Here is a 144,179-nt window from a genome sequence, read left to right as displayed (position 1 = left end):
GAATCAAATGGGACTGTCTCATTAATAAGGATAATGACTCACACTCAGTGCTAGTGAAGTCAAGGTTGTTGGAAGAGTACCTACAACCACTAACTTACTAAACCAACATAATCAGTAGTTTAATATTTACATTTCTTATAAATATTATAAATATAAATATCTGCCCTTGTACCCACAGATAAGTATAATCCCTTCCCCTTATCAAGGAACCTCCTGTTTTCAATAGATGGAGAACACTATAGCAAATCACAACCAATCAGTACTCAGTTATAAAGCCCAGTCCCATTGGATACGTGTACAAAGCACTTCCACACTTACGGCTCAGGAAATTTTATGGAAGAGGGAGAGGAAAGACTTGAAGTACCAGAGGATCAGCAAGGTTTGATGTAATGTCAGATGCTACACTCATAAAGCCTCATCAGCACGACTGCCCAAACCTGAGATGAAGAAAAATGGCAGCAATGAACATGACAAACTGCATGAGAGGGAAACCCGTGAAGCCTTAAACATACACAAAATACTACAGGCAACAGAAAAACTGGGAAAGAAGAGGTGGCCTGAAGATTGATGCTATAAAGTAATTCAACACTAGCTCAGTGTATAATAGAGGGTTATTTATTTAGGGGTGGATTCATGGATCACAGTCCTCTGCACAAATGGGAAACAGGAACCGAATCCAGCAGTAGGGAGAGAGAGCATGTGCAAGCTTTATGGCTGCATTTATAGCATAAGGGACCACGCCCAAGTGGGCTGGTATCTTAAAGGCTATATTGGCTGAAGGAGTTCTCACAGCAGTGGCCATTCCCAGGGTAGAGCGTATGAATTGGTTGTCCCGTGCTGAACAGTCAACCCTGAAAACATACATACTAAAATAGTAATTACAATACTGATAATTATAAAAATGATGATAGTGATTCAGAACCAGATTGGTCAGGGCTTTCCCTCACTCACTGCCAGTGGAAGGGGCTAAACTGACCTCAGTTTCTTTCAGATCTTCTAAGGTGGGGCTGTTACAATTTCCAGGACAATCTCATAAACCTGGCACAAAGAACCAAGTGATCTACTTGACACTCAAAACTAAATTGCTTCTTCTCCCCCTATAATGACACCTTTGTCCAAAAGTTTTTATAGTGCCAAGTTTATTTTCTTATTGTCTATGTTCTTAGTGTGCCCCCACATCCCCAATTCAAGCACCCCTCTTCTCATAGTGAGGGTAGTATGGAGAACTAGTGTATCCTGCAATGCTCTGGCCACAATCTCAAAATGATGTTCGGTACAGTGCTGGAAGTCTGTTTTTCAGACTTTGCCAGACCTCTAAGAACCCTTGTTTATCTGACTTTAAGGAAATTATCAAATTCATTACTTCCTTGCAAATTCACCACATTTTCTACATTGTTATTGTAAATTATTATCATATTGACACAAATGCACAATGCTCTTAAAATATTTTTAATTGCATTTATTTATTTGTTGTGGGAAGGGTGTATGCATATGGTGTAGTGTGTGTGTGTGTGTGTGTGTGTGTGTGTGTGTGTGTGTAGTGTATGGTAAGGGGTCAGTGCTCTCCTTTCACTGTGTGGGACCAGGGATCTCCTTAGCTATTTCATCAGTGTCAATACTGCTTTCTAATAACTTTAATTTTTAACAATTTTATACATACACACAAACACACACACACACTTTGGTCCTTTTCTCCTCACTGCTGAACCTCTTTCTATTCACAAGAACCTCTCATTACTTTCATAGTTTTTTTTTTCATGATCTTCCAACTTTAATTACTGTTGCTTGAATAAGCTTAGGTGTGTAGTTACTTCCTGGAGCATTAGTGACTACACCATCTACAAAAATGACTCCCTCTCCTAGAGCAACCATTTACTTCTAGTAGTTTCTCAAAGAAGGATGGGGCCTTTTGAGCCCATCCTCCATCCATGACGAAATATTGGAGGGCAAGTCTTGTGTGGGTAACCAGTTTCTATGAGTTCAAGAATGCAATGGTCATGCCATGCCCTCAAGATAGCATTTCATGGCATTCCTCCTCAGCCTCTGGCTCTCACGTTCTTTCAGTTAACTCCTATGTGATGTTCTCTGAGCCATGTACGGGATGATACAGATGTTCCTATTAGGGATGATTCAACATCCACTTACTTTCTCTATTTTGATTAGTCATGAGTGTCTATAAATAATTACTTCACTGCTTCCTACTGTACATAGACACTTCTCTGGCCAAGATTGAAAGCCTCACTAATCTAAAGTCATGAAAACAAATATCTAGAAGGAAGCTTTGACAGTGTGTCTGTTTAGAAAATCAGCAATACCCCTGGACCCAGCAATACCACTCTTAGGAATATACCCAGGAAATGCCCTATCATACAACAAAAGTATATGCTCAACTATGTTCATAGCAGCATTGTTTGTAATAGCCAGAACCTGGAAACAACCTAGATGCCCTTCAATGGAAGAATGGATGAAGAAAGTATGGAACATATACATATTAGAGTACTACTCAGCAGTAAAAAACAATGACTTCCTGAATTTTGCAGGCAAATGGATGGAAATAGAAAACACTATCCTGAGTGAGGTGAGCCAGACCCAAAAAGAGGAACATGGGATGTACTCACTCATATTTGGTTTCTAGCCATGAATAGGGGACGTTGAGCCTATTATGCGTGGTCCTAGAGAAGCTAATTAAGAAGGTGAACCCAAAGAAAAACATTTAGGCGATGAAAGGAGACAGAGACAAAGACCCACACTGGAGCACCGGACTGAAATCTCAAGGTCCAAATCAAGAGCAGGAGACAGAGCACGAACAAGGAACTCAGGACTGTGAGGGGTGCACCCACACACTGAGACAATGGGGATGTTCTATCAGGAACTCACCAAGGCCAGCTGGCCTGGGTCTGAAAAAGCATGGGATAAAACCGGACTTGCTGAACATAATGGACAATGAGGACTACTGAGAACTCAAGAACAATGGCAATGGGTTTTTGATCCTACTGCTCGTACTGGCTTGGTGGGAGCCTAGGCAGTTTGGATGCTCACCTTACTAGACCTGGATGGAGGTGGGTGGTCCTTGGACTTCCCACAGGGCAGGGAACCCGGATTACTCTTAGGGATGATGAGGGAGCGGGACTTGATGGGGGAGGGGGAGGGAAATGGGAGGTGGTGGCGGGGAGAAGGCAGAAATCTTTAATAAATAAATAAACAATAAAAAATAAAAAAAATAAATAAAGAAAGAAAATCAGCAATAGAAGAGTCTCTATGGCCTTTCCAGCTTTGACAAGGTTTACAGTTCCAGGTTGAATTTTATCCTGTAAAGTGACTCATTTTTTAAAAGTAGTTGGTTGACCCTGCCATAGTCATTCTGATATTGCATCAGTAGGAACATTTTTGCTGGAAGGTTGGCATTGTATAGCTCACAGGGTTCACAGATAGATAAGACAAATGATGAATTTTCTTCTCCAGAAGTCTAAATCACACTTTTGGTCACTATAAAAGCTATTCTCTAGGGAGGAATCTTCTACCTCTGTTCCAGCTCCATTTCTCAATGTCTTGTAAGCAAAATATGCACTGTCTTTGCAGGTAATGTCTTACATCTAGTTGCAGTGAGCAATAGCAATAGCCTGTATTATTTGTAGAGTGGCTATGGTCCCTCCTTGACAATAACACAAAGGGAAGCTTTCCACATCTGAGATTTTTATTAAATAATATCATTTAATATGGCTTCTGGGAGTAGTATTATCAACTTATGCAGAATATGTCTATTTAAACTCTTTTAAATTTATTATTTTGAGTTATCTTATAAAATAAGATAAGATGTTATAGTGGCTATTTTTACTTTTAATTTTTTTCAAACTGACATAAACTAGAGTCCTCTAAAAGGAGGGAACCTCAGTTGAGAAGAATACTACAAATGGTTGGCATCCAGGCAAGCCTGTGAAACATTATATACATGTGTATATATACATATATGCATTACCTACATATACATTAATACATATATGTAATCAATATATTGATTAACGATTGATGTGGAAAAACTCAATTCATTATGAGAGGTACAATGCCTGGTAGTTCCAGGGGTTTATAAGAAAGCAATCTGAGCAAACCTTGATGTGCAAACAAGTAAAGAGCATCCTCCCAACCCACATCCTTGTGGCTTCTTCATCAGTTCCTGCCTTTGGGTTCCAGCCTTGAATTCTCGCCTTGATTTTCTTGGATAATGGACCACAAGCTATAAGCTGATATTAACCCTTTCCTCCCCAAGTTGCTTTGGTCATGGTGTTTATTCATAGGCACAGAAACCCTAACACGTACGATTTTATTCATATATCCATGATCTGGTTAACAACTCCCCACACCTCTCTTACTTCCAGGACTCCCTATTCTACTTCTGTATGAATTGTTCTACTATTCTTGTTCTTTTACGTTATCTCCCTCCCACCCATAGTGGCCTCTTTCTACCTTCTTGGCTTCTATGGGCATTTCAAGTTAAACATGCAAATATAAAACTTTGAGGCTAGGATTCTCATATTAGAGAGAATGTGTAGGGTTTGTCTTTTGTGGCCAGGTTACCTCATCCAGTATAATATCCTTCATTTCCATTTTCTTACAACTTCCATTTTTCCTTCCAGCTGAATAAACTGTCATTGTTAGTGTAAACCTCAGTATTATTCATCCTTCAGTTCATGGACATCTAGACCACTCCCACTTCTCAGTTGTTACGAACAGAAAGGCAATGAACATGGATGTGCAAGTATCTCTGTCACAAATGTAAAATCCTTGGGAAATACGACCAGGAGTGGAATAGATAAGTCATATGGCATTTCTATTTTTTGCTTTTTGAAAAAAATCCATACTGATTTTCATAGCAGCTGCACACATTTACACTCCCACCAACAGAGGATAACTCTTCTTTTTCCCACACAAGCTCACTAGCACGTGTCATTTATGTTTTCCTGATGGCAGCCAGTCTGAGAGAGGTGGGATAGAATTGCAAAGCAGTTTGACTTTTCACTATCCTGATGGCTAAGGATGTCAAATACTTAAAATGTTTTATGTGTGTAAATGTTTTGCTTGCATGTCTGTTTGTGCACCACTTGCATGTCTGGTACTTGTGGAGACCAGAGGAGGACATCAGACCCCTTGGACCTGGAGTTATAGATGACTGCCAGCCATCATGTATATGCTGGGAATCATACCAAAGATTCTGCAGTCAAATGCTCTGTCACTGAGCTATAACTCCTATACCCAAGACTCTGGAAGAACACCCAGTGCTCTTAAATGCAGAGCCATCTCTCCAGGCCTGTTTAACACTTTTAAAAAGTTTATTAGCCATTGGTATTTCTGCTTTTGAAAGCTCCATTTAGTTCTTTTGTCCATGTGATAGAGTGTTTTATTTTCTTGATACTATTTTAAAGTTAATTATATATTCTAGATACTAGCACTCTGATTATATGAAAATTTTTTCCTGAGTATTTCTTTGTCTATTCTTGGTCTTTTGTGTTTCCATATAAATTTAAATATTGTTTTTCCTGTTTTTATGAAAAATAATGATTGAAGTTTGATGGGGATTGAACTTACTCTGTAGATTGCTTTTAGTGGGACAGTGATTTTGACAATATTAATTATTCCAATTTTTGTTAGGAAGAAGAATTAAAGTTGCAAAGAGAAAAGTTTACTAAGTACATGTATGATGTTGTCAAAAAGTAAAACATTTTAAATATATTAATGCTAATTTTTATTTTATGAAACATGGGCTAAATGTATCCTCAGATACACAATCAGAATACACAATTCAGAGGAAAAGTGAACTAAATATAATCACAAGGTGGCTTTAATAAACTATTTTTACTTTTGCTGATTTAAAAAAATTTTCATCTGATGACCTTGAATATTATTCCTTAGATTCCATTCATCTTGAACTTAGATTTTTAAATTTTTATTTATGTGTATGTTTAAATGTCTGTATGGGTGTTCATGGAGGCCAGAAGAGGGCATAAGATACCCTGAAGCTGGATTTACATGCCATCTGTGATGTGAGCCATCTGATGTGAATGCTGGGGACTGAACTCTGGTCCTCTGAATGAGTACCATGTGCTCTTAACCACTGAACCACCTTTACAGCCCCACATTGATTTTTGAGACAGAGCGTCCTATTAACCTAGTGTCAGTAGGCTAGGGTTACTGGCCATATAGATCCAGAGATAGACCTGTCTCCCTTCCCAGTACCAGGGTTACACGTGTGCTACAGCACCCAGGTATTTTTATGTGGGTTGGGGGAAACAAATTCAAGTCCCCTGACTGGCAAGGCAAGTGCTTTACCTCCTCCGTCAGATATTTCACATCTTTAAACTGTACATTGGATAGCCTAAAAAAAACAGCACAGTTCCTAGTGTATAAACTCAAGAAGATTAAATCATGAAGAAATGGAAAACCTAGGCAGACCAATAGTGTAGAACAAGATTGAATATGAAAATTGTTTATTAATTAACCAAAGTGCACAAAATAAAGTTAGTAATTTGCTAGTTATTTTTCTTTTATCTAGACTCAAGAAAATTAATCATTATTTTAAAGACAAAACTAGGATTTGGTCTCATTTTAATATTATCATCTTTGGCTCTTCAGACATTTGAACCATTAATCAGAATTTTTATCAGTTTTGACTTTCCTATGTAAGAACTTCAGAGACTGCATGATTGGAGCAATTAGAATTTTCCAACTAAGCAGAAGAAAGCATGAAGAAAGTTAATTTCTGATTACTTATTTTCAGTACCCAGGGAATATACTGGAATGCCTATTAATCAGCTTTTTTAAGACTGATACTCATTTATCAAAACATTTTTAAACCTTTAATTGACATACCATATTGCTGCATATCCTTAGGATAAAGAGTCTTGTTTCGCTACAGGTATTTGATGTACAATGATCAAAAGTGAGCGCTTAGATGTCGACTTCATCAAGCATTAGCATTCCTTTACGGAGAATATTCAGAATCTTTCCTGATAGAATTCTAAATATACCTTATATTGTGAGATAGAATCAGTCCTCATAATAGAACACTTAAACTTAATCCTACCATCTGCGGCTTTGTGACTATGTTAGACTACACACCAAATCTTAATAACCGTAACCTTGCAATTGTTTTCAAGTGTCTTCCCCTCCCACAATTCTGTAACACTAGGCATCAATAACAGGATGACCTTCAGACACTTTACAAACACATAGGAGTTCTGAACTGCTAACAGTGAAAAGGGAAAGTAAAAAGGTATGGGCACATTGTGTAAAAGAAGCAGAGTGATTTCAGCAGAAAGAGTCAAAGATCAGGAAGACTATACTCGCACCCTCCACCCCACAAATCCTCCAGGTAAGGAACCATAATTTCTTGGAAAAAATGAACATGCGTGTCTTGTCATTCTAAAGTCAAATGTCAGGATTCTCTGTAATTATTTAGCATGGGAAATAACACCCATAGAGTCCACACACAAGTCTTCAGGAGTCACTTCTGCCATCCTGGTAGAACCTCCGGGATGTGTGCCCGGCTCTGACATGCATCTCTACCCAAGGCTCCCTGCCAATTGTACCTTGTTCAGATTCTGATTGCTTTTTAATCTGCTCCTACCCGCAGGCATTTTGCTATGTTATACTATCTTCGAGTCAACATTTTGAACCCAGTGTCTATTCAAACTGAAGTTCAGGTGGTACCTGGACTCTAGACCAAAGCTGCCAGGTCATAATGCACCTCTGGCTGCTGCTTAAAACATCCCAGGGGGAAACATTGCTTCCTACAGTGGAGAAAGTGGAAATGCGGGTCTTGAGCTCCATGGACATGCGGAATACTGTTGAAATCTCCTATCTGTAGCATTTATGTAAAAATTGGTTATGCAGATTAAAACTTACCATCAGGGTTCAGGGAGACCACAATTGAAAGTAAGAACCTGTAGTTTTCCTCCCAAATCAGAGTACCTACTGGTATGGCTCCAGCAATACAAACACTCATCTGCCAGGCTCATCTTAGCTCTGAACCTTTGTCTATTTATCTGTGTAAATATGTGTAGATGTCTCAAAAAAAAAAACAAAAACAAATCAAGATAAAGCAAACAAAACAAAACAAAACACAAACAAACAAAAAGCATTTTTAAAGATTTATTTATTTATTAAAAATGGCAATGGGTTTTTGATCCTATTGCACGTAATGGCTTTGTGGGAGCCTAGGTAGTTTGGATGCTCACCTTAATAGACCTGGATGGAGGTGGGTGGTCCTTGGACCTCCCACAGGGCAGGGAAACCTGATTGCTCTTTGGGCTGAGGAGGGAGGAAGACTTGATTGGGGGAAGGGGGGGAAATGGGAGGTGGTGGCGGGGAAGAGGCAGAAATCTTTAATAATTAAATAAATAAATAATTAATTAATAAAAAAATTAAAATAAAAAATAAAAATACAGAGTTTTGCCTGCATGTATATTTATTTGCAGACCAGACAAAGGCAGCAGATCTCATTACAGAACTCTGGACGAGCACCCAGTGCTCTTAACTCCCGAGCCATCTCTCCTGCCCCCAAATAAAGCTTTTAATGGCAGTCCAATACTAGTTCCCAATGCTGATTAGTTCTTAAGTGATTAAATGATTTATTCTGTCACCTTGAGGTTACTGGTCAGTGTTGGAAAAAAAATTATTAACCACCTTTTTCTTAAAGGAAAGGAGACTGTTTTGCAATGCTCCAATCTTGGGTGAAAAGAAACCACTGAGGTGCAATAACAAGCTATGCATGCATGTTCTCTCTTTTAAAGAAGCTTTTGTGAAGCAGTAAAAATTGTCATTACTAGAAATTCCTAGACTTACTCCCCATAACTGAAATATTCAGGTAACTGAGATGACAAATAGGTCTCTAATTTGAAATATTTACCTTGTTTTTCTTTTACTTTTAAGGAGATGGTCAACACCAAATACCTAAGGTAACTGATTATTTACTTACAAAAAAATGTAAAAGAAAAAGAAAACAGAAAGAAGGGAGAATTAACCAATTTTTTGTAACTTCAAAATTAAATTATTAGTAATGTAAAGAAAAATGTACTTCAAATCAGCATAATTTCATTGCCATCCTGAAATCCTTTCCCACTTTGACCTTTGGAAAAGCATCCTTTTATTCATACATCAAAAATATTTTTGAAGTACCTAAAATCATTGGAAGTTTGCTGGGGGTTACAAGGAAAACAGAAGTGAAGAAGACACAGCTGGAAGTCAGTTGGTGACTCATGAGAGAGATTTGGTAGGGTGGCAAAGAGGCCATGTGACACCAGACTCATCTGGAGTCTGGCAGTCTGATTTCTGTTGCTATAACAGATTATCTGAGACTGGATAATTTATCAAGGGATAGAATTTATTTTCTCAAATTTCTGAACTGTAGACTTTCAAGAATATGCCAGTAGAATCTGCCCAGCTTCTTACTAGGTGCCCTGCTTTCATGAGGACTCTGCGCTAGTGACTGAAATGCCTCCCACTTGGTTCTGTCTCCCCCATACTGCTGCATTGAGGAGCAAGGATTCTGAGACACTTGAGCCATAGGAGAGACTTTCCTGAGTACTTTGGGCTTTATGTTTGAAGGGAAAGCATTGAACAGGTTTTAAGAGGGTAGAGAGACAATCCTATTTATATTTTGGTTACTATGTAGAAAGAACTGGCCATAGAGAATCATAAACAGCATCCACAGGACACACACTAAATGGTTTCAAAAGTTTAGATGAGGGACCATGATGACATGGACTAGACTAAGATTGTGAATGATGGAATTAGGAATATTGGAAGTAGAGTCCAAATGATTGTGTTTTGGGTTGAATGGTGTCCTTAAAAAAATAGGTGTCCTTCTTTATTTTAGCACCAAGAGCCTGTAAATATGACTTTATTAGGAAAATGAAGATATTTATCAAGTTCAAATTTTCAGAATTATATTACCCTGGCCCTAAATTCAATGATAAATTTCCTTATAAGAGAACAAAAGAGTAGACACACTCAAAAAAAGAGAAAACTTCAATTTAAAATACAGCTGTATTGTTTCTAGGTTCTGGCATTACATATAATGCTGCTATGAACATAGTTGAACAAACATCCTTATAGTATGATTGAGCATCCTTTGGGTATATGCCCAAGAGTGATATCGCTGGGTCCTGAGGTGATTCCCAGTTTTCTGAGAAACCACCATCCTTATTTCCAGAGTGGTTGTATATGTTTGAATTCCCACCAACAATGGAGGAGTGTTCCCCTTACTCCTTATCCTCTCCAGCATAAATTATCTTTGGAGTTTTTGATCTTAGATATTCTGACAGATGTAAGATGGTATCTCAGAGTCACTTTGATTTTCATTTCCCTGATGGCTAAGGATGTTGGACATTTCCTTAAGTGTCTTCCAGCCACTTTATATTCTTCTGCTGAGAATTCTGTTTAGTTCTGTACCCTATTTTTAGTTTGATTATTTGGAATTTTGATGTCTAATTTCTTGAATTATTTATATATTTTGAAGATAAGTCTTCTGTCTGATGTGGGGTTGTTGAAGATCTTTCCCCATTCTGTAAGCTGGGTTTTTGTCTTTTTGACTGTGTCCTTTGCTTTACAGAAGCATCTAATGAGATAATCATATGGTTTTTTCTTTCAGTTCATTTATATGATAGGTTACATTAATAAATTTTCATATGTTGAACCATCCCTGAATCTCTGGCATGAAGCCGACTTGATCATGGTGCATGATTTTTTAAATGTGTTCTGGATTTGACTTGCCAGTATTTTGTTGAGTATTTTTGCATCTCTGTTCATGAGTGACACTGGTAATTCTCTTTCTTGCTTGAGTCTTTATATGGCTTTGGTATCAGGGTAACTGTAGACTCATAAGAGTTTGGCAATGTTTCTTCTGTTTCTATTATGTGGAACAATTTGAATAGTATTGGTTGGTGTGGGGTGTATTTCTGTATATGTGTTGCTTTTATTGGTTAATGAATAAAGAAACTGGTTTGGCCTATATCATGAAAGAAGGAAGGCGGAGTCAAGGAGAAGCCATGGAGCTGCCACTGGAGACAGAATCTGGGAACTTTATCTTGTAAACTACAGCCATGTGGCGATATACAGATTAATAAAAATGGGTTAAATTCAGATGTAAGAGTTAGTCAATAAGAAGCGAGAGCTAATGGGCCAAGCAGTGATTTAATCAATACAGTATCTGTGTGGTTATTTCGAGGCTAAGTGGCTGGGAACCAACAAGTGGCCCCTCCTACAATTGGTATTATCTCTTCTTTAAAGTTCTGGTAGAATTCTGCACTAAAACCATCTGAGCCTGGGCTTCTTTTGGTTGGAAGGTTTTAATAACTGCTTATATTTCTTTAGAGGTTATAGTCTATTTAAACTGTTCACCTGGTCCTTGATTTAATTTTAGCATGTGGTGCCTATCCAGAAAATTATCCATTTCTTTTACATTTTTCCAATTTTGTGGAGTACAGGTTTTTGTAGTATGACCTAATTATTCTCTGGATTTTCTCAGTGTCAGTTGTTATGTACCCTTTTCATTCCTGATTTTATTAATTAGGATGTTCTCTCTGTGCCTTTTGATTAGTTTGGATAAGTGTTTGTCTATCTAGTTGATTTTCTCAAAGAACCATCTCTTTGTTTCATTGATTCTCTGTATCTTTTCTTTGCTTCTATTTTATTGACTTCAGCCTTCAACATGATAATTTCCTGTTGTCTACTCCTCTTAGGTGAGTCTGCTTCCAAGTCAGAGGGAATATCAAATTGATGATCCTGTGAAGAATATTTAAAAAAACATTTCTGATCATGTGCATTCCATTGCTCTACATTTTCTTTCTTTTTTTTTTTTTTTTTTTGGTTTTTCGAGACAGGGTTTCTCTGTGGTTTTGGAGCCTGTCCTGGAACTAGCTCTTGTAGACCAGGCTGGTCTCGAACTCACAGACATCCGCCTGCCTCTGCCTCCCAAGTGCTGGGATTAAAGGCGTGCGCCACCACCGCCCGGCTGCTCTACATTTTCTACCTCTGTTAAAATTCTTTCTTTCGCCGGGCGGTGGTGGCGCACGCCTTTAATCCCAGCACTTGGGAGGCAGAGGCAGGCGGATCTCTGTGAGTTCGAGGCCAGCCTGGTCTACAAAGGGAGTTCCAGGACAGGCTCCAAAGCTACAGAGAAACCCTGTCTCATAAAAAAAAAAAAAAATTCTTTCTTTCTTTCTCTCTTTTTTCTTCCTTTCTTTGTTTCTCACAATTTCCTTTCTAATTGCAACACATATACAACATGCACACGCACACACACACCATGAACTTGTAAATACATGTATATCTATGCCCAATTTTAAATCAAGGTTCCATGTATAAAAAATGTATTATTTGTCCTTCTGAATCTAGCTTCTTTTACTTGACATTATGATCTCTAGTTCTATCTATTTTTTCACAGATGTTATGACTTTATTTTCCTTTACCAACATACATATACATATATGTGTATATATATAATTTTTATTGCCCATTTTTCTGTTGATGACTATCTAGGCTGGTTTTATTTTCTGGCAAAGGTTGACATGAATATGCAAGTGTCTGTTTGGTACATTGTCAATAGTAGTACAGTGGAGCCATACAGATATTCTTTTTTCTTTCCAAGAAAAACTTCCATGCTGTTTTCCATAGAGGGTGCATCAATTTACATTCATCCTCACAGTGAATGTGGGTTCCTTTGCCCTCATATCCTCACCAGCCTTTATTGTCATTTTTTTTCTTGATGATAACCATTCTGATTGGAGTGGGATGGTATCTCAGAGCAGTTTTAACATGTATGACGATGCCATACTGAAACCTACTACTCTGTGTGCTAACCTAAAAATTAATTTAAAAGTGAAAAACATTCTACAGCAATTTGAAAAATATTGATTTGTAAGTCTGGATTTGTTTATACATTAAAATGGACTTTGAAAGGAAGCACTTTAGTGTCTTCTATGTGTAGAAGAACCTTAGCACAACCTATAATTAGGATGGTGAATGATTCTTGCCTCATGTCCAGTGAATGCAGTGGTATGCCCCACTTCAGACTTAGGCAAGCAAATTGTAGAAATCTTTTTCACTCATTGTAGGGGCCAAAAAATGCAGGCTCATATCCCACATTGTTTAGCGGTCAGAAAATCTGCTTGACTTACAGGCTCAATTTACACCTTCCATACAGGAGGGGATCCCTTGGCTCTTTTCAAGTAAAGCAAATTCAGCACTATCCTAACAGGTACCAGGATATGCTAATATGATCCTGTTCCTTCCATGGTAATTATGAAGTCACCTGTAGAGAAGGTGTTTTCAGCCAAGGTGACCTCACCAAGTGTTAACCGAGTAAACATGACTTGAGTCATTCCTGCTACCTAGGAAACAGAAGTTAATGAAGCTTTTTGTTACCTTCCCCACCAGTTTACGTTGATACAAAAGCTCTTTAAAAAATAAACACGGGTGGTTTCAGGATCTGAAAAATCCCTTCCTGATACTGTTGTGTGAACTGTGTCTTCATTTTTCCCATGCCTCTATGTTGGTAAGAAAAGTCTTTTGTTGGGGCTGGTCCCCAATGCAATGGCTCCACAATGACGGTCTGATCAGTGAATCCCCCAAAACATAGAATAGTGCCAGGTGTATGGAGGAGAACGTGAGGAAGCCACAAAAACCTTTCACCATAGGTGCATTGGTGAGTAATGAGCGCTCAGAAATAAGTAGTAGAATTTAAAAAAGCAAAGAGAGAAGCGATTAAAAAAATCGGGAGTAAAGCTGTATATAGTTATAAATATGGGACAAGAAAATATTATGCAGTTATGCATTTTAATAGCTAAAGGAGCTAAAGTGGAACAGAAACAAAGCCAGAGGTATTTAGAGTTTGTAAATAGCATATTCTCATCCCCGTGCTTGCTGTGTTTCCGCCACAGACACTTTTGGACCACCTGAACTCAGGGAAGCCAATGTGAGGCCCCACTTTTCTCTGCCCCACCTTCCCCTGCAAGCAGCAACGCTATGGTGGCAGAGATGCAGCTCCTGTCGCTGCTGAATATCCAGAGTGAAGAAAATGAGGCACTTGACCCCAAAATTGCTTAGGTTGACACTGAGATTGTTGCAGTCCATGCATATGTGCTGTAGCCAGCTGAGTCTGATCTGCACTGTGTGGTGGAACCAGGAAAGGCAAGCAGGAGAATAAAAAAGTCTAGAGGGCCAATTTTAACTCCCACAGTCAGCTCCCAGAGCAGGTCAATGGAAATGCATAGAGGCAAATTTGACCCATGAGCCAAGGAACATATATAGATAATTCTAGAGCTTTCTACAAAGGAGAGGATTCAGGAATTCTCCTAATTTTATGATTAAAAGTTAAAAATAAACAAGCAAGGCTAGTAAAAATTGGCATAGCTACACTTGCTGGAGTTTGTGATTGCTCGCCATGGTATTAGAGCAGCCACAATGGCTAACACCTGGCAGAGTCTGTAAATGTATCAGCTTCCCCTAACACTGGCTTCTGATGGGATTTTTAAACTTAGAAAGCATGAGAGACCAGCTATGCCTGGTCCCACCACCCAGGCAGGCCAAGCCAAGCAGCGGAGGAAGGGAGCATGCCCTGCACCCTGCCACATGGCTCAGTTTCAACTAAGAGCCTAGCCTGAACTGAAAGACAAATTTGCAATATAAGTAGCCTCAGAAAACTGCAAGTTCAGGACAGTTAAGGGTCTGTAAAAATAAATAAGCAGGTTAAATATTTTTTATTTCACATTTTTTGCTTCTTTGTCAAAAATCTGGTGTTCCTAGACATGTGGATTGATATACAAGGTCTTCAGTTCAGCTCCTTTTGTCCTCATATCTGTTTTTATGACAATATCAGGCTTTTTTCAGTACTGTGGTAGTGGAGTTTGAAGTCAGGAATTGTGATGCATCCAGAAGTTCCTTTATTGCGCAAGATTATTTAGGCTATCCTGAGTGTCTTTTGTTTTTTTCTTATAAAGCTGAGTATTGTTCTTTTGAGGTCTGTGAAGAACTTTACTGTGATTTCAATGGGCATTTGCACTGAATCTGTAGATTGTTTTTTGGTAAGATGGCCATTTGTTGCTATGTTAGTTCTACCTTCCCAAGAGCATGTGAGATTTTTCTGGTGTCTTCAGTTTCTTTCTTTAAAGAGTTAAAGTTCTTGTCATACAGGTTTTTCCACTTGTTTAGTTAGAGTTCCTCTAAGATATCTTATTTATAGCTATTGTGAAGGATGATGTTTTTCTGATTTCTTTCTCAACTCATTTATTTTCTGTATAAAAGAGGTGCGTTTTAGGTTGTTTCCAGATTCTGGCTATAATAATTCTGCTATGAACATAGTTGAACACATGTTCTTACAGTATGATTGAGGATCCTTTGTATATATACCTAGAAATAGTATTGCTGAATCTTAAGATAGTTTGTTGCCTAATTTTCTGAGAAATTGCCATACTGGTATCCAAATTGGTTGTGCCAGTTTGCACTCTCACCATCTATGGAGGAGTTTTTCTTTACCCTACATTCTCTTCAGCATAAGTTGGCATCAGTGTTTTGATTTTGGACATTCTTACAGGTATAAGATGGGATCTCAGAGTTGTTTTGATTTGTGTTTCTCTAATGGTTAAGGATATTGAGCATGTCTTAAGCATCTTTCAGTCATTTTAGTTTCATCTGTTGAGAGTTTTCTGTTTAGGTCTGTAATATATATATATATATATATATATATATATATATATATATATATTTGGAGATCATCCTTCTGTCAAATCTTTTCCCATGCTATAAGCTAACGTTTATCTTGTTTACTGTATCTTTTGCTTTACAGAATCTTCTCAGTTTCAGGAGATCCCATTTATTAATTGTTCCTCTCAGTGTCTGTGTCACTGGGGTTATATTTAGGAAGTGGCCTCCTGTGCCAATGCACTTAAGTGTCCTTCCCACTTTCTCTTCTATGAGAATCAGTGTGTTTGGTTTTATGTTGAAGTCTTTGATCATTTTGGACTTGAGTTTTGGGCTTAGTGATAAATGTGGATCTATTTTCATTCTTCTACATGTTGATATCCAGTTATGCCAGCATCATTAGTTGAATATACTTTCTTTTTTTCCATTTTCCTATTAGCTAGGCAGACTTGCAACTTAGATTAAAAGGATAGCTTACAAACTTTTAATGAGACTTACAAAGTTAAAACCTTAATAATAATATTCTTATGAAAGATCTTGAGCCACTAAGTAAAATTCTTAAAGGCAGCAATGAACCAAATTCCACTAGACAGCTTCCAGAAGCTTCCAGATGGGTATTCAAAGAGGTAGATTATATTAAATATGATTCAGCCTTGGCAAGCATATATATTACCTACAAAACTCTTTCTAAAGCAGTTTATTTGCAAAAAAAAAACTGCTTTTTATGACTTTACCTTTCCATTTTTCCAGTTAAGATATTAAACTCTTATTTTGAAATAGTAGCTTGCTAAGCACAGGAGAACAGTGTGGAATCTAGGAGATATTTTGGCAAGGAACTGGTTATGATCAATGTTTCTTATACTAAGCAACAGATTAATTGATAGTTTTAAAGTAGTGATTCTTGGGTAATTGCATTTGCTCAATTTAAAGGGCAGATTAATAATCTTTTCCCAGCTGATCATTACTGCAATTCACGCAACCATATATTTTCTTTATGTTATAGCAAAAGATCCCTTAAAGGATGTTATGCTAAATTTTACAGATGGGTCTTCCAATGGAAGAGATGCATATATTACTGTTAATGATAAAAAGTTAATGGTGGAGTGTATCCATGGCTCTTTGAAAACACCTTAAAATGTTGAAAACTGCAGACAGATTTTGGCATGATGGCACCAGGGCGACCTTTACTAATGCAAGCTGAAAAAGCTCTTACCCTGGATTATGAGAAAGACCCAACCCCTGTATTAATTAGGGGTCAAGAATGTGCTTGTGCATTGGAGCACCAGACTGAAATCTCGAGATCCAAATCAGGAGCAGAAGGAGAGAGAACACGAGCAAGGAATTCAGGACCGCGAGTGGTGCACCCACACACTGAGACAATGGGGATATTCTATCGGGAACTCACCAAGACCAGCTGGCCTGGGCCTGAAAAAGCATGGGATAAAACCGAACTCTCTGAACATAGTGGACAATGAGGACTACTGAGAACTCAAGAACAATGGTAATGGGTTTTTGATCCTACTGCACGTACTGGCTTTGTGGGAGCCTAGGCAGTTTGGATGCTCACCTTACTAGACCTGGATGGAGGTGGGTGGTCCTTGGACTTCCCACAGGGCAGGGAACCCTGATTGCTCTTTGGGCTGACAAGGGAGGAGGACTTGATTGGGGGAGGGGGCGGGAAATGGGAGGCGGTGGCTGGGAGGAGGCAGAAATCTTTAATAAAGAAATAAATAAATAAATTAAAAAAAATAAAAAAGAATGTGCTTGTGCTGATTTCACAGAAAGAAAATAAAACTGGATGAGATGATTGCATGTACAGAAAAGGAGTGAAGTCCTGATAACAAATTAGCTGAAAACTCCCCCATAGAGGAGTCAGAGTGAGAGCCCTGGTATGCCTTCCCTGTCCCCATGGAGAGGAGCGCCTAATAGGCAGAACCAAGCTTAGGATGCACATGACTGACCTGCTTCTGCTACTCTGGGCTGTGGGATGCTGAGTTGCTTCCAAACACTTGGAACACACACCGCCATTGAGGCCTTGCTGAGATGACCATGATAACCATAACCTGCTGCACTCAGAATCCTGTTTACATTGGAGCCGGACTAGAAACAAAAACTGAACATTTGACTGTTTTAATCTTTGGGATACAGAACTCATTCTGATTAAAATATTGGACCTGAGAACTAAGACCTAAACTTTCCCCCAGGGGAAGAAGGACTCAAAATAAGGAATGACTGAAGCCCCTATTCACCTATGAGGAGGGTAGCCTAAGGGTTTGACTGCTCATAGACTATGACTGCTCATAGTCTCATAGACTGGGACTTTTATTTAATAGCAGCAATGCCATTGGACTCTCACCCATGAGAAAAAAACATTTCTTATCTTTTGATTAGAATGGATTTAAGAGAACTGTGATATGTCAAATTGTGGGTTTATTGTTAATTCCCATGCTAGAATTATGGTATTGACCTGGTAATATTTGTAACTGCTTATAAGATGTTAAGAAATGTTTGACATGTCCTATGAATGCTTGGATTTAATGAATTTGTTAAGAATTTTAGGTTTTGATACAGTATAAGATTGTTAAGAGGCATTCTAGGCCAGCTGAAGAGAACATTTCCAACCCAGATGATCCTCCTCTCTTTAACTAGGAGACTATAGCCTTGAGGAGCATGATTATTCATAAAGCATTATGAACTCTCTTGACAAGAAAGTTTGGCTCTGCAACACAGAGATCAAAGGTATTTCTCTCCTTTATTCTCCTTTGTCCACAGAGTTCAGCAGTCAGAGACAGGTTTGAAGCTTCTTTCTCCCATATGCCTAAGACAGGGACTTACATAATTAGAATGCTTTTTCCAAGGATGAAGGGTAAGTCTGGGAAATTGAGGAGGTCTTTGCCTAAGGTAGATGTGATCATCTGTCCAATTAATAGGAAGGGAGGAATTAAAATTAATAGGAAGGCTGAAAAATGCAGGCTCATATCCCACAATGTCTGGTGACCAGAGAATCTGAGCGACTTACAGGCTCAATTTACACCTTCAACACAGGAGGGGATCGCCTGGCTCTTTTAAAGTAAAGCAAATTCAGAACCATCCTAACAGGTGCCAGGATATGCTTATATGATTCTGCTCCTTCCATGGTAACTATGAAGTCACCTGGAGAGGAGGTGTTTTCAGCCAAGGTGCCAAAGTGTTGACCAAGTAAACATGACTTGAGTTATTCCCGCCACCTAGGAAACAGAATGTTAATGAAGCTTTTTGTTATCTTCTCCACCCGTTTACATTGATATAAAAACTGTTTGACAAATAAATGCGGGTGATTTCAGGATCTGAATAATCCCTGAAACTCTTTCCTGATATTGTTGTATGAATTGTGTCTTTAATTTTCCCATGCCTCTATGCTGGTAGGAAATGTCTTTTGTTGGGGCTGGTCCCCAATAACTCATTGTCCCACAATTGGTCTTTAAGCAGTACACAATTTCTTAACAAAAAGTTGTTTCTATCCAAAACACTGCAAAAGATTTTGTTACCTGTCTTGCTAAACTCAGGAACTATGCTACTGTCGGGTTCTACATGGAAGACTGTTTCAGGGCTATTTGGAGGTTATGGTCTCTCTGTAATCACGTCCAGCTGTGGTAAGGGGCAAAGCATTTTTCTTCCATTGGGCAATAGAACTATTTGCTGTTTAGACTGCAAATTGAAGATAAATTTGTTTCAAGACATTCAGCATTTTCTGCAAAATGTAGCACTATATAGCATTAATAACTATTTTTGTGGCAGTATAATAATCTGTGCCTCAGAAATGGCAGTGGGACAGAATTTCTGGTTCAGCTAATAGTGTGTAGGCTACGTTATCCTAGGGATATCAGCAATTATGTATTAGCCTCATGATAAGCCAACCCAAAGAAATAATTACAGCTTATAATTACAGTCTCTGCATGAGTATACACACCATTCTGAATAGAGCAGTTATTACCCCCATGTGGTTTCCTTGACAAAATATCTATCTTATGAATCATTTGCACCAATGCATTGGTCATGATTTATTAGTTTACACAGTTTTTTGGTGGTTCCCATAGGATGAGAATCCATCAAACAAACATTGGATTCAATTCTATCACACCCTAAATTGAAGCCACAAAGCTGATTTCTCGGTTGGTTTATCTGGTTTGTTTAGGGGTCATTATGACTAGATTAAACTCATCTATGACTTCATTATCCAATTGCCTGTTATTCAACAATACCCCTTTATTTCTAAAATCAAGGGAGTCATTGTTTGCATAAGTCATCTCAAACTTTATTACCCATGAGTTGTCAGGGAGAACCTGATGTCCACACTCATTCAAATTGGGTAATTAGTATCTCAGGGAGTGGGATCCAGATTCCACATGCATTAGCATTTCCCTGGTCATTCTAGTGTGTAATTGAAATTGAGAGTACTAAATACAAAATTTATGTTGTCATAAATTATATCAATATTATCTACCTCTTATATTGAAAATTTTATTTTGTAATTAATATTGAAATACCAATATTCTAATCTCTACATGTTCCTCTGGTACTATTGCCATCTCCATGTTAGAGCTGCCAAAACAAGGCACAGAAGTTGGGTTGGTTAAAGTGGCACACATTTTAAGTGGCAGCCATGATTTTTTTTTCTCCATCAGTTTGACTGTGGCGCCTGGTTGTTGTCCCTCTGTTCTTATATCTCCAGGGATGCAATTGGGGCTGTGATGATTGCTGGCACTCCTGGAGTACTTATATCAATTGTTCACTTCTCAGTGCTTTATATATGAAAATGAGTGGTGGATAAGAGAAGTCCTCTGGGTTCCACATGACCCTGCCCTCCCCCCAAGTTCACCCCTTTGTCTGTGGGGTCCTTGGACTACCAGGTGTCCCTGTTCCTGTGCTGAGGAGATCAAATCAGACTGGTGTGTGCCATCTTTGGGAAGTCAGGGAAGGGAGCATAGGGCCCCTCCAGCTCCTGCTGCAGGGGTTTCTTTGCTACACACAACCCTGCCTCCCCCAAGCCTGCCCTATTGTGTGTGAGATCCTTGGCCCAGACACAGTTCCTGCTCCTGCACTGAGGAGATCCACCCAGAATGTCAGTCACAGCATAGATTAGACCAAGACACCAAGACTCTCCTGGCTGCATTTGAAGGAAGAGATGGGAAGGTGCCAATGCAAGAATTCTTCCAACAACCTGAAAGGCAACACGATAACACCAGAATCCAGAGATCACACAACAAGAAGACTTGAACACCTGTTCCAGCAGAAGTAGAAGAAATCGATTTTAAACATAACATTATGAAAATAATAGAGGACCTTAAACAGGATGTGAAAAACTGCTTTAAAGAAATGGAGAAGACAAACAAAAAGGTAGAAGAAATGAATAAATCTCTCAAAGATAACCAAGAAAACCAAGAAAAAGCAATCAAACAGGTAATGGAAACAGTTCAAGACTTGAAAAATGAAATGGAGGCAATGAAGAAAGCACAAACCAAGGGAAGGCTGGATTTGGAAAATCTGGGTAAACAAACAGGAACTAAAGAGACAAGTATAACCAACAGAATACAAGAGATAGAAGAAAGAATCTCAGATGCTGAAGATACTATAGAGGAAATAAACTTATTGATTAAAGAACACAACAAATCCAACAAACTCTTAACACAAAACATCCAGGAAATCTGGGACACCATGAAAAAACCAAACCTAAGAATAATAGGGGTAGAAGAAGTAGAAGAATTACAGCTCCAAGGCCCAGCAAATATAGTCAACAAAATTATAGAAGAAAACTTTCCCAACCTAAAGAAGGATATTCCTATGAAGGTACAAGAAGCATACAGAACACCAAATAGACAGGATCAAAAAATCATCCCCTCGCCATACAATAATCAAAACACAAAACATACAGAATAAAGAATGAATTTTAAGAGCTGAAAGGGAAAACAGTCAAGTAACATATAAAGGGAAACCTATCAGAATTACACCTGACTTCTCAATGGAAACTATGAAAGCCAAAAGGTCTTGGATAGATGTGCTGCAGACACTAAGAGACCAGGGATGCAAGCCCAGACTACTATACCCAGCAAAGCTTGCATTCACCATTGATGGAGAAAACAAGATATTCTAAGACAAAAACAGATTTAAACAATACATAGCCACAAACCCAGCCTTACAGGAAATACTAGAAGGAAAATCACAAACCAAGGAAGCCAACAACTCCCATAATAACACAAGTATCCTACAACCCTCCACCAGCACAACTCAAAAAAGGGAACACACAAACACTACCAACAGAAAAAATAACAGGAGTTAACAACCACTGGTCATTAATATCACTTAATATCAAGGGATTCAATTCACTTATAAAAAGGCACAGGTTAAGAGAATAGATATAAAATCAGGATCCAACATTTTGCTGTTTACAAGAAACACACCTCAAACTCAAACACAGACCCAGAGTAAAGGGTTGGGAAAAGGTTATTCAATCAAATGGACCAAAGAAACAAGTGGGTGTGGCTATACTAATATCTAACAAAATTGATTTCAAACTAAAATCAATCAGAAGAGATGGAGAAGGACACATTATACTAATAACAAGAACATTTTATCAGGAGAAAGTCTCAATCCTGAATATCTATGCCCCTAACATAAATGCACCCACATATGTAAAAGAAACATTACTAGAACTCAAAGCATACATCAAACCCCACACTCTAATAGTAGGAGATTTCAACACTCCTCTCTCACCAGTGGACAGGTCAACCAGCAGAAACTTAACAGAAAAACAAGAGAACTAACAGACATAATGAACCAAATGGACTTAACAGACATCTATAAAACATTCCACCCAAACAGAAAAGAATATACCTTCTTCCCAGCATCTCATTTGTAGAGAGCTGTGTTGAGTCACACCTGATGGCTATGTGTAGAGAGCTGCGTGGAGCCGCACCTGATGGTGCTGGCTCCCTCCCTCCTCGATCCCAAAAGCGAGTGCTCTCTGTGATAATCAACTCCTAATATCAACTAGGCCTGACTTATCACGCAATGATTGTCAGCTGCTTGCATATGCGTGGACCTATGGGCAGTGCCCACCTGGCAATCCGGGGTTGGTTGCCCATGCCTACTTAAGGGCTGGGAGGTTTTGCCTGAGGAGAGAGGAAGAGAGAGATGGAGAGAAAGAGAAGGGAAAAGATTGCTGTGAATAAAGTCCTGAAATAAACTGCTTAGCAAGAAGAGCTCCAGTGTGGTGTTGCGTCCTTCTTGCTGGCCAAGGGGGACCGCGACAAGTGGTGGCCCATACGGGGAACCTCCAAACCTCTCTCCGTGGAGCCCAGAACTTGCTGCAGTCAGGGGGTGCACTGGATAATCCTCAGGTAAAGACTGGGGATCCACGAAAAAAGCGGGTTTTCCGCTCTCGCAGGTAGAAGGGAGAGTGGGGGTAATAGGGCCGCGACTATAGTGGACGGATTAAAGTGAGGGCCATGACCAAAGTGGACGGTTTAAAATGAAAATGAAAGAATGGGATTTTAGAAATCACACCTGATTTTTCTGACTCTTAACGAGCTGTTCAGGAGAGCATTGGAAAGGTTTTTGACTGAATGTGACACAATTGCTCCTTGGTTTGCTGTCTCTGGCAATCTTAATGTGTCATCCTGGGACAAGCTTGGTAGAGATCTGAATTTTGCCTCGGAACAAGGTGCGCTAAGGAAGGGAGTTAGATTCATGTGCTTTGAATTACGGAGAACTCCTGAGTTTGCAGTGGAGTGTGAGCAGCTGCAGCTCCAAGGCCAAGGAGCTCCAGGTGGCTCCAAGGCCAAGCAGCACTGAGGGTCTGCGAAGCTGCAAACACCCAGGACCTGCCTTGAGGACTGATAAGGTCAGAACGCTAGGCCACTCCCAGCGTGTGCCTCAGGGCATAGAAGCACAACTGTGATAAGATCTGTCGGCATGGACATCTGTCCCTGCCCTAGGCAACAGGCCAAGACGGGATCCGTCCCACCCTGATGGGGTCAGGGCTGCGCTGCCATGCCTCTACCTTACAGCTAGGTGGGGAGGTAGAGTCTCTGCCTCCCCCCCACCTGCGTCCGAGTGCGGTTGAAATGGCAGTAAGAATACAACGTTCCTGCTCAGCAGGAAGTAGCCAGAGAGATTGACAACGTCCAAATTCCCTATAAGATAATTTAAGCGGGGTTCCTTCAGAGCAGCAAGCCTGCTTCCATGAGTTCCGCTCCACTCCATGCACCAGTCTGGACCCAGAACGAATGCAGCTGGGGCAGAAAGGCAGTGGGAGCAGAGCTGGAGCAGAGCTTTGCTAGGTGGCTGTGGTGGAAGGCACATTGCCTCAGCCCAGTCGGTACCTAGCCTGGCTAATGCCACAGCAGTGCCAAGAATGCAGCATATGGTCACTTAGCAGAAGCAGGATCAGCTGGGCTGCTAGGGAAGCCAAAGAGGTGCACGAGGGAGAAGGTGTCTTCCATGCAGTCAGCTGACAAGAATGAATGTGCCACAGGGGTATGGCAGCTGGGATATGTTAAGAGAGGCAAGTCCATACCCTAGTCTGTCAGACATTTCTATCCATCCGGGGCTGTGTGTGACCAGCATTCAATATGACTCATGCAGCTAATCTGTCTAAAGAATTGTTTAGATATCTTTTAGGTAATTGGTCTGGTGAATTCGAACAACTGGAGAAGCTACAAGTGGCAATAATGACTGTGAACTCCACACGCATGGATACCAGCCTGGCAGAAGGACTATCCTCCTGGATCACTCCATGGATCATCTGAAGGAGTGGGCGGGAGTAGGAGCCCTAGCAGGCTTAATGGTGCTTGCCTCCCTGGTATGCCTGTGATGTGTCTGTCACATAAGGGTTTCACAGCATTGCAATGCAGTTATGATCATTCAGGCCTTCAGGGTCATTAAAGCAGGATAGTCTCCCCAAGTTTGGCTAAGCGAGCACAGGATGCGAGGCTTGCACACTGCACTTGAGGTAAGCATACATCAGCCTCAAGAAGAACAAGTCTGATTGCATGTGGGTTGGTGTCTAGCTCCCACCTCTGTAAAAAGACACCGGACAGGTCTAGTGTTCTCTGGGTGGATGACACCTGGACAGACACTAGTACATGTTCCATTTTTAACAGAGATCAGACCTCTACTCTTGCCTGTTGCTTTACAAAACAAAAAGGGGAACTGTAGAGAGCCGTGTGGAGTCACACCTGATGGCTATGTGTAGAGAGCTGCGTGGATCCGCACCTGATGGTTCTGGCTCCCTCCCTCCGTGATCCCGAAAGCGAGTGCTCTCTGTGATAATCAACTCCTAATATCAACTAGGCCTGACTTATCATGCAATGATTGTCAGCTGCTTGCATATGCGTGGACCTATGGGCAGTGCCCACCTGGCAATCCGGGGTTGGTTGCCCATACCTACTTAAGGGCTGGGAGGTTTTGCCTGAAGAGAAAGGAAGAGAGAGAGGGAGAGAAAGAGAAGGGAAAAGATTCTGTGAATAAAGTCCTGAAATAAACTGTTTAGCAAGAAGAGTTCCAGTGTGGTGTTGCGTCCTTCTTGCTGGCCGAGGGGGACTGCGACACTCATGGAACCTTCTCAAAAATTGATCACATAATTGGTAACAAAGCAAACATCCATAGATACAAAGAAATTGTAGTAACCACCTGTGTACTGTAACACCCGATTCTGTGTTACACCCTCGGTACAGTTCACACAAGGGCCTGGAGATTGAAAGAACACACAAAGAGACCTGGGTCATTCAAAAGGAGATCAGCTGAATGCTGTTTTTTCAGACTTGGGGAAGTCCTTAAGTATCTGCTGCACAAGGACCTCCGCCCAGGCAGGTGGGAAATTACCTTACCAACAAAGGAGTCAATGCCTTACAGCTAATTACCAGTCAGGGCAGGAAGAGCACAAGAACAAACAGGATGCTTAGTTAGCTGACCAGAAACTGTTCTCACAGATGCACCCCAGGAACACGGGCAGACCTGGGCCCTACAGTGTACTATCAGATCACCATGGAATAAAGTTAGAATTTAACAACAATTCTACCCCCAGAAAGCCTACAAGCTCATGGAAACTGAACAGTCAACTACTGAACCACCCCTAGGTCAGGGAAGAAATAAAGAAAGAAATTAAAGTCTTCCTTAAATTCAATTAAAAATAAAGACACAACATACGCAAACCTATGGGATACTATGAAAGCAGTGCTAAGAGGAAAGTTTATAGCACTAAGTGCCCGCATTAAAAAAACAAAAAACAAAACAAACAAAAAAAAACAGAGAAAGCACACATTAGAGACTTAACAGCATACCTGAAAGCTCTAAAAAAAAAAAGATTCACCCAGGAGGAGTAGAAGACTGGAAATAATTAAACTGAGGGCTGAAATCAACAAAATAGAAACACAGAAAACAATCCAAAGAATCAATGAAACAAAAAGCTGGTTCTTGGAGAAAATCAACAAGATTGACAAACCCCTATCCAAGCTAATCAAACGGCAGAGAGAGAACACACAAATTAACAAGATCAGAAATGAAAAGAGGGACATAACCACAGACACAGAGGAAATTCAGAGAATCATTAGATCTTACCACAAAAGCCTGTATGCCACAAAGTTGGAAAATGTGAAAGAATTGGACATTTTTTAGATAAGTACCATATACCAAAAGTAAATCAAGACCAGGTGAGCAATTTAAATAGACCTATAAGTCATGAGGAATTAGAAGCTGTCATCAGAATCCTCCCTACCAAAGAAAGCCCTGGACCAGATGGTTTCAATGCAGAATTCTACCAGAACTTCCAAGAGGAGCTAATACCTATACTCCTTAATGTGTTTCACATAATAGAAACAGAAGACTCATTGCCAAACTCCTTTTATGAAACGAAAGTTACCCTGATACCAAAACCACACAAAGACTCAAATAAGAAAGAGAATTACAATCTCACGAGAAGACCAATCTTACTCATGAACATCGATGCAAAAATTCTCAATAAAATAGTCGCAAACTGAATCCAAAAACACATCCAAAAAATTATCCATTATGATCAAGTAGACTTCATCCCAGAGATGCAGGGTTGATTCAACATATGCAAATCTATCAATGTAATCTATCATATAAATAAACTGAAAGAAAAAACCATATGATCATTTCATTAGATGCTGAAAAAGCATTTGACAAAATTCAACACCCCTTTATGATAAAGGTCTTGGAGAGATTAGGGATACAAGGGTCATACCTAAATATAATAAAAGCAATATACAGCAAGCCGACAGCTAACATCAAATTAAATGAATAGAAACTCAAAGCCATTCCACTAAAATCAGGAACAAGACAAGGCTGTCCACTCTCTCCATACCTCTTCAAAATAGTGCTTGAAGTTCTAGCAATAGCAATAAAACAACATAAGGAGATCAAGGGGATTCAAATTAGAAAGGGAGAAGTCAAACTTTCGTTATTTGCAGATGATATGATAGTGTACATAAGCGACCACAAAAACTCTACCAAAGAACTCTTACAGCTGATAAACACTTTAGTAAAGTGGCAGGATACAAGATCAACTCCAAAAAAGTCAGTTGCCCTTCTATACACAAAGAACAAAGAAGCAGAGTGGGAAATCAGAAAAACATCACCTTTCACGATAACCACAAATAGCATAAAGTATCTTGGGGTAACTCTAACCAAGGAAGTGAAAGATCTGTTTGACAAGTACTTTAAGTAGTTAAAGAAAGAAACTGAAGAGGATACCAGAAAATGGAAAGATCTCACATGCTCTTGGATTGGAAGGATCAACATAGTAAAAATGGCAATTCTAACTAAAACCAATCTATAGATTCAATGCAATCTCCATCAAAATCCCAACAAAATTCTTCACAGACCTTGAGAGAACAATAATCAACTTTATATGAAAAAACAAAAAAACTCAGGATAGCCAAAACAATCCTGTGCAATAAAAGGATTTCTGGAGGCATTACCATCCCTAACTTCAAACTCTGTTACAGAGCTACAGTAATGAAAATAGCTTGGTATTGGCACAAAAACAGAGATGTTGACCAATGGAATCGGATAGAAGACCCGGATATTAATCCACAAACCTATGAACACCTGGTTTTTGACAAAGGAGCTAAAATTATACAATGGAAGAAAGAAAGCACCTTTAATAAATGGTGCTGGCATAACTGGATGTCAACCTGTTGAAGAATGAAATAGATCCATATCTATCACCATGCACAAAACTCAAGTCCAAAAGGATTAAAGACCTCAATATAAATCTGACCACACTGAACCTGATAGAAGAGAAAGTGGGAAGTAGTCTACAACTTATGGGCACAGGAGACCACTTTCTATGTATAACCCCAGTAGCACAGAAAATAAGGGAAACATTGAATAAATTGGACCACCTGAAACTGAGAAGCTTCTGTAATGCAAAGGACACTGTCATAAAGACAAAAAGGCAACCTACTGAATGGGAGAATATCTTCATCAATCCTGCATTAGACAAAGGTCTGAACTCCAAAATATATAAAGAACTCAAGAAACTAGACTTTAAAATGCTAATTAACCCAATTAAAAAATGGGGCACTGAACTGAACAGAGAATTCTCAACAGAAGAACTTCAAATGGCCAAAAGACACTTAAGGTCATGCTCAACCTCCTTAGCAATCAGGGAAATGCAAATCAAAACAATTTTGAGATACCATCTTACACCTGTCAGAATAGTTAAAATCAAAAACACCGATGAAAGATAAATAACAATTCAATCACATGGATGGCAATCATACTGATGGTAAGTAATACAAATAGGTTGGGGACAGGGTTCTCTTCTTATCTCCACAGAAAAATACCCATCTTCAAAGAATTTAAGGTACCCCTAATATTTAATTACTGATGGAGGGACTTGTTCTGTAAATATTAATTTATATATATATATATATGTCTTAAACTTTCTTTGCTTTTCCTCATATCTATGTCTTTCTTTATATGTCAGTATATGTCCTTGTTGTTAATGTTTAAATTTCCCATAACAAGCAACAAATTTTCCTACAATAATCTTTAAAGTTTCCAAGATAAAGATGGGGCCCCACAACATCAACTCCATCTGGTTTTTATGACGTCATAATTTTTTTTTTAAAGCGCTAATATTAGACCTGTTTTTTGGTACCAACTACAAGAGACAATTTCTAATGGTACACATTTTTGACAACACTCTGGTCGAACCTTCTCAAAACGCTCTGAGACTAGTTACAATTTTCTTAGGTCAAAGGTTAATTTGGAAATTTTACCATCATTTGCTTTCACAGGACCCCCTAAAAAGAACGTCGCCCCCATGTCAGCTAGAAGCAATCTTAGAGGACGGCAACCCCTCTCCCAACAGAGTTTGCCCTCAGGGTTGGGGACATCTTTTAATGGTTGGTTTAGGGTTGAGGGGATGGGATGATATTTTTTAAAAAAAAAAAAAGAAGAAGAAGAAGAGGAAAAGAAGGGGGTAACTGGTTTTTTGGGATGATTGGTATTTGTAAATTACTGTTTATAAAAAATTGTACTGGTACTGTTTCTTGTATACTGATATGTTAAATATTAAATGTGAGTGTTCCTACCTCTATTTTTGTATGAGTATGCTTATAACTTTGTCTATATTGTATTGATACATCTACCATATTACATTGTACATTTCTACCTCTGATACTATGACATTGTTTACAGTTGAAGATCATTGTCTTCATATATTGCACAGTTGTTTATTCTTTTAGTCTTCAAAGTTAGATAGGTATTGAGAATTATATGTTTGTCATATTTATTTTTAAGTTTATCAGGTCTTTTAGAGATTATATTTAGTATAGATAGTATGATCTTCAGCCTCTTCAAAGAGCTATAAAAAATGGCCTTTAATCTAACCTAAAATTTCTATGCCAAAGAGACACAATTACTCCTGGCAACACCACTCTACTCCCGAGAGAACGTTGAGCACCAAAGACACTCCACTGGGAGCTTGTCTTCTTGGCAGAACTGGCCTTTGGGTTAAAAAAAGCCCATACCTCAACTTCTGACAAAGATACAAAATATCCCTAAGTGGATAAAACAGGATTGTCTTATCTTGCCAAGACAGGGTAGGATAGTCCTAAAAAAGTTCCTTGCCTTTAATAATGGTATGCCAGTTATGTTAGGCCTTAGCCAAAGTTGGTTGACTCAACATTACAAACGAGACTTTGGATGATTGCCCAGGTAGTCAGTTGTCTCTGTCAATTGTTACACATTTTTGGATATCTCTCGATTGTTAAGTAATATTTATTCCCTTCTCAGATCTTTGACGGAGTTAAAGATTATATAATTGTAGTTACTCTCTATGTTATTTAGACTCCTTGAGATAAAATGTTTAACAAAAGTTTTGTTCTCAATATTGTTTGTTATATTTATTATTTGTTATTATTGTATATAGTTGTATTTGGTTTGGTTCTATCTTATTTAGACAAAAGGGGGAGATGTAGGGACATAGCCCCACCCATTGGGGGCGTGTTTGCCTCGGGCTAATGTTTACGGATAAATCTGCCGGGCGTGAGCCCAGCAGCCCTTTTTCTTTTGCTCCGCTTTTCCGGTACACCGCGGGAACCTTTGGTCCTGTAAGTTTATTTCCTTATTAAAGCTGTATATATCTATATAATCTGTCTACATTCATTTGCGCCACCACATATGCTGGAAAGGATGTGGAGTAAGGGGAACACTCATCCATTGTTGGTGGGAATGCAAACTTGTACAAACACTTTGGAAATCAGTATGGTAGTTTCTCAGAAAATTGAGAATCAACCTACCTCAGGATGAAGCAATTCCACTCTTGGGAATATATCCAAGAGATGTCCAATCATACTACAAAAGCATTTGTTCAACTATGTTCATAGCAGCATTATTTGTAATAGCCAGGACTTGGAAATAACCTAGGTGTACCTCAATAGAAGAATGGATAATAAGGTGTGGCATATATGCACTTTAGAGTTGTATTCAGTGGTAAAAAAAAAAACAATGACATCTTGAATTTTGCATGCAAATGGATGGAAATAGAAAACACTTTACTGAGTAAAATAACCCAGACCCAAAAACAGGAATATGGTATATACTCCCTCATAAGTGGATTCTAGCCATAAACAAGGGACACTGATCCTTTAGTTCATGATCCTAGAGAAGCTAAATAAGAAGGTGAACCCAAAGAAAAACATATATTTATACTCCTGGATATTGGAAGTAGACAAGATTGCCAGGCAAACATTGGGAGCATGGAGGTTGGGGGTTAGGAGAAAGTGTAGATGGGGAGAGAAAAGAGAGAAGGGGAGGATTAGGGAGAGTTTTGGGGAATGGGATGGTTGAGATGGAGTAAGTGTCAATATGGGAGCAGGGAAGAAGATATCCTAACTAAGGGAGCAATTTTAGGGTTGCCAAGAGACTTGGCTCTAGAGGGGTTCCCAAGTGTGCAAGGGGATTTCCCCACCTAGGTCCTTAGGCAGCAGAGGAGATGGTGCCTGAACTGGCCTTCTCCCATAGCCACACTGATGAATATCTTGCATACTACCATAGAACCTTCATCTGTCGATGGATGGAGATAGAGACAGAGACCCACATTGGAGCACTGGACTGAGATCCCAAGGCCCAGATGAAGAGCATAAGGAGGGAGAACATGAGCAAAGAAGTCCGGACTGCAAGGGGTGCATCCACCCATGGAGACAGTGGGACTGATCTAATGGAAGCTCACCAAGGCCAGCTGAACTGGGACTGAATGAGCTTGTGATCAAACTGGACTCTCTGAATGTCGCTGATAATGAGGGCGGACTGAGAAGCCAATGATAATGACACCACGTTTTGATTCTACTACATGTACTGGCTTTGTATGTAGGCTTGGGAGAGAGAAGAAAAAGAGTAATGGAATATTCACAGATAGTCTGGATTATGTATATTATTGTGTTTTCTTTTTTTGACTGTGAAGGAGCTAAGTACAAAGAGATATTTCATTGTATGGGTTGCTAAGTTAAAACAGCATTTATATTGTAAAGGTATCTTTTTAAAAATATTTATTTATTTATTATGGATACAATATTCTGTTTTGCATATTTGCCTGCAGGCTAGAAGAGGACACCAGACCTCATTACAGATGGTTGTGAGCCTCCATGTGGTTGCTGGGAATCGAATCGGGTCCTTTGGAAGAGCACACAATGCTCTTAACCACTGAGCCATCTCTCCAGCCCCCTGTAAAGGTATCTTGACTTCAGAATTTCGGTCTAAGGACATGTTGCTTGGGATAACAGGTTCTTCTTTTGTTTTCACAGAAGATGAGAACCTATGGATTGCTTCCAGGCAAATATGGTTTCATACACCAAGACCCTCTGAAAGGTTGCCCAGAACATCCCCCCAAAATTACTTTGCCCAACTGCTGACTGAGAGGAAACTAGAATACAGGATACACCATGAAAGACCTGACTAACAGTACCCCCAAACAGCAGGAAGTAGTATGGACAAAACTACTCCATATTCTCAAATATTGTTTATAAATGTTCTTTTACATTTAAAGGAGGATATGCTATAGAGATTTGCATTGATATGGATCTTGGTATATTAATACAAACTTAAGGTCCATTTTGTTATATGTATATGTAGTTCTGATCTTGATTAGGGTATTGTGATTGTGAAGCTCATTTAAAAATGTAATGTATAATTAAGAAATACAGGTTAATAGATAATCATCTTTAATCATTAAGCTTGTAGTCATGTTAGTTAGATTTTCTAGATGTATAGAGATGTATTTCAGGTGGATAGGCATTCTTCATACCTTTCAAAGACTACAGAATATGGCTATTAAAATTTTAAGAATTTAGGACTTTTCATGATAAAATATTGCTCCTGGCAACACAAATATACTTCAAGAGGAAGATGGGCATTGAAGAGGCTCCTTAGCCATTTGGGCAAGAAACTGCTCTTGCCTGAACTGCTGAACTAGACATGCAGTATCCACAGAAAAATGACCGTTGAACTTGTCTAAAGATCAGATGACCCTTTGGGATTCCTGCTTCATGAAAGAGTCTTGGAGGCATCCTGCAGGATACAAAAGAAAGTGACTGAACTGTCTTTGAAATTTCCTGCTTCATGGAAAAGCCTGCTGGATATTATGGGCCTATAGGCTGAAAATGGATGGCCAGTAGTACAGAAGAACTTTGAATGACTTTCCAGGAAGCGAGATATCTCTGTCAATTCTAGAGTTTTGGAAGTTGCTTACAATGTACTTCCTATTTATTTAGGTAATATTATATTCTTCTGGAGTATTTGATGGAGTTGAAGAATAGATAGATTTAGTTTTTCTTGGTTATGATAAAAGATAAAGTAAATAGAAATATTGTAACTGTAATTCTTGCTTGATACCTGTTATATGTAATTTTACTATGTTAAAATTAAAACCTTCCTTGTTATTTAAACAGAAAAATGGAGGTGATGTGGGAGTTCCCTCTGTGTGTTGCTTATATTGGTTAATGAATAAAGAAACTGCCTTGGCCTGATAGGGCAGAATTTAGGTAGGCAGTGAAGATAGAATTGAATTCTGGGAGGAAGAAAAGAGAGTGAGGAGAGATGTTATGGATCTGCCGCCAGAGTCAGACATGCTGAATCTTTGCTGGCAAACAACTGCTACATGGCAATATACAGATTAATAGAAATGGGTTAAGTCAAGATGTGAGAGATAGTCAATAAGAGGCTAGAGCTAATGGGCCAAGCAGTGATTTAATTAATACAATTTTTGTGTGGTTATTTCGGGGCTAAGCTTGGCATTCAGGACAAACAAGTGGGCCTCTCTCCCTCCGATGCAACAGGTATTGAAAGTTGCTTCTTAGAAAACTTCTACACTACTAGCTTCTTTATCATACACTAATTAAAAATTACCTTTCCAACATTCTTCATGGGCCTCCCATTTGTTTCTTTGACCACAGGGCCTTGAAACACTGAGAAGGGAACTGTCTTTTTAAAACCCGATGGGTGGAATAGAGAAGAAAAGGGCTTTCCTAGCTGCAGATATCAGAAGTGAGGGCTCTGGTTGCCCTTTCTGTTTGTCATCTACAGACTTCTTCATTTCAGGAAGATGCTATGTTCCTCTAAGCCTATCGTAAGTTCACAACATTGCATTTAGATGTTAGATGCTAGATGTTAATGGTTAGCAGAGCAGAAGACTGCAGAGACGCAGCTGTTAACCTTTTAGATGATGAAATTGCTGAGCCTTGCTTGCTGCACTGCCTGAAGTCCTGGGAAGACAGCACCATATGCTGCCAGCCTGGGAGCTCAAAGTGCTGCCTCATTGAAACAGTCTTGTTTTCTCACCCACGTAAAGTCAAGAAATCAGGGCAACCATGCACAGGGACTGGCATAGTTATATCCACATCTGGCATATATATCCACAGCGCCTTGTAAGTGACTGGCTGGCTTCCTGATGTGAGATCCCCTGTGAAGTCCCTCAGCTGGTGCCACTGAGCTGAAGCTAAGTGGATGCCAGCAGAGCCCAGATGTGATGTCTGGAGTCAGCTTTCTGTGAGGCACACAGAACAATTCTCACTGTAGCTGAACGTGCACTATGTCATTCTTGATCATTGGTGTCCTTTGTCCTACTCTAAACTGGCATTTTAACTTGTTCCTTGCTATACTTTGTATCTTATATTTAAGAACTGGGCTTCTCTTTCTGTTTTCTTTAAGTTTACCTTCATAGTTAAGAGTCTCCCATAGCCCTAACCCAAGTCCTTCCCTAGTCTCTTAAGTCACTGATGAGCCACAATACAGGCTCATTACTAACTTTACCCTGCGACTCTCTTCTTTGTGGCCTTGTCAAAGTTATTTCTTAACCAATATTTTCTAATCAATAATATTTAAGGCCATGGCCAAAAACTAGAGTTTCACCTGGTTCATTCTAAATTAAGTCCAAGTTTAGCAGGGGACACTGGACACTGACGGAATGATTCTAATGTGCCTTTAAGCTTGGCATCCTTGAACTAAGGATATTCAGGCTTCCTTATTTTATAAGAAAGTGAAAAGGGCTCTGCCACCCAGAATTATCACTCTGTCCTCTTATTTCTAATATATAATATTCCGTGTGCCATATTTTGAGAATACCCATAGAGCACAAGAAATTACTAATGGTTCATGGGGAGGGGCTTAACAGGACCAGAGATAGAATGCACTAACACACAATGGGCATTGCCTGAACAAATTGTAGACATCAGGGACTTTTACCTTACCTGGGAATATTTGTTCAATAACTTACAAAAGCAATAAAAAAATCAACCTTTCAGGTCAGCTAACCAATTTTTCTTTTAAAATTGGCAATTGAAATTAGAAATCAAAATAAATCATCACTATGGAGGATGGTTATGAATGATGAATCAATGGGCATCAAAGGGAATGTTGCGATCTAGGAGAGAAAGAAACAGTGCAACATGCTCATGGAGAAGGGCTTCCACCTGATTCTTATAAAAAATACAAATGAGTCCTGGAGAGATAACTCAGATATAAAAAAAATGAAATAGTCCCCTGTATCAGATCACTAAGGCTTAAAAATAGAATTCAACACAGCACTAATTTAAGAAAGACCATAAACTCATGGAAATTGAAAAAGCTCAACTGAATCATCACTTGGTGAAGGAAGAAATAAGGAAAGAAATTAAAGACTTCCTAGAATTCAAGGAAAATGACAGCATAGCATACCCAGACCTATGGGACACAACAAAAGCAGTGATGTGGAAAGTTCATAGTACTAAATGCCTACATGAAGGAGCCTGAAAAATACCACACCCGTGGATTAGCAGAACAACTAGAAGCTCTAGAACAAAAAGAAGAAAACTCCCCCAGGAGGAGTACAGGGTAGGAAATACTAAAACTGAGAGTTGAAATCAATAAAATAGATACAAAGATAGAAATACAAAGAATCAATGAGACAAAGAGTTGGTTCTTTGATAAAATCAACAAGATAGACAAACCTTTATCCAAACTAATCAAAAGGCAGAGATAGAATATCCAAGTTAACAAAATTAGAAATTAAAAGGGGGATATAACAACAGGCATAGAGGAAATCCACAGGATTATACTTTAAAAAATTCACTCAGCAAAATTGGAAGATATAAAGAAAATGGACAATTTTCTGGATAACTACAAAATTCCAAAATTAAATAAAGCCCAGATAAACAATCTAAATAGACCTATAACCTCTATGGAAATAGAAACAGTCATCAAAAGTCTCCCAACAACAACAACAACAAAAAGGCCCAGGGCCAGATGATTTCAGCACAGAAGTTTTCTACCAGAACTTCAAAGAAGAGCTAATACCAATATTCCTCAAATTGTTTTGTACAATAGAAACAAAAGGAACATTGGCAACTTGTTTTTTAAAATGCTACAGTTATCCTGATACCCAAACCACACAGAGACACAACTAATATAGAAAATTACAGACTAATCTCCATCATAAACATTTATGTAAAAATACTTAATAAAATATTAGCAAATGAATCCAAGAACATATCAGAAAAAAATCATTGACCATGACCAAGTAGACATCATCCCAGAGATGCATGGATGGTTCAAAATACAAAAACCCATTAGTATAATCCACCACATAAACAAACTGAAAAAAAAAAACCCACATGGTCATGCCATTAGATGCTGAAAAAGTCTCTGACAAAATTCAACACCCTTTCATGATAAAGGTCTTGGAGAGATCAGAAATGCAACGACCATACCCAAACATAATAAAGGCAATAACAGCAAGCTGACAGTTAACATCAAATTAAATGGAGAGAAACTCAAAGTGAGCCTGCTGAAATCAGGAATAAGACAAGATTGTTCACTCTTTCCATATATATTCAATATAGTACTTTAAGTCCTATCTAGAGCAATAAGAAAACAAAAGGAGATCAAGGGAATTCAAATTGGAAAAGTAGAAGTGAAACTTTTGCTCCTTGCTGATGATATGATAGTATATATAAGTGACCTCAAAAATTCTACCAAGGAACTACTACAACTGATAAACACCTTCAATAATGTAGTAGGATACAAGATTAACTCAAAAAATTCAGTATCCTTCTATACACAGATGATAAATGGGCTGAGAAAGAAACGAGGGAAACATCACTCTTTAGGGATAACTATAACCAAAGAAGAGAAAGACCTGTATGACAAGAACTTTAAGTCTTTGAAGAAAGAAATTGAAGTAGACATCAGAAAATGGAAAGATCTCCCATGCTCTTGGACAGGTAGGATTAACATAGTAAAAATGACAGTCCTACCAAAAGCAATCTACAGATTCAATCAATACCTATCAAAATCCCAGAAAAATTCTTCACAGACCTCAAAAGAATAATAGTCAACTTCATATGGAAAAACAATCCCAGAATAGCCAAAACAATTCTGTAGAATAAAGGAACTTCTGGATGTGTCACCATACCTAACTTTGAATTATATTATAGAGCTACGATAATGAAAACAGCTTGGTAGTGGCATAAAAGCAGATAGGTAGACAAATGGAATTAAATTGAAGACCATTGTATCAATCCACACACCTATGAACACCTGATTTTTGACAAAGAAGCTAAAACTATGAAATAAAAAAAGAAGGCATCTTCAACAAATGGTCTTGCATAACTGGATATTGGCATGTAGAAGAATGCAAATAGATCCATATCTATTGCCATGTACAAAACTCAAGTTCAAATGAATCAAAGACCTCAACATAAAATAAACCACACTGAATCTTATAGAAGAGAAAGCAGGAAATAACCTTGAATGCATTGGCACAGGAGAACACTTCCTAAACATAACACCAGTAGCATAGACACAGTAGTCTACAGAATGGGAGAAAATCCAAAATCTACCAACCACACATCTGACAGAGAACTCATCTCCATTAAAAAAAAAAATAGACATCAAAAGACCCAATAGTCCCATAAAAATGGGGTACAGAACTAAACAGATAACTCTCAATAGAGTAATCTTAAATGGTAAAAAGACACTTAAAGAAATGCTCAACGTCCTCAGTCATCAGGGAAATACAAATCAAAACAACTTACGTATTACCATCTTACACCTGTCAGAATTGTCAAGATCAAAAACTGATAACAGCTTATGCTGGAGAGAATGTGGGGAAGGGGAACACTCCTTTATTGCTGGTAGGAGTGTAGGGATATAGCCCCACCCATTGGGGGTGTGTTTGCCTCGGGCTAATGTTGACTGATAAATCTGCTGGGCATGATCCCAGCAGCCCCTTTTCTCTGCCTTTCCTGTTCTCTGAGGGAACCTGTGGTCCTGTAAGTCTATTTCCTTATTAAAGCTGTATATATTTTTATAATCTGTCTACATTCATTTACGCCGTCACAGTAGGAGTGCAAACTGGCACAGCCAGTTTGGAAATCAATATGACAGTTTTTCAGAAAATTACCAATCAATCTACCTCAAGACCCAGCAAACTACTTTTGAGCATATACCCAAAGGATGAACACTCATACAACAAAGATATTTGCTCAATTATGTGCATAGCAGCATTATTGTTAATAGCCAGAACCTGGAAAGAATCTAGATGCCCTTCAGTCAAAGAATGGATAAGGATAGTATAATACATTTACACAGTGGAGTACTACTTAGCTGTAAAAAACAAAGACATGTTGAAATTTGCAGGTAAATGGACAGAACTAGAAAAAGTCATCTTGAGTGAGGTAACCCAAACTCAGAAATACAATTATAATATGTACCCACTCATAAGTCGATATTAGACATAAAGCAAAGGACAACCAGCCTACAAGCCACAATCCCAGAGAACCTATACAATAATGAGAACCCTAAGAGTATAACATGGAGGGCCTGCTTGTTGGGGTTTCTGTCCTGCCCAATACCCCACAGCTGGCAAGCCCCAAAGAAAATCATACAGAGATCTCTGTAAATTATAAAACTGATTGGCCCATTAGCTCAGGCTACTTATTAGCTCTGGTAGCTTATATTAACCCATTATTCTTATCTATGTTAGCCACATGTCTCGGTACCTTTCACAGCGGGGCAGATCATATATTGCTTCTTCAAAGTCTGGACAGGAATGGGAGGAATGGGCTTCCACCTTCCTAGCATTCTCCTGTTCTCATCGCCCTGCCTCTACTTCCTGTCTGTTTGACCCACCTATACTTCCTGCCTGGCCAATCAGCATTTATTTAAAGCATGATTGACAGAATACAGACAATTCTCCTGCACCATAAGAGAGACATACATGGGTCTGCCTTAGGAAGGGGAAAAAAGACAAAATCTCCTGAGTAAATTGGGAACATGGGGGAAAGGGGAAGGGTGGGAAAAGAGAGGGGAGGAGAGAAGGGGAGTGGGAAAAATGTATAGCATATACAAAACTTTAAAAGTAATACAGAGAACTGGAGTGATGGTCCACAATTAAGAAAACGCATTGCTTTTTCAGAGGACCAGGGTTTGATTGACAGCATTCACATGATAGCTCACAACCATCTATAACTCCAATGTCAAGGAATCCTACTCCTTCTCACCTCCATAGGCACTAGGCATTCACATGGCTCAAATACAAACATGCAGGCAAAACATTGAAACATTTAAAATAAAGTCAAGAAATTAAAAAAATTAAAGAATACAAAGAAATAAAGGCTAAAATTCCCAATATATAGGACCTTCCAAATTCAAGAGGCTCAGAGAATCCCAAATAAGATAAGCCAAAGAAGCAAGCATGAAGATACATGTCCTGTAACTAACTGGCATGGCAGGGATGGAGGTATTTTGAAGAGATACTTGTCTCTAACTCTGGTTATCAGACTGCTGAAACAATGGGACTCCAGAAACTAGGATTCTCCCAGAAACCTCTTGCTGGGCGAGGAATGCCAAAATACTGGCCTAGCCAGAGATTGACAACTGGATGATGACAAAATGGTGAGCGGTGGGCAGGATCATGAGTGGACTAGGGGGTCACTTATTGTATGTACTACTATGTCTTTAATACCATGCCAGGACCTCAGGCACAGGCTTGGATCTCATTTTCTTCTTTCTAATTGGATTTCATTAAATAAATATCCTTTTTCTTTTTTTCACTATTATTTGCCTCACTTACTTGTTTTATTTAGGATGGGTGGTTGAACCTGGCTTGATGGAACACAGCCTATGACCCCAAATCTTATAATACCAGCAAAACTTCTGAGAATCAAAAGCAGTAAAGTCTTAAAATAATAGTAAGAGATATCAAACCTGCAGGAAGAAACAATCCAGGTGGTAATAGGTTTTACTTTAGAGATCACAGGGACCAGAAAGAAGTAAGAAAATTTTTCAAAGGCTGGGGAGAAAAAATTAAAAACCTTCCAATCCAGATATATCTACAGAAACAGGGGAAACTGGGGTATTCCTTAGTAAAGAGAAATGGAGTGACTTTGCTTCCAGGATTCTTAAAATAGACCACAAAAGATTGTCTTGTAAAGACAAACAAAATAATAAGAAAGGAAATTAATTATCCAGGGCCAAGGGCATGGCTCATTCAATAGAAGCAAAGGCCCAGTGACCTGAGTCAGATCTCTAGCCTGATCCCACAGGAGAGAACTGACTCTTGAAAGTTGTCCTTCCTGTGAGTGTGTCTGTGCGTGTGTGTCTATGTGTGTGTGTGATGTATGTTTGCATGTGAGGTTGTGCATGTGTACATTGTGTGTGCATTGTGTGTGTGTATGTGTGCGTGCGCGTGTATTTAAAAGGAAAGGAAATATCCAGAAGGAAATCCTGGCATAACAAGAAGGAACAGTAGAAATTATGAGTGGGGATAAAGTCAATACGTTTTTTTCATTTTCTCTTAAAGGTCTTGTTTTTTGTTTTTGTTTTTGTTTTTGTTTTTCTAGACAGGGTTTCTCTGTGGTTTTTGGAGCCTGTCCTGGAACTAGCTCTTGTAGACCAGGCTGGTCTCGAACTCACAGAGATCCGCCTGCCTCTGCCCCCCAAGTGCTGGGATTAAAGGAATGAGCCACCACCGCCCGGCTTTTTTTTTTTTTTTTTTAACATGTGAAGATTCAATTTCTACAACAGGTCATTCATTCTAAATGGCTGTAGAAGAAATAGTTCAGACAGTTATATTTGGAGAAAGTAAAGCTAAGGTTTTTTCGCTTGGCTCAAACTGGTACACTGACACTAGCATACTGTGGTAAGTAGTGAATAAATAATGTAATAGAAACAACTACCGTTGTGCTTTTGGGTCCTCTATATAGTCACACTGCAGTGGACCTCGGCTTTAACACTGAGCTACCCAACTCAGCTTTGGAAAGCTAGATAAATCAACACTTAATTTTTTTTTGATGGCAGTTAAGGTCAGAGTGGAGAGGGATGAGAATAGAACATGGGAGCCAGACAGGCAGGTTAGTGCAGGGAACCACAAGTAGCATGGTCAGAAATGTCCTTGGTTTTCTAGTTAGCAATGCCCGTTGGGAGATCCCAGCATGAGCATCGAGTCAGGAGACTTTGTATAAGGGTAGGGATTAGAATGCCAGACCAGACACCAAGTCTTTCTACTGAAAAGCTTTAGAACTAGATCTCTAGGTTTTCATGGCCAAAATAGTTTTCATCTTCTTTGGGTCATGACTTAAATGATTTTAGGGGAGATTGAGGGGTGTGTGTAACAGTAGCATTAAAGTTTCTCTTTTAAACTACAAGAGTAACTGAGGCTCGTTTAGAGACTCTTCTTAAATTCCTTTCATGAGGCTAAGAACTCAGAGTGGTGACCCCAATTTCACTGGTACAGAATCACCTCGAAATATATGACCACCATGACAAGAAGCATCTTGGGAAGAGGGGTTTATTTTAGCTTACATCTCTCAGGTCTCCCTCCATCACTGAGGGAAGCCAGGACAAGAATCCCAGGGCAGGAACTGATGCAAAGACATGGAGAAGTATGGCTAACTGGCTCGCTCTCTCATGGCTTGCTCTGCTTGCTTTCATTTACCATCCAGAATTATCTGCCTGTGGTGGCACTGCCCACAGAGAGCTGGGTCCTCCCACATCTGTTATTAATCAAGACAATACTCCTCAGACTAACCGATAGCCACCTGACAGAAGCATTTTCTCAACCTCTCCTCTGATAACGCTACCTAGTGTTAAGATGATAAAACAAAACAAAACAGCAACAACAACAAACAGCTCAGGACAACATGACAGACCCATCAAACTTCTTGGTGCTTCCCATAATAGAAGAACAAACTAGATTCCTACAAAAACTAGGTTTTTTTTTTTGTTGTTGTTTTTTTGTTTTTGTTTTTTTTTTTCATAGCGGTTTCATCAGTAAACCAATGCTGGAGACAACCCAACTGTTTTACAATATGTTTCTGAGTTTTTACCATAAACGCAAAATTTCTTGCTTTGTACTATATTATACATAATTGAGACACAACAGAGAAAACTGAGTGTATGCATAAAACCATTTTATATGACTGCAACCTCTCTTCTGTAACTATTATTTCAAGGCAGAAAATACTTAACCCTGTTTTGCTATGGGTAGTTATGTCCCATCCATGATTGCACAAAAGGAGAACCAAGAGACTTTTGAAAACCTCAACAGTAGGACGCTATTTGGCTCTTGACAAGGAAAGATGCTTGATGCTAGATGCTTTGTGCAGGAGACAGCCCACTAGGAGATGGGGAGTATGCGGAGAGGCGGGGTTCAACTCCACTAGGGTCCAGAAAACTGGGGGGAGTGGGGTGGGGTGGGGAAAGAGGCACTTAGCCTCAAGTGCCTCTGTGAGGTTTCTGAGAACCTCAGCGCCTGGCTAGGAACTTTCTTAGAACTGCGAACAGTTTGACCAGCAGCGCTGACTTTACCTTGGTCACCACCAGCTTCTCTCGCGGAGCTCGCACCGCGGCGCCACCTCTCTCCCACCTCCCCGGCCTCGGGCAAGCCCACGGGCGATCGTCCCGGCTTTGGAGCCCATCATGCCGTGGAACCTGACTGCGGAGCAGCTCTCGGCGTTGCTGCGGTTGCACAACCTGACGCGCTCGCAGTTTATCGCGCGCTATCGGCTACGGCCACTGGTGCTCACTCCGCAGCTGCCCGCCCGGGTCAGGCTGGCCCTCCTGCTTGCCGGCCTAATCATCTTCGCTCTGGCACTCTTCGGAAACGCCCTGGTGGTCTATGTGGTGACCCGCAGCAAGGCCATGCGCACCGTCACCAACATCTTCATCTGCTCCCTGGCGCTCAGCGACCTACTCATCGTTTTCTTCTGCATGCCGGTCACCATGCTCCAGAACGTCTCCGACACCTGGCTGGGGGGTAAGGAGGTCCCTGCCCACCCCCTTTCTGATGGCCTTTTGTTTCTTCCTCAAGAGAATCCCTGAATTCCCGGAACTTCCCTGTAGGGTTTACTTGCTGAGGAGGTATTTTTGTTGTTGTTGTTGTTGTTGTTTTATTTTCTTTGTGGCTTGTTGCATCTTGTTGTCCCAAAGATATTTAAGTACAGTCCAGGACAGAGGTGATTCTTCACTCATTTCAGCTCCTCCCCATAATTACAAGCTTACACACGCACACTGTTTAAAAAAAACCACTAAAATTTTAGAATAATCTCTCAAATAATAATACTAATAAAATAATCCCAAAGTATTTTCCTCCTCTCTTTCCGCCAACTTCCAGGCTTCCTTCCCAGTTGCTTATGTGATTTCCAGACAGGTTCTTGCATGTATTTGCTAATACAGACTTAAAAACCTTTCACAACAACTATACACTGCAAAGAAAAGTCTTGGATTAGTTCTTTCTGGTGCTTGTATTCATGGACTTATAAAGGGAGAATTAACAGTAAACAAGTTCCCTCAGCTTCTAAAGGACTGGTGAACTTGCCCTTCATTAGAATAAGAAGTAGGAAAGGTCCAGAAACCCCTAAAACAGGAGTCAGTGGGAGAGGAGCAATGGGTGTGATGGAAAGACAAGAGGACACTGGGTTTCCGCGCCTCAGAAGACCTTCAGCAATCTTCTCCCCACTGTTTCCAGGGCATGTTAGACAGGAAGTTCTAATTCTACCTTGCTTGCTTGCTTACACAAGCGACTATATCCTGTGGGTGCGTTAAAATTCTTGGAAAGTGGTTGTAAATGCATGAGAAATGGATCATTGCCTTTTCATTCTGCCATTTCCTCCCCAAGACTAGTTTCTTTAAACACAGGGAGGCTGTTTTTATCTCACCTTATCTGCTAGGAGATGGATCACCAGCAAATACTTTTAACAGTGCTGTTTTTCATTTGTGTTGCATTTATTGTTGGTGATAAGAATGCTGAATTGCTGGCTGTCATTTCACCTTAGAAGTGTTTTCTAAAAAGCATCAAAAAATGAGTACATAGAATTGACTTGAAAGTATTCCAGGGTATGGAAACAACCTAAATGCCCCTCAAGCGAAGAATGGATAAAGAAAATGTGATACATTTACACAATGGAGTACTACACAGCAGAGAAAAATAATGCCATCTTGAAATTTGTGGGCGAATGGATGGATCTAGAAAACATCATATTGAGTGAGGTAACCCAGACCCTGAAAGAGAAATATCATAAGTAGCTTTTAGAAAAGCAAAGAAAAACCAGTCTAAAATTCACAATCCCAGAGAATCTAGAAAACAATGAGGACCCTAATCTACATGGGAAGTAGAAAAAGACAAGATCTCTTGAGTAAATTGGGAACATGGGGACCATGGGAGAGGGTAGAAGGGGAGGGGAGAGGAAGGGAGGAGAGCAGAGAAAAATATACAGTTCAATAAAAACAATTTTAAAAAAGATCTGGAAAAAGAAAGTATTCCAGGGTATAGATCTTTGTAAATTGATTATAGACTAGAAACTTTTTGCATTTGGGCATCTTAGAGTTACCCACTACAGCTTATTCCATAAAATTAAGGAAGAAATTTAAATTATCAAATAGAATATGCTTTTTGAGGAGAAGTTATAATATTACTACTGTTCCTGCTAATTCAGGTATTTAGGAAAATATTTGTTCTACTAGGTAGTTATATTGTCATTGTGAAGGCAAGCAGCACAGATCTTTGCTAACTATGGAAGGACCAGACTTTGCCTCTAACAGGGGCTAACTGAGCAGGTCTGGGTCCCAGCTTTTAAATAATATGCTAAAGTTTGGAGAAGTTAGTAAGTAGAATGAGACAGATCTTTTACTCCAAGTCCTGTTGAGAGATGATGCTCAGAAAGGCCACAGATCTCCCCTAAGAGGTCATAGGTAGGCATAGCTGAGGGTTCTTTTAAGTTTTCTGCTTCTGTTTCTTCCTACTCTGTGGAGGATATATCACTTTAGCTTCTAAATACTAACCGAAGGTCATTTGTAGCTCTTAGATTGTATAGGGATGGTGTAAGAATAAAGTGTGTTAGCAAAAGTGATTTGGAAAGGATGATTGTCCCAGGCATGGTTTCACACACCTCTTATCCCAGAACTGAGGGAGGTACAGAGGCAGAAGACTTCATGTTTCTGGCAAGTCTGATGACATGGTGAAACTCTGTCTCAAAAAGCAGAAATAAAAGCATTAAGTGGCCATGTCATGGAAGTACAAGTTATTAAGAAGTGTTTAATTAGAAGTTCCTCCCCTTATTTATCTAGGACAAGATTTATGGAATAAATAATATTCCTCATATTGACTGACCAGAAACAAAACAGAGAGCAGAAAAAATGGCCTATAGAGGGACTGATCAAGGATATGGAAGGAAGTAATTTGCATATTATAGGTTAGCATAGTATTGAAAAATTCCTTTGATATATTAGCAAAAGACAATTAAATATAGTAAGAGTTAAAACTTAGTTTTAATTTATTCATTTGATAAAATGCTTGAGAATCTGCTATATGGCAAACTATTTTTCCTTAAGAATATGAAAGCTTATCTAGACCATTGTGGAGCCTCAGAGAGTAGAATATACCAAAAGTGAGCAAAGACAGTCTTTACCATCCAGAAGAAGATCCAGTCTTCACTTGGACCAGGGGAGAGATGGGACAGCTTTCCGTGGCTGTGTTGGTTGAGCCAGGTCTTGAAGAATGATTTGGATTGTTTTCCACAGAGGAGGACGGGCTGTGTGGAGGAACATGGTCAGCCCACAGTTTGGGGAGAGAAAGGTCTGATGTTTTAAGAACATTGTGTAGGGCGCTTCAGGCATACACAGCTGATATGTGGGGAACTGTAGAAAATAAGAAAAGAAGGCTACCATAACTGGGAAGGAAAATGAGTTATGTAAAAGCCTAGGATATAAACAATTCTCAATGCCTCTAGGGATAAGGTGATACAGACAGTGGCAGGGGAGTGGCTGTCTCCTGGAAGGGCAAAATAGCCTCCTCCAGAGCTGTAGACAGGCTATCACACTTTCTAGTGTAATCGCGGTTTCCATTTCTCTCTCCCTGCTCTTCCTCAACATGAACATAGATTTTCATGATACTGACATCTAACTCAAATTTAAGTCAAATGCATTTTTGTAAAGTAAAGCACCTGGATAACGTTGGTCATACATAACCCATACGCTTTAAGTTATGAGTTTTCTAAGACTTTCTTCTAAACTCTTGGGACAGTAGTCTCTGAATGACTGCCTGTCCTCATTTAGTTCTCTCCTGTCTTAGATTGTTGTCCATTGCTGGGATAAAACAGCATAAACAAAAGCAACTTGGAAAAGAAAGGGTTTATTTATCTTACCCGTCTTTTACAATCCACCATTAAGTGAAGTCAGGATAAGAACTCAAGGCAAGAGTTTGGAGGAAGCAACTGGATGAAGCAGAAGACATAGAGGAATACTGTTTATTTACTAGTAGACTTGCTCTCTACTTGCTTATAGGCCTAAGAACTCTTCCCAGGGGTGGCACTGCCCCAATGGGTGATCCCTCATACCAGTCTAATAAAGAAGATGCCTCACAGACATCTTGCTTGCAGACAATCTGATGGAAGCATTCCCTTAATCAAGGTTTCTTCCTCCCAGATAGCTTTTACTTATGTCAAGCTGACAGAGAACTAAGGAGCACATCTTTGTTCCTAGAGACCGCAGCAATTATTAAGTGTTCTACCAAGATCCTCGTGTAAGGCACGTGACCTTGGAAGTTAGTAAGCACTCCTGTCAGCAGTTGTTCTTAGACCTGCTTGCATAGAAAGTCTCTGAAGTGCTCCTAGAAACTGCCTCTGACAGATCAAGTCCAGAGAGTAACTCTCAATTCAGATGCAGCTTGCTCTGACCTTTGGCGCATGTGGTACCCAAAAGCTCTACCCAGGGATTGTGTCAGAATGTCTTGTTGTGGGACTAAAATTATCTCTATTGGGAGTATTGACACCATAGAAATCAACTGCTACATATTGGGCCCACAAAGCAAAGAGTCAAGGAAATGAAAACACTAGGCTTGCCTCTTCTATCACATCACAGAGCAAAGACATTGTGTGTCTCTTGGTACCACTGTTGACAGCTGAGTCATTATATCTATAAACATGTTTATTTGCCTGAATTTCATTCCTTAGGTGATGCACCTCATTTGCAGAAGTTATTTAAAGCAATTAAAAAAGAGAGAGGGAGAGATTCCAAAAATATCCTAAATAATGGTGACAAGCTCAAGGGAGTGCCCATCACAGATGGTCTCTGTTTGAATAATGCTCATAAAGAAAGGAGAGGTAGGAAATTAAACTTCCCTGTGGCCGATCTGAGAATTCCCCCACAGGGAATCGTTCTTAATCTTGACTACGCATGTAACTCCTTGAGTTTTACAAGGTAAAGATACCTAGTCCCCACCCCTAAAGATACTGAATTAATTGGTTTGATCGTGAATACTGTTACCATGTTTTCAAAAGTTCTAGAGATCAGGAAGCGTTATAATTCACAGCTGAGGTTGAGAACTGTGGAAGCACTTCAAATACCGATAGCACCAGTGCAGTTAAAATAAAGAAATAGTGGATACAGCATCTTTTGATAGCATAGTCTGGTCCACATGTACCAGTGAGGTTTTGTTTTCAATTTATTTAAGAAATAGAAATTAAAACTGCTTGTAAAATTCAGAAAATTGTATATAAAAGGAGTTCTACAAAAAATTCATGACAATTGCATTGCATGTAGTCTGTTATATCCTTACTGAAGCCCTTAAACTTTCCAGAGTATTTCAAGATGATTTTGGGATGCTCAGCTCAGTCTCTGGCCTCTACACATACATATATTGGTGAGCATATTCCTATATACACTTGCACACACATATCATATACACCACATGTCTATCATATGCATATACCACATCTCTCTCTCTCTCTCTCTCTCTCTCTCTCTATATATATATATATATATATATATATATATATATACCCTACACACACACACATGCAAGTGTGTTCACATAGACAGATTGGAATTCTAAGCACATAGAATGTAACTTCATTATAATTAGCATAACTTATGTCAAAGGATTCCAATCTTTTATCCATAGCCACAGCTACTGCTGTAGGTGAATGACATAGAAGCTTCATCAGAACAGCAGCTGGCTCTCTTGTTAACAATCAGAGTCATACATGTGACTTTATGCGTGTTACAGACAGGGGCTTCACTGAAAGGGAGGGAGGGGAGAGGAAAAGAGTGAGCTCTTGCACAGCAGACTGCATCAGGTTGGTGTATAGAAGATGCATGACAATGAACTTCAAAATTCATTGAAGAAGTTGATATATGAATAGAGGACCTGTTCAGAGTAAAACTGGCATGCTCCCAGCTTTCAGACTGAGTGAGGAATTACATCAGAAGTTCCTCTGAATAGGAAGGGAGGATTGTGTCATCTGGTTAGCATCAGTTTGATACACATTTGGAAAGAAAATGACACTGTCAGTCAAGAGAGTCACTAAATTTTCCCAAGAGATGAAAAGGCAGTGGAAACAGCCACGAGTTTTTATTCAGGAGAGCCTCTGTACCTGGGTCAATAATATTTATTGTTACTTCACAGGAAAAGACAGCTGTAGAAGGAGCAGCGGGCTGCATTCCCGTCCAGCTCCCGCACGGCTAGCTTTATAACCGAAATAACAACACAAAAATTGTATTCTTTTAAACACTGCCTGGCCCATTAGTTTCAGCCTCTTACTGGCTAATTCTCACATCTTGATTAACCCATTTCTAATAACCTGTGTAGCACCACAAGGTGGTGGCTTACCAGGAAGGATTCTAGCCTACATCCGCCTGGGGACGGAGAATCATGGCGACTGCCTGAATCTGCTTCTTTCTCCCAGCATTCTGTTCTATCTACTTCACCTACCTAATTTTCTGTTCTATCAAAGGGCCAAGGCAGTTTCTTTATTAACCAATGAAAGTAACCCATAGACAGATAACCCTCCTCCATCAGATAGCAGTGATAAAGCCTGGAAGTTTTCCTTGTACTCTTAACTTGTGGCCCAAACTTTGGAACCCTCTTTTCAGAGTTTACTCCTGTATCCTGTGATGGTGATGATATGGAGGAGAGGTGTTCAGGAGGACTGGGCTCATTCCTCCCTGAATAACTTGGGTAGACTGGGTAGAGTAGGCAGGGCATCTTTGCCATGGCGCTTGGGCTGACTTACATGTATTCACCCACACTACACAGGCTTCTCCATCCAACCTGACTTCAGAGAATTCTGAGAGCTACCTCCCAGAGTAAAATGCTACTAAAGACAGTTTTCTATTCCTTTCTTGTGGGAAAGGTTTCCAGCCATCTCCCTACTTTTGATTAAGTTGGTCTAAGAACTTCTCCCTTCCATACAGGCTGTACAATGGTATGGAACACTGGGGTCAGAGTGCTTGGCTCCAGCAAAGTGAATCATTGACTATGTGACTGGTCACCTTGACCTTCAGGTTTGCTGACTTTCTCTAGGACTAGGAACACAAAGTACTGATACCATCTAGATCTTATTTGTTCTTTTCCTGTAAGTAACAAATGCTGGGAATCTAGGTGAATTTATATGGCTTTGTGAATGTGGGTTCATCACGTTAGCCAAGCTAACAACTGCAGGGGAGTCATGTGTGACCCCATTAGCCACAAACATGCAGGGAAATGCTTGACTGCTGGATAAGAAGTTTTTCTGGGGGAGGAGGATGTGTGGAGCAGTCTAGTGTGTTTTATACAATTGGCCACATGCAGTTGTGGGGCTGAATTCAAATGTTGTGGCTCTGAGCTCCTCAAACGTGATTACCCTGTCTTTGATTTTTTTTTGTTATGTTCTTCTTTATAGCCTAAGTCTAAAAGTAGGCTTTTTGAGATCAAGATGAACCCCTGCCAAGCTCTCCTGGCCTGGGATGGACATCACTCTCTGACACTCCTTTTATGCTTATGTCCCCTGTGGTAGATGGTTTTCTTGACTGCCTACTCTGCTCACGCATCATGGTAGGTCAGTGGATGGAGTTAGGCATCTTCTCTGGCCAGTTCCCTTTCAGCCCATGGGGCCAAGAAAGATGCAGAAGGAGCTGTGCTCACATTTGTTCACATCTACAGACTGCCGGGCCCCAATGATTAGCACTAAAGTGCACAGGTACAAGCTTCCTGATTTATGTGATTTCTCAAAACTAAAATCAAAGCAGGAATTGTTCATTCTTCCTGTGACTGAGTTTCTAAGACATTTCTGCTCATATCACCAAGACTGTAAGTCATTTGTGTACTGGAGATCTGAAAAGATTGTGTGTCTGTGCCTCTCCTGGGAGAGAGACAAAGGCAGTGTGGTGCAGGAGACAAATGTGTACTCTGGAGTCGCACAGCCTCAGCTGACAGTTCTGTTTCCCCTTTTTTCAGTTGCCGTATCAACTAGATTCTACAATAAATGTCTGGGTTAAATCATCCGTATTAGAGGACAAAGCAGAAGAGAGTCATAATTATTATATGCCTGGTACTGCCTCCTGCAGTGTGAGATGAGACTGCAGAGTTATACGACAAAGATGAATTTTAGCAAAAAATATTAATAGCTATCCAGTTCTTAGGATTTGCCTCTTTCTTTTTAACATGTCTGTAATAGTTATATCTTAGAACTGGAGAGATGTTCAGTTATTAGGCTCCATTTGTTTTTACAGAGGGCAGGAATTGGGCTCCAAGCAGCCATGTCAGGCAGCTCACAATCACCTGTGACTCTTGCTTCAGGGTATCCAAAATCCTCTTCTGGCCTCTGAGTTTATATGGTGCTGTGCCTCAAGCCGAGAGTCTTATCCATGCTGGGCAAACATTCTACCAACTGAGCTACATCCTCTTCTCCAGTTTGCACATGTGGCACACACACACACATGTGCAAACACACACGCACACACACAATTGTAGTGCAACTCTAATTGGTCTTAATAATAAAAACTTGGAGTCAGATATTAAGGGGTGAAAGATGAAAGATCAGAGAAACAGAGCAACCAGCCTCTAGTTCTTACCTCTACCAAATCCTCAGACTGAGCGGGGTATTCTGTCTCTCCAGTTCCTCAGACCGACTGCTGAGCTCCTGTCTCTTCCCGCCTTATATTCCTCTCTCCACCCTGTCATATCACTTGCCATCTCTACCTCGCTAGTACTGGGATTAAAAGTGTGAGCCACCACTGCTTGACTCTATTTCTACTTTAGATTGATTCAGTCTCCTGTAGCTCAGGGTGGCTGTGAACTCACAGAGATCCAACTGCCTCTGCCTTCTGAGTGCTGGAATTAAAAGTGTGTGCCACCACTGCCTGGCCTCTATAACTAACTAGTGGCTAGCTCTGCACTCTGATCTTCAGACAAGCTTTATTTGTTAAATCACAAACAAAATATCACCACACACAATTAAAAAAATATAAATTGAAGGGTTATTTGTATTTTTCACCTACACATCTCTTTCAAAGCCAGGTATGGTGGCTCACGTTTTCAATTCAAGTACTTGGGAGACCGAGGCAGCAAGATTGATGCAAGTTTGAGACCATTCTGAGTTATTGGGTGAGACATTGTCTGAACAAGTAAATAAATGAATATCTTTAGCATATGCATGAAAAGAGACCAATATTTTTTTTAAAAAAAATTCCTTGTGGAATTGAAATGCGCTTTGCGTATGCTAATGATATAAGTTGGCAAAGCAGTATTTGACATTGAGGAAAATTATTTAAATTTTTAAAATATCGTTTCTTCATCTGTACCCTTGGGAAACATGCACTTGGAAGGACTGAACTGACAATAAAGGACAGTGTGCACTGAAAGGACTGGGCACTTATTGTAACAATTGTAACTAATTGTTACCAATTCAGTCTTTTTTTTTTTTTAAGTGTTTGGTATATTTGTATGTAGAATACATTTTTATCCAAAAAGGAATGATTTAAAAAACTGGATGAGAGGATATAGCTCAGTTGGTAGAATATTTGCCCAGCATGGATAAGACTCTGGGTTTGAGCTACAGCACCATATAAACCAGATACAGTGATATGCAACCATAAGCCAAGTACTCAGAGGATAGCGCAAGAGGACCAGAAGTCTAAGGTTGTTCTCAGCAATATAGTGAATTCAAGGTTAGCCTGAGATACATGAGACCCTGTCTCAGAACACAAAGGGGCTGAAGAAAGACCACTGATTTCCAGAATAACCAGGGTCAATTGGCAGCACCCAAAGAGTGGCTAACTTCAGTAGCTCCAGTTCTATGGGATTCAATACCTTTTTCTGACTTTCCTGAGTACCACACGATTATATTGCCCAGAAAAACATGCAGGTGAAATACCCATACACATAAAAATAAATAATACAATAAGAAATTTAAGAACTGTCATGCTGTTGGTAATATCTTAAATATATTCATTATGTATTTTTACAAAACAATTGCTTTATTCCTATAAATTTACAGATAACTTATGCTAATTTATTGATTAGTTACCTAACAATCATTACTTCTATTCTGAAAATATCAGAATATTTGTTGTTTGCACTGGGAAAATGGAGTGCAGTGGTGCTTTCATTTGCTGCAGAGGCAGTGGCAGATCCCTAGGGAAGGGTACTGGAGCTGGCTGTGAAGGCTTTCCTGGGGTTGATGCCACTTTGGTAATTAAGGCTCACATGACTTTCCAAGTCACCCCTGACTGTAGGAATGATGTAGATACAGCAGATCAGCATAAAGTGATTCTGTTGACTTGTTACCCTGCCTTTTAATTCAGCAAGTCGCTGTGACAACACTGCCCCGAGAACACACACGACACATCCTTTCATTATGAGCACACACAGAGCCATTTTTCTGTGATCGTTCTTGCTGTCTGATTCATGGCCTGGAAAGGAGAGTAGGTCTTCTCACTTTGACCACCAGGTCCAGGGGCACTGTGAAATAGATGTTGGCCCCTTGATGTTGACTGCATTTTCCCACATGCGTGGATTTTCTTGATCTGGACAGTCACGGGCAATACTGTGCACTTTAGAGCCGAGGGAATAAGAGCGATGAGAATAGCCAGCTATGCACAGAGAGCTTACCATGTACTAGGTACATTATCCTCATTCCACAGGTGGGAGAGATAGAGATGCTTAAATGTTCTATTTTATCAAGCATATGTTCTGTGGAATAAGCCCCTCAAAGGTAGAGTGATAAAAGAAACCATTGCTCCCATGAAGAACTTTCATCTTGGCTCAGATGAGGGGTTCTTTTTTCTTTGAATTTTTAAAACTTCAATCTATACACAAATGTAGTTTTATTCACAATAGCCTAAAAGTTGAAAAAAAAAAGAATATCCAACAACTGAGAAATGGGTAAAGAAAATGTTATATATCCATTTAGTGAATATATGATATTTGGAATATATTCAGTTGTATAAAAGAACAAATTATTGTTATATTCTATAACATGGATGAACCTCAGATATAATTTCTCTTTCTTTTCTTCTTTAAACCATTTCTTAGATAATTTATTCTTTTTTTCAGGTCTTATATTTTGTTTTTTAATTGTTTTTATTGAGCTATATATTTTTCTCTACTCCCCTTCCTTCCTCTCCCCTCCCCTTCTATCCTCTCCCATGGTCCCCATGCTCCCAATTTACTCAGGAGATCTTGTTTTTTTTTTTCTACTTCCCATGTAAATTAGATCCATGTATGTCTCTCTTAGGGTCCTTACTGTTGTCTAGGTCCTCTGAGATTGTGAATTCTAAGTTAGTTTTTCTTTGCTTTATACCTAAAAGCCACGTATGAGTGCATACATATGATATTTGTCTTTCTGGGTCTGAGTTACCTCACTCAATATGATGTTTTCTAGATCCATCCATTTGCCTACAAATTTCAAGATATCGTTATTCTTTCTGCTATGTAGTATTCCATTGTGTAAATGTACCACATTTTCCTCTTCCTTTCTTTGGTTGAGGGGTATTTAGGTTGTTTCCATGTTATGGCTATAACAAACAATGCTGCTATGAACATAGTCCTTGTGATACGATTGACCATCTTTTGAGTACATACCCAAATGTGTTATTTCTGGGTCTTGAGAAAGGTTGTTTCTTGATTTTCTGAGAAATTGCCATACTGATATCCAAAGGGGCTGTACCAGTTTGCACTTTCACCAGCAATGGAAGAGTGTCCCCCTTACACTACAACCTCTCCAACATGAGTTGTCATCAGTGTTTTTGATCTTACAGGTGTAAGATGAAATCTCAGAGTTGTTTTGATTTGCATTTCTCTGATGGCTAAGGAAGTTGAGCATTTCCTTAAATATCTTTCAACCATTTTAAATTCCAGATGAGGGGTTCTTAATCTGGTCTTTCTGGTATCACTCATGAGACTACATTCAACTAATGACCTATTAGGCTCTCATTATATTAGATGTCCTAAACAAGAGGCACAACATCTCTGATGCAGGTGACTTCCTCAATCAGAAGAGCCCAGAGTTCTTTTTATGGAGCTATGTAGTAGGAGGCAGCTTGTTCGTTCCCAGCTGCCCAGGACCAAAATAATCACTCAGAAACAATATTAATTAAATCATTGTTTGGCCAATCACTTAAGCATATTGCTAGCTAGCTCTTACATCTAGAATTAACCTATTACCATTATTTTATATTTTACTACGAGGCTCGTGGCCTATTGGCAAGGTTTCAGCTGACAGCCCACATTTTCTTCTCTGGTGTGGAAGTATCAATATGATCCTGATTCAAGCAGTGACTTCCCCAGTAGGTTCTAAATAAGAAACATGAGTAGTGTCTGAGATTTTCTTAACGGTAAAATAACAAAGCCTTGGAAGCTAACAATGGCCACTGTTTTAAAAAAGTATTTAATGAAGTAAAATAAAACTCTAGTTAAATTTATATTATAGTACAATTACAAACTGTAATAGGTTTGCAAGATGTTCCAAGAATCTGGTTGAAATGATGAACACATTACAAATTCAAATTAAATTTACATTTTTAGTATTGATGAAATACCACATCTGGGTAATTTTATGACCTTGTGATCATTTGCTCCTCTGGTTTGCATTCCACCCTCAGTGTTTAAATCCCACAAAGTCAGAAACAGGTCTGTTTAATCTAATCAGTCCACTAAACAGATTAGCATAGATTCTGTGTTCAAAGGGATTAATGAGCATTTTCCATTATAATCATGAAGCTTTTGTGGGATCCCTGTTCATTTCTGTGATGGCATATGAAATTGCACCTACTTTTCCTGTGTTTTGTATAGACATTATTTAGTTGTGAGGAACAAAGACCCAATTCACTTCAAGTAATTGGTGTTATAGGATGACTTATTTTGTGTCATTCATGAAGGAGCTAGTGTCTTTTGAAGACAAGGTGAGAAGCAGGTAGCTGTCATGGAAACTGAAGCAGAACTCAGAGCAATAGCTCTGTGAAGCTCAGCAGAAGGAATTCACCATCTCTAGGTGAAGCTATCAATGCAACTTTCGCCCTTCTCTAGAAAGAATAAAGGACCACTTATTAAAGTTGATTGCTTTTTACCACCAATTTCTACTATTTTGATTTATTTTGTTCTGTTAAATTTCCTAGGTGCTTTTTCTTGACAAGTCAATGTGGCTGCATACTTCTCCTTCAATACTGTACCTCAGGGTGGTTACTGTAGTAATTAGGTCTTTTGCTGTTAGTATCTATTGTTCACATCCTTATGCTTGGGGTTGGTGAAAAACTTAATATGTAGCATATCTGTCTCTTTGACTTGTCGATGACTGGCATTTAGATGACCAAAATTTAGTAGGTATATCAGTTAATGTTCAGATTACTGGGACAAATCAGCAAATTAAGGGCCAAAAGGCTTGGTTGGATCCACAGTTTCAGTCTATCACATCAGGGGAGGATGGTGATTGGTGCTAGAGTTGGAATATACAGAGCAGCTGGTTCACATCTGTGCATGTGATGAAGTAGAGTGTCTGGAGCCTGTACTTCAGCTTTCTAGGCATAGTCTAGGAGGCTTTGTTTACCAGTTAGGCCCAAATTCCAAAGTTCCCACAATCTCCTAGAATAGTGTCAGCAACTTCAGACCACATGACCAGAAACACAAGTCTCTGGAGAATTTTTCACATTTAAACCCTAACAAGGGATAAAAAAAATGTCTTCAAAGTAAGTGTGGTCTTTATGGAACTCTATGCTGGTATACCTTTCCACTGTTCATTGCTATAATTAAATGCCTGTGACCGAGTGGTGTTTTATAGCAAAAAGTGCTTTATTTAACTCGCCATCCTGGATATCTACATTTGGAAATGGCATTCTTCCTCATAAATTCTCCAGATGAGGTAGGGTAGGATATTACAAGGGCCAGGGAATGTTTGTATATGTGTGAGTTCTGCATGCATGCATATGTGTCTGCATCTCTGTGTGTATTCTGTGATCTCTTTCTCTCCTTCAAGCTATCTCTAGTCATGGAGGCTTCATCCTGATGGCTTTATGGAATTGTACCCATCTTGGAAGGTCCCACTTCTATATGTGATAATCAGATTTGCTCCACCTCTTCATTATTTCATGATCAACATGAACTTGACCGTGAAGTTCAAAGGGGACAAATTACAGCTTGTTTTTTTTTTTTTTTTAGAATTATCATTTCTCTTCATTATAATTAAAGAAGCAGAGTGTTTTTTTTTTCCCACTCTCTAGCTTTTATGCTGGTGCTCAAGTTGGTGTTCAAGAGATACTGTCTGAGTGCATTCTTCTGAAGACCTTCTGATAGAGGCAACAGTAATCTGTATCAAGGAATTTAGAGCTAGGGGTTATAATCTGCTAATGAGTTAGGAAGTTTTGGGTGAGCATTAGCCATTTAAAAAAATCAAGTATCTAAAAACAGAAAGCATCAAAGAGCATAGTCATGTAAACATTGCTACATATTTGCTGCGATTTAAACTTCAAATATGCCCCCAAAACTTTGGTCGTGTGTTAAAGACTTCATCAGGTTGTCACTGTTGGGAGATATTAGAACCTTTCAGAGGTGGGAGCTAGGGGAAGTTCTTAGGCCACTGAGAGCATGACTTAGAAGAAATAGTGAGCGTTCAGCCCCTTCTTACTCTGTAGTTTATTTCTTGGCATGAGGTAAGTAATTTGTTCTGTAATATATTCCCATCATAATGGGTTGCCTTGCTCCAAGGTCAAGGGGAGGCAATTCTTCATAGGCTGGAAGCTTCAAAATGAGCCCAAACAGCCTTTAATCTTTATCTGTTAATTGCCACAGGCATCTGATAGACTTTAACCATTTGATGGATTAAAGCTGACAAGCACTCTCATTTGTGCATATATCATGGTCATAACCAAATGCCTAATGGGAATGTAGTTGTCTGTCGGTGGCGGTCCAGCAGGAGACACAGCCGAGAACAGCTGCCAGCAGCTGCAGGAGCTCCCTTAGCCTTTATGTCCCTCCACTCAGGTAAAGCTGCTTCTTCACTTGACCAGGAAAAGGAATTTCAGAACAAGTCAATATGAAGCAGATTTGGTGCTTATTAAAAATAAAGTTTAACATGGATTTAAGCATGGGTGGTAATAGAACGAGAGCTCTCAGGGAAAGAACAGGATATCCTCGAGAGCATGGTGTCTTAACAGAGGTTATTTATGGGCTTTGGGGATTATCTTGTTCAAAGTATCTCTGAAGGACTTCACCCCATATCTTTCCCCCTTTTTAATAAGTGAAATTATAGGATGGCTGTAGAAGGAGCATCAGGCTGTGTTCCTGCCACCCAGCTCCCGGCCGCCCAGCTAGCTCAGTCAGAAGAGCATGGGACTTTTAATCCCAGGGTCATGGGTTCGAGCCCCATGTTAAGTGCCATTTGTAGAAGGAGTGGTGGGCTGCGTTCCTGCCATCCAGCTTCCAGCCGCCTGGCTAGCTTATGCCCCAAAATAACAACACACAAATTGTATTCATTTAAACACTGCTTGGCCCATTAGCTCTAGCCTCTTACTGGCTAACTCTCACATCTTGATTAACCCATTTCTAATAATCTGTGTAGCACCGGGAAAGATTCAGCATGTCTGACCTGGTGGCTAGCTCCATCGCGTCTGCCCTGGAGAAGAGGGGCATGGCGTCTGGCTCACTTCCCTTCTTCCCAGCATTCTGTTTGGTCTACTCCACCTATCTAAATTCTGCCCTATCAGGCCAAACAATTTTCTTTATTAATTAACCAATGAAAGCAACAGATAGAAAGAAGTCACTCCCACATCATTTCCCTCTTTTCTGTTTAAACAAAAAAGAAAGGCTTTAATTTTAACCTAGCAAAATTACATAGAACAAAACAGTTATCAAGCAAGAATTACAATTACAATATTTATATCTACTTTATCTTTTACCGCAACAAAGGCAAACTATAACTATCTATCTATTCTTCAACTCCATCAAAGACTCCCAAAGAATATAATATTACCTAAGTAAACAAGAAGTAAGAAACTTCCAAAACTCTAGAAGTGACAGAGATATCTTGCTGCCTGGATAGTCACCCACAGTTCTTTTGTAGAACTGGGGCATCCATCTTCAGCCTTCAGGCCCATAGTATCCAGAGACGTTTTCATGAAGCAGGAAATTTCAAAGGCAGTTCAGTCACTATCTGCTGTGTCCTGCAAAATGTCTCGCAGACTCTTTCATGAATCAGGAACCCTGAAAGACCATCTCACCTTTAGGCAAGTTCAGTAGTCCTCTCTCTGGGGGTTCTTTGTGGCCAGTTTATGCAACAGTTCAGGCAAGAGGAGTTTCTTGCCCAAATGGCTAACCAACTCCATAAGGAGCCTCTTTGATGCCCATCTTCCTCTTGAAGTAGATTGGTGCTGCCAGGAGCAGACATGTCTCATTGTCATGAAAAGTCCTAAGTTATTAAAACATTTAAAATGCCATAGTCTGTAGTCTTTAAAAGATATGAAGACTGTCTAAGTGAAATATATCTCTATATATCTAGAAAATCTAACTAACATGACTACAAGCTTGACTATTATCAATGATTATCCATTAAGAACCTATATTTCCTAATTATATATTGCATTTTAAAATGAACTACACAATCACAATACCATAATCAATATCAGATATATATATATATACATATAACAAAATTGACCTTAAAATCCATACCAATGCAAATTATTCATATCTATATCATATCCCCCTTTAAATGTAAAAGAACATTTATAAACAATATTTGGGAATATGAGCGCAGTTTTTTCTCTCCAAGCTGCTTCCTGCTGAATGTGGGCGCTGTTAATCAGGTCTTTCATGGTATAACCTGTGTGCTAGATTCATCTCAGTCAGCAGTTGAGTGAAGTAATTTTTTGAAGGTGTTTACAGCAACCATTCAGGAGGGCATGGTCTATCATACCATATTGGGATAGAAACAATCCATAGGGTCTCATCCTCTGTGAAAACAAAAGAAGAAACTCCTTTCCAAAGCATCATGTCCTTTGATCCGAATTTTAAAGTCAAGGTATTTTCAAAATATCTATCTTGGATTAGTTCAGCAGCATTTATAAACAAATATCTTTTAGCAGCTGTTGCTCTTTCCTCAGCATTCAAACAATTCAAAGATAGCATAATAGCATACAATATCAAGATTCTCTGTGTATTTTCCATCTTTGTGCGGCTTTATTTTAACCTCTATTTTGTTTACTTTTACTTTTAATTTTTGAGACAGGTTCTCTGTATATCTTTGTCTTGGAATAACTCTGTAGACCAGGCTGTTCTTGAACTCTCAGAGATCCGGCTGCCTCCCCAGTGCTGGGATTAAGGGTGTATGCTACCACACCTTGAACTCACAGAGATCTGTCTGTCTCTGCCTCCCAGGCATTGGGATTAAAGGTGTGTGATACCACACCTTAAAGTCACAGAGGTCAATCTACTTCTGTCTCCCAAATGTTGGGATTAAAGGTGTGTACTACCATACCCAACTTCTTTCTTTCTTTCTTTCTTTCTTTCTTTCTTTCTTTCTTTCTTTTCTTTCTTTCTTTCTTTTTTTTAATTTAAGAACTTTAACCTTTAGCCTACATATATTTTTAACACACTGTAAACCATTTAGAGGTTTTCTTTGACTTCAAATTTTTCTTTTACTGTATATCTCTCTTTTTGTGACCACATGAGTCCTTAATTTACCAAGCAATATCGGTAGGACTAAAGCTGTGGCTTTGGCTGGTAGATCCAGCCCATTCCTTGGCTTTCCAGCCTCATGGCAGAGATACCAGCTGTAGCCATTTTTATTGCCACGCTCCACGGTGTTTCAAGGTCCTTGCCGGCAAGCAAGCTGCAACAGTGTTAAACAACACTCAAAAGCTCCATAGTCAGGACTGCCTGCTTAAAAGAGTCAGAGTTTGTCCTGGCAGGATGGCCCAGAAAGCTAGCATTTTACAATGACACAGCTTTTTTCCTGCTATGGCTAAAAACTGAAAAGCATGCGTTCAGCTTTTCATCAACATCATTTAATTGTTTCATGGCAGGACCTCTTAAAAGAGCTGCAGGGTTTTGCAGCTAAAGCTGAGTTAGGAAGCCTCTCTTAGATGAGAGCACTTGCTTGCCTCTAGCAAGCAGAGCAGACCCAAGAAATTGCTGCTACCAAGAAAACATGCTTTACTCTATTCTTTCCCAAGCTTTCTCAGGCTTTCTGTGGATTCAGTTATCCCCGTCTGGGCACCATTTGTAGAAGGAGCTGTGGGCTGCATTCCTGCCACCTGGCTCCCAGCCGTCTAGCTAGCTTATGCCCCCAAATAATAACACAGAAACTGTATTATTTTTTAAACACTGCCTGGCCCATTATATCTAGCCTCTTCTTGGCTAACTCTCATATCTTGCTTAACCCATTTCTAATAATCTGTGTAGCACGGTGTCTTATCAGGAAAGATTCAGCATATCTGACCTGGCAGCTGGCTCCATCACATCTAACTCACTTCCTTTCTGCCAAGCATTCTGTTCTGTCTACTCCACCCACCTAAGGGCTGGCCTATCAAATGGTCCAAGGCAGTTTCTTTATTAACCAATGAGAGTAACACATAGACAGATCATCATTTCCTCCATCAGGTGGCTCAAGAGATGCCTTAGATAGGATTATAACCATGGATCATAAAAGTTAAACAGGGGGCTTAAGACTTATCTCTTACTATAAATGGAATTTTTGTGAGATACCAAGAATATTGGAGGCTCTTAGCTAGAAAAGGAGGAAGAGAAGTCATATAAGTTTAATATTTAGGCATAACTTGCTATTTTAATAATAATGTCACAGGTTCCCTCTTATGTTGCTGTTAGTATATCAGGGCATTTTGGTCTTGTAGTACAGCTGTCCTTAACATTTAAATTTTGGTATGGCATTCCTTGAGCTATAAATAAACATATTAATGGTTGTGTATTAGGAATGAGCCAAGCTTAAAAGAATAATTCTAAGGAAGAACTCAAGGGTGGAATAGATAATAAGAAATACAGTATGAGATTTTAATTATTGGATATATACTATGCTGATAGTACTTAAAAGGAAAATAATAAAGCAAGCAGAAACAAAAATCAAGAATCAGGTATACTACTGATACATTTATGAAATGAGGTTTCTGAAGTACTACAAATATTATAGACATTGACCCTGGTGTTGGTTGCCCAGCAGAACTACATAGTAAAACTCCATTGCTGAGGTTAGCATGTACTCCTGTTGTAGGACATGGAGGGGTCAAACTGGAACTGAACTGGAATTTTCCTCCTTTCTGATTTGTACTCATATTGCCAGAAAGTGCTATATAGGGTAGCTGTCATCAACAGTCTTACTCAGCTGTGGTCCCTGCATACTACACTGGTAACCAGTCAATTATGATGTGCCCCTGGGCAATAGTGACAAACCTTAAAGTAAAATAAACCACTTTCTAATTGGAAGCAAGGCTGATCCAAAGGAGAGACTTCATGTCTGGTGCTAAAAACCTGGTCAAAATCCCATAGCTAAGAGGTCACAGGCCATACTGTGGAAGCCATTGCTGCTGATTTGCAAAATGGACATGATAGGTCTGTCAAGTTGCCTTCTAAATAACTAGCTTTATGCTCATAGATTAGGGCTGGTGCCAGCTTTGTTCAGAGAAGCTTCCTATTGCAGTGGTCAGTGATACCTGAGGAGATTCCTAACTTGTCAAAGTGCTGAGAGTAAGTGGTTGTTGAATACTTAGCCATGAGTGAGACAGCACTGTCACCCTCTGCAAGGACATCATGGAAGAGGAGACAGAATGAATGTAAGCCTGAATGAAGGGGTAGAGTATGGTCAAATCTTCAGGTCAAGTGTCTCAAGAGTTCCTGGTTGCTACAGGAAACCAGGAATCTCAACATCTAGACATGAAGGCAAGCCACAACACCAAAAGTTACTAAAAGCTGCAACCTCGTTTTCTACCAAATAAGAGATGTTACCTCTTGGACTCGGGTCTTAATATCCCATGCTTGGACATCAACTGTAACACTAGAGGGCACCATGCGCGACCGTTCTCTCCAGCCTTGAAGAGTATCAATTTGTACCTGTGTACACCCAGAAGATTAACAATTGCAAACTCCACATCCTTCTTTGCTCTCAATAGAAAAAACAAAAAACTAAAAACAAAACAAACAGAAAAACAAAATAGGCATCTAACATAACAATAAGAAAGAAAAAAGTTGCCTAAATAAAGCATTATGAGACAAGAAGGTCACAAAGATACCATTGAGTTTGTTCTGTGTTGGCCCTATGAGGTTTGGGGCCTGGTTTGTATAGTGAGACACTACAAAACCCAGGTAGACATTGGAGAAAGCTAATTTTTAATTTGTGAGTGGTTATTGATTGAAGACAGTTTCTGAGTTAGGGATGTGGGTTGTGTTCATTTCCACTCTCAGGGCTGGGACCTCATCTGGTGCAGATCCATGCAGGCTCTGTGCAGGCTGCCACGGACTCCATGAGCTTATACGTGCATCAGTCCTGATGTGTTTAGAAGGCTTTCGCTGTTCGCTTGGTGTTCTCCATCCCTATGGTGCTTACATTTTTTCTGCCTCATCTTCCGCAGGGTTCTCTGACCTATAAGGGGAGGGAAATGAATGAGATATCCCATTTACATTCCAAGATCTCTTAGTCTCTGCTCCTTGTCCAGTTGTGTGTCCCTGTTTTGGTATACTAAAGAAGGACACATCCCTGATGATGGCTGAACAAGATACTGATCTATGAGTACAGCAGATTGGCATTAGGCATTGTTTGCTGCTACATTTGTTTAGCAGAACAGTATTATTTAGTTTTCTTCCAAGTCCCTTGCTTATCTAGTTTCAGGCTCTTGGTCAGCCAAGCAGTGTTGGCTGTGCATTCTATAGTGAGCCTTAAAACCAATCAGATACTGGTTTGTTAGTCCTTCAAACTTTGTGCCACACTAGTGCACCAGTGCATCTTGAAGGCAGGTCACCATTATAGATCAAAGTTTGTATCTGGGTTGGCGTTTACCTTTCTCCTTTGGTAACATGCAAATTACCTTCCACTACCATGAAAACAAGTCAGTAGCGATGAAGGTTCTAGGTAGGTGTGCTAGTTTGAAAGAAAATGACCCCCACAGGCTTGAAGGGAGTGGCTCTTAGGCATGTATGCAGACATAGGCAATGTGGTTTTCTGTTTTTAATCAGTAAGCAGGAGAATAGGGCACATTTACAGGGGAAATTGCCTTCTTTTTCTCATTTCAGGCCAAAGGTTTTTACTTTCTAGTTGGTAATAAGGGTAAACAATATTCTCTGTGCATGCCTGTGTATCTCAAAGTAAAGAGCAGGGAGAGGAGGAGAATGAGGCAGCGGTGCAATTCAAACCTGAGATGCTCACTGTAGTCAGACATCACATATTTAAACCTGAGATACTAGTTCTGCTTGTCCTGTGCAGTGTAGACATTTGTTGCACATTACATGTCCAGAGCACAGGTGGCTAATTTCTATCCAGGAATTCCTGGAGACCTTTGCTACATATGTCTTATGGTGTCTCTTTAGAGGAGCCCAGTGGTGCAGATGTACATTAAAATTTGGAAGATTCAAGCAACCATGTTTTCATCATTTATCTCTTGTTAAGGTTTTGTCTTTCTTCCCTATATGAATAGTAATTTCTACTTTGCCCCCAACTCAACTATACTTTAAAAAAACTACTTCTTATTATTAGAAATTTAGAAAATAATCCAAAAATGACCATCAGTTAGCATTCTTGTAAAGAAAAATCACTCAATAGCATGCAGTGCAGTCTCTAAGAGATTGATATCAGACATTGTAGAGTAACTTCATTTTACTGAGTATGCTGCTACTTCAGGACATTTTAAATTGTGTATTAAATGATATATTAAATACCCCTAGGTCTTCTAAATACTTAAATTATGTACATACATTTCTAATAAAGAAGACAATATGAGATAGTCATTCAATGCTGTAATTCAGGATGGACAATTAGCACATTGATTTCTTTAATTCAGACACATTAATTTCCCAGCCCCATGTTATTGCTTAAAGCCTCATGTGTGTTAGGTCTCCGCTGATTAAAGAAGTGGCTGTTCTCTCTGTATAGATCCAAAGCAGTCATTTGTGTGGTGTGGATTTTGCTGGTATTGAGAAATAAAGACCTTCAGTACCATAAGTGAGGGTGCAGTGAAATCACAGAACCAGATCTCTCCATGCACACATGGAAACAAAAGGTTTATGGGAAATATGGAACTGCTGCATGGCTATCTGTTGACTTGTAGAGAGAGAACATCCAGAGGATTTGAGGAGTCAAAAACTGTCATGGTTACCTCTTGAGGACTTATAGAGGAGCAAAATTGGGAAAAGCCTTGTCAATTTTAAAGAGGTAGCTGAAAGGTGGGGGAAGAAGCTATAAGCTGAACAGCCTGAAGTTAGCATAGGGGGGAGATGAGAAGAGCCTGGATACTAGTGTGGAGGGGCTTTGATGTATGTTGCAGGTACCACTAAAAGGATCCTGGAGGTTAGTGTGGGGCTTTATATGTAAGCAGATGCCCCATTTGTGTGAGGTAGGAAGAGATAAGGGATATAGTTCTTGGAAGACAGAAACCCATTTCACAGGTGCCTGAGGAATGCTGAGTGTAGGCTTTTAACTCTGTGTCAGCCTGAGATGAGACCTAGTTATTGGTACCGACTTTTGGAGTTTTGGACCTAGCACTTACTATTTCTGTCATGGACAAGTTTCTGTTAGAGTACAAAGTTGCATCTCCACAGGAAAATCCCATTGCTTGCAGACTGGTGAAGATAAATACTTTGTGCCCAGGAACAAATTAGACTCATTAACACTTTAGTTTACTTGGCCATTCTTTTACTTTTGACATTAATTCTGTCAACACAAAACCACAGTTCCCATCTTAAAGAGACTATGAAGCAGTTTCTTCTGGACCCATGAGTGATCATGGCCCAGAAACACAGATGTAGGTTACCCAAATTCCATGTTTTGATGTGGAAGCAGTTTTATGAAGTTGTATAGTTTTATAGAATAAAGATTACCTGAGTTCACCAACTTCAGTTGGACAGGGAAGGAACAAGTATAGGTTCAAACTAGTCCCTCTGAATGTGGGTGACAGTTGTATGGCTCGGGCAGACTGTGAGGCCACTGGCAGTGGCACCAGGACTTATCCCTGCTGCTTACTGGCTTTTAGGGAACCTATTCTCTTTGGATGGATACTTTGCTCAGCCTAGATATGGTAGGGAGAGCATTGGATTTTACACAAAGTAATATGCCTTATCCTCTCTGAGGAATGGATTGGGAGTGGTGAGGGGGAAGGTGAAGGGAATGGGAGAAGGAACTGGGATTGGTATGTAAAATGAAAAAAAGATAATTTGTTTTCTTTTCAAAAAAGAAAAACAAAAATAAAACAGAAACTATAGGAAAAAAGTCATAAGTTAAGGCAAATTTAAAATATACCAGTGTACAAGTAGAGTGGTAGACACAAGCAAGATGGGGGAAGCTTTACATAGGTCCAAGATCACGTTTCTAGCTTTTGGATTAGTAGAAGCTAGTGGTCTGCTGAGTTAAGAGATTATAAACATTTTTAAAAATCTATTAGTCACTATATGTTGGTTCCAACACAGAGTTGGGCAGGAAAAGGGTGTTCTGGAGGGCTAGAACTAGCCCAGAATATGGTAAGTAGTCTCTGGACCTTGCAACTAGGGCACCACACTTCTAACCAGTCAATCAGTCTCTGCAAGACAGAGCGTTGTGTATTTATTAAATGTAAATAATGAGCTATGTAAAATTCCTATATAACCCCGTTTTTAAAGGCATTATTGATTGCCACAATATAATACGCTTTTTTGACTCAACAATTTTTTTCTAATGCCTGCTCTGAGCATTTCTGTTCATTTCCTGATATACAAAAAGCTAATCTCCCACCCCTGTTACTTCACAATGGGTTACTTTAAAATTCTGAACATAATGAAACCATTATTTCTGAATTTTGTATTATTGTCCTAATGTTTAACCTGGGCTTATTTTACTCCATTATTTTAATAGTCTAATTTTTGGTCACTAGTGGGAACTAGAAAGCCAATTTAGTCTAAATAGCATTTTCTCTAAAATAGCAATTTCAGCCATTGGAATAATAAAAATAGAGGCTACTATTATAGATAGTTTTATTCTGGTGAATTAGTCTTTCAGTACTAATCCACCAGAGACATTTTTTTGTAATTGAAGGAACACCCTGAGGAGAAATACACAATTCCGGTGTGCTGCAGGCTCGCAAGCCAAAAATCTCCAAGTCTGGAATCCATGAGGTCCTCAGTGTGAGTCCATCTGCCTAGACCTTGTTTCTCAAGTCGGTTCCCACAGAGAAACACTTCCTTGCCCTGGTCTTAGATGATGAGTGTTGCAGGTGCCTTTGAGGCTGGAGGACAGGATCCAAGAGGGTAAAGTGGGGGTCTCAGAGTAATGAGTCAAGATTGGTACAGATCTGTTATGGGTCATTAATGTAGGACTCACTTTTCCCAGGTTCATATAATGTGAATTTTTCTGAACATGTTCCTTCAGTTGAATGAAATCTAGGTAGGAAGGGCTGGGAGACTTTTCACTGGTACAGGCTTTCATATTTCCTCTTCTCCTGCCTCATGAGGACAATCTGGGATTGCTGGACATAGAAAAACACCATTTCAAAGTAATAGAGAACAAGACAGACAAAGGAAGACTGGAAAGAAGGGTTTTTGTTTGGTTGGTTTTTATAGAAGGAAATTTAGAAGCAAACATTAATTTGTAGTTTTACTTTAGTGAGATAGTTTAATAGATATCTCTCCACTTGGTATCTTCTGAGATGAATGTGTCACCCAGTGTTGATGAGTCTATAGGAATAAAATGGAGTCAGCAAGATGGCTCAGCAGTTAAAGGCTCTTATTGCCATGCTTGATGGCTGCCATCCTCAATGACCCTAGCTGGATCCCTAGAAGTCCACAGAGTGAAAGGAGAGAATGGACTTCCTCAATTGTTCTATGGTTTCCACATATATACCCGCACATGCAATTAATAAATAAAAACATAATAAAAAGAAAAAGTGCCCTCAAACTTAATACACAAAATTCTAAACAAAATCTCATGTAAGAACCTTTTCAAGCTATCTTCCAAATAAAGTTGGAATTGTTATACCCAGATCACAAAACCCCCCAAAACCAGCAAGGAAAACAAGTCCCATATGTAAAAGTAAAGAGCCTTTATTTTATACAAGTTTACAAACTCAGTCTCTACGTATGTCTGATTATTGGAATAATCAGAGAGCCCAAGCTCAGTTAGAGTTGGGTTTTTATAGTAATAAAAGTGAGAGTGAGGGATTTCTAAGGTTCAGAACCCCTGATTGGCTGATTGGTGTCCTGGTGAGTGTGTGCTGGCAGGTGATCTTATCTACAATGGTTGGAACATTAGGAATTTCCTTTGGATGGTGTATTCTTGCGTGGTGCTGAGGTAAGTTCAGTCTATGTTTCTTCCTACAACCAGGTATTGGTTCAGGGTAATCTATTGAGATTCAGGCCTCCATTAAACTTATCATGGCTGAGTCCTACCCTGGCAGATGATAACGGTAGGAAATTAAGAACTTCCTTTGAGTGATCTGTTTCTATTAAGCTTATTGAGGCTGGTTCCTACAGGAATAGTGTCAAGATCAGAAGGAATTGCTTTGGAAAACATGCTTGGTGTTCTCAAAGGGAGGTCTGTGCTTAGGTAAAAGAGAAGAATGTACTACCTCATTTGACTCAGTGGGAGATGTTCTCTGCAATTGTTACTTAGTAAAAAAAAGACCAACTTTAAAGGAGCCAGAAAAGAGTCTAAAGAATGGTTCAGTGTCATGATAGTTCTTTTAGAACATCAATCTTTGAAAGTTAGGCACAGAGATAACCTGGAATGCATCAAACCAACCGACCTCACTTACGGGCTACACAGCTAGTGTGACAAACTTGTTCCTGGACTTGGTGGTCTACAATGGCTTCATTTTTCATGTACCACTATGCAATGAACTTCTATAAACATGAACCTGAGATTAAATGAAGAGTCACCCATTGCCACCCTTCACACCTATTATGAATGAGGCTATCTTAGCTTGTTCACACTTCCCCTTTCTTGGGGCTTTCAGTTTGCTCTCTTTTGCATGAATTACAGGTCACCTACTGCCCTATTTTCTAGTGCAGATTTTACCAGCATCTCTTTACACATTTATTAATTGTGGCGTGCTAGCTGCTCTACCTTACTGGAAACATGTTACTAATATAGAACAGCTGAACACATACTATTTTATTTTTTTAAAAAAACTTGTAATAATTTTGTAATTAGAGAGAATGTCAGGTCCAGAGGAAACCCCAATTCCCCAAACTCCAAAATTGAACTCAACTTGGACTATAGGAGGATTTCTGGCAGTTAGATACATCTTGTAATACTGAGAATTTGTGAAACTTGGTTTCATCTACCATCTCCATCTCTGCTGGATATAAATCCAGCAGAAGGGACAAATGACTTCCTGTGGGGTCTATCAACATATCAAAACCCACGCTGGCCTCCAGGTTCCCTCAGTATCACAAGTACCTGTTACACATTTCAAAGTCCGTGCTAGTATCCTAGCCCTCACACCTCCTCCCCTACCCTACACTCCCTCCAGCTTCCTCTCACCCTCAGGTACTCTTTAATCCTACTATTCTGAATATGGCCTCTTTTTCTCCATTTCCTTTTCTCACTTTGCTCTGCCCCTCTTTCTCTTACTGTTTTTCCTATTCTCTATCCTCTGCTATTCTCCCCTCCCCCACAGATAGTCCTGGCCAAGACCAGTCTGCTGGCCATGTTCAATTGCCTTCATTTTTTTCTCTTCTCTGGATTTTTCCAGATGCTTCAGGCTGTTCTTTCTCTTATCTACACTAAAAACCTTCCTTAAGCCATATGATGGAGTGTTCACGTCGTCAGTTTACACAGGGAAGTACTTTAAAAATCTCACATATTAAATGTTAGTGTTCCAGTGATTTTGTTATACTCAATGGAAACATTCTCTAGGGAATGTGACATTTTAAGGGACCAGGGCACATTTTCACACAGACTATTGCGTTTTCAGAGGCAGGTTACTAAGGCAGTGCCTGCTTTAAGAAGATAGTGACTTTGCAAATCAGAAGCAATCTCCTCCAGAAAGACTTTGAAGGGCAAGAGAAGGAGCTTACCAGTGAAAGTATGGGTGCTGAATGTGTACACGAAGGAAGGATCATACAACAAGGACAAAGGTTCTACCAAAAGGAATATTCTTTGAACATAGACAGATCTGATCGACAGGAATGCCACAAAACATGTACAGGAAAGAAGTCTTCGGATTTAAAAAAAACAGCAGAGTCATGAAGGAGAAACAAACAAGCCAAAAAGGAAACCAAATTAAACAGAAAAATATGTTTCATTATGCCCTTATTTCACAATTCTAATACTAAAGAACTTGATACAGGCCTTCTAGTAATAAGTCAGAATATTTATGAAGAGGCAAACAACAGAGTGGAGTGTTTACACATTAGCACTGGGAGTGCACGGCAAACGGCAGCAAAGCCAGGTCCTCTACATTCTCATCTGAAAGGGAGGCAATACTGAGTGTGCCATTACAACAGCCATTTTCGAATAGCTTATTTTGCTCACTTTTCAAAAGTTGCTTGGAAAAGACTTGTTAAAAACAAGAATAAGACGTAAGAAATACACCCACTGCTGGTAGGGTTGAAAACTGGTGCAGCCACTCTGGAAATCAGTGTGGAGAAGCCTCCAAAAGCTAGAAATAAGTCTACCAGAAGACAGAAGCATACAGGGCAGTCAGTAGGTTTTTAAGGGAAACAACACAATGTTTCAGCTATTTCTCCAGGTCATCCTGTTTCAGGACTCAAGTGAAGTCATGATTAGCAAACAAACTGCACAAGCAGCGCTCTCAGTCAGTCACTACATACATCAATAAACCACTGTCTAATAACTGGTCTTTTTTACACAATTCTACTTCACCAGCTATACCAATCCTTGGCATATGTCCAAAGGACTTGACATCCTATTCCAGATACAAGCTCAGTCATGTTCATTGCTGCTATATTCACAATAGCCAGGAAGTCAGAACAACCGCATGTCCTTCAACAACAGATAGAAGGATATGATTGGATTTAAGGCCCAAAAGATAATATGGAACCTATGTCTGAGACTGCTCGTGTGACTGACCACATAGGCCATGGACTTAGGAAAAAAACAAACTCTACTGTTCTATTAAACTAACCTAGCAATGAAATGACTCCTAACACCATTCTGCTATATCTACGGATTACTCCTTTGCTCCGTCATCAGCCGAATTTTGTTCTGCAGGATATAGGAACTAATACAGAGATTACAACAGGACAATATGCAAAGTGAGAGACCTTGAGACATTCAGTCCTAAGTGGGCTGTCTTCATCAGCTCCCTCCTCTTGGGACTCAGGGAACTCTGTCAAAGAGGAAGCACAGAGACTGAAAAGAGTCAGTAGGGATGGAAGACAACAAGGAAACAGTACCTTTCAGACATAAGAGGACTGGCAACTATATGAATTCACAGAGACTGGAAATTTGTATGTGGCCTGTCTTAACTTGGATTTCCACTGTTGCAATGAAACACCATCACTAAAAATAACTAAGAGATAAAGGCTTTATTTGTCGTATACTTCTATAGCACCTATCATTATCAAAGGAAGTCTAAACAGGAACCCAAAGAGGGCAGAACCCAGAAGCAGGAAATGATGCAGAAGCCGTGGAGGAAGACTACATTGCTACTCATGACTTTCTCAGTCTGCTTTCTTATAGAACTGAGGATCATCAGCCTCACGATGGTACCCCCACAATGGGTTGAAACCTCCCCCATCAATCACTAATTAAGAAAATGTCTTACAGGCCAGCCCACAACCAGATCTTATGGAGGTATTTTCTTAATTGAGGTTCCCTCCTCTCAGATGACTTTAGCTCGTGTCAGGTTGACATAAATTTAGCCAGTATAGGGTCCCAGTGCTGAGAGGGGAAGTAGACACATTCCTAGCCCATAAGCTATCTCTTATTGATAACCACTCACAAAGGAAACTCATTTTCTCCAATGAAGTCTCACAGGGAAGATAAATCATAATTAAGGGTATTGTGTGACATTTACTCTTTTGGTTTTTGGGGGGTCTGTCACTCAGCTCACAAATAAATCACACACAAAGGCTTATTCTTAGTTATGAATGCCTGTCCATAGCTTGGCTTGTTTCTAACTAGGTTTTCTTATCTTAAATTATCCCTACTATTATTTGCCTATGGACCTTTATCTTTCTTACTTCTGTATGGCTTATTTTCCTTCTTCCTCTGTAACTGGTTGGGTGCTTGTGTGTCTGGGTGGCTGGCCCGTAATGTCCTCCTCTCCTTGTTTTCTGACTCCTCTTTATCTTCATTCTGAGTTTTCTCAATTCTCCTTCTATTTTTATTCTCTGCTTGCTAGCCCTGCCTATCCTTGCACCTGCCTCACTATTGGCCATTCATCTCTTTATTAGGACCATCAGGTGTTTTAGACAGGCACAGTAACACAGCTTCACAGAGTTAAACAAATGCAGCATAAAGTCACACACCTGAAAATATTCTTCAACATAAGGGTATACCTCATGACCAGCAATAGATGGCAGACACAAAACAAACTGAATGGCTTGTTTTGAAATGTTTGTCTCACAATGCTTTGAGATTTTTTTCTTTACCTCTACTTGTCTTTTGCTTGTCTATTATGGTTTCCAATTTTCTGTTTTTTAATGGTGTGTATGTCTACATTTTCTATGATTTTTCTTTTTTGTTTTGTTTCTGCTTGCTTTGTTTTTTTTTTAATTCATCTTTTTGTTTTCTGAAGAGAGAGAAATGAGGCATGGAGTTTGATGGTGTTGAGGTAGGGAGGATCTGAGAGGAGATAAGAAAGGGGAAACCATGATCAGAATATATATTATATGAAAATATTATTTTTATAAAATTATGGGATACTACTCAGCCCTAAAGAAAGAGTATATAACAAAATCTGTATACAATGGATGAAACTAGAAATGATTATATTTAGTGAGATAACTCAGACCCAGAAGGACAAATGTCTCATGGTCTCTTCAATCTAAGGTTCCTAGATACAAATATACAGATTTAAGTACATAACTGGAATAACCACAGAAACAAGGAAAGTGAGAAAGGATCACTGTGCATTTGGGAGGTAAGGATCAATAGAGAGAAAAATAGCATGGTGCAAGTGAGCTGACTTGTAGAAAAAGAGAGGAGGCTCTATTAGGGAGGGGGAGGGAGATAAATACAGAAGAAGGATAAAGAAGGGTAAGAAAACAAATAAGTCTATCTGAAAAACTCACAAGGAAACATACTATTAACTTTCTACATAAAATATCTATAATTCACACAATTGGGTCTATAAATATATACATGTACATTTTAAATGAAAACTTACCATTTGGGCTGACAGTGCTCCCTCTGATAGCTAAAGTCCCTCTAAAGAAAGCCCCAATCGAGGCATGAGAGGCCTGCTGTTGAGTTATTGATCATAGCTGTCCAAGAGATTCCCAAGTTACATGGTGCTGCTATTGCCCTTAGGTGCTTCCCAGAGTTAGAAGGTAAGTTCCTATTGGTAAGGACTCCATGCTCTCCTAGAGGCCCCTGCGCTGAAATTGAGTTCAAAACCTCCTCCTTGACGACCATCTGTAATGATATCACATGCAAGCTTCCAAGGGAGGAAAGAGGTCAATAGATGTATATAGCTATAACAACTGTGAACAATATCAGTGACCTGCATGGTACAGCAATCCTATAGGTGCAATAGTGGCACATATATCTTGGTAGTAACCAGTAGTTCTCTAATTGCACTTAAGACAAGTTCAACAAGAGGGATACCATGCCTGGTACTGAAAACCTATCTAATCAATCAGAGCTAGGAAAATCATTATTATTGAAAGAGAATCAACAACCAGAAAATTATTAAAGCAGCACAACTCATAAAAATCTATAGACATCTGTACTTATACCCATAGGCAAGTGTAGTCTTCACTTTTCATCAAGGAAATTTCTCTTTGCAATGCAGGGGGACCACTACAGAAAACCCTAACCAATCAACATGTGGAGTTGTGAAGCCCAGTCTCAATGGCTACATCTAGGAAAAACTCCCACCCCTTAGGCTCATGGAACAGGTAGTTTGCTGTGATATTGTCTACCCTGGAAATAACAGAATAAAATCTCACCAACATGACCACTCAAGTGAGAACTCACTAGTACACCAATGAGCACGCCATGTGGATAGGGAGAAACCCAAAGGCATCAACCCCAAAGAAAGAACTATAGGTTAGGGTCCGTGGATCATCCCACAGAACAAGGGCCATCCCTCACACATGCAATCAGCAAGAGCGCTGTTTACTCCAGCATGCTGTTGTCTGCCTGCCAGACAACAAAATGGCTGGGACCCTGAGTGAAGCTTGCAGCCTGCTTTGAGAGGCATGAAGGAGGAAATTAAACCATCTGATCCTGATTGGCTGGGACTCCTCTTCACGCTTTAACAGGGGATAGAAACTGAAACTGAAACTAACTGGAGCTCAGGCCTAGTGGAAGCTGGAGCCAGGGCAAGCCTAGCCATAGTGCTACTGTGGCCCTCATAGGCACCTGAGGAAGCTGGGAGCAGGAGAGGTGGCTCTAAAGAAAAGCAAACCAGTTGGTTGTCCAGTGAATGGTCAGCCCTGAAAACATACATACAAGTAACATTATACAGACTCAACAGGTTATACCTGGGAATATGTATGGTGATACAAATACAAATATGCCTGCAATAACAATTGATGAAGAGAGAGACTGCGATCGGAGCAGGGAGGAGTGTATGGGAGGGTTTTGAAGGAGAAAAGAGAAGGGAGAAATGTTGTAATTAAAATACCATCTCAACAATAATCCAAGAAATAAACAAAAGAACGCACAGTGATGTATCCACCGTGAAGATGCCGCAACTTTTCTTAAAACCAAACCCAGAGTCACTAACAAGGCTGGAAGTAAAATTGGGATATCAATCTTACATAAGTGAAAACTTGTATTCACACCAAAATCTGTGTGTCAATTTCAAAATTTATTTATTTGTATTTAAAACTGGAGTATTCCCTGATCTCCTTCAGTGACTAGTGTTGCATAAACTGTGGCACAGATGCACTCTGGGATACTGCTCAGTAGTGCGAAGGAACAATCTATTCAAAATTGAAATGACTTCTGTGAGTCTAGGGGATTTCCTGAATGTCATCGTTATTAATGACTCCACTTATGCGATATTTTTATAAGAGCTTTCCATATGTATTTTTTATAACTGCATATGAATACTAGTCTCATTTTGAGTAATATAGAGAAAATGAAAAATAAACCTAAGACTGTCACAGTAATGGTCACATAGCAAACAATTATTTTTACTGTAGACGTCATGATACAAATGCAGCCATCCTCAGTGGCTGTGTGCTGGTGAGTTGAGCACCTCTGAGACAGGGGAGAGCCACGAGTAGGGCGCCACATCTGGAACTCTGCTCCACACTCCACCTCTGCTTGTCCAGCTCGTGCTTCACTTCTCTTTCCTAAGATGACTTACTTCATCTTGCTGTCTTCTCACTCAGCATCTGTGGCTCCCCAGCGACAGCAGGGCAGCTTCTGCTTCCTTCTGTGAATTTGGGAAACATCCCTATTTCTGTAGCTCATTTTCTATGGTAGCCTGTTATTTCTCTTTGGGGTTCTCAGAATCTAGAGGATATTTCTCTGCAGAAGTCCAGGCTCTCTGGCCTCCTTTCATGCCTTCTGCTTTGTTCTTCATAAACATTTTCCTTCCTGTGACAAAGCCTTTCTTCACTCCTCCTACATCAACAGAGTATTAGCAAAAGTCAACAAGAAGGTTGAGATCTAGAAGAAGCAAGAAGCCTATTTTTTTTAATTATTTGGTAGTAAGATTGTCTTTGCTGTGACTAATTTAAAATGTTGCTTCTTAACTTGTGAGTCAAGACCCCCTTGGGGTTTGGACATCTGATATTTACATTATGATTCATGATAGTAGCAAAATTACAGTTATGAAGTAGCAATAAAATAATTTTAAGGTAGGGGCTGTCACAACATAGGAAACTGTATTATAAGGTCACAGAAGTAGGAATAGAACCCCTGGTTTAAATTGTCCTGATCACCCAATGTCTGTTGTACAAGGTCACCTTGGGGTTCTATAACGTTCTCTTTAAACTTGCAGCTCCCACACACAATGAAGCCAGCTCCAATTAGAGCTGTACCAAGTGAGGCAGTGTTAGAGCTTAGGGCTCCTCTCTTTCTCTGCCTTGGTCTTAAGGCCTCTTCCTTCTGGGCGGCAGCAATGACACTCTTGCAGAACACCACACATCTTGGGAAAGTAACTGAAAACCACCAGAAAGAGCCAGGACGAAACCCTGTCTCAGAAAGACAAAACAAAAGGAAAACTGGCTTTACAAATTTAGTGCCTTATTCATGTGTCATTTTGAAACAGGATTGTTAGGTGTCCAAATACAGAAAAATCTAAAACATTGCTAGTAAAATTGGCATCTTACCTATAATCTTGGAACATCTTACCTATAGTCTGGGCCTTAACTTGGAACACAGTTTGAATTGTAACAGGGAATAGAAGTGAGTAGGGCTAGTTCTAAGGTTCAGAGTTCCAAAAAGAATGAGGGAAGGATTAATATCTAGAGTTACCTCTACAGGTCTTTATTTCCTTAACCATCAGAGAAGAGTGAATTAACAAAAGTTTCTACTCAGTGGCCCCAATTTATTTCAATTTGATTTCAGCTTCCTCAGAAGTCAATAATGTAAAAAGTCTAGTACAAATGTTGACATTAACTAATAGCAGATGAGGGTAACCAGGACTGAGATGCAAGAAAGTTTCCCAATTTCTGCCCTGACTGCCTCTAACTTGAGTTTACTGGTTTAGAGAGTTGAAATGTCTGAAAAGTGTATCAAATGAGGAACACTTGAACCAATTAGAAAAGTTGGGAATGATAAAAATATGTTAGGAGACAAATACATGATTTAAGAAAAGATTCTTGTGGGTTTTTTGTTTGTTTTTTTTTCCTGAGACCCTGTGAGCAAAACTAGAAGTGATCGGAACAACAACAAAAATAAATTCTTTAATCAGAACTTTCCGCATTGAATTCCAGGATGCCTTTGCACACTGAGAGTTCCTTGTAAGTCATTGTCCTCAGCTGTAATGCTTATTGAGCTGTTATAAATATCAGGAATAATTAGTGGGTAAAATGAACAAATATCCTTCTATTAAGAGTAGAGATTTTTAGTGAATAATAAAATAATAAAATAAAATATATATGTACCGTCCATCTATTCATAGGCATCTATATAACATTAACAGATTTGTGGCAAAAGATTTTTAAAGAATGTGAAGAGCTGTCACTGCAAAGGAACAGAATTTATTTTAAAATTCCATGGTTAAAGATCAGCATGACAACATATGTCCATGATTTCAATAGCAACACAATTATAAGGGAGACAATGCACTGCTCTTGGTTGGATTTTATTCCTGGTACTGCAAATCTGACCAACAATCAATGGGTGAGATGTTCACAAGGGTCATCCTACTACTGTTATTCTGCTAAATGGATTCAGTATCAAACTGTCCTCTAAATTCTTAGCTTGACCCACAGATTAGTCAAGTTCTGAAATTTCATCAGAGTAGTTTCTTTGTATATTGAATGCTGGTTGACACAGAAACTCACAGCTGGTTGGTCAAAGAACAAATGATTATCAGAGGAGCGCTCATTCACAGATGGGACATCTATATCACACTCTTCACCCTGAAAGCTTGGGAATCATTGAAAAAAAGGGTGAAGAAAGATGGCAAGAACCAGAGTTTGGAGAGGACTGGGCAGACATCATGACTTTTGGACACAGCAGAACTTCTTCACTCTTGAATTCACAGCAGTTGTGATTACCTACACAAGATCTGTGCATTATCAAGTCAGTCAACATTCTGGCATGGAGAGAGGAGTTGCTGAATCCTCTCCTACCCCTAGCTGGGGAGCTGTTGACTACTGTTGGCTTCTGAGGAAAAGAGAGTCAGGTTTTTTACAGATCAAGCCCCTGGTAGGTCAACCATACTCCAGTTGAAGTTCACATACCTAGGAGTATGGGACAGCAAAAATTGGTTCCAGTGGGTTCTTTTTTAAAGAAGACATGAAGTTGGGGGATGTAGGGAAGTACAGTGGATCTGAAGGAGGCATGACTATGGTAACGTACAGTCTAAAGTATTCTCAATAAGCTATAAAATAAAAAAAATATACTGCATCGAAATGCCGTGCAAAAGGCCTGAGGCGGATGTATACAAGGAAGGAGGATACCACAGAGGTGTGTTGCATAGTTTGGCAGAGTGTTTGTTAAAGGTAATGAGAAAAACTTGTGAGAAACTTTCAAAGAATTATGAAAATGTGTTTAAAATAATGTTGTTAAAGTGGGCTGGGCTCATTGTGAGGTAACTACAGGAATCCAACATTATCTAGAGAAGCAGAATTGGTATGATATGAATTTGGATTACAGAACTTCTCTGATACCATCCCTGAGCTTATGGTTCTCTGATAGCAAGAAATAATTAATAGGGAAGGGGTGGGCAGGCAAGATGCTATATTAGTCGTGGTTTTCTAGAGTAACAGATCTTATAGGATGAATAGTTCTCTATATAGAAAGGGGATTTATTAGAATGACTAGCTGGCTGCAGTTCAACTAATCCAGCAATAACTGGCTGTGAAGAGAAAGTTCAAGAATCTAACAGTTGCTCCATCCACAAGGCTTGATGTCTCAGCTGGTCTTCAGTATACACCAGAAGAATTAGATTCAACTGCCAGTGAAGGAATGAACTTGCCAGCAAGGTGAGAGCAAGCAGGCAAATAGCAAAAGCTTCCTTTTTCTGTGTCCTTATATAGGCTTCCAGAAAAAGGTGTAGTTCACATTAGATCTGTTTCTTTTTTTTTATCTATTTATTTAATTATTTATTTATTTATTAAAGATTTTTGCCTCCTCCCCGTCATCGCCTCCCATTTCCCTCCCCCTCCCCCAATCAAGTCCCCCTCCCTCATCAGCCAGAAGAGCAGTCAGGGTTCCCTGCCCTTTGGGGAGTCCAAGGACCTCTCACCTCCTTCCAAGTCTAGTAAGGTGAGCATCCAAACTGCCTAGGCTCCCACAAAGCCAGTACGTGCAGTAGGATCAAAACCCAGTGCCATTGTTCTTGACTTCTCAGCAGTCCTCATTGTCCGCTATGTTCAGCGAGTCCGGTTTTATCCCATGCTTTTTAAGAGCCAGTCCAGCTGGCCTTGGTGAGTTCCCGATAGAACATCCCCATTGTCTCAGTATGTGGGTGCACCCCTCGCGGTCCTGAGTTCCTTGCTCGTGTTCTCTCTCCTTCTGCTCCTAATTTGGACCTTGGGATTTCAGTCGGGTGTTCCAATGTGGGTCTCTGTCTCTGTCTCCTTTCATCGCTTTTCTGACACTTTAAACTTCTTCATTCTTTGTATAATTCTCCTACATTCCAATCATATTGCTGCTTGCCACCTTGAGGCTAACCTCCAGTCTATTTAACTCAAAAGATTTGCCCACTTTTCCGCTCTCTTCTCCATTCTTCTCTGGGTAACCGTTACTGAATAACCTTGGTGATAAGATACCTGTTCATACTGAAAAAAATTCCAGTAGAGTAAGTGATGGGAGGTAGAACTAGGAATCACATTTCTGAATATTATCATTTGTCAAACAATCACATTTTAGAAGCTTGAATACAGTTTATTTTTACATTGGGGGGAAGTAAAATGATGAAGAAAAATGGAATAGCTTGGTCAATTATAACCAGGAAAGTTCATGATGATTGTTGACATTTTGAGTTTCTGAGTTCAGAATCTAGGCTGGGGGTGAATAGGGATAGAAAGGCCCTCACCTCTGAATGGCCACTGTGAAAACCTCTCATGCTTATGACTTTAGTCCAGTTAGTGAGGGAAATAAATTATGTTAGTCAATACTGGCACTATGTTGAAAAGTTGCTCTCCCAAGGAAACATCGTTATAGTGAGCTCTATGTTGTTTCACTTATCTGACATAATTGTGTTTGGTGATGTGACTAAAGTATTTTGAGAAGACAACACTATAGACTTATAGCATGTCTCAAAGCCAAGTGTACTTATTGGAAACAGAATGCAAAATACACAAATACAAAAACACAAAGAATGGTAGAGAGACAGGTCAGGTATCATTGGCAGCAGAGAGTCAACCAAAAGTCAAGGGACTCCAGACATTTCTGAGAGGCAGAAAAAACAAAGAGAGATGCCTGGGACAGATTGTCCCTTCGGTTGGTCAGGCAGCAGTGTGTGCTCTGATACCTTGATTGACTTTATGGTTCAGAAATGTGGCAGAAGAAAATCAAGATGTGAGAGTTAGCCAGTGAGAGGCTAGAGCTAATGGGCCAATCAGCTTATAACTTATAGAGATCTCTGTGTGATTTTTCTTTGGGGCTAAACAGTTGTGGGGTACCAGATGGGACAAAATCCCCAACAAACAAGCAGGCCCCCATTCATGTTACAAATCGTAAGCTCTGTTTTATCATGCCTGTTGCTCTTGGCATCTGTGATGGCTAGTCTTGGTTGTCAGCTTAACTACATATGAAATTAAGGAATGAGAAACCTTTGCTTAGGAAGATCTACTTCTAATCCAGAGCTTTTGAGTTGGGAAAAAACACATTTTAGAAACATCTTGATTAACCCATTTTTTTCTGATCTATGTTAGCCGTGTATCTCAGTACCTTTTTCAGTGGGGCAGATCACATCCTGCTGCTTCGGTGGTCTAGGCAGGAATAGGAGGAATAAACTTCCTCCTTTTTAGAATTGTCCTATTCTCATTACATCATTTCTACTTCCTGTCTGGTTTTCCCACCTATATTTTCTACCTGGCCAATCAGCGTTTATTTATAACATGATTGACATAATACAGACAATTCTCCCGCACCAACGATTTGATTGGTAAAGGGCAAGGAGCAGCAGATTAGCATCTAACTGTTAGATTCTAACATGTTTAGCAACATATTTAAATATTTGAAATTATCACACAACTGAAATGTGTTCACAATGAAGCATCTTGTCCAGTCATACTGGAGGAAGCACAGTCAAAAGGATGATGATAGAATATACTTATAAAAAGCACTAGGCAGAGATCTAAGGGAAAATAAAAAGTGAAAGCTGCACTTTGTGACTCTGATGGCCATTATTTTCTTTCGATGATTTTACAGAGAAGCTAAAGGGGAGAGAACAGATGACCTACCAGTTAAGATCCTAAGACCAAGTCATACTTTGCCCTTTTTGAGCAAGAGTCATTGTGGTGTTTTGTTTTATTTTTGAGTCAGGGTTTTGTTGGAGACTATGCTTCGAGAAATATGCCTCTTGTGGGGATTAGAAGAATAAGTAAAGAGAACAAAGACCCAAGTGAAAATAACAAACAGAAGCATAGGACAGTATCAGGAAGGAGTTCCAATGAATACTGAAATTTGCTGAATTTAATTTTTCATACACTTTTATACCTTCATACAAAAGGGGAAGAAGGTAAAAGACTGCTGTAATATGACACAAAGGACAATTAGAACAATTACTTGGTTCAGTACTTGAGACATCAAGTCATTAATTCCTGAGGAAAGCATTCTGTTGTTTAGGCAGTGAACCTATCCTAGACCAAGTATCCTGAAGGCAGCCACTCCCAAGGTCAAACCCCTTAATTTAAAAGAAGGAGCAGAAGTATGCTTAAATTCTCCGATCTTTGATCAGGGTAGAGTGGATCTACCTGTATGAGCCATCTTAATGTCCAAAATATCAAGTAACCACACTCTACCTCAGGGTGTGTAGCCATAATTGTCAACAACTTTGAACAAGCTAAAACTCTCAGTTAAGGTGGAAATAGGCTCACATTTTTGGGCCTCCACATGATTTAACTATAGAATACAGGTGGATTTTGATTTCACTATGTAACCCAGACTGGATTTCAAACTCTCTGAGTCCTTTTGCCTTTATCTCCTGAGTGTTAGGATGGCAGGTATGTTCCACCATCTCTACCTACTCACATGGACTTCTTCCTCCCTGTTGTCAGTAGTGAGGTATGGATTTGTTCTCTCATTGTTTTAGCATGCATGCTTGCTTTAGAGCATTAAAATTATCCAGAGAAAGAAAGCATAAGCCCCCGACACATTTCTTTAATTATTTTGTGTCTGTAACATAATTATAATTATGAAGCTATGAGTAGAGGCTCAGAGTTAATTAATGTGATAATTAAAAAGAGACAGACTGAATATCATACTGTTTTTCACACACATATTTTTCTTTCCTTGCCATAGGAGCCTTCATTTGCAAGATGGTGCCCTTTGTCCAATGCACTGCCATTGTGACAGAAATCCTCACGATGACCTGCATTGCCATGGAGAGACACCAGGGGCTTGTCCATCCTTTTAAGATGAAGCGGCAGTACACCAATCAAAGGGCGTTCACAATGCTGGGTGTGTTTATCACTTTGCATCATGGTGACAAAGCATCTGAACTGAAGAGCTCAAACAAACACCTATCTTTGCTCACAGGTTCAGTCCATGGTCTCTAGGCTACGTTGTCTCTGTGCCCTTGTGTGCTGAGTCAGAACACATGATGGAGAACTTGTGCCAGAGTTGGGTGGCTTACCTCATGCCACCCAACATAGACAGGAGGCTGGGGGACAGAGAACAATAGTCTAGGTGTAAAGGTTTAGATAAAAGCTGCACTACCATGACAGCGAAAGAGAGAAACTTTACTAATAGTCATGAGACAGGAAGAGGCAGATATTTTTGTTATAGGAATGTCGACAGTATAGGACTGTACTATTCTAGAAAGTAATCCTGAAATCTTTGCAATACCAAATTTATTTTTAAGCAGTTAGAAATGATCAGACAAATCAATAGAGAAAAGAAGTTGTCAGTTACTATAAAACTTATGTCATATCTTCTCTAAAAAGAGCTAAATATCTCTTTCCAATAAAAAAAGCAACAAATAGGTATGGAAAGAGTTTAAAGTAAGGAGTTCATGGAGAATTAAGGCTTTTAAAAAGGAGGAGAAATCGGGGTGAATCTCAATGCCATACCATTGTAACAAGCATGACCTCGAGGATGAAAGCTTTAAGATGCTGAAGGAAGACACTGAAGTGGGAAAAGTCCCCCTCGCTGTGCTCATTAATTGACAGAGTTAATATTGTGAAAGTGGATTTTTAAAAATTTATTTATTTATTTATTTTTTTGTTGAAATAATTTCCGCCTCCTCCCTGCCTCCCATTTCCCTCCTCCTCCTCCCACTGCTCCCCCTTAACTCCACTCTTCTACCCTCTCCCCACTCCTCTCCCCCTCCCCCCACTCCATTCACCCCCCCTCTCAAGTCTGAAGAGCAGTCCTGATGCCCTGCCCTGTGGGAAGTCCAAGGCCCTACCCCCTCCATTCAGGTCCAGGAAGGTGGGCATCCAAACAGGCTAGGCTCCCACAAAGTCAGTTCCTGAAGTAGGATCAAACTTAGTGCCATTGTCCTTGGCTTCTCATCAGCCTTCATTGTCCACCATGTTCAGAGAGTCCGGTTTTATCCCATGCTTATTCAGTCCCAGTCCAACTGGCCTTGGTGAGCTCCCCATAGATCAGCCCCACTGTCACAGTGGGTGGGTGCACCCCTCATGGTCCTGACTTCCTTGCTCATGTTCTCCCTCCTTCTGCTCCTCATTTGGACCTTGGTAGCTCAGTCCGGTGCTCCAATGTGGGTCTCTGTCTCTATCTCGATCCATCGCCAGATGAAGGTTCTAAGGTAATATGCAAGATATTCATCATTATGGCTATAGGATAGGGTCATTTCAGGTTCCCTCTCCTCATTTGCCCAAGGTACTAGCTGGGGACATCTCCCTGGACACCTGCAAGCCCCTCTAGAGTCAAATCTCTTGCCAACCCTAAGATGGCTCCCTTAATTAGGATATATATATATTCCCTGCTCCCATATCCACCCTTCCTTTATCCCAACCATCCCATTCCCCCAAGCTCCCCCCGTACTCCTCTTCTCACTTTTCTCACCCCATTTCCCTTTACCCCCATCCCACCCCACGCCCAAGTTCCCAGTGTTTGCTCGGCAATCTTGTCTACTTCCCATATCCAGGCAGATGACTATATGTTTTTCTTTGGGTTCACCTTCTTATTTAGCTTCCCTAGGATCACAAATTATAGGCTCAATGTCCTTTATTTATGGCTAGAAACCAATTATGAGTGAGTACATCCCATGTTCATCTTTTTGGGTCTGGGTTACCTCACTCAGGATAGTGTTTTTTATTTCCATCCATTTGCATGCAAAATTCACAATGTCATTGTTTTTTACCACTGAGTAGTACTCTAATATGTATATATTCCACACTTTCTTCATCCATTCTTCCATTGAAGGGCATCTAGGTTGTTTCCAGGTTCTGGCTATTACAAATAATGCTGCTATGAACATAGTTGAACAAATGTTTTTTCATATGATAGGGCATCTCTTGGGTATATTCTCAAGAGTGGTATGACTGGGTCTTGGGGTAGGTTGATCCCGAATTTCCTGAGAAATCACCACACTGCTTTCCAAAGTGGTTGCACAAGTTTGCATTCCCACCAGCAATGGATGAGTGTACCCCTTACTCCACAACCTCTCCAGCAAAGGCTATCCTTGGTGTTTTTGATTTTAACCATTCTGACAGGTATAAGATGATATCTCAGAGTTGTTTTAATTTGCATTTCCCTGATCGCTAAGGAGGTTGAGCATGACCTTAAGTGTCTTTTGGCCATTTGAATTTCTTCTGTTGAGAATTCTCTGTTCAGTTCAGTGCCCCATTTTTTAATTGGGTTAATTAGCATTTTAAAGTCTATTTTCTTGAGTTCTTTATATATTTTGGAGATCAGACCTTTGTCTGTTGCAGGGTTGGTGAAGATCTTCTCCCAGTCAGTGAGCTGCCTTTTTGTCTTAATGACAGTGTCCTTTGCTTTACAGAAGCTTCTCAGTTTCAGGAGGTCCCATTTATTCAATGTTGCCCTTAATGTCTGTGCTGCTGGGGTTATACGTAGGAAATGATCTCCTGTGCCCATAAGTTGTAGAGTGCTTCCCACTTTTTCTTCTATCAAGTTCAGTGTGTTCAGATTGATATTGAGGTCTTTGATCCATTTGGACTTGAGTTTTGTGCATGGGGATAGATATGGATCTATTTTCATTTTTCTACAGGTTGACATCCAGTTATGCCAGCACCATTTTTTGAAGATGCTTTCTTTCTTCCATTGTGAACTTTTAGCTCCTTTAACGAAAATCAGGTGTTCATAGGATTGAGGGTTAAAATCCAGGTCTTCTATTAAAATCCATTGGTCAACATCTCTGTTTTTATGCCAATACCAAGCTGTTTTCAATACTGTAGCTCTGTAATAGAGTTTGAAGTCAGGGATGGTAATACCTCCAGAAGTTCCTTTATTGTATAAGATTGTTTTGGCTATCCTGGGTTTTTTGTTTTTCCATATAAAGTTAGTTGATTATTGTTCTCTCGAGATCTGTGAAGAATTTTGTTGGTATTTTGATGGGGATTGCATTGAATCTATAGATTGTTTTTGGTAGAATTGCCATTTTTACTTTGTTGATCCTCCCAATCCAAGAGCAAGGGAGATCCTTCCATTTTCTGGTATCCTCCTCAACTTCTTTCTTCAAAGACTTAAAGTTCGTGTCAAATAGATCCTTCACTTCCTTGGTTAGTGTTACCCCAAGATATTTTATGGTATTTGTGGCTATTGTGAAAGGTGATGCTTCTCTGATTTCCCTCTCTGCTTCCTTATTCTTTGTGTATAGGAAGGCAACTGATTTTTTGGAGTTGATCTTGTATCCTGCCACGCTACTAAAGGTGCTTATCAGCTGTAGGAGTTCTTTGGTGGAGTTTTTGGGGCACTTATGGACACTATCATATCGTCTGCAAATAATGAAAGTTTAACTACTTCCTTCCCAATTCAAATCCCTTTGATCCCCTTATGTTGTCTTATTGCTATTGCTAGAACTTCAAACACTATATTGAAGAGGTATGGAGAGACTGGACAACCTTGTCGTGTTCCTGATTTTAGTGGGATGGCTTTGAGTTTCTCTCTGTTTAATTTGATGTTAGTTGTCGGCTTGCTGTAAATAGCTTTTATTATATTTAGGTATGACCCTTGTATCCCTAATCTCTCCAAGACCTTTATCATAAAGGGATGTTGAATTTTGTCAAATGCTTTTTCAGCATCTAATGAAATGATCATATGTTTTTTCTTTCAGTTTATTTATATGATGGAGTACATTGATAGATTTGCGTATGTTGAACCAGCCCTGCATTCCTGGGATGAAGCCTACTTGATCATAGTGGACACTTTTTCTATTGTGTTCTTTGATTTGGTTTGCCAGTATTTTATTGAGGATTTTCCCATTGATGTTCATGAGTGAGAATGGCCTTTAATTCTCTTTCTTGGTTGAGTCTTTGTGTGGTTTTGGTATCAGGGTAGCTGTAGCTTCATAAAAGGAATTTGGCAATGACTTTTCTGTTTCTATATTGTGAAATACATCAAGGAGTATAGGTTTTAGGTCTTCTTTGAAGTTCTGGTAGAATTCTGCATTGAAACAATCTGGACCTGGCCTTTTTTTTGGAAGGGAGGTTTTGATAACAACTTCTAATTCTTCATGACTAACAGGTCTGTTTAGATTGTTCACCTGGTCCTGGTTTAACTGTGGTATATTGTGATTATCTAAAAAAGTGTCCATTTCTTTTACATGTTACAGTTTTGTGGCATACAGGCTTTTGTAGTAAGATCTAATGATTCTCTGAATTTCCTCTGTGTCTGTGGTTATGTCCCCCTTTTCATTTCCGATCTTGTTAATTTGTGTATTCTCTCTCTGCCGTTTGATTAGTTTGGATAGGGGTTTATCAATCTTATTGATTTTCTCCAAGAACCAGATTTTTGTTTCATTGATTCTTTGGATTGTTTTCTGTGTTTCTGTTTTGTTGATTTCAGCCCTCAGTTTGATCTTCTACTCCTCCTAGGTGAGTCTGCTTCTTTTTTTTTCTAGAGCTTTCAGGTGGGCTGTTAAGTCTCCAATGTGTGCTTTCTCCATTTTCTTTAAGTGGGCACCTAGTGCTATGAACTTTCCTCTTAACACTGTTTCCATAGTGTCCCAAAGGTTTGAGTATGTTGAGTCTTTATTTTCATTGAATTCAAGAAAGACTTTAATTTCTTTTTTTATTTCTTCCTTGATCCAGGTGTGGTTCAGTAGTTGACTGTCCAGTTTCCATGAGTTCGTAGGCTTTCTGGGGGTAGCATTGTTGTTACCTTCTAACTTTAATCCATGGTGATCTGATAAGACACAGGTGGTTACTAATATTTTTTTGTAAGTGTGTAAGTTTGCTTTGTTACCGAGTATGTGGTCAATTTTCGAGAAGGTTCCATGAGCTGCAGAGAACAAGGTATATTCTTTCCTATTTGGGTGGAATGTTCTATAGATGTCCGTTAAGTCCATTTGATTCATTACCTCCATTAATTGTCTTATTTCTCTGTTAGGTTTCTGTCTGATTGACCTGTCTATTGGTGAGAGAGGAGTGTTGAAGTCTCCTACTATTAGTGTGTGTGGTTTGATGACTGCCTTGAGTTTTAGTAATGCTTCTTTTACATAAGTTGGTGCTTTTATATTAGGGGCATATATATTCAGGATTGAGACTTCATCCTGATGAATTGTTCCTGTTATGGGTAGAAAATGTCCCTTTCCATCTCTTCTGATTGGTTTTAGTTTGACATCAACTTTATTAGAAATTAGTATGGCCACTCCTGCTTTTTTCTTAGGTCCATTTGCTTGAAAAACCCTTTCCCAGCCCTTTACTCTGAGTAGCTGTCTGCCTTTGTGGTTGTGGTGAGTTTCTTGTTAACAGCAGAATGTTGGATCCTGTTTTCGTAACCAATCTCTTAGCCTGTGCCTTTTTATAGGTGAGTTGAGTCCATTGATATTAAGTGATATTAATTACCAGTGGTTGTTAACTCTGGTCATTTTTTCTTATTTTGGTGGTAGAGTGTATGTGTTTCCCTTCTTTTAGTTGTGCTGGTGAAGGGCCATTAGATGTCTGAGTTATTGTGGGCATTGTTGAACTCTATGGGTTTTGATTTTCCTTCTATTATTTTCTGTAAGGCTGGATTTGTGGCTACGTATTGTTTAAATTTGTTTTTATCCTGGAAAATTTTGTTTTTTCCATTTATAGTGAACGAAACCTTGGCTGGATATAGTAGTTGGGCTTGCATCCATGGTCTCTTAGTTTCTGCAGTACATCTATCCAGGATCTTCTGGCTTTCATGGTTTCCATTAGAAGTCAGGTGTAAGTCTGATAGGTTTACCTTTATGAGTAACTTGACCTTTTTCCTTTGCAGCTCTTAATGTTCTTTCTTTATTCTGTGTGCTTTATGTTTTGATTATTATATGGCAAGGACATGTTTTTTTTTTTTTTGATCCAGTCTATTCAGTGTTCTGTATGCTTCTTGACCCTTCAAAGGAATATCTTTCTTTAGGTTGGGAAAGTTTTCTTTTATAATTTTATCAAATATATTTTCTGGACCATTGAGCTGTACTTCTCCCTCTTCTACTCCTATTATTCTTAGTTTTGGTCTTTTTATTGTGTCCCAGATTGCCTGAATGTTTTTTGAGGAGAGTTTATTGGATTTGTTGTTTTCTTTGATCAGTGTGTTTATTTTTTCTATGGTATCTTCAGTGTCTGAGATTCTTCCTTATATCTCTTGTAATCTGCTGGTAATACTTGTCTCTGTAGTTCCTGTTTGTTTACCCAGATTTTCCATCTCCAGCCTTCCCTCGGTTTGTGTTTTCTTCATTACTTCCATTTCATTCTTCAAGTCTTGAACCGTTTCCCTTACCTGTTTGATTGCTTTTTCTTGTTTCTCTTGGTTTTCTTGGGTATCTTTGAGAGATTTATTCCTTTCCTCTACCTTTTTGTTTGTCATCTGTATTTCTTTATGGCAGTTTTTCACCTCCTGTTTAAGATCCTTCATTATTTTCATATAGTTCAGTTTAGAGTCGATTTCTTCTATTTCTTCTGGAGTAGGGTGTTTAATTCTTCTTATTTCGGGATCCCTGGATTCTAGTGATGTCATGTTGCCTTTCAGGTTGTTGGAGGAGTTCTTGCATTGGTGCCTGCTCATCTCTTCCTTCAAATGGAGCCAGGAGAGTGGTGGAGGTGGGCCTCATATCTAAATGTTGCTTTCATTGGTTAATTAATAAACTGCCTTGGCCCTGATAGGACAGAAAATTAGGTAGGTGGAGTACACAGAACAGAATGCTGGGAGAAAGAAGTCGAGTCAGGCAGTCGCCATGATTCTCCCACTCCAGACAGACGCAGGTTAAGATCTTTCCTGGTAAGCCAGCTCGTGGTGCTACACAGAATATTAGTAATGGGTTAGATCAATATGTAAGAGCTAGCCAATAAGAGGCTGGAACTAATGGGCCAGGCAGTGTTTAAAAGAATACAGTTTCCGTGTAATTATTTCTGGTAAAGCTAGCCATGCGGAGCTGGGCGGGTGCAGCCCAGCACTCTTACTACAACAGGATAGGCCTGGTATCTTGGTCCAGTCTTTGCTGTGACTAACTCTCTGGGTGGATATCCTCAGTGTAGAAGCAGGAACCGTTCCCGTCTAGGTGGAACTCCTCAGCACCGAAACAGGGATGCCTGGTAGCCCAATGACCTGTGGACAAAAGGGTGAACTTGTGGGGCAGGGTGGGGTTGAGTAGAGCACAGGAGACCCTGCAGCACAAGCTGAAGGTGTCTGCGCTCCCTTGCCAGTAGGCAGGCACTCACCGCTCTGGGTGGGTAGCCTTAGTGTAGGATCGGGGAAACTGTTCTTGAGCAAAGGACCTAGCAGACAGCAGAGCACGCTTGGGGAGGGGGAGGCTGGGGGGCTGGGTCCTGTGTAGGAAAGACAGCCCTGCAGCAGGAGCTGGGGGAGGGGGGTTTGTGCTCTCTTCCGGGACAAGCTGCCCCTGGATAGCACACACTCACCCATCCAAATGGAACTCCTCAGCACCGAAACAGGGATGCCTGGTCGAAAGTGGCTTTTGTTAACAAAAGTAGTCCACAAATTTGATGCAATTTCCATCAAAATCCAATGACATTTTTCAGAGAGCTAAAAAAAGCAATGTCAAAATTCACACTCACGAAAGACACTAAATAGTGAATTTCAACACTGAGCAAAAAAGAGCAATGTTACAGGTAACTCAATATCTGACCTCAAAATTATATTACAGAGACACAGAAAAACAGCATGGTACATGCAGAAAAACAGGCATGTAGTTTATATGGAGCAGACAACTCATATGTAACACACAGCTACAGTCAATTGAATTTTAATTGCATTTTTTTGTTTCATTACACTTCATTTATTAATGTGTGTGTATATGCATGTGTATGCTTGTGTGTGCATGTTACAACAAATATGTGCAGATCAGAGAATGCTTGCAACTCTCTCCTTCCACGGTGTGGGTTTTGGGGCTCAAACTTGGGTCATCAGGCTCGACAGTAAGCACCTTTACTTGCTGAACCAACTCACTGATCCCAGTCACCTGTCAAAAATATTTATTAGAGGCAATACAGCTTCTTTAACAAATGGTGTTGGGAAAAATGGTTTCTCCATGTAACAAGAGTGAGACTAGATATATATATCTCACATTGCTCAAAAATCAATTAAAATAGATTAAAGAAGTAAGTATATATGCTAGAACTTAAAAACTGCTGGAGAAAAACACCATAAATCACTTTGACATAATGTAGAATATTCCCAAGAACTGATAAATATGGTTGCATAAAATAAGAATCACCAGGGTCTGCAGGGCTGTCTATATGATGGGAAAAATATTTGCCAAGTACACATCAGGTGGGATTAATAACTAAAACATATTAAGAACTGCAAAATTTAAACAGAAAAAAAAATCCAATCAATTAATGGGCTAAAGAACTCAATAAACAGTTCCCAAAAGAAGCAACACTAATGGCTAATAAACACTTGGGAAGGCATTCACTATCCTTAGCCATGAAGAGAATGCAAATTTAAATTACTTGAGACTCCAATGCACCCTACTCAGAATGGCTACCTTAAAGAAAAATGGTCATCTTAAAGCAACAAATGCTGATGAGGATGTGGGTAAAAGAACACATCACTGCTGTGACTGCTGTGGGCATGGAACTGTAGCCACTAGGGAAATCAGTCTAGAACTTTCTCAAGAGACCTACCATGATGTAGAGCTACTGTTTGTACCAGCTATGATACTTGTCTATAGTATATGTATCTGAAGGGCTTCAAGTCAACATCCCCAAGTATGTATCATAATTATTGCTTTCATTCCCAATAAATAGGAAATAGGAATAGTGCAGAAACTCATCAACAAATATAAAGATATGAGGTATATTTACAAGTCACAAAAAGTTAAGTCATGGCATTTGCTTGAAAATGAATGTAAGATTTAATCATTATATTAATTTTCTTCTCCTTTAGTGGCCTCCTTTCCAAGCTCTCCCTCTCTCTTTCTGTGTGTTTCTGTCTCTCTGTCTTTCACATACAGACAATTTTCTAGTTTCTAGAGTCTGCATATGAGATAAAACATGAGGAACACATCACTGCTGTGGGGTGCAAAGCTGTGACCAGGAGGGAAGTCAGTCTAGAACTTTCTCAGGAAAATAGAGTTAACATATGCCCCAACTTGCCACTCAGCTGTATTCAAATATTTGAAGGTCTCCAAATCAATATGGAAGCAGAAGGGAGGATTATTGGGGGTGCGAAGGAACCAGCTGGAATGGGCTTAGAATACAGGGGAGAGCAGTTGGGTGCTAGATCTATAATGAAAACTAGCACTAACGAAACCTATGTAAGGGCCATAACGAAACCTACTTCCCTGAATGCTAACTTTAAAGTTAATATAAAGTTAAAAGTTTGGAGGTTTTAAAAAGATACGGGAACACACTACTCTTTGAGAGGACTTGACTTCCATTTCATCTAAGTCAGATGATTAACAACTGCCTTTAACTCCAGCAGCAATGAATCTGATACCCTCTTCTGGCCTCCATAGGTGCCTGCACAAATGTGACATCCACTCACAGAGGCACACACACACACACACAAATAAAAATAATAAAAGTAAATCTTTTAAAATCACACATGTATTTTAGACTTGAAAAAGAAATAACAGAAGATGTTCTGTAATATGGACAAAAGTTACTCATTTCAGGGCTGGAGAGATGACTCCGTGGATAAAAACACTGGCTGTTCTTTCATAGGAGTGGGATTTGATTTACAAGACCCTCATAGTGTCTCATAACTGACTTCATTGTCAGTCCCCCAGGATCTGTCCTTTCCTGGACTCCCTGGCATCAGACATGTACACGGTATACAGACATACATGAAGACAAATATCCATACCCATAAATAAATTTAAGTCTTTAAGAAGTTATGTATTGGTCCAACAAACATGGATCAGCTCCTACTAAGGGCTAAGAATTTTCCTTAGATTCTCATTTGGGGAAATGAAAAGTGGGTTGTCCTTGTCCTCCAGCATTTCAGAAGAAGCTGAGAAGTCACGAATAAGGGTAGGCACAGACTCGCTAAACAAATAAAGCTCCTTTTGAAATGACCGCAAACTTCAAGTTACCTAGGGAAGGTGACTTCTGAGCTATCCCAGAACAAAGTTCACAGTGATGACAGAATGGCCCATGCAAGGTACAAATATGATGTGGAGCAGAGTAGGGGTTTCTGGGATGTAAGAATGGACACAAACAAATCCACAGATTTCCAGTAGAGTCTAGGTGGGAAGACCTGCACCGGCGAAGGGAGAGAATGAGGACATTATCAGGCTGCAACTATAGAATTTAGATTTTTACCTTCAGTCGTATAAAAGAGTTTTTAACAGTAAAAAAAAAAAATGTGGAGCCTAGGAAGACAGTTCAGTGGATAAGAGTGTTTTCTGTACAAGCATGAGGGCTCAAAACACATATAAAAAGATAGGTATCGCCAGACACATCTGTAAGACCAGGATTACTGGTGTTGCTGACCAGCCAGTCTAGCTGAAAACGGTGTTCTCCAGCTTCAGTGAGAGATTCCATCTCAATGCAATAATGTGGAAAGTGCTAGATTGTGAGATCCAATGTTCTTCTCTAAAATCCTCACACACGCGGGAGCTCTCTCTCTCTCTCTCTCTCTCTCTCTCTTTCTCTCTCTCTCTCTCGACTTTTGTAGCACTGATTTCCAAAGCAGCGGAAGGACAGAGATCCTTTAAAAAGATCATTGCTGTACTTGATGACAGAGAAGATGGGAGCAAAGGCGACCAGGCATCTTTATGATTAGAAAGTTAAGCATGCATGTTGCTTACCAAGCTATGTTGCATTTTGATAACTGTCATATTGTTGCAGGTGTGGTGTGGCTCGTGGCCATCATCATAGGATCACCCATGTGGCATGTACAGCGCCTTGAGGTAGGCTCAGAGCTGAGATATTTTTCTCAACCCTCCTTCTTATATTTATTTTCCTTCCTTGGAGAATATTATGGTAAATATATATGACCTCATCCATTTCCCTAATATCAGATGATGTTTTCAAATTGTCTTCTCTTTTATTTAAGTCTACTGGACACTGCACCCCTAATATTTAAAGTTAAAATTACAAAAAACAAGTTCGAAAATGACCTTCTTCCCATTTTCTTAGCTTAATGTGTTTTTTCTAATATCCAAGTCTTGTTACATGAGATTTCAATGACTGTTTTGACATTGTCATTGTTGTTGTTGTTATTTTTGTTAGTATTGTTATTACTTTCTGAGACAAGGTTTTTCTGTGTAGCCCTGGAAGTCCTGGAACTCACTCTGTAGACCAGCTGGTCTTGCATGCAGGGATCCACCTCCCTCTGCCTCCAGAGTGCTGGGATTAAAGGTGTGCACCACCAATGCCTGGCTGACTTTTTTTTTTAATTTTAAGTCAACCAAAGCTGTAACAGATTGTCCCCTTGGTAGATGATTTTCCTGTTGTCCTAGCCACTAGCAAATGGAAATACGAATTAGAATCATGTCCAGGTCTTGATTTTTCTCCCGCCTTAGTCTTTTCCCACACCTTTTGTGAGATTCTTCCATCATGTGAAGGAATTTACAGTAAAAGACCAGGTTAGAATAGTGGTTTTGGACAGCTTAGCCTGTCTCCTGAGGAGTACATTAGCATGACTTGTAGTGTAACACAGGCCTTTGTCTTTAAAGATAATAGGGCATTCATCACACAGCCTGGAATACAATTTATAAAACAATATGTTCCTTTGTATCCTTAAATACAGACATGCAAATCTGAATCCTTCCTGTGTATGCCACATTCTTTACCTAGGATTTTAAATGAGACCTGATACGAAAGTACAGCGGAGAAAGTAGCTCAAGGATGAGGGGGCTGTCCCAGTGTTAGAGGGCTCGTCCAGCAAGTACGCATCGTAATAAGGATAGACAAAATAAAAAGTGTCTCGATATTCTTTGTGTAACTGATCCACTGAGTGAGCTGGCCTCTGTGAAAGCAGGAAGTGGCTTTTTTTCCATTGCCACCTGTGAAAATATCACCTGAGAATTTCAAAATAAAATATGGATGAAACTTTGAGCAGACCTGAAACTCTTACAATTAAAATCACTCAGGTAATTAAATTCCTGTGGCGTCTGTCAGTCAGAACAATCGTATCTTCTCTGCTATAAGACATCCCAGTCACACATACTCTGGCAGCACACATACTAAAATTGGAGTTATTTAAAATTTTGTCTTCCCCTTAACTTAAAATGCTTTTAGGCTTCTTTCTACACATTTGGCACCTCTCTCGGGGTGCAGTAAAGAAAGGAGCGAGGACTGAGCAGATGTATTGGTACTGACATGGGTGCTGCCCAGGACTGATTTCTTCTGTCTGGGATTTCTGATAACACCTGTGAAGTTCTGCCTGTGCCTCTATTCTCCAACCCATTACTCGTCCCTATAGCCGCTATAGCTGGTGCCACCCCATACCTCCAGCAGCATGAAATATAAATGACAAAATCTAGTTCTCAACCCTGGAGCTCATTTCCTGCCTGCAGAAATCAAATAGATTTACCATTTTAATAAAAATGTCTTATCAAACATTCTAAATGTATAAATCATTTCATTTGTAGAGAATTTATCTTCCAGATCTAATAGGCAAAACCATACTCAATGCTAAACTCAGCCAAACCCTATTTGTTTCCTCAGGAAAAAGTCAGGTTCAGTTTTGAAATAAATATATTAATGTGCATCCCAGGATCAATTTGAAACTCCATTAGAAAGACTGCAATTGAGTGTAATAATCAGAGCATGTTCCCAAATGATAGACAACATCAAAGCCAGCCTTTCATGATCTTGTTGTTTCCTCTGGGCTCTCTCATGGCTGAGTCGACTCATAGTCTTTAGGGATAGAAATGGAAGGATTCAACATAAAGTGTCCTTATTTCCCCCCAGTGAATAAAAATGTGAATTCGCAGGACCCCAGACCTCATCGAATACTATGTCTCCATCATTCTTGGAGTACCTTGATTAAAAGTTTACTCAGGACAGGGGACAGGGAATTGCAGAATGCTTGCCCAGTGGATTTATGTTTTCAGGATGAGGGTGGCTTTAGTGACATGAGTCTTTTGAATTGTTCTTAACAGCAAAGTTTGACTTGGATGGGGGACCTGGCCATCTTGAGTTGGAGTAGGTTGTGATAGAAATGGAAATATAGATGGATCTCAACCCCGGCTACAATCTTGAACGTGGAAAATTAGAGAAATATCTGCCTGGAAATAGCAAAGTCAGAGTAAGGTGCAGCTCAGTGGTAAGATGAAGATGGACACTGTAAAGTAATCTCATATTAGCTCAGAATTGAGTATAATAAAGGATTCTTTATTCAGGGGTAGACTCACAGATCACAGTCCTCTACATGAATGGAGAATAGAAACCAAATCCAAAGAGAGAGAGAGAGAGAGAAAGAGAGAGAGAGAGAGCAAGCTTTATGGCTGCATTTATAGTATGAGAGTAAACACCCAAGTCGGCTGCTATCTTAAAGGCTATTGGCTGAAGGAGTTCCCACAGCACCTCCCCTTTTGTATAAATAAGTGAATTCTAAGCCCAATATAAGCCTATATACAATTAGAACAAATATCAAGTATAAAAATTAGAATTACAACCAGCATAAATAATATTAAGCAAGAAACATATGCTAAATGTTTCAGTAATTATCCTATCCTAAGGAGCCCAAGTCTTGTATTAAAAATGGTTTGGCCAAGTCATGAGAAGAAAGTAACTATGACTATCTAGTCTTCAGCTTTATCAAAGACCTTAGAAGGGAAATAATATTACTTGAGTAAATAGAATGTGCAATCAAGCAACTTCTAAAATGTGCAACAAATGACAGAGACAGTTGACTACCTGGGTAATCACCCCAAGTCTCGTTTGCAACATTAGAGCAACCAACATTGGCTAAGGCCTAGAGTAACTGACAGATTATTTTCAGAGGCAGAAAAATTTTCAGAACCATCTTACCCTGTCTTGGCAAAATTTGGCAGTCTGTTTTTCTTGTATCCTGCTTGTCCTTTCCTGATACCATGCATTTTATCAGTGGTTGAGAAACGGACAATCTTTTGCCCAAAGGCCAGTTTTGCCAAGAAGAAAACAAGCTCCAAGTGAAGTGTCTTTGGTGCCCAACATTCTCTTGGGAATGGATAATGGTGACAGATCTAAGAGTTGTCAAGATGGTAATTCAACCTATGGGCTCTTTACAATCTTGCATTCCCATCTTACTCAATTCTGCCAAAGCAGCTTCTTTATTCACCAATGGTATTTATAACATACAGAGAGGAATCCCACATCACCTCCCCTTTTCTGTCTAAGTAAAAAAAGGTTTTAACTTTAATATAGCAAGATTACATACAACAAAACAGTTATCAAGCAAGAATTACAGTAATAATATTTATATCTACTTTATCTTTTATCATAAGTAAAAAAAACTATAATTATAACTATTCTCCAACTCCATCAAAGACTCCAGAAAGATATAATAGTACCTAAGTAAACATAAAGTGCATTGTAAACAACTTCTAAAACTCTAGAATTAACAGAGACATTTTGCTACCTGTACAGTCACCCAAAGTTCTTCTGTAATATTGGCACACCCATCTTCAGGCTACAGACACATAGTATCTGCAGATTTTTCCATGAAGAAGAAAAATTCAAAGACAGTTCCACCTATATCAGCAGTTTGTCAGTCACTTCCTTCTGTGACCTGCAGAATGTCTGGTAGACTCTTTCATGAAGCAGGAACCCTGAGGATTGTCTCACTTTTAGGCAAGTTCAGCAGTCATTTTTCTGTGGGTCCTACGTGTCCAGTTCATACAACATACCATCAAGCAGTGCAGGCAAGACTAGTTTCTTATCCAAATAGCTAACAAACTCCATAAGGAGCTTCTTTGATGACAGTCAGCCTCTTGAAGTAGATTGGTGCTGCTAGGAGTAGATGAGTCTCATTGTTATGAAAAGTCCTAAGTTCTTAAAACATTTAAATACCATAATCTTTAAGTCTTTGAAAGGTTTGAAAGATACCTATCTATCTGAAATATATACTTGTACATCTAGAAAACCTAACATGACTACAAGCTTGACTATTATAGATGATTATCTATTAACCTGTATTTCTTAATTATATATTACATTTTCAAATGAGCTGCACAAACACAAAACCTTAATCAAGAGCAGAAATATACATATAACAAAACAGACCTTAAATTTGTATCAATAAACCAAGACCCATACCAATGCAAAGTATTCATTTCTATAGCAGTAGTTCACTTATCTTGCATGTGTGCAAGACTCTCTGTTTGTTCCTTATAGCTATAAAATTCACAAAAAGAATGTAAAACTGGTTGCCATAAATCTATATATTCAGATGTATTTGGGATCCTTTGTTTATCTCTGGCATTGCATGAACGCATCACAGTTTACCACTGAGCTTTCAGGGTGTTTAAGTACATGACCGCTATGGTCACTCACCCTTGTAGGCTCTGCCCATATAGAGTCAGAAATAATTTCATTTTCATATCTGTTTCCATTAAGTGTTATCATTCATAGTTGTACTCATCAATAAAATCTGAACCACAACTCAAATGATCTTAACCTTTGAATTGATGCTGAAAATTGGTGATGAGGCTTGCTAGAACTATAAGTATAAATATGTCATCTGGAACTCCACAGTAACCGAGACTTGATAAGGTCCTTCCTTTGCATGCCTATCCCAATGATAAGACTTGGCATATATTTTAAATGTTTACTGTATATGAAAGGAGCCTTTTAGCATTTGATACTATCTATCATGGCTGCGAACAGTGAATTTAGGACTTGGAAGGTGAGTCCACTGGACTCAGAAGAGCAAATTGTTAAACAAATACAATCAATAGTTTAAATCCAGCATCTTGTTTCATTTCAGCTTTTGAAAACTACCAGCTGCCTTTACAATCTTACATGAACCAGATAATAATGGTAAAAACATGGCCAGGTTCCTTCTGCTTTGAAGATTGATGCTTGTCAAATCTGTTTCATCAGAACCCGAGAAAGCAAATGTAACAGTTGAATTAATATTAAACTGACTAGCATATGATACACAGTATTTTTCCATGTGCATTCTCTCAGCTAACTGAAAACTTGTGGTCAGTGAAACAGAAGTTGAGATGGGGAAAAAAGAAGTGACCATTGCAGGCATAATACTGCATTCCATTTAAAATCACAAAGTACAAAATCAAAGCCTTAATAATCAAGGGAATGCCTACAGTTGCAATAAAATAACTGTACAGGCTGATTCAAATTCGAAAAAAAATCATCAGCAACCGTGTGGGAGGTCTCTGAGCAGTCACAGTGGGTGACACTTGGCTCCATTCTGCTCTTTGGATGCTGGTTATTGCGTTTTGTAACTGACTTGTTCTCACTGTAAAGGTTAAATATGACTTCCTATATGAAAAAGAACACATCTGCTGCTTGGAGGAGTGGAGCAGCCCCACGCACCAGAAAATCTACACCACCTTCATCCTTGTCACCCTCTTCCTGCTGCCTCTCTTGCTGCTGCTCGTCCTCTATGGTAAAATCGGTTATGAACTTTGGATCAAGAAAAGAGTGGGGGACGGCTCAGCGCTCCAAACTCTTCACGGAAGAGAAATGTTCAAAATAGCCAGGTCTGTTTATGAAAGTATTCGCCAGTGTTAAAGTTTGTTTTATTAGTGGTGCTTGAAGGGATAGTTGTCTGGGTAATTCAGTCTGAGCGTTATTGATAACTCAGTTTGAGAGCATGGGCTCACTTGAAACTGTGATGCTATGGGGTGGTGTCAAGCTCCACTGTGCTCCCCCACTGGGCCAACAATATTAGAAATATGCAGAAATCCTTGCTTCAGAGGACCTTGAGTTCTGCACAAGTACAAGGGCATATGTTTGCATCTACCCTTAGCTCTTCCCACTTGAGAAGAATGTTAAACTACTGATATGATGTGAAAATCCTTTGAAACCCCAGAATGCAACTTATTTTAAATGATTGTGATTGAGACTTTGTATTTTAACTCAAAGGCAGTGCTATCTCATTTTATTTATTAGCATCAATTTCAAGACAAATGTCATTGCTATATTTCTTGTTCCCATGACATAATCTATGAGGAATACTGTTAAGCAAACAAACAGAACCTTGCCTAGATTAAGGACCTGACAGGATTGCATGAATTCTTCAAGTATGCAGTGACCTCTAGTGACCAGTTAAGGAAACTTTCCTCTGAGTGCATGATGGAGCCTGAGACAGCTGAGCACCACCAGACCTATGGGTACCACTTTCCCAGAGAAAAGGGTTGCCAGACTGAAATGACAGATGGTGAGACTGGACTTTTGAAACAGAAAGCAACAAGCACATGTGTAAACCTGTGGAGATGTAAATCTAGTTTGGGGGAAAGAAGAAAATAAGCTTGAATTTCTGGTTGATCCTATTATAAAGTTTAGTTCCATCCTTGAGGCTTAGTGTATTTCATAAGTACTGATATTTATCTATCAGAGGTAGACTACTCTAAACACATGCTGAGTGAATGGAATTCACATCCCTGAAGAGACACTCCTAAACTTAAACCCAAAGGGCATCATTTATTAGTCACCCTATTGTGAATTAAACTTCCCCTTTCCCCAGTTTCTGCCTCTGTCCACTGGCTTACTGGGGAAATGAACGACGTATGTCTGTAGTCTAGCCGAGTCCCAGACTGAGCACTTATCACAGGGGTGTGTGAGATATGAAGACTGTAGAGATGGGGGGAAGCAGATAATCTGCCTACTAGCAGCCTCAGGAAGTTCACCAACACTTGAAAAAGTGTGGTTAAGTGAAGTAGGTTCAAACAGTAATGCATTTGATAGCACACTGACGCATTTGCTAAAGCAAATCCAACCAGTGCAATGTTTCTTTGTGGGTCTAGGAGGAAGAAGCGAGCTGTGATCATGATGGTGACAGTGGTGGCTCTCTTTGCTGTGTGCTGGGCACCTTTCCATGTCTTTCACATGATGATTGAATACAGTGAGTGCCTGTCACTCTTCTTTGTTTTCCCTTTTCTAGAGAGTTTATAGTTCATTTCCTACTAGAGTATGCATTAAATCATTGATTTCTCACTGACCGCTAATCATTAGGCTAATCAAATGTCAAATACTAAACATTGCTTTTGTGTATTAAAGAATATCAAGTCATTACATAGCAGGTGACTGCACAACTAGGATAAAGTCATTATTAGTTACGAAAGATAAAGAAAAGCTTTTCAAGCTTCTCCTACGTTGCCCCTCCTCTCCCTATGCTGTTTAGCATGGAGAAACACCTTGAGAACATTTTCTGTGTAGAATATTGGCTTTTACTTTGTGAATTTAATGGAGCTAGGAGTCCAATCCAATACCTAGATGCAGTTTTCCTTCATCTGTTTACTGGTACCAAACACGATTGTGTTTCTGGAGTGCAAGAGAACATGTGTAGGGTAACTGCTTATGTGAGGCTTGGTGTTATTGAATTGCAGGTCTATGAATCCTACATATATGCCAGGCATCAGGCAATGCACGGTGAGGGCATATTCCAAAGATGCTTTGATCCAGGTACCAGATACCACTTTCAATGTCATCATGAGAATGTTCCACATCCTTAGTCACTTACACAAGAACAAATCTTTATAAATAAGTATGGTAAAATTTTACTGTTATTTCTTGATCAAGCATTCTAAATTATTACTTTATTTCAGGTAATTTTGAAAAGGAATATGATGAAGTCACAATCAAGATGATTTTTGCCATAGTGCAAATAATTGGATTTTTCAACTCCATCTGTAATCCCATTGTCTATGCGCTTATGAATGAAAACTTCAAAAAAAATTTTGTGTCGGCAGTTTGCTATTGCATAGTAAAAGAAACCTCCTCTCTAGCATGGAGGCATGGGAGTTCAGGAGCTATGGTTATGCAGAGGAGAGCAAAGTTAGGTGACGGAGAGAATCCCATAGAGATCAAGGGAGAAGTATTTGAGGACACCAACATCAATGTCAAGTGGTGTGAACAGCCAAAGAAGAAGAAAACATCACAAGTCGCTTCTTGTTCTCTTTAGTTCTGAATTTCTGAGAACTCTGCTGTAGATGTAGACATTAATTTTAATGGCATCTTCAGAGTTAGTACCCGTCATACTGTAATTGAAAGAAGATTACGTTGAGAAAATGTTGAGAGGTTTTATATTAGAAATGCTGGCAAGCTCTTGAAAGGTGAAGACAGCAGAATCAGGAATTTAAAGTAGTCCTCAGCTGCATAATGAGTGTTAGGGTAACCTGGGCTGCGAGAGATCCTGTCTCAGGAAGCCGAATTAATAACTACCGTACTTACTAATGATTGTGACAAAATATTTTTCTGTGGAAAATACATATGAACTACAATTTTGAAAAATTACTGAGTCATTCTTGTGAATTTTAGGTGAGGTTTTTGTTTTTATTTTGCATTTATGACTGGTTTATCTATGTTTATGTCTGTGCACCATATACATACCTGGTGCCTACAAGAGACCAGAAGAGGGCATCCAATTTCCTGGCAAAGGAGTTCCAGAAGGTTGTGAGCTGTTGCTACATGGATCCAGTGAACCAAACCCAGGTTCTCTGGAAGAGCAACCATCTCTTCTGCCCTAAAGTGGAGTTTTAAAAATCTTGTATAAAAAACAATGTTCTTGTTAGTAATTTTTGTCTATGTGGTCAATGTGATATGACTTTCTATGTATTGCTAAGTTGAATGAAAACATTAGAAATGCATCTTCCTCCTAGAATGTTATTTAGTTGTTGAGCATCACACATGACTGTTGAGGTTATGTTAATTGTTTTGCAAATGAAGCCCTTACCAAAGCCAGTAAGTCTAAGAAGATGGAGAAGCAGCCAAGCATTAAGTAGCTTAGCAATATTGTACATGGGGTGGAGTTTCATACAGCCCTGAGTGACCATTTCTGTGGTCACTGACAAGTCTCTTACCATTTTTGCAGTCTTCATTTGTTCCGGTATAAACTGCAGTTGATGCATGCTCTATCCCATGAAGTCCCCATGGAAACTGGAGGAGACACAATTAGAAAAGTGTTTGGACAAACAAAGCAGTCTTGCCTTCTGAAGCACTGTTCTGCTCATGTCCCCAGCGTTCCCTCTCTTCCTGTTGGGAGTCTTGTCTTGACTCTGTCCAACTTGTCCCTCATAAATACATTTGGTTTCTCTACTCAGAAGAATAGCTTGAGGGACCTCATGTATGGACAGGATACACATACACACACACACACACACACAACATGTGGCTTAAAATACAAATATTTGTATTTTTCAACCATTTATTCACACTAGTGGGATGAACAACCTGCCCTTATATAAGTGTAATAGGTTGATGAGGGTACAAGGGTAGAACTGAATTGTGCCTGTGAAATCTTGCTGCTCCATGGCTGCCCCCAAGAGGTGGGCTGGGATACACAACAGATTCATCTACTCTGGTTTCTTCCCTCAAACCTTCTCTTGCTGGTCTTCTAACTCCCCCATGTCACAGACTCAGAGGCCACCCACCATCAGAGCATAGGAACATTTCCCTTCCAACATCTAAAACTTTCAAAGTCAGGTCATAGCCCTGTATCCGACATGTTTCTTCTGCCTCCAGTTTCCAGCCTTGAGTCCTCTTAGCTGCTAACAAAAATGCCAGGATCACTGAGGCTATTTTGTGGTTTAAGCTTTAAAACCTGAGAACCAAAAACTGAGGCTACTGTCTCCTTGGTAGACTGCCAGTGTGTCATGTAAAAGCATGCATGGAAAATATGAAGATGAAATAATGTGTGATATTGGGGAGGGGAAATGTAATATGACAGGGAAATTAGCACATCAAAGAGAGGGAGGCTGGTTTATGTGTTTGGTAATGGATTGTTTGGGTCCTATTGCGAACTGTCTGCCTGTGTGCCTAGTTATCCTGTTAGAAAGCAGCTGCTTGCTAAAAACAGCAAATACTAACATGAATTTGAAACACTAACTTTGGTTGCCTTCACTTTGCCATATCTGTACAATTTCTATTCTAAATATGACAGTGGAAAACATGTTAAGTTATCAGGTATTAGCTTCTCAATTATTGAACATTAAAAAATTCCCAAGTAGAGCAGAGCAGAGCCTAACAAACTTAGGTACTAGGAAATAGTTAATATTTAAAATTATTGCCATCCTATGAAAGTGTCTGATGCCTTAGAATACTGAGTGCTTTTTTATATGTACACCGGCCAGTATCTGAATTTCCTTCCTCAATAATCATCTATCCAACCATTAACTCCACTTATTGATTGGATTATTGGGAATGTTTAATTTGGGAAGATTATCACAGATTCTGGATATTAATGTCATTTTATCAAGTGGCAGAAAACTTACTTTAGATGCTGTGTACCCATTACTCCTACAAGTATTCCTTCAAATTTTGTTAATATATAAATTATTTCTTAATTTTCATGTTTACTTTAAATCTCTTTTAAAATACATCAATTTTCTTGTTCTGGGAGCATAATTTTAAAAAAGAAGTAGATACCTCATTTAATAGAGATTAAGAGTGAAACACAAACATTGTTTTGGCTAAAACACTGGGAATTTAACAAAACTAAATGCTCACGCTGAAACTGCAATCCTTGTTGTAAGAAAGAAAGAAAGGCATTCAGATGCAGCAAACAAATTAAAAAAACAATTGGGGCTTGTGAGAATTGGCCATGTTGTTAAGGGGGTGTTGGAGATGATGAGGAATGGGAGTCATGCATAAGGATGAAGATGCAAACAGTTCATCATATTCCATCAATTTAAAAGGCCTGAGATAGGCATGGATGTTTTTAAAGCACTAAACACCCTTAGCCAGAAGCTGGCTTATGGGATATTAAATTTCTGTGCTGTGAAATTTTTGATAGAGTGAGGATATTTCTGCCTTCTGCCATTTACTTACAATCCTGGTTCAAACTTTTTCTGAGATATTTTTTCCAATTCTCTTTTCCAGTGGCAAAAATCCACATAATACAAACATTCCATTCTTTGAAATGTTTTAAGTGTGAATCTAATAGCATTAAGCATCTTCCTGATGTGCAACCATATCCACAACCAGTTTTCATGTGTCTTCTAGCTTACAAACTGACCTTCAATGACGTCTTTAGTTTCCCTTCTCCTGTCGCAGCAGCCACCACTCTGATTCCCTCTGGATGCTTCTGACTCCTTTCCTGTCCTCAAGGAGAAGTCCTAAGGACTTGTTTAAAGAGTCAGGCTTACAAATAATATAACTGGAATTTATTTCTTTTCAGGTTGTTTTTCATTTTCCCCTTTAACACAGTTGATACAACTGTGAGAATTGTTTGGTAAAAATCTGATAGGACATAGATTATTGGAAGTCTGCATAGTGACTGGTTTATTCTTAATTTTGGCGTTTCTGACATAAATTTATAATTACACATATTTCTGATGTTTCCTCTAGGTATTTAGTATACAGTGTCAGTTTAAGAACTTTGGATAGGCATTCAAAGTCCCATAGTGTCCTTCTTTCATGTCAAATTAACTTTAAAAATTAGTAGCCTTTCTATATACAAATGATAAATGGGCCAAGAAAGACATCAGAGAAACATCACATTTTACAAAAGCCACAAATTCTATAAAATATTTTGGGGTAACTCTAACCAAACAAGTGAAAGACCTATATGACAAGCACTTTAAGTCTTTGAAGAAAGAAACTGAAGAAGATATCAGAAAACAGAAAGATCTTCCATGACCTTGGGTAGGTAGGATCAACTTAGTAAAAATAGCAATCTTACCAAAAACAATCTACAGATTCAATGTAATCCCCATCAAAATTCCAATACAATTATTCACAGACTTCGAAAGAACAACACTCAAGTTCATATTAAAAAACGAAAAAAATCCAGGATAGCTAAATCAATTCAGTACAAAAAGGAATTCCCAGAGACATCGTCATCTCTAACTTCAAGTTCTACTCTAGAGATATAGTAATAAGCAGCTTGGTATTGGCATAAAAACAGACACATGTATCAATGGAATCAAACTGAAGACCCTGACATTAATCCGGGTACCTATGAACACCTTATTTTTAACAAAGAAGCCAAAATGATACAGTGGGGAAAAAACATCTTCAACAAATAGTGCTGGCATAACTGGATGTTGACATGTAGAAGAATGCAAATAGATCCATATCTATTTCCATGTACAAAATTTAAGTTCAAGTGAATCAAAGACTTCAACAAACATCCAACCACACTGATCCTGATAGAAGAGAAAGTGGGAAATAGCTTTGAACACACTGGCACAGGAGACCGCTTCCTAAATATAACACCAATAGCACAGACACTGAGAGCCACAATTAATAAATAGAACCCCCTGAAACTGAAAAAGTATTGTAAGGCAAAGAACCTGGTAAATAAGACAAAATGGCAGCCTACAGAATGGGAAAAGTTCTTCACCAACCCCACATGTAACAGGTGGCTGATCTCCAAAATATATAAAAAACTCAAAAAACTAGATATCAAAATACAAAATAATCTTGGTTAAAAATTGGGGTACAGATCTTAATAGAGAATTCTCAACATAAGAATCTCAAATTACCAAAAGACATTTATGATATTGCTCTACATCCTTAGTCATCAGGGAAATGCAAATCAAAACAACTCTGAGATACTGTCTTACACCTGTCAGAATGGTTAACATCAAAGACCCTGATGACAGCTTATTCTGGACAAGATATGGAGTAAGAGGAACACTCCTTCATTGCTGGTGGGACTGAAAACTTGTACACTTACTTTGGAAATCAGTATGGTGACTTCTCAGAAAATTTGGAAACAATCTACCTCAAGACCCAGTGATACCACACTTGGGCATATACCCAAAGAATGTTCATACCACAAGGATATTTGCTCAGCTACGTTCATAGCAGCATTATTTGCTACAGCCAGAAACTGGAAACAACCTAGATGTTTCTCAACCAAAGAATGGAAAAAGAAAATGTGGTATATTTACACACTTACTCAGTTGTAAAAAAATGACATCCTGAAACTTGAAAGCAAACATATTAAACTAGAAAAAATAATCTTGAATGAGGTAACCAATACACAGAAAGACAAATATGGTATATACTCACTTATAAGTGGATATTAGATGTAAAGCAAAGGATAACCAGGCTACAATTTACAGCTCCAGAGAAGCTAGGTAATAAGAAGGTCCCTAAGAGAGACGTAGATCATAGATGAGATCTCCAGGGTAAACTGGGGGCAGGGGGTACAGTGGAGGAGATGGGGGATGAGAACCTGAGGGAACAGGATGGTTCTGTTTGGGGAGGGATGAAGGGGGAGAGGGAGAGCAGTGAAAGAGAGGTCTTGATAGAGAAAGCCATTATGGGATTAGGGAGAAACCTGGGGCTAGAGAAATTCACAGGAATCCACAAGCATGACCCTAGCTAAGACTCCTAGCAATAGTGAAGAAGGTGCCTGAACTGGCCTTCTCCTATAATCAGATTGGTGACTACCCTAATTGTCATCATAGAACCTCCATCCAGTAACTGATGGCAGAAAGGGCAGAGAGCCACAGCTAAGCACTGGCCAGAATGCCAAGAGTACAAAGAGAGGGAGGAGAGATTACATGACAAATGTGTATCAAGATCATAACTGGGAAACTCACAGAGACTCTGGCCCAAGCTGGTGGGACCTCAAAGACTCTGGACCAACAGTTGGGGTGCCTGCATGACACCAAACTAAGCCCTCTGCATGTGGGTGACAATTGTGTGCCTTGGTCTGTATGTGGGGCCCCTGGCAGTGGAACCAGGATCTATTGCCAGTGTATGAGCTTGATTTTAGAGCCCGTTCCCCATGGTAGGATATTTTGCTCAGCCTTAATGTAGGGAGGAGGGGTTTGGTCCTGTCTCAATGCCATGTGACAGACTTTGTTGACTCCCAATGGGAGGCCTTAACCTTTCTGGGGAATGGATAGGGGGAAGATGAGGAAAGGAAGGAGGAAATGTGGTTGGTATGCAAAATGAATTAAAAATTTTAAATAAAGCCGGGCGGTGGTGGCGCAAGCCTTTAATTCCAGCACTCGGGAGGCAGAGGCAGGCGGATCTCTGGGAGTTCGAGGCCAGCCTGGTCTACAAGAGCTAGTTCCGGTACAGGCACCAAAAGCTACAGAGAAACCCTGTCTTGAAAAACCAAAAAAAAAAAAAAAAAAAAATTTAAATAAAAAAATAATAAAGAAGTGTTGTAGGAGGGTGCTTGTTCCTTCCCTGGCCACCCAGACTCTTGAAGGAAACACACAGAAACTGTATTAATTAAATCACTTCTTGACCAATCACTATAGCATATTGCTAGCAAGCTCTTACATATTAAATTAACCCATTTCTATTATTTTATATTTTACCATGAGGCTCATGGCCTACTGGCAAGTTTCCAGCTAACAGCAATATGGTGTCTCCCTGACTCTGTCTTCTTTCGCCCTGCATTCAGTTTAGTTTTTCCTGCCTAACTCTATTCTGCTAAGCCACTGGCCAAAACAGCTTCTTTATTCATTAATTAAATAAAAGCAACACTGTGAAGCTGCTTTGACCAGTAGCTTAGCAGAATAGAGCTAGGAAGTGAAAACAAAACTGAATGCTGGGAGAAAGAAGGCAGAGTCAGGGAGATGCCATGTAGTCCTGCAGGAAACAGTCTCTGGAACTTTACCAGGTAAATCACAGCCTCATGGCAACACACAAATTAATGGGGATGGGTTAATTTAAGATATGAGTTAGCCAGAAATACGCTTAAGCTATTGGCCAAACAGTATTGCAAATAATATGAATTTTGTGTGATTGTTTCGGAGCTGAGCAGCCGGGAACAAACAAGTGGGCTCTTACTACAAAGAAGTAAAAAAAGATTAGGTAAATGTGGAATCATGCTTATGCGTCAAATTAACCTTAAAATATACTGAATGAGAGGATACAAATTCAAAGAAACAAATAATACAGAATGTCTCTTTTTCCCATTCCTACCCTCCCTCTCTCCCTCCCACCCACTCTCCATTCCCATCTAATTTTCATACTGGGACTCAAATACAGGGCCTCACACCTGGTAGGAAAATGCTGTACCACTTAGCTATATTCCAGGGCTGGTATGACTCTTCTGACATACGGTCCCTAGAATGCACCATGTTGACAAGGGCTGAAAACAAAAGAGGAGTTGCAGGAATCAAGGTGCTACACTTTCCAGGATTAAAATTATGGAGATGGATAGTAATGATCCATCTTAATAATTATGTACTTAATAATGTGCATGCAGTTGATACAATTTAACAAATATGTATATAAGATACATATTTTGTCATTGACAACACTTGATAAAGAAGCAAAAAATAAGTTACTTCAATAGCAAAGGAAATTCTTAATGTTTACGATCTGTCATTAACTTATACCCAAGATATCTTCAATGACAATGAGCAGACATGATATATAAAAACTCATTTTAGGATAGTTTAGGATATGTTTTGCTCATGGATTCCTGAAGATACTCTGTGTTGATTCTGACACAAGCAATGGTGGTGAAGCTGCCACAGCAGTAGCACAAATGAAGACACCACACTGACCACAGCAATTGGTTATTCAGTACCAAAGGTCAGCTGTGAAACATACATGACTGCCTATATAGATGAGCAGGGAGCACTAGGAATGCATATGCATGCACATATCCACTGATGCATATAACAACAATTAGTGAGGAAAGAGGCCATGGATTTGAAAGAAAGTCAGTACACATTCTGAAAACTGTTATAGCTGGATTTCTGCAGAACTGTTTTAGATATACTTTCAGTTAGTTCCACAGAATATTAATAAGTGTCTTTAAGTACCATGGCATGATTGTATTTGAAAGATGAGTTTTACTATTCAGACTTAGGTATTTGGCAGATTAGTTTCTTTGAAACTAGAAAAAGTTAGCTTATCTCATCAAGGAAAACAATTGTTTCCAGTGTTTAGAAAAAATAGATTGGCAATATATGTAGGTACACATACACACCACACACAGACAAAGACACACACAGACACACACACACAGACACACACACACTAAAGGATAACCACTTTCCAGTGTTACCCCACCTTTTTGGTAAGAATTGCAGTACTATTAACAAATGAGAGTTTAGCATTATCTGAAAAACTGGTAACAAATTTAGGAGATGTATACCACCCTTAAACCAGTGTTCTCAACAAGATTAAATCAACATATTTTTAAATCATGCACAGATAAAATCTGTTCAAAATGGTGAACTCCAGGTAGATTTTGAAAATTGGGATGTCAAGACTTTTTTGATATAATTTCAGAATCTGTTTTTAGAATAACCACCAAGAAACTACCACTTGGTCACATGTTTTATATGCAGCATCAAAAAAAATATTCAGAAAGGGCAGTTAAAACACCTGTTTTTCCAAATCCTATTCATGAGAGCTACGCTTTCTTCTTGTGAGTCAAGAAAAAAATCATTAATGGGGTTTCCTAAGAGTCTGACTCTTCAAAAATAACCCTCTCAAGGTTCAATTAAGGACACCAAAATAAGCTAAAGGACCTAAAATCTGAGGGTTAAGAAGTCTACTCACAGCAGGTTCTTTCTTACCATGTCTCCTTTTTCTTCTCCTTATTCTCTATTCCCATTGTTTTTTCTTGTTCTATCTGTTACAAACATTCCCAGACATATATACCCATATAACCAGCAATTCCCCAGCTCTAGCAGGTTCCAGGGCTGGAATTCTTTTGCACCAATAACATCAGATAAGAGTTTTTACAAACACAGATCTGTGGCTCTCAGCTCAAAAGTGCGTATCCAATGAACTTCTTAATGGAGAAAGTTAGTTAAGAAAGGAATTAAATCATCAGGAAATTCTAGAGTGGAAGGTTAGTATGCTATGTCATATTTTTAGGTGGTTAGAAAGAGTTAAAAAGGTTTATTTTTAGTAAAATTATGAATAGGGCATGGATTGTTTAAATCAGTGTGCTGCTTCTTTTCTCCCAGCACGCATAGAAGATTCCAGATAACCAGATAACCTGTGTAAACAGTCAGGGGTAAGCTAATGGCTCCTGATCTGATAGGCACAATTCAGACACTGCAATTTCTATGGGCCTAGGTCTGTAGTTTTGCCCTAGGTGGTAGAAACAAAGAAGAGACTCAGATCTTTAAATTATCAGTTCTGGGGTATGTTGTTTATCAGCTATTCTGAGCGTGGTGTTGTAGGTTTTTCTCTGATTGTAGCTAATTATTTCTTCCACTGTCCTTGAGAGTAAAATACAAGCAGTAAATTTCTTGAATTAAAATCATCAGTGAGGTGAAAGTGAGTGTAGGAGTTAAGAATCTTTTAAGTGAGGTAAACCAGAGCAGCAGCTATGTCATTGGAGATCTGTGAATATCTTTAAAAAAATGCTCTTTCCTAAACCCTAAACACTGACCAAATGCTTGATGATAAAGATACTTGGAGGAAGGCAGATCTCTGCTTTTTCCTACGAGAAAGGAACAAAGACCTGTCAGTGGGAAACTTTTCATATACAGCACAAAGGCATAAGAAACAGTTCTGAACTGTGGAAATCAATTCCCAAATGTGTAACAGAAGGGCAGTCAGCTACAGTAAAAATCTACACCATAAGACAGCCTCTTTATTCACAAAGCAATAATGCCAAGATTTCCTCAAATTGAGATTTAACCTTTACCAAGGCTTTTAGCTCTGACAAACTGCGTGTGAAAGATGGCTGAGCAATTACTGTATCATATCCTGGCTTGTAGCAGACCATAAAGCAACTGTCTGTGCATCAGCTTAGAAATGAAAATCCAGTTGTCCTCTACTGAGTCTATTGTAGAAACTTCTGACAGTGTAAAACAATACCTGTCTTCTTTTTTTTTAAAATTAATTTATTTATTTATTAAAGATTTCTGCCTCCTCCCAGCCACCGCCTCCCATTTCCCTCCCCCTCCCCCGATTAAGTCCCCCTACCTCGTCAGCCCAAAGAGCAATCAGGGTTCCCTGCCCTGTGGGAAGTCCAAGGACCACCCACCTCCATCCAGGTCTAGTAAGGTGAGCATCCAAACTGCCTAGGCTCCCACAAAGCCAGTACGTGCAGTGGGATCACAAACCCATTACCGTTGTTCTTGAGTTCTCAGTAGTCCTCATTGTCCATTATGTTCAGAGAGTCCGGTTTTATCCCATGCTTTTTCAGACCCAGGCTAGCTGGCCTTGGTGAGTTCCCAATAGAACATCCCCATTGTCTCAGTGTGTGGGTGCACCCCTCGCGGCCCTGAGTTCCTTGCTCGTACTCTCTCTCCTTCTGCTCCTGATTTGGACCTTGAGATTTCAGTCTGGTGCTCCAATGTGGATCTCTACCTCTGTCTCCTTTCATCGCATGATGGAGGTTAATATTCAGGAGGATGCCTATATGTTTTTCTTTGGGTTCACCTTCTTATTTAGCTTCTCTAGGATCAAGAATTATAGGCTCAATGTCCTTTTTTATGGCTAGAAACCAAATATGAGTGAGTACATCCCATGTTCCTCTTTTTGGGTCTGGCTTACCTCACTCAGGATAGTGTTTTCTACTTCGGTCCATTTGCATGCAAAATTCAGGAAGTCATTGTTTTTTACTGCTGAGTAGTACTCTAATATGTATATATTCCATACTTTCTTCATCCATTCTTCCATTGAAGGGCATATAAGTTGTTTCCAGGTTCTGGCTATTACAAACAATGCTGCTATGAACATAGTTGAGCATATACTTTTGTTGTATGATAGGTCATTACTTGAGTATATTCCCAAGAGTGGTATTGCTGGGTCCAGGGGTAGGTTGATTCCGACTTTTCTGAGAAACCGCCACACTGCTTTCCAAAGTGGTTGCACAAGTTTGCATTCCCACCAGCAATGGATGAGTGTACCCCTTTCTCCACAACCTCTCCAGCAAAGGCTATCATTGGTGTTTTTGATTTTAGCCATTCTGACAGGTGTAAGGTGGTATCTTAAAGTTGTCTTGATTTGCATTTTCCTGATCGCTAAGGAAGTTGAGCATGACCATAAATGTCTTTTGGCCATTTGAACTTCTTCTGTTGAGAATTCTCTGTTCAGCTCAGTGCCACATTTTTTAATTGGGTTGATTAGCCTTTTACGGTCTAGTTTCTTGAGTTCTTTATATATTTTGGAGATCAGACCTTTGTCAGTTGCAGGGCTGGTGAAGATCTTCTCCCAGTCAGTGGGTTGCCTTTTTGTCTTAGTGACAGTGTCCTTTGCTTTACAGACGTTTCTCAGTCTCAAGAGGTCCCATTTATTCAATGATGCACTTAATGTCTGTGCTGCTGGGGTTTCACGTAGGAAGTGGTCTCCTGTGCACATGTGTTGTAGAGTACTTCCCACTTTCTCTTCTATCAGGTTCAGTGTGTTCAGAGTGATATTGAGGTCTTTAATCCATTTGAACTTGATTTTTGTGCATGGTGATAGATATGGATCTATTTTCATTCTTCTACAGATTGACATCCAGTTTTGCCAGCACAATTTGTTGAAGATGCTCTCTTTTTTCCATTGTATACTTTTAGCTCCTTTATCAAAAATCAGGTGTTCATAGGTTTGTGGGTTAAAGTCAGGGTTTTCTATTCAATTCAATTGTTCGACTTCTCTGTTTTTATGCCAATACCAAACTGTTTTCAATATTGTAGCTCTGTGATAGAGTTTGAAGTCAGGGATGGTAATGCCCCCAGACAATCTTTTATTGTATAAGATTGTTTTGGCTATCCTGGGTTTTTTGTTTTTCCATATAAAGTTGATTATTGTCTTTTCCAGATCTGTGAAGAATTTTGATGGGATTTTGATGGGGATTGTGTTGAATCTATAGATTGCTTTTGGTAGAATTGCCATTTTTACACTGTTGATCCTCCCAATTCACGAGCAAGGGAGATCCTTCCATTTTCTAGTGTCCTCTTCGATTTCTTTCTTCAACGACTTAAAGTTCTTGTTAAATAGATCTTTCACTTCCTTGGTCAGAGTTATCCCAAGATATTTTATTCTATTTGTGGCTATCGTGAAAGGTGATGCTTCTCTGATTTCCCTCTCTGCTTCCTTATCCTTTGTGTATAGGAAGGCAACTGATTTTTTGGAGTTGATCTTGTATCCTGCTACATTACCAAAGGTGTTTATCAGCTGTACGAGTTCTTTGGTAGAGTTTTTTGGGTCGCTTATGTATAGTATAATATCATTTGCAGTAAAGAAGCTTAACTTCTTCTTTCCAATACGAATCCCCTTGATCCCCTTATGTTGTCTTATTGCTATTGCTGGAACTTCAAGCACTATATTGAAGAGGTATGGAAAGAGTGGACATCCTTGTCGTGTTTCTGATTTTAGTGGGATGGCTTTTTGTTTTTCTCTGTTTAATTTAATGTTAACTGTCAGCTTGCTGTAAATAGCTTTTATTATCTTTAGGTATGATCCTTGTATCCCTAACCTCTCCAAGACCTTCATCATAAAAGGGTGTTGGATTTTGTCGAATGTTTTTTCAGCATCTAATGAAATGATCATATGTTTTTTTTCTTTCAGTTTATTTATATGGTGGATTACATTGATAGATTTGCGTATGTTGAACCAGCCCTGTATCTCTGGGATGAAGCCTACTTGATCATAATGGATAATTTTTCTAATGTGTTCTTGGATTCGGTTTGCCAGTATTTTACTGAGAATTTTTGCGTTGATGTTCATGAGTGAGATAGACCTGTAATTCTCTTTCTTGGTTGAGTCTTTGTGTGGTTTTGGTATCAGAGTTACTGTAGCTTCATAAAAGGAATTTGGCAATGACTCTTCTGTTTCTATATTGTGAAATACATTAAGAAGTATAGGTATTAGCTCTTCTTGGAAGTTCTGGTAGAATTCTGCATTGAAAGCATCTGGTCCTGGGCTTTTTTTGGAAGGGAGATTTTTGATAACTATTTCTAATTCTTCGCGACTAACAGGTCTATTTAGATCGTTTACCTGGTCTTGGCTTAGCTTTGGTATATGGTACTTATCTAAAAAAATGTCCATTTCTTTTGCATTTTCCAGTTTTGTGGCATACAGGCTTTTGTAGTAAGATCTAATGATTCTCTGAATTTCCTCTGTGTCTGTGGTTGTGTCCCCCTTTTCATTTCTGATCTTATTTATTTGCGTGTTCTCTCTCTGTCATTTTATTAGCTTAGAAAGGGGTTTGTCGATCTTGTTGATTTTCTCCAAGAACCAACTTTTTTTTTCATTGATTCTTTGGACTGTTTTCTGTGTTTCTATTTTGTTGATTTCCGCCCTCAATTTGAGTATTTCTAGTCTTCTACTCCTCCTGGGTGCGTCTGCTTTTTTTTTTCTAGAGCTTTCAGGTGTGCTGTTAAGTCCCCAATGTATGCTTTCTCCGTTTTATTTAAGTGGGCACTTAGTGCTATGAACTTTCCTCTGAGCACTGATTTCATCATGTCCCATAGGTTTGAGTATGTTGTCTCTTTATTTTCAGTAAATTCAAGGAAGAATTTAATTTCTTTCTTAATTTCTTCCTTGACCCAGATGTGGTTCAGTAGTTGACTGTTCAGTTTCCATGAGTTTGTCAGCTTTCTGGGGGTAGCACTGTTGTTGCCTTCTAACTTTAATTCGTGGTGATCTGATAAAACACTGGTAGACACTGATATTTTTTTGTATCTGTGGAGGTTTCCTTTGTTTCCGAGTATGTGGTCAATTTTCGAGAAGGTTCCATGAGCTGCAGAGAAGAAGGTATATTCTTTCCTATTTGGGTAGAGTATTCTATAGATGTCTGTTAAGTCCATTTGCTTCATTACCTCCAACAGTTCTCTTAATTCTCTATTAGGTTTCTGTCTGATTGACCTGTCCATTGGTGAGAGAGGTGTGTTGAATTCTCCTACTACTAGTGTGTGTGGTTTGATGTCTGCCTTGAGTTTCAGTAATTTTTTTTTACATAAGTGGGTGCTTTTATATTAGAGGCATAGATATTCAGGATTGAGACTTCATCCTGCTGAATTGTTCCTGTTATGAGTATAAAGTGTCCATCTCGATCTCTTCTGATTGATTTTAGTTTGAAGTCAGTTTTGTTAGAAATTAGTATGGCCACCTGCTTTTTTTCTTAGGACCATTTGCTTGAAAAACCTTTTCCCAACCCTTTACTCTGAGTAGATGCCTGTCTTTGTGGTTGAGATGTGTTTCTTGTAAACAGCAGAATGTTGGATCCTGTTTTTGTATCCAATCTCTTAGCCTGTGCCTATTTATAGGTGAACTGAGACCATTAATATTAAGTGATATTAATGACCAGTGGTTGCTTACTGCGGTTATTCCTATTGTTTTTGGTAGTAGAGTTTGTGTGTCTCCCTTCTTTGAGTCATGCTGGTGAAGGGTCGCTAGATGCCTGAGTTATTGTAGGTAGTGTTGGCTATGTTGGATTCCTTGTGTTGTGATTTTCCTTCTATTACTTTCTGTAGGGCTGGATTTGTGGCTACGTATTGTTTAAATTTGTTCTTATCCTGGAATGTCTTGTTTTCTCCATTGATAGTGAATGATAGCTTAGCTGGGTATAGTAGTTTGGATTTGCAGCCATGGTTTCTTAGTTTCTGCAGTACCTCTATCCAGGACCTTCTGGTTTTCATGGTTTCCATAGAGAAGTCAGGTGTAAGTCTTATCGGTTTACCTTTATAAGTTGCTTGGCCTTTTTCCTTTGCAGCTCTTAATATTCTTTCTTTAATCTGTATATTTTGTGTTTTGATTATAATATGGCGAGGGGATTTTTTTTTGATCCAGTCGCTTTGGTGTTCTGTATGCTTCTTGAATATTCAAAGGAATATCTTTCTTTATGTTGGGAAAGTTATCTTTCGTAATTTTGTTAAAAATATTTTCTGTGCCTTTGAGCTGTGACTCTTCTCCTTCTTCTATCTCTATTATTCTTAGGTTTGGTCTTTTTATTGTGTCCCCTATTTCCTGAATGTTTTGTGATGAGAGTTTGTTGGTTTTGCTGTTTTCTTTGATCAGTGCGTTTATTTTCTCTATGTTGTCTTCAGAATCTGAGACTCTTTCTTCTATCTCTTGTATTCTATTGATTATGCTTGTTTCTGTAGTCTCTGCTCGTTGACCTAGATTTTCCATATCCAGCTGGTCGTCAGTTTGTGTTTTCTTCCTTGCTTCCATTTCAGTTTTCAATTCTTGATCTGTTTCCATTACGTGTTTGATCATTTTTTCTTGGTTTCCCAGGGTATCATTTATGTATTTACTCATTTCTTCAAACTTTTTGTTATACTCCTCATCCATTTCTATAAGGGCATTTTTTACATGTTGTTTAAGGGACTCTATTGCTTTCATAAAGTCAATGTTTTCCACTTCTTCTGTGTTAGGGTTTTCAAATCCTTCTGTTGTAAGATCATTGAGTTCTGGTGTTTTCATGTTGTTTTTCAGATTGTTGGGTGAATTCTTGCCTTGGCACCTGCCCATCTCCTCCTATGGATGCTATCTAATGTGTCTTTTTGTTTGTTTGTTTGTTTGTTTGTTTGGTTTTTTGAGACAGGGTTTCTCTGCGGTTTTGGAGCCTGTCCTGGAACTAGCTCTTGTAGACCAGGCTGGTCTCGAACTCACAGTGATCCGCCTGTCTCTGCCTCCGGAGTGTTGGGATTAAAGGCGTGTGCCACCACCATGTGTCTTTTAAAACAGGAACAGGTTTCCCTGCTGGCCAAGGGCCCTGCTTACAAAGTGCCCTCGCTCCATTTCCTGGCTCCCACCGTGGACCGAGATCTCTCTCACCACTCAGAAGGGTCTTCAATACCAGGACCAGGCTTCCCGTTCGCCAGGGACCTTGCCAACAAAAGACCTATCCCTCTGCAGGCCGGCCACCAAAACAGAGAAACTCTGCCCCAAGCTCCAGACCCAGTGCCCAAACAGGCTATACTTTGTGACCCCATGGCCCTGCAGAAGGGAGGGGGAGTGAAGGAGGGCCCTGGGCGCAAGCCTGGATGTGCCAGGGAGAGAGAGGTCGAAGCAGAGGAGGATCAGCCCTCGCAGGCTAACTGGGGCGGTGGGGGGTGGAAGGTGAGGGGGTGGGGGGTAGGGGGGTTTAGGGGGTCGGGGAATGCCCCCGCTCCATTTCTTGTGTCCCGCCGCAGGCCTAGAACACTCACCCCACTCAGGAGGGTCTTCAGGAACAGGACCAGGCTCCCCGTTCGCCCATGGACCTCGCCAATAAAAGGCCTCCCACTCTGTAGGCCAGGCCCCAAAAAACCTACTTGATTTAATTGTAGTGGTGCGATCTGCTCTCAGTGTGGGCTTCACTGCTTCACACCTGGACTGTCCCGCATCTGCTACATCTGCACGCTCCGGTGTCCGCTGCTTGCGTCTGTGCGCGCCCGTGTCCGCCGCTTGTGTTCAATACCTGTCTTCTAAAATTATTTTTGTTTTAAGAATCATTATCTTCATTTTTTTTCATTGACAACTATATACATGTCTATTGTACATTTTGGCCTTTTTATTACCCAATTACCACCTCTCACACCCATTTCACTCTCGTTGTATCTCTTCTTATCACAGTCTCCCTCTGCTTTACTTTATTTTCCTTCGCTTTGCTTGTGATCCACTGAGTTTAGTTAGTGTTGCACTCACGAGCATGGGTGGAGGGTTATTTACTGGAGTTGGACAATGTACCAGGGCCTACATCACTGAAGAAAATGGCTCCCCTACATCAGCAACCATTAAATGCCAATAGCTTCCCAAGAAGGTCCTCTTCCCCCTCCCATGATGGAATAAGCACCCACAGCTACTGTATGTTCATGACTACAATGACCATGTCAGATCCAGAAGAAAATGTCTCACATTATCCTCCCCTATCCTCAAGCTCTTATTCTCAATTCTCTAATTATCACATTCTATAAAATGAAGCTTCTCTAACCAAGCTTAGTGCAGCATTAAGATATTTCTATAAACGTAAATATTTAGATGTCATTTTGGCTACATGTCCATTTAGCAAAATATCAGTAATAAATTCTACCATAGGGCCCAAGACCTCCCAGCCATAAACTTTTGACCAGTTTATAGTGCCAGGTATGTATTCCCTCCTGTGGAGGAGGCCTCAAATCTAATCAGAGATGGTTGGTTCATTCAAGAACAAATTTTGAAAATGGCACCACGTTTTTCTTTTTGTACCCCGTCCCCAGTATTGCCACTATTCGGAGTGAAAGCCATCTTACAGCATGCAGGGAGTATGTAAAAGCCTTGCTGATCATATAGCCATCCATTTGGTTGATTGCACAGTCGACTTCAGATGAATCAGCCCCAGCTTTAAAGTCAAACTTTCAGTGAATCAAATAGATGTCTCATTGATCAAATGTTAATAAAATACATATTTTTTGTTTTCAGGGAGAATATGACTTGCTATACAGCAGTAAAAAATGACAGCATATCACCCAATCCTAGATCTAACATGGGTAAATTTTTTGGTTGATATTACCAGGGATGATGTAGATATTTTGTTTATTTACATCTACATGAAAAAATATACAGCTCTATTTTTCACACTTATTTATATGCACAGACACAGCTTCTAAGTTTTGTATTTGAGATGAGCCAGAAAAGCATTACCTATGTATGACTTGTTTCCGTACTGAGTAGTCCCAGTCTCAGCTGTAGGCTCATGACTAAGAACAAAAGTCTTGGAGATGTCATCAGGAGATGACACAGCTGATTATAATTAGTGGTAGGCATGACAGGACAGAGAGATGCCATTTCTGGCAGTCATTAGTATCTTGCTATGACTCACTGTGACTTTGGACGGATCCTTCCTCTTGAAATATCAGAGCCATTTTCTCCCTTTCCTGCCACATTTAAAGAACAGGTGACTAAACATGAAGGAAGGCAATGGTGGTGATTCTTCTGGCTATATTCACAGGGTTCAACGTGATATCAAACCTTTAGTGATTCCTTTTAATCTGACGGTCTTCACTTTGAGTAACAAGCATTTGGTTCCTTGTCTGTGTTAGGCACCTTGGCAGGTATTTGAGTAACTACCTTGAACAAGGTACAGGAAGGGAGACACAAATTACATATGGATGCTGAAGTCAGAGATGGTTTCTAAACCACTTGAGAAGTGCCTGTTTCCAGGAAGACTTTCAGGAGAATATACGATCTGAGTCTGTACTGGAAGGAAGATTAGGAGAGAGGAATGGAATGTCAGTATAGATGGTACAGACCGAGGTAGGAATAGGCTGGAGAAGGGTTGGTTATACACCAATCTTATGAAGGTATTTTCTCAATTGTTCTAGCTTGAGCCAAGTTAAAAAGCAAAACCAAGAAAATAAGCAAACAAGCAACAAACCAAACAACCCCATCCAAAACCTAACCAACTGACTTGATGTCTCACTTTCTCACCTTGTCTTTGATCCAATTCTGCTGTCTTGGATGAGAAATGAAAAAAACCTGGAAATAACCTAGGTGCCCCTCAATAGAAGAATGGATAAAGAAGGTGTGGCACATATACACTTTAGAGTTCTACTCAGCGGTAAAAAAACAGTGACATCTTGAATTTTGCATGAAAATGGATAGAAATAGAAAACATTTTACTGAGTGAAATAACCCAGACCCAAAAAGAGGAATATGGTACGTACTTACTCATACATGGATTCTAGCCATAAAAAAAGGACATTGAGCCTATAGTTCGTGATCCTAGAGAAGCTAAATAAGAAGGTGAACCCAAAGAAAAACATATATTTATCCTCCAGGATACTGGAAGTAGACAAGATCGCTGGGCAAAAGTTGGGAGCAGGGGGGTCAGGGTGGGTTGCGGGGAAGGGGAGATGGGGAGAGAGAAGGGAGAAGGGGAGAATTGGGGAGAGCTTGGGGGAATGGGATGGTTGAGATGGAGGAAGGGTGGATATGGGAGCAGGGAAGAAGATATCTTAACTAAGGGAGCCATTTTAGGATTGGCAAGAGTCTTGGCTCTAGAGGGGTTCCCAGGTGTCCAAGGGGATTTCCCCAGCTAGCTCAGTGGGCAGCAGAGGAGAGGGTGCCTGAACTGGCCTTTTCCCATAGCCACACTGATGAATATCTTGCATATCACCATAGAACCTTCATCTGGCGATAGATGGAGATAGAGACAGAGATCCACATTGGAGCACTGGTCTGAGCTCCCAAGGCCTAGATGAAGAGCAGAAGGAGGGAGAACATGAGCAAGGAAGTCAGGACCGCGAGGGGTGCGTCCACCCACGGAGACAGTGGGACTGATCTAATGAGAGCTCACCAAGGCCAGCTGAACTTGGTCTGAACGAGCATGTGACCAAACCAGACTCTCTGAATGTGGATGACAATGAGGGTGAACTGAGAAGCCAATGATAATGACACCAGATTTTGATTCTACTGCATGTACTGGCTTTTTGGGAGCCTAGTCTATTTGGATTCCACACCTTCCTAGACCTAGAGGGAGGGGGAGGCCTTGGACTTACACAGGGCAGGGAACCCTGACTTCTTTTAGGACTGGAGAGCAAGGGGGAGGGGGAGTGAGGGGAGTGAGAGGGAAATGGGAGGAGGTGGAAATTTTTAATAAATAAATAAATAAATAATATTGCCCTTTTTATTTCATAGTAACTATTTATGAGATAACACAGATCACAACACCCAGCTTCTTCGGAACATCGTCCAGTCCCTTCACAGATATAGATGCCTCTCTGGTGTAGTATGAAGTAACACAATGCATGAAACAAAACAAATACTTTGACAAATAACTACCACAAAGGAGATGATATACACAATATTCAAAATTAGTGTATATTATTTCTAACAATTAACTTAAAATACCAAACCCAAAGTCATTTCTTACCATGATTCTAACATTTTGTCAAGTAAATGTAGGAACATCAGAAGTTATATGATACATAACTTTAAAAAGATGGTTTTGTTACTTATTTATGTATATGTATGTCTGCATGCATGTATGTGTACATGTGTGTCAGTGCTTTCTGAAGACCAGAAGAAGATACTGGATCCCCTGAGAGCTGCCTGTGGACAGTGCTGGCAACTGAACTCTGGTCTTCTGGAGCGTCTCCTAACTTCCGAGCCACCTCTCCAGATTCATAACATGTATAACTCTGAAACCTGTTTACTTACAAAATGTATGCTTCTTTGGTGGGCTCATTAGTATGTGTGCTTATACATTTGTGTGTATGTGTGTGTGCATATGTGTTTCACAAATGCTGAATTAGGAGATAGCACATTTAGTTCTTTCTGAAATGGGTTTAGCAGTAATTGTTGGTTTCGGTAGGTGTGAATCATGCACGCTGTATCTCTGATGGAGTTACAGGATGTACCTAACCCTGGTAGGGCTGAGGGGGGCACAAGGGTTCACCCTGATCATTGGTCACTTCTCAGTAATGATGGGAAATTGTTCCTTTCTGCAAGTTGTTTGGAACATTAGTAATTTCTATAGGCTAAATATATGGCGTATATAGTAAAATGCCCTGTGTCTGTGCATATAATCAAACACAGTTCATCAAAACAGTTGTCCAACAGAAAAGAACCACTAGTGCCCTTGGGATGTTTTTCATCCTAGTGTCAAATGAGATCATGTTCAGCGTTACAGAAGGATGAACTCTTTAAGAATAACTAACATGTTCAAGGTAATAAACATGTCTACTTCCAGTGGCATATTTGTTACCTATAAAGTCAATCAGAATGCACCAGCATATTAGGCATTCTCACACTAGGACTCACTCAGGGAACTGTTCTCAGTACACTCCTTACATTGCAGCACTTCCTTTTTGCAAAATACAGAAGGAAATAAAAGCCCAGTGCTAGGTTAGACACTCTGTGTCAGAAATTTGCTGTTGGCCCTGTTACTATGCATGTAGCATAGCCTATGCTAATTAGTCTCTCAGAATGATATGTGGCTACCTCTTGCACTAGTTTGGAAGAGCAATTAAAATTATAATTATATATGAAATTATATATATATATAATTAAAATATATATAATTAAAATTATACATGTAAATTACTTAGTGCAATGTCTGGCTTGAAGTGATCGGTTAAATGATGTTAGATGTGATCAAGAGTTTCAAATGCTACAAGCAGCATCAAAAAACAGAGCAGAGAATAGCTTTTCAAGTTAGCAAGAAATGTGACCAGCTCTTCCAGCCACCATGGGGAAAACTGTGTGTGTGTGTGTGTGTGTGTGTGTATGTATGATATATCCCCAATGAAGTTTCTTCTCCTTCCTCTACTCCCATCTCCCGACCACTCATCCTCTGTTTCTGTTCAGAAACGGGCATGCCTCCCATTGGTATAAACAAAGCAAGGCATATCAAGTTGCAGTAGGGATACGCGCTTGCCCTTGTATTATGGTTGGGCATAATATGGTTCCTATGAGCCAGCCAAAACATTAGAAAACTTCAGGGACAGCCCCTACTCCCATTGTTAGGAGTCCCTCAAGTAGATCAAGCTATACAACTGTCACATATATGTAGTAGGCCTAGGTTGGTCCCATGCAGGCTCCCTGGTTGTTGGTTCAGACTCTGAGTTCCTATGAGCCAGGTTTGTTGTTTCTATGGGTTTTCTTATAATGTCCTTGACTACTCTGGCTTCTACAATCCTTCCTCCATCTCTTCAACAAGGTTCCCTGAACTTGACCTAATGTTTGGCTGTGCATCTAGGTCTCTGTTTCCATCAGTTACTGGATGAAAGCTCTCTGATGACAGTTAGGGTAGTCGCCAATCTGATCATAAGAGATGGCCAGTTCAGGCTACATGTGCACTATTGCTTAACTGGGGTCATCCTTGTAGAGCCATGGCAGTTTCCCTTGCATCAGGTTTCTGCCTGACCCCGAAATGTCTCCCCGTTTCAGTCATCTCTTTCAGTACTTTCGCCTCCATCCATATCTCAACCAGATCCCTTACGTTCCGATCCTCACCTGCCCCCAGTCCACCCAGGAGATCTCTTCTATTTCTCCTTCCCAGAGAGATCTGAATGTCTCCCTTGGGCTCTCCTCGTTACCTAGCCTCTTGGGTCTATGAATTAAAGCATGGTTATCCCTTACTTTACATATAATATCTATATCTGAGTGAGTAGGTACCATGTTTGTCTTTCTGGTTCTGGATTACTTAACTAAGAATGATTTTTTTTTCTAGTTGCATCCATTTGCCTTCAAATTTCCGGATGTCATTGTTTTTTAACAGCTGAGAATACCCCCATTGTGTAAATGTATCACATTTTCTTTATCCAGTCTTTGGTTTAAGGGCATATAGATTGTTTCCAGGTTTGGGTAATACAAATAATGCTGCTATGAGCATAGTTAAGCAAGTGCCCTTGTGGCATGATTGAGCATTCACTGGGTATGTGTCCAAGAGACCTTGCTATTGTTGAGTCTTAAGGTAGGTTTTTTTCCTATTTTTTTTTTGAGAAATTGCCATACTGATTTTCAAAGCTGCTGTACCTATTTGCAGTCCCACCAGCAATGAAGAAGTGTTCACTCTACCCCACATTCTCTCCAGCAATAAGCTCTTGTTTATGCTTTTGCTCTTAGCTATTCTGACAGGTGTAAGATGGAATCTCAGAGTCATTTTGATTTGCATTTCCCTGATGGCTAAGCTTGTTGAACATTTCTTTAAGTGTTTCTCTGACATTTGAGATTCGTCTATTGAGAATTTTCTTTTTAGATTTGTACCTCATTTTTAATTGGATTATTTGGGTTTTCAAAGTCTTGTTTCTTAAGTTCTTTATATAATTTGGAGATCAGCACTCTGTCATGTGTGGGATTGGTAAATATCTTTTTCCATTCTGTAGTCTGCAGTTTTGTATAATGGTGAGCACTCTGGACTCTGTAGCCAGCTTTTAATTGACTTGGGCACATTGCTTCAATTCTGAACATCTGACCCTAGGAGATAGATCATGTCCTCAAATGTCTGGTCCTGGGAGAGGCATCTCTAACCTGATGCAGAAGCAAAATAAGACAGGAGGAAATCTCAGTAATGTGGTGAGTTCTGTTCAGCATCTTCAATGAGCCAGGTTTCATGAACAACATACTTTGGGGCCCGATTCTCTTAACCTTCACGATTGTTATATAACATAGGCCAGGATGAATTCTTGTCTTCTGTGTTAAAATTTCCAGTAATATTTGATTCTCTCCTTGAATAAAAATAATACAATTTCAAATACATGTACAATTATCCATTTAGATAGGAAATTTAAACGATGCATATTGTAAAAGATGTTTAACACTATAAAGCAAACCAGCATTATTTATATCATTACCAAGTATATAATATAAAACCTTTTGGTACAATTTTTTATAATTTTTAATCACCATTTAAGTATTTATAATTTAATTATATTATTTATGGAGTGTTCAGATTGGCCCCATGTCATCCTTATCTATTGCCTTTGCCATTTATCTCGGTAGAGACCTGTATTTTGACTTTGGGCTTAATCATGTATAGTGGATAGGTTTCTGTTGATCAGACACAAGTTAGGATCATCAAGAAAGAGGAAACGTCAACTGAAAAGTGCCTCCATCAGACTGCCTCTAGGCAAGCCTATGGGTCATTTTCTTCATTAATTATTGATGTTGGAGGGCACAGTCCATTGTGGATGATACCACCCCTGGATAGGTGGTCCTCAGTGGTATAAGAAAGCAGGCTGAGCAAGCTTTGGGGAGCAAGGAAACAAGCCAGTCAGCAGTGTTCCTCTGTTGTCTCTGCTTCAAGCTGTTTTCCTTTCTTACCTCGATGGCAGACTGTAACCTGTACACTGGATTAAATCCTTTCCTCACTGTCTTAGTTAAGGTTTTCATTGCTGTGAAGAGACATCAAGACCACGGCACCTCTTACAAAGAAAAACATTTCGTTGAGATGGCAACTTACATTTCAGAGTTTCAGTCCATTATCATCATGGTAGTGAGCATGATAGCGTGCAGACAGACATGGTGCTAGCTACATCTTGATCAGAGGGAACAGGAAACAGTCTGAGACACTGGGCATGGCTTGGGCATATATGAGACCTCAAAGCACATCTCCATAGTAACATATGTCTCCAACAAGGCCATTACTACTCCAACAAAGTCACACCTCATCTCTGTTGGGGTATTTAAGGCTTGCTGTTTTAGAGTCCCTAGTTTTTGTTGGTGTCATGTTACTCTTTGTGGTATTGAGTAACACACTCAATAACATACCTTGTCTACCCATCTTTTACTCTGATTGGTTTATTTGGGGCAGTGTCTCTGGTGATCAAACTTCCAGGTATAATAGATCCAAGGCTCAGATGGTTGATCCTTGAGGTGGAGTCGTTGCCATGGTTCCAGTCACTTGGCATTCCCAGAGGTTACTCTGCAATTCCAGAGGTTGTTCATGCCTGCTCCCAAGGAGGTTGCTTTCTTGGGTCTGCTCCTGTGAAGGTTGCTGGCTCAGGCCTGCTCGAGCATAGGTTGCTGGCCCAAGCCTGCTCTAGCATAGGTGGCTGGCTCAGGCCTGCTCCCTCAGAGATTGCTCCCCTTTACTTGCTCCTGCAAAGGTCACTGGCTCAGACATGCTCCCTCAAAGGTTGTCCCCTTGTACCTGCTCCTGTGGAGTTCGCTGGCTCGGGCCTGGTCTTTTGAAGATTTCTTACTTGGGCCTCTGGCAGAGGTCCTAGATTTCTCCTCTGTCCCTTAATTTCTTTATTCTTTTTCTTTTCTTTTCGTTTTTGATGTTTTGAGCCAGGGGTTTCCAGTAGCTTTGAAGAAGTCTGGCTTTGAACTCACAGAGTTCTTCCTGCCTCTGCCTCCCTAATGCTGGGATTAAAGGTGTGTGCCACTAACACCTGGCTTAAGTCCTTAACTTCTAATCTTACACAGAAGTTACTAACCTCACAATGGGGTTGCATTCCCTTGTCAGTTGAAAATATTGTAAGGCAAAAAATACATTTAACATAGCCGACTGTCATAGCTCAGTCCAGACTAGCTTACATCATCTCAAAAGGCTAACTTGGAGTATGCTAAGGGTTAGACAAAATATCTGGCACAAAATCTATTTTATAATCAGTTTTAAATATTTGTGAAAAGTTTTAAAAGATCAAGACTCAAAGTTCAAAGTATGGTTTCATTACTGAGCCATGATATTATTACATCAAAACTCCCCAGCTGAGGGTTCATGACCCAGTGACATTTGCAGTAATGCTTGCTTCTGAAGCGTCAGTAGGTTACGTTATCTCATTTTTAGCAGCAGTATCTCAAAGAGCACTTATTCATAATTTTGTAGTGATAATTTGGCTATGGTCAAATTAGGAATGGAACTTCACACCTGTGTGAGAACCACACTGGTGTGGTTATTTTTACTCTACTGTGGGGGACACTACAGTTCACTTGTATCTGATGGTGATTTCAGGGCCTGCAAGGTCTGAACTATTCAGTATCCTGAGAGACAATACTGCTACTACCCATGAGCCTACATCTATGATTACTGACTGGAGGGCTAACCCAGATCCACTTGTTCCCAGGAGACAGGGCCAAGACACTTTGTTCTCTATATTCATAGTGGATTGCATGTTCTATTCTTTCAAAGTACTTCACAAAGAAGAAGTATAATAAAGGATAATTGCATATTGACATAGAACTTTGTCTTCATTAGTCAAATGGTGAAATGAAGGATTATCTATTCTTTAGTTTCTTTCTGTTTAGATTGTAATGCTACCATCTTTATTTTTTTCTGGGTGAAAGAGACCTTATGTTGAAAGGAAATTGAGTACTAACAGCAGTCTGAATGACCTCTACCCATTGGCTACTTTTGGTATTGCTGATGAGAGAGAGAGAGAGAGAGAGAGAGAGAGAGAGAGAGAGAGAACGAGAACTGTGACCATAGGTTTCATTTCTGAAGTTTTATGATATTATTAAGCCATGATACAAATGATGCCATGTTACTGGTATCCTCAGAAGAATTTCAGCTGTTGTCTAAACTTTCAGCTGTGTTTTCCCAAGAACACTGAGTGTTGTAAGGAGCAGGGCCACTTGTTTGTCCTGGCTGACCCACTAGCTTAACCCCCGAAATAACCACAAAGAAATTGTATTAATTAAATTACTGCTTAGCCCATAAGCTCTAGTCTCTTATTGGCTAACTCTCACCTCTTGATTTAACCCATTTCTAATAATCTGTATATCACCACGAGGTCATGGCTTACCAGGAAAGATTCTAACCAGTGTCAGTCTCAGGCAGAAGAATCATGGCGTCTGCCACTCTATCCTTCCTAGCATTCAGTTTGGTCTACTCTGCCTACCTAAGCTGCTGCCCTATCAAAAGGCCAAGGCAGTTTCTTTATTCAACCAATGAAAGCAACACAAATACAGAAGGACCTTTTATACCAACGGAGTCATGAGATTGTCAGTGGCATAAAAATTTCAAATTAAACAGCCATCAATGAAAATGTTTTGTTATCAGTTTAATGCTATGTTCACTAAATTTAGTGTCCTTATCAGAGCTGCTTGTTGAGGTCTTCACTGTCTGATGAGACAGAGATGGATATTTTTATTGCAAAACTCTGTGTTACATATTATCCATTTCAAATCATTTTAAGCTTTACAAAATTTGTTCATAAACATGAATTTCTTTTACTGGCATAATAAATTGCTCTAGGGGATAAGACATGCATTTTTGCTAGTCTGTACACAATGAGTTTGAGATTTTGTGTTGTGGAGGTCACTTAGAAAGGACCACATAACTAGTAATATACAGAGCATAAACTAGTAATATACAGAGCCATGACTTTTTTCAAGGCTCTTGTTCTTTCCCAGTGACTTTCTTATGTAGTAGCCCCTTTAATGTATCTTTTATGCTTTATAGTTTAAAGACTTGGGATTCTATTAAGACTGCTTATCTCCCTGTTAGTTGATTTATAGAAAGATAAGAAACAACTTTATTTCCATATCAACAACAAATCTAAATCTTTACCTATTTAAACATCTCCTTCCTTTGACTTACTCCCTCCAATATTTCCTTTCTTTGACTTTCATAAACCAGCTCACTATTTTTAAACCCTAAACCCCTACAAGGCCAGGTACCTGATGAGTAGCGTGCATCCCTTAACCTGTATCAAGACGACATTATTCACACTAACCAATCCCCAACTGTTCATGCTACATTGCCCATTTCTCCCAGAAAGAACAGAAAGAATCAGATATAAAGGGACTAAAAGAAGAAGAAAGAGACGGAGGGGAAAAGGTAAGAAAGGGAGGAAGAAAAGTCTTATATTTGCTAATCAGTGAGCTGAAGATCCTGTGTGGTATCCAGATCCTGGTTCTATTTAATTTTCATGCTTTTTTGTTTATTATTGCTGTTTCTGTAAGCCACCGAGTCCCATTAATACCATGTCCATAACAACTCAAATCAAGGAAAACATTAAATTGGGGCTTGCTTGCAGTTCAGATATTCCATTTTCATCATGGTGCTTGAGAGCTAGCTCATGGTTCTACATCTGGACAGCAGAAAGAGAAAGTGACATTGGGTTTGGCTTGACCATCTGAAAACTCAAAGCCCATGCCCAGTGACATACTTCCTCCAATGAGGATATGTACACTCTGACTAGGCCACACCTTCTAATAATGTCACTCTATATAGATTTATGGTGACCACTTTCATTCAAACAACCACATAAAGTTTCTTTCTTCATTTCTGACTGTTCATTTCTTTCTTTTGTTGAGTTGGGCCAAGGACATGTCAATTTTGTTTCTCTTCTTAAAGAAAGAGCTCTTAGATTTATTGATTCTTTGTATTTTTTCTTTGTTTCTATTTCATCAATTTCTGTTCTGATTTTTGTTATTTCTTGCTGTAGGCTGAGTTACTTGGTTTGGATTTGATATGTTTTTGTTTTTCCAACTTATTGAATTACATCATTAAGTCATTTATTTATGTTCATTCTGATTTTTTAATGTAGGAACTTAGAGTCATAAATTTCTCTCATGGGACTGTTTCAGTGTGTCCCAGAGGTTTTGCTGTGTTATGTTTTCATTTTCATTTATGTTCACAAAGCTTTTTATTGATTTCTTCTTTGATCATTCATCTTTTAGTAATGAATTGTTGAATCTTTGTGAGATTTTATATTTACTGGAAGCTGTTAATTTTAAGTTTTTATTGCATATGAACAGATAGGCTATAAGCAGTGATTTAAAAACATTTTTGCTTTATAAAGATTTGTTTTTCTGTCACAGGATGTGGTCTACTTTAGGAAAGCTTTGATAGGCTGTTGAGTAAACTATGTATTCTTTTGTGTTTCAGTAAAATATTCTGTAGTATCTGTTAAATCCATTTGATGTGTGATGTCAATTAATTCTAATGTTTTTCTGTTCATTTTTTTTTTCAGATTTCATGTTTGTTGGAGAAAGCAGGGTATTAATGGGTAGATGTTAATCTGTGTCTTTAAATCCAGAAGTACATTTTTTTATGAGTATGGTTCACCAGAGCTTAGTGCATATATGTTTTCTTGGTCAGCTTTATTAGAATTTAGAGTCCTTCTTTAGCTCTTCTGATTCTTTTTAATATGAAGTTTGTTTTTTTATATAGGAGGATAGTGATGCCTGCTTGTTTCCTAGTTCCATTTCATTGGTGTATTTTTTCCATCCTTTTATTCTAAGATGTTATATATCTTTAAAAAAACTTAGCAACAAATATTTGAATTTTATTTTGTGATCTATTCAGTCAGTCTATATCTTTTGGTTAGAAAATTGAATCTATTGGTATTTAAAGTTGTTATTGAAATGTGTTAATTGTTGTCATTGTATTGTTGATTTTTATGTTGTTTGTATTCTCAGTAATATTTTTTGATCTAATAATTATGACTTGATATTTCTTTCTACAATCTCTCTGCCAGGCTTATTCCTTTGTTTATTTTCTGTAGGTTGGTTTAATCCTTTAGGTTACTTTTTTGAAGATAGGTTTGGGTTTTTTTGGTGGTTTGTGTTGTGGAAAGCTTTTCTTTTTCTTTCAACCATAATAAACACTTTTGCTAGGTTTTTGTCATCATAATTTTTTAAGACCTGGAATTCATTGGTCCAGGCTCTTAAAGTGTACAAACTTTCCATAGAGAAATCAACTTTTATTCTGGATTTCCCTTAATATGTGACTGTGTTTATCATTTTGCAGCTTTCAGTACTCTTCTTGGTGTTTTAACTATGAGGTACTATGGGGATTTTCCCTTTAGGTCTTGCCTAGTTGGTGGATTGTTTGCTTCTTGTATTTGTATATGTGTGTCATTCCTTAGTCTGGTTTATGCCATTGACTTTGGATTCTTCTCCTTCACCATTGCCTATCCCTCATTTTCTTTTTTAAAATTTTTTTCAAACAACCTTTCTTTTATTTTACATATGAATCCCAGTTCCTCCTCCCTCTTCTCCTCCTGCTTCTCCCAGCTCCTTTACCCCACCACCCCATCCACTCTTCAAAGAAGGTCAACAAAGTCTGTCACATCACACTGAGGCAGGACCAAGGCCTTTTCCCTGTATTTAGGTTGAGCCAGGTATCCCTCCATAGGGAATGTGCTCCAAAATGCCTGATTATGCACTAGGGATAAATCCTGGTCCCACTGCCAGTGGCCCCACAAACTGCCCAAGTCACATAACTGTCACCTATATTCAGAGGACCTAGTTTGGTCCTATGCAGGTTCCCCAGCTGTCAGTCCTGAGTTTGTTATGACCAGATCCACGACGTCCCTCAAAAACCAACAAAGAGACTGAATCCAGAATGTAAAAGCAAAGAGCCTTTATTTTGTGCAAGCTTGCAAACTCAGTTTCTCAGCATGTCCAACATATTGGAATAAACGGAGAGCCCAGAGCTCAGTTAGAGTTGGTTGGGTTTTTTTTGTTGTTGTTGTTGTTTGTTTTTTTGTTTTGTTCTTTGTAGTAAAGGTGGAGGTGAAGGATTTCTAAGGTCCAGGGCTTCTGATTGGCTGACATTTGTCTAGGGGTGTCCTGGTGAATGTGTGCTGGCAGGTAGGTGATCCTATCTACAACACTTGGAACCTTGGGAATTTCCTTTGGATGGTCTGTTCTTGGGTGGTGCTCGGGTAATTTCAGTTTGTGGTTCTTCCCGCAGCCAGGTATTGCTTCAGGGTAAACTACTGAGACTTAGGCCTCTATCAAACTTATCGATAGCTGAGTATTACTCTGGCAGGTGATAATGGTTGGAAGTAAAAAACTTCCTTTGGGTGGTCTGTTTCAATTTAGCTTATCATGGTTGGCTCCTACACAGTGAGCTCCCACTAGCTCAGGTCAGCTGTTTCAGTCAGTTTCCCCATCGTAGACTTGACCACTTTGCTTCGACTGGACTCTGGGAGCTTTGTCCAGCGGTTAGGTGTGGGTCTCTACATCTGCTTCCATCAGTTACTGGATGAAGGTTCTATGATGAAAATTAAAGTAGGTATCAATCTGATTACAGGAGAAGGCCAGTTCAGGTACCCTCTCTACTCCACTATTGCTTAGAGTCTTAGCTGGGATCATCCTTCTGTATTCCAGGGAATTTTCCAAGTGTCAGATTTCTCGCTAACCCCATAATGGTGCCCTCTATCAAGACATTTCTTTCCTTCTCTCTCTCTCTGTCCTTCCCCCACCTTGATCATTCTGTTCCTGGCCCCTCATGTTCCCCTCCCCACTCATTTTCTCCTCTTCTCCCCCATACTCTCAATTTACTCAGGATATCTTGTCTATTTCTCCTTCCCCTGAGGGATCATATATGTCTCTCTTAGGGTCTTCTTTGTTACCCAGCTTCTCTGGAGTTGTGGACTGTAGGCTGGTTGTCCTTTACTTTATGTTTAACATTGACTTATAAAAGAGTACATTCCATGTTTGTCTTTCTGCTACCCCAGAGTTTTTGTGTGTTCATTTCCCATATTTTTGTTTGTTTCTTACATTTTTAAATTTTCATTTTCCTTGCTTCTTTCTTCTAGATTCATTCTACTTATAATGCTTTCCTTTGAGTTTAATGGTTGAGCTATTGGTTTCTTTAATTATATCTTGAGGTCTCTTCGAAGTTTATTTCTCCTGATTTAGTTCCATTCTCAAGTCTTCAATTGTCTTCAGCATTCCCATTAACCTTATATTTGTTTTCTTGGGCACCACTCAGGCATTTTATTCTCCTTAAGCTATTACTTTTTGATTTCATTGAGCTGGGTATGTGTGTGTGTGTGTGCTTTCTTTAAACTTCTTGAATTCTTTGGTGAAATTTGTGATTTTTTTTTTAACTGCATGGTTCTCATTGACAACTATTTCTCCAGGACTGATAGGTTCTGAAGAAACCATATTTGCTTGATCTTTTATATTGTTGGTGTTCTTGCAATGAGATCTGGGCATGTGACTTCCTCTGTTAGTTCTGAGTTTGTTCTGCATGGAGCAGTTGGGTAAAAATAAATGGGGAGCAGGTTGAGTCTAGGGGTTAGAAATATCTTGGGTGGAATAAATACATATTAACAGAGGGGACTGGGCTAGTATACAGGATTTTCTTTCTGTTCCAAAAGTGGAGTGTGGTGGTACATCTGTCTGGGTAGAAAGGTTGGATATGACTCTGAAGAAGATGCATGGTTCTGATCAGTACCATCACTGACCTAGCGGGACTCACTCACAGAACCAGGGTGGTCTGTCCTGGTCTCCCAGGAGAAAACACAGGCAGATGGGCACTGTTATAGAGAGTAGATATATGGTGTAGTATGGGAGAGAGACAGAATGGTTCATGTCCTGTAGACAGAGGCCTATCTGAAGAGGTGAAAGTTACAAGAAGCAGGCAGAGGTGGGTGACTTGATTGCCCCCCGGGGGCATGGTGTTGTTTGGGCCTGGGCTGGTGCCTGGGCCCATGTCTGGGTTCATGGCCCTGGTGCAGCTATGGTCTGTGTTATTTCTGTGGCTCCTGATACCACCAAAGGCAGAGAGAATAGGGCTGTTCAGAGTTGGTCTGCCCCCTCACTGACTGCAATACAAGGGAGAACTGGTCTTTGTATGGTCAGAAGCATCACCTCAGCTCCCTGGCACCCCTTTCTACAAAGAGTCTGGAATATTTAGTCGGGGGCTTCACCCCAGCCCCCTGGCATCCATCTTTGGAATGTTGGGTGAAAAACTCCATTCCAAGCTCTCTCCCCTGGAAAGTTGCCTTAGTTTAAACTCCACCTCCAAGAAAGCCTGCCAAATGGTGACCCCTTCCAAGGAAGGGTCAAGAAAGCCCATCAAACAGTAACTCCTCACCAGAAAAGGTCGGGACCACTCTCATAGGCTATTTAAACTACTCCCCAGAAAATGAACACATGGTCTTCAGGTTTTTCATGGTTTCCCCTTCCCTCTCTTCCCCTCTCCATTCTTTCCAAAGGCTACCCGGAGCATGCCATTAAACCTGGGAATCTTTTAATTCGTTTTGATTTGGTCTGATTTGGATTATTTGCACCAGTGGAGAGGCCTGTCTAAGAGAAAATACAAAAGGGTGTCAGTGAGCTGAGATGAAGGCCCTCAGCCAAACATTTTAGACTGCTTGGATAAAGGGGCGCTGGCTCAAGTCTAGCTACTTCCTGCGGGCATGGGGTAAGGTGGGAGAGGGGAGAGCTGGGAGTTGGTGGGCTCATGCTCAGTGAGAGGTGTGTCTGAAGTGGCATCTGATTTACTGCCATCCTGAAAACCTTAGGCAACTGCTTCTTGAGGGAGATGAGAAGGCAGGTGGCTAGGAAAAAAATATATTTTTATTATGGGTCTTATGAATGGGCCTAGTCATAGGAAGAGTCATTAACTGCCAGAAAGAATGTGACAGAGAAGTGCCCTCGTAGATCGAACCAGATTTTAGTTGATAGGTGTCCATGAGCCAGGAGAGTTGATACCAATGATGAAGTCCCAGGAGTTGGTGTAGGTACTGGCATTGTCTGAAGGGTCCTTTGTAAGTTGGTCTTGGTCCAGACAGCATATGTAAAATATGAGTGAAAATGGGTGGGGTTAAAAAGGCTCTGGAGACTTGTTAGTTTTTTTTTTTTTTCCAGACCAGATCTCTTAATACAGCAGCAGAACTTTTTCCAGGAACCTATAGGTATCAGTAAAACAATTGGAAGAGATTTACATCTTAGTGTCATAGCAAAAGGCTATGGCTTTAGGTTAAAAGGTATGAACATTTTAGAAGACAGAGGGAATTGGAAACTCTGAACCTCTGAAGATACACCTGAAACCTGTTAGTCCTGGACTATGAAGCCTGTTAAAGAGTCACACCCATCTGTATTTTAGCAGGAAGCTAAACAAATGAACCAGTGAGCTACCAGTAACTTAAGTAATCAAATGCCATTAGACAGATCTAAGGGGGATAAATGAGCAGAAATGAGACAGCTTTTTTAGCTATGCAGGCAATCCCAAGTCTCTCTTTAGTCCTTGGAGAATATCAGCCATAGAAACAGTGCTTACTCTTAGCTGCTGAGTACAAGAGGCCCAAAGATTTTCCTGTGAAAAGAAGATTTGGACTACCTGTCTTGACAGGATGAGATCGATTCTCCTGGTAGCATTCAGGAAGCTGAAGAGGTGAAAGGTCATCTTTTGCTGTGTGGGTGGCTTTGCCAAACCCAAAGGAAAGCCTCAATGTGGAAGGTCTTCTGCATCCACGTATCTTCTTGGAGGAGCTACAGGATGCTGTGGAAGCTGGCATGTATCTGTGTTAGAAGATCTTTTGTTAAATGCTATACTCTCAGATCTGTAAAGGCACTTGAGAATTAGGAACCATTACCTGATGTAGGTGGGTCTTCTGTCTATGTGTTACTTTCATTAGTGAAATAAAGAGACTACCTTGGCTTTTGATAGGACAGCAGCTTAGATAGGTGGAGTAGACTGAACAGAATGCTGGGAAGAAGGCAACGAGGCAGACGCCATACCTCTCCTCTCCGAGACGGATGCAGGTTAGAATCTTCCGGGTAAGCCACCACTTAGTGGCAATACACATTAATAGAAATGGGTTAATCAAGATGTGAGAGTTAGCTAGTAAGAGGCTAGAACTAATGGGCCAGGCAGTGTTTAAATGAATACAGTTTCCTTGTAATTATTCTGGGGCTTAGCTAGCTGTGTGGGAGCCAGGTGGGACAAAAAGCAGGCCTGCTTACCTCATCACTACAATTACCTGTTAATTAAATTTAAACAACTATTTTACCCAATAGTTACAGCTTACCAATGCTAGTAAATATAATAAAATTAAAAGGAATATTTTAATAAGTCAAAGAATACTAACACATGCAAGTACTCTTACCCAAGATGGTGGTAGGGTCAAAATGTGTTTGTATTTTTCAAGAGCTGTTGTAATCTGGAGCTATAAGTTTTACAGGTCTTAAAACATGCACATATACACACAGAGAAATAAAATGAGCATACTGTAAAATCAAACACACATACTCACATAGACATAAAACAGTCATACTGTGGCCACATTATTTTAACAGGCAGACAAATAAAATTCTTTTAGGAACCTGTGTCAGTTGACTGACTTAAAAATCTCCATGTAGGCAAGCAGTGGAAGCCAGGGAAGCACATTAAGAACCAGATTAGCAGATGCTGCAAGAGGGAACAAGAACAAAAGGATGGAAGAACTATATGGTTTTAGAGTAGAAATAGAGGGGTAAACAGATTTGGATCCATTGTAGAGAACAAACAGTGAGAGATGAATGACTAGAAATGTGGGGAGGGGAGTTGGGAATGGGAGTAGGGGTGTGAGCACACATCTAGAAACCATGGGCTTTTGGAGCCTTGTTTGTTTTTATGTTAGGTGGTAGAGAGCCCCAATTTAAAAGGATTTTTGTAAAAGGCAGCCCAAGGGCATTTGAGGATCTGGCTTTGCGTCACAAGAACCCATTTAGAAGTCTATGCCAAATCTTGGGACTCAAACCTAATGCAATGCATCCACCTGGACAGCACTCTTGAGTCAAAATCGGGGGGGGGGGGCATGAGAAATGAGTGGCAGACGTTTCCATCCACTCAATCCCATCTCAGTGAGAAGTGGCTTGCCACTTGAATGGGGTACCTGGCACAGGCCTGTGACTCCAACAGGAAAGCCCGAAAATTGACAAATATAAATGCAAACAGGCCTTCTAGCCTTAGTGACATATACTCAAAAAGGAGAACTCACCAAGATGAAACCAATTGTAGTCTGGCAGAGAGCACGCACAAGAAGGGCCAATACATGGTCCTGGTCCCATGGAAAAAACAGCCCCCCCCAGTTGACTCTCCAAATATTAAGTATTTTTTTTAAGATGAACTTTTCCACCAAAGCAAATAATCCCAATTAGACTAAATCAGACTAAATTAAAGATATCCATGTTTAATGGAGTGCTCCTGGGTGGCCCCAGAAAAGTGTGGAGAGGGGAAGAGAGGGAAGGGGAGACCACATGAAACCCAGAGACCACGTGTTCATTTGCTGGGGTACAGTTTAAATAGCCTACAAGAGTGGTCCTGACCTTTCTTGGTAAGGGTTTACCATTTGGTGGGCCTGCTTGACCCTCCCTTGGAAGGGGTTACCATTGGGCGGGCTTTCTTGGAGGTGGAGTTTGGACTAAAGCAACTTCCCAGGGAAGGGAGCTTGGAATGGAGTTTTCCACCCAACATTCCAAAAATGGATGCCAGAAGGCTGAGGTGAAGCTCCTGACTGAATATTCCAGACTCTTTGTATAAAAAGGTGCCAGGGAGCTGAAGTGAAGCTTCCAACCAAACAGTCCTGGCCCTCACCAGCTGATGCACTCAGGAGAAAGGGTCCTCCTATACCTCACCTAGGTAGCACAATAGAGCTGACCCTGTTCACAGGGGCATAGGCAAGCTGGACCTGAAGACATGAGAATGGGAGACCAGATCACTCCCCTCTCTTTTGCTGTGGGGTGGTGGGATTGAGTGAACGATGACCACCCTCTTGTCCCTACTGCTTCTAGCTGGCTAGGGAGCTGACCCTCTTTTTTACTACCCGCAACACTTAGGAAATCAGGTCCTGCTTATTGTTTGGGCAGCACAGCAGAGCTGACACTGTTGATGGGGACATGTGTGAGCCGACCAGGATGGGGAGGTCAGGTATAGTCATTAGATGTTGGTGGAAGCCTAGAACATGACTGGCCCCACCTCTTATCTGCCATATGGGAGCATAGGCAGGGGAGAGATGCCTTCCCTCTCCCCCTATGCCTAAGGCAGGTGTGAGAGCTGGCCCTGAGATCATACGAGCAGGAGAGCTACACCTGCCCCTCACCAACTGCAGCCCTCAGGAGAGCAAACCCTTCACCTCACTTTGGCAGCACAGTAGAGATAACCCTTTTGGTGGAGGTGTGGGTGAGCCCTGTTGGAAGTTGTGAGCATGAGAGAGCAGTCCCCACTACTTATCTGTCTTGATGCAGTGTTGGAGGAGAGATGACCTCCACTTACCCCTTGAACCTCTGAGACAGTCAAAGGAGCTGACCATCTTCGTTACTGCTGACGGACGCAGGAAGGCAGGCCCTGCTCCTCACCTGGGCAACACAGTAGAGCTGGCCCCAATGGTGTAGGTGTGGGAGAGCCAACACTGAGGGCATAAAAGCAAGAGAACTGGCCCTGCAATTTGTTCACTGCAAGGGGAGAACTAGAGAGGGCAAGCCTGGAGAGCTCAGTCTGGTGGTGAGGATGGGGGAGAGTTGGCAGGCTGACCAACCCTGCAACCACCCAGGCCCAGAACCAGGGTTATGAGTTAGGTCACCCCAACATCTACCCCATCTAAGACCTGCTGGAGTACATGAAGGGGCTGGTCCTACATTCCAAAGATGCAGGATCTCCTCAACACAAGGCAACAATAGGATGTCTAAGAGGAGTCCCAGTGAAGTTTCAGTATTGATGGTGTAGCATAAACCAGAGAACTCAAACCAGACCAATGACTCCTTGCAATGAACACTTACAAGTAAAGATATATGGATAAAAGGGTTTACTGCATGACTCACTATATCACACTACAGCTTCTCTGATGATAATAATTTTTTCCTTTTTTTCATTTAAATTTTATTTTATTTTGCAGAAGGTTGTAAGGGCAAAGGGCAAATAGGAAGGGATGGAAGAATGATTGGGATAGAGATGCATGATGTAAAAGACACAAAGAATAAATACAAGGAAAGTTTAAAAATGGAAAAAGAGAAAGGTTGAATATGACATGATAGGTTCTGTGGTTTGGGGGGTAGGCAAGAAGGATACTTATCAAAACCTAGGACTCTTACACAGTGAAGGCAGAGAAGGCTAAAGTAGTCTGGTCCATTGGTCATGGAACCCAGGCTAAAATTAGTGGGTCTGAAGAAACTGTCACTTCTACCTTAGTAGCCCTTGACACACACATAAATTACAGTATAAAAATGTCAGAACATAGGCTGAGGAGATGGCTCAGCAATTAAAGGGCTTGTCTTAGAAGCATGAATACCTGAGTTTGGATTCTCAGTAACCATAAAAACGAAAAATCCAAGCTTACCTGCACACATCTGTCACCTAGTTGATGAGAGATAAATAGAAACAAGTAGTTCTCTAGTGCATACCAGTCAGGCAGTTTAGCTCAAGTGATGAGCTCCAGATTCAGTGAACAACTCTTAATTAAAAAATCAGGTAGAGAATGAGACATGGAGAGATGGGCCAATAGGTAAGAACATCTTCTGTTCCTCCAAACGTCTGGCTTCAATTTTCAGCATCCAAATGGCTGCCTACGACCATCTGTAACTCCAGTACCAGGGAATTTGATGCCATCTTCTGGCACCTGAGGGTACCCAGTACACAAAAATACATGAAGGCAAAACACTCATACACATACAATTATTTTTTAAAGGTTGGAAATGACTAAGGAAGACTCCCAATATTGATCTGTAGCCTCATATACATGTAAACACACATCTCTGCTTATAAGCACATATTCACATAAGCATGCATACATATATACATACATAATCACACATGCCTAAATAATGATATGGAAAGCGAAATGAGGAAGGCACTGATGGGAACCTCTGGCCACCACATAAAAACATGCACATAAACGTGTATACACAAGTTCAGGAATTGAAAACTGAAATCGAAGCAAGGAAGAAAACACAAACTGAAGACCAGCTGGATATGGAAAATCTAGGTCAACAAGCAGAGACTACAGAAACAAGCATAATCAATAGAATACAAGAGATAGAAGAAAGAATCTCAGATTCTGAGGACAACATAGAGAAAATAAACACACTGATCAAAGAAAACAGCAAAACCAACAAATTCTCATCACAAAACATTCAGGAAACAGGGGACACAATAAAAAGACCAAAACTAAGGATAATAGGGATAGAAGGAGAAGAGTCACAGCTCAAAGGCCCAGAAAATATTTTTTAAAAATTATGGAAGAAAACTTTCCCAACCTAAAGAATGAAATTCCTTTGAATATTCAAGAAGCATACAGAACACCAAACAGACTGGATCAAAAAAAAAAAACCATAACCTCGTAATATTATAATCAAAACACAAAATATACAGATTAAAGAAAGAATATTAAGAGCTGCAAAGGAAAAAGGGCAAGTAACTTATAAAGATATACTGATCAGACTTACACCTGACTTCTCTATAAAAACCATGAAAACCAGAAGGTCCTGGATAGAGGTACTGCAGAAACTAAAAGACCATGGATGCAAACCCAAACTACTATACCCAGCCAAGCTATCATTCCCTATCAATGGAGAAAACAAGACATTCCAGGATAAGAACAAATGTAAACAATGCATAGTCACAAATCCAGCCCTACAGAAAGTAATAGAAGGAAAATCACAACACAAGGAATCCAACATAGCCAACACTGCCTACAATAACTCAGGCATCTAGCAACCCTTCACCAGCATGACTCAAAGAAGGGAGACACACAAACTCTACTACCAAAAACAATAGGAATAACCGGAGTAAACAACCACTGGTCATTAAGATCACTTAATATTAATGGTCTCAATTCACCTATAAAAAGACACAGGCTAAGAGATTGGATACAAAAACAGGATCCAACATTCTGCTGTTTGCAAGAAACACATCTCAACCACAAAGACAGGCATCTACTCAGAGTAAAGGGTTAGGAAAAGGTTTTTCAAGCAAATGGTTCTAAGAAAAAAGCAGGTGTGGCCATACTAATTTCTATCAAAACTGACTTCAAACTAAAATCAATCAGAAGAGATCGAGATGGACACTTTATACTCATAACAGGAACAATTCAGCAGGATGAAGTCTCAATCCTGAATATCTACGCCCCTAATATAAAAGCACCCACTTATGTAAAGAAATATTACTAAAACTCAAGGCAGACATCAACTACACACACTAGTAGTAGGAGACTTCAACACACCTCTCTCACCAATGGACAGGTCAATCAGACAGAAACCTAATAGAGAATTAAGAGAATTGTTGGAGGTAATGAAGCAAATGGACTTAACAGACATCTATAGAATACTCCACCCAAACAGGAAAGAATATACCTTCTTCTCTGCAGCTCAGCGAACCTTCTCGAAAATTGACCACATACTCAGAAACAAAGGAAACCTCCACAGATACAAAAAAAAAAAAATCAGTGTCCACCTGTGTCTTATCAGATCACCACGGATTAAAGTTAGAAGGCAACAACAATGCTACCCCCAGAAAGCTGACAAACTCATGGAAACTGAACAGTCAACTACTGAACCACACCTGGGTCAAGGAAGAAATTAAGAAAGAAATTAAATTCTTCCTTGAATTTACTGAAAATACAGAGACAACATACTCAAACCTATGGGACACAATGAAAGCAGTGCTCAGAGGAAAGTTCATAACACTAAGTGCCCACTTAAAGAAAACGGAGAAAGCATACATTGAGGACTTAACAGCACACCTGAAAGCTCTAGAAAAAAAAAAGAAGCAGATGCATCCAGGAGGAGTAGAAGACTGGAAATAATCAATCTGAGGGCGGAAATCAACAAAATAGAAACACAGAAAACAGTCCAAAGAATCAATGAAAAAAAAAGTTGGTTCTTGGAGAAAATCAACAGGATCGACAAACCCCTATCCAAACTAATTAAACGACAGAGAGAGAACACACAAATAAATAAGATCAGAAATGAAAAGGGGGACATAACCACAGACACAGAGGAAATTGAGAGAATCATTAGATCTTACTACAAAAGCCTGTATGCCACAAAACTGGAAAATGCAAAAGAAATGGACATTTTTTTTTAGATAAGTACCACATACCAAAGCTAAGCCAAGACCAGGTGAACGATATAAATAGACCTGTTAGTCGCGAAGAATTAGAAACAGTTATCAAAAATCTCACTTCCCAAAAAAGCCCAGGCCCAGATGGTTTCAATGGAGAATTCTACCAGAACTTCCAAGAAGAGCTAATACCTATATTTCTTGATGTATTTCACAATATAGAAACAGAAGAGTCATTGCCAAATTCCTTTTATGAAGCTACAGTTACCCTGATACCAAAACCACACAAAGACCCAACCAAGAAAGAGAATTACAGGCCGATCTCAGTCATGAACATCGATGCAAAAATTCTCAATAAAATACTGGCAAACCGAATCCAAGAACATGTTAGAAAAATTATCCATTATGATCAAGTAGGCTTCATCCCAGAGATGCAGGGCTGGTTCAACATACACAAATCTATCAATGTAATCCACCATATATATAAATAAAAGAAAAAAACATATGATCATTTCATTAGATGCTGAAAAAGCATTCGACAAAATTCAACACCCCTTTAGGATGAAGGTCTTGGAGAGATTAGGGATAAAAGGATCATACCTAAATATAATAAAAGCTATTTACAGCAAAGCAACAGCTAACATTAAATTAAACGGAGTAAACTTAAAGCCATCCCACTAAAATCAGGAAAACGACAAGGATGTCCACTCTTTCCATACCTCTTCAATATAGTGCTTGAAGTTCCAGCAAAGGCAATAAGACAACATAAGGGGATCAAGGGGATTCGTATTGGAAAGGAAGAAGTTAAGCTTTCATTATTGCAGATGATATGATAGTGTACATAAGTGACCCCCAAAACTCTACCAAAGAACACCTACACCTGATAAACACCTTTGGTAATGTGGCAGGATACAAGATCAACTCCCAAAAATCAGTTGCCTTCCTATACACTAAGGATAAGGAAGCAGAGAGGGAAATCAGAGAAGCATCACCTTTCACGATATCCACAAATAGCATAATATCTTGGGGTAACTCTGACTAAGGAAGTGAAAGATCTATTTAACAAGAACTTTAAGTCTTTGAAGAAAGAAATCAAAGAGGACACTAGAAAATGGAAGGATCTCCCTTGCTCTTGGATTGGGAGGATCAACATAGTAAAAATGGCAATTCTACCAAAAGCAATCTATAGATTCAACGCAATCCCCATCAAATTCCCATCAAAATTCTTCACAGATCTGGAAAAGACAATAATCAACTTTATATGGAAAAACAAAAAACCCAGGATAGCCAAAACAATCTTACACAATAAAGGATTGTCTGGAGGCATTACCATCCCTGACTTCAAACTCTATCACAGAGTTACAGTATTGAAAACAGCTTGATATTGGCAAAAAACAGAGAAGTTGACCAATGGAATCGAATAGAAGACCCTGACTTTAACCCACAAACCTATGAACACCTGATTTTTCATAAAGGAGCTAAAAGTATACAATGGAAAAAAGAGAGCATCTTCAACAAATTGTGCTGGCAAAACTGGATGTCAATCTGTAGAAGAATGAAAATAGATCCATATCTATCACCATGCACAAAAATCAAGTTCAAATGGATTAAAGACCTCAATATCAGTCTGAACGCACTGAACCTGATAGAAGAGAAAGTGGGAAGTACTCTACAACACATGGGCACAGGAGACCACTTCCTACGTGAAACCCCAGCAGCACAGACATTAAGTGCATCATTGAATAAATGGGACCTCTTGAGACTGAGAAACGTCTGTAAAGCAAAGGACACTGTCACTAAGACAAAAAGGCAACCCACTGACTGGGAGAAGATCTTCACCAGCCCTGCAACTGACAAAGGTCTGATCTCCAAAATATATAAAGAACTCAAGAAACTAGACTGTAAAAGGCTAATCAACCCAATTAAAAAATGTGGCACTGAGCTGAACAGAGAATTCTCAACAGAAGAAGTTCAAATGGCCAAAAGACATTTAAGGTCATGCTCAACTTCCTTAGCGATCAGGGAAATGCAAATCAAGACAACTTTAAGATACCACCTTACACCTGTCAGAATGGCTAAAATCAAAAACACCAATGATAGCCTTTGCTGGAGAGGTTGTGGAGAAAGGGGTACACTCATCAATTGCTGGTGGGAATGCAAACTTGTGCAACCACTTTGGAAAGCAGTGTGGCAGTTTCACAGGAAATTCGGGATCAACCTACCCCTGGACCCAGTAATACCACTCTTGGGAATATACCCAAGAAATGCCCTATCATACAACAAATTATAGGCTCAACTATGTTCATAGCAGCATTGTTTGTAATAGCCAGAACCTGGAAACAACCTAGATGCCCTTCAATGGAAGAGTGGATGAAGAAAGTATGGAATATATACATATTAGAGTACTACTCAGCAATAAAAAACAATGACTTCCTGAATTTTGCATGCAAATGGATGGAAATAGAAAACACTATCCTGAGTGAGGTACGCCAGACCCAAAAAGAGGAACATGGGATGTACTCACTCATATTTGGTTTACTGCCATAAATAAAGGACATTGAGCCTATAATTCGTGATCCTAGAGAAGCTAAATAAGAAGGTGAACCCCCCCAAAAACATATAGGCATCCTCCTGAATATTAACCTTCATCAGGCAATGAAAGGAGACAGAGACACACCCACATTGGAACACCGGACTGAAATCTCAAGGTCCAAATCAGGAGCAGAAAGAGAGAGAGCACGAGCAAGGAACTCAGGACCACGAGGGATGCACCCCCACTCTGAAGCAATGGGGCTGTTCTATCGGGAACTCATCAAGGCCAGCTGGACTGGGTCTGAAAAAGCATTTGATAAAACCGGACTCGCTGAACGTAGC

General features: G+C 39.7%; 1 protein-coding gene and 1 non-coding gene across 2 annotated transcripts; both read left to right on the top strand.

The window, feature by feature from the left end:
- The first annotated feature begins 42,651 nt into the window (after window positions 1-42,651).
- On the top strand, window positions 42,652-101,290 carry Qrfpr (pyroglutamylated RFamide peptide receptor). The gene is made up of 6 exons (XM_057788137.1): window positions 42,652-42,988; window positions 81,894-82,052; window positions 93,020-93,081; window positions 98,591-98,826; window positions 100,093-100,190; window positions 100,894-101,290. The coding sequence occupies exons 1-6, from the start codon at window positions 42,652-42,654 to the stop codon at window positions 101,247-101,249; spliced, it is 1,248 nt and encodes a 415-aa protein (XP_057644120.1). The 3' UTR covers window positions 101,250-101,290.
- Trnak-uuu (transfer RNA lysine (anticodon UUU)) lies at window positions 57,781-57,853 on the top strand. The gene has a single exon. It is a non-coding gene; the product is annotated as a tRNA-Lys (tRNA).
- Window positions 101,291-144,179: the final 42,889 nt, after the last annotated feature.

Source organism: Chionomys nivalis, chromosome 1 (assembly GCF_950005125.1).
Source record: "Chionomys nivalis chromosome 1, mChiNiv1.1, whole genome shotgun sequence".
Taxonomy (NCBI): Eukaryota; Metazoa; Chordata; class Mammalia; order Rodentia; family Cricetidae; genus Chionomys; species Chionomys nivalis.
The sequence above is the reverse complement of the archived record's forward strand: the minus strand, read 5'-3'. Positions and strand labels throughout refer to the sequence as shown.

Excerpts from the sequence above, each read along its gene's own strand:
- Qrfpr (XM_057788137.1), top strand. The coding sequence starts at position 42,652 with ATGCCGTGGAACCTGACTGCGGAGCAGCTCTCGGCGTTGCTGCGGTTG. Across the intron at positions 93,082-98,590 it reads GGCATGTACAGCGCCTTGAG|GTTAAATATGACTTCCTATA; the intron begins GTAGGCTCAGAG and ends CTCACTGTAAAG. Across the intron at positions 98,827-100,092 it reads GAAATGTTCAAAATAGCCAG|GAGGAAGAAGCGAGCTGTGA; the intron begins GTCTGTTTATGA and ends TTGTGGGTCTAG.